Below are 144,179 nucleotides of genomic sequence, written 5' to 3'. Positions count from 1 at the left end.
TGTGTGAACTTGTGCTGCACTATAAAGAAAAAAAAAATGAGTCTGAGGTTAAAGGTTTTGCTAACTCATCGTTTCAGCTGATAATCATTCAGTGTGAGTGAAATGGAATAATTGGAGAGCTGTTTGTGTATTTCCTGCATTTATGTTAACTGTAATGACAGCACCATCTTAGACACTGAGTAATTAGAATGATTAAAAACTGAAAGGCTCATCTTGCACCTTACAATGACAAATTTCCAAACTCTTAGAAAAAGCACATTTTAAGTACCTTTCTGAATAGTCCAAGGAAATATCAAAGCAGTAAAATGAGGAATGTCTTCACCATGCAGAAAATGTGCACATTTCATGTGCACAAGTTAATTATGCCACTTCACAGGAGCTTGTGAAAGGATAAGGAAAGCTGCATAAATTTAGCTGTAATCCAGGCAGGCAGAACTCATTTGCAGGGATGGTCTTATCTGGGCACTGCAGCTTTCTCACAAAATTAACCTTGGATATTTGGGCCCAGTTCAGCCAGCGTTTGATTCTCTCTCTATCTCCCCTTCTCTCTCTCTTTTTTTTCTCTTCTTCTCTTCCTCTCAGTCATACACATTCTCTGCAAACAAACGCTCCCTCTAGAAACCAATACACCTCCTCCTCTTTACTATTTGTCTATCTGAGCTTCTTACATTGTCTGAGACCAGAGTTTATCACAGAAATTGATAGATAGATAGATAGATAGATAGATAGATAGATAGATAGATAGATAGATAGATAGATAGATAGATAGATAGATAGATAGATAGATAGATAGATAGATAGATAGATAGATAGATAGACAGACAGACAGACAGACAGACAGACAGACAGACAGACAGACAGACAGACAGACAGACAGACAGACAGACAGACAGACAGACAGACAGACAGACAGACAGACAGACAGACAGACAGACAGACAGACAGACAGACAGACAGACAGACAGACAGACAGACAGACAGACAGACAGACAGATAGATAGATAGATAGATAGATAGATAGATAGATAGATAGATAGATAGATAGATAGATAGATAGATAGATAGATAGATAGATAGATAGATAGATAGATAGATAGATAGATAGATAGATAGATAGATAGATAAACTATATATTTACAGTATGGCTAAGTCTCTTTATTACGGCACACTATTGCTTAATTGCAAAAGTTTTATTTATTAAACCAAGTTTAGAGAAAACAGTGTTTGTGAATGAGTTTCACAATATTAATTACTAGTGTAACAAAGGACATTAAAACAGTAAACAGTATGTAGGGCAATTTTTTCACATTTTTTTGTTTGTTTTAAATTAGGCAGATTAAAAGTAAGAATTAAAAGTGGTGTTTTAAAGGTCTAGTGTTTAGTAGTCAGTAGCTATTCTTGTAGTATCCTTGCTGTTCAAGGTTCAGGGTACAAACCACATCTGGTCAACAAACTTCTACTGTAGAGTAGGGCTGATGTTAGTCCAGTTTTCTGCACACAACTTTGTCCACCAAAAGCCAGTCACAGGCCCCTGAGGATTTGGCTCTTTATTTTAATTCAGCCACTACTTTTTCCCAAGATAGAACCAGAGAGGGCAAATGGAAAAAAGTTACACTAAGAAACTTCTTTCTTAGTGTAACGTTGATGAAGTGCATTACTAAGTGTATTATTGTAGCTGTAAATAATGCAATTTGCAATTGAAAAGTCTTTCATGGAGATATGTGTTGGGCAGCATTATAGTAAAAATGTCTTGCTGGATTGATAGGCTTGTCACAATAATCAATAAATCAATTAATCTCATGATAAATTAAAACAACCTCAATTATTTCCATTGGCATGATTTATTGTTTTCTCTTTTCTCTCTTTCTACCAAAAACTGGATGATAAAAGTCTTCAGTTTGGTGCTTTGGCCTCAACTAGCCCTTTTTTTGAAGGACAGTTTTGTTTACAAAAACAAATAAAATCATTTTATTTGTTTATTTTGGATATTTAAAATATCTTCCAGTGTTAAATGTTCATTAGAGTATAAAGTTTACTGATCTTTTAGAATGTGTTCTTGCATTATTATTTTGCCATTACCATTATGTTTCTTAAAAATGGTCTATAAACAACAATATCTTATCACAATAACTTCTGAAACAATTTATCACCTAGTAAAATTTGTGACCTTGACAGGCCTGCTCGCCAGAAACACATGAAAGGGGTATTTCTGAACTCAGTTTGAACCATCAAGGCTCACAGTCTGCAGGTGCAAATACTAGAGTTGTGAAGTAGAAAACAGAAAAAGAAAAAAAAGCTCTCTGGGTTGGAAAAGGACAGAGAGTATCCCACCAGTTTCAGTTTACTTGACTACTCTGGTATTTGCAGTGTCCTTATTGAGAGAACTTTTGTAAATTATATAAGTGATACTAATTAAAACAAAAAACTCACTGTGCTTGATTCAGATATTAGAGTCTAAGGAGAAACCCTAAAAATATCATTTAGCCTTTCTTCAATTAAAACAGCAGTGAAACTGAGGTTTGCATTGCAAAAGTGAAACAGAGAACAAACAGTAGTCATGTTGCAATACAAAAGCAATTTTTGATTTCAGTTTCCTCCAGGCTCATCTCAATGTGTCTCTCGGCAAGGCACTTAGCCCCAAGCTGCCTTCTGGGCTGAGTACTGGAAAATGAATATGTGCGTATTTATTTATGCATCAGGTGAATGTGGCCGTAGTGTAAAGCAGTTTGAGTGGCCAGTGTGACAAGATAAATCCAGTCCATTTACCATTTAATCTCCTGGTTGGATATGAAGTCAATGGGAGCTTCTCTTTGGACAATTCTTAATGCTGACTAATATGAAAAAAACGACAACACCAAGAAGAGAGACACGGTCCACACCATCAGATTTATCAAGGCGGATCAAGTTAGTTGTCAAATTTTTCTTGTCACGACTCACAACCTCCTGGGAAACAGTCACAGCTCTGACACTTCTGATGAAGTACAATGATGATAGGTACAGTACAGACCAAATGTTTGGACACACCTTCTAATTGAACTCAATTAGAAGGTGTGTCCAAACATTTGGTCTGTACTGTATGTCTGAAGAGACATAAGATAACTGAGTCTTTAATAAACAAATCTTTAAGACTTTCACATACAGATAGAATGAGTTTCATTGATATATAACCCCTCTTTTGCTTTGGGTAACAGTTTGGATATGGTTGGATTCTGTTTCTGGTCTGACACTTGAACATCAGCTCATCAGAACATCAACAATATTATCAAGGATTTAAGAGGGTAACTGCATCCTGTCTGGTTATCAGCACTTTCTGCAGATAGCTATTGTCATGACATCAACATATGTGTCCCATTTTGGTGATTTGCCACAAAAATAATTTTATATTGTCATCAGATTGCCTATGTTTAAAAAACTTTTATTCTTTAATCTTCAAACAATCCTTTCACTCGATGTTTTGGTTTATGATGTCGATTGTATTTAGTGCCAAGTGATACCAATCATACTCTATAGTAGGTCATTAATAAGTCATAAGCTCTTATGATGCGATAAATTCTGTCAGCATCTGGCCAGTGAACTTATATTAGTTGCTTTTATCAGTGTAATTGAGTTCTGGAAAAAGAGCAACACTTTCGAGTCATTTACAGTTTTTGAATTGTCATTTGTCTTGCTGGAGAGCTGTTTCTCCCCACGTGCTGACAAGGTAATCTTCAAGTAGGTGCTTCAGAGGCAAATGGTGTGGCTGCAAAAGCCTTTTCTCTCAACTCCAAAGGTACCCATAATCTTCACTGCCTGCTCCTTTCACATCATTTCAGCAGTGCATCGTCTGGAGACTGATGGTCTTGACAACGTCACCTGTCGCCATTTGTAACCCTAATGTTCCTGTCAGGTGATGCCAGCAGAAAACATAAATCACCCCTTCTGCTGGTCTACTAATGGGACACCTCCTAATGTATGTATATCCCCTCAGATTCATTCTGTATGCTGGAAACATATGCTAATCACACCTCCAGCATAAATCTTCAAAGTCAGTCACCAGTCTAAAAGAAAGATATTTTGGTTTTAGAAATATTTTTGAGACAGATTTTCATGTGCCTAAGCTGCACTTGCATTTACAGACAGTTGAATAAAAACGTGATTTTTTTTTTCTTTTCATCCTCTAAAATATCCAGAAATAACTTTGAAGTGAGCCATGATGACCTCAGAAGAAAATAAAAGTAACAAAAGTTCTGACTTTAAATGTCATAAATAATAAGTGCTCTCACCTTTAGAAATCCGCTGTATAGATATGTTTTTTTTATGACGCATTTTAAGCCAACTGTCTACAGACCCGCTGAGCGGAGATTTTAAAAAAGGAGTAAAAATGGAGTTTGAGTAGCAGTCCGTGTGACATGATACTGCCAAATGTTGTCTCTGACGGTAAGATATTGAACTATTAGCAGTAGGTTTTTGTCCACATTATTTACCAAGAGATCTCACCAGGGTTATTTTGGCAACCACTTACATTCCATTGTCAGTGGTTGCCAACACTGCATGTGATGTCCTCTGCTCAGTTGTTGCCAAGCTACAGACTCAACACAAACCGTCTGTCACCTGGACAAATCAGGCAGTACTGCAGGGGTCATGTTTTATGATTTCTCCAGAATATTTAAGCAATTCAGCCTGATCTTCTTTGCTGAAAATTCCACAAGACAGATGTGGAGGACTCAACAGTCACCTGGATCAATGACTACCTGACCAACTGACTACAGTTTATAAGTCTGGATTATTATACAATAATGTGGTCAGCACCACAGAAGCACAACAGGAGGCTGTACTCTCACCACTTCTTTTCACACTGTACACCTCAGATTTCCAGAAAAAAAAAAAAAAAAAAAAAAAAAAAAAAACGAACGTTCTGTCATCTGCAAAAAATAATCTGTCGGCTCTGCAGGGGAGGAGAATAACAACCTCTGTGTTTGTCTGGACAACAACCTGGACTGGAAATACAAGAAGCTGCTTACAAGAAGGGACAGAAAAACTACTTCAAGGAAGTTTCACTCCTTCAGTGATTCTGCATGTCTTCTAAGGCTATTGTTGAGAGTGTAATCCCTTCTGCCATGATCTGTTGGGGTAACAGCATCAGAACCAGTGATTTCAAAAAGCTCAACAAGCTGATCAAAAAGGTTGACTGCTCTGGAATCTCTTGGGATGATTGTGCCAGGATCGATTGTCACAAAAAAGGACAATTTTTTAAAACCCTGAGCATGTTATTCATGTAACTTTTATGCAAGGTGTTTTTAGTCAGAGGCTTCTTCAAATCCATGTTAATTCTCAATTTACTCTGTTTACATCTCTGTTCTGTCACGGACTGGACTCTGCAGTACTTGCACCACCACTGTAGTTAATGAGAGAGTTTACACTGCCTCTAGAGGGCACCGTACAGAGACAGATGGAACAGGGCTTGAACAGCCAACCTACCAGTTCAAGTGCAAACTCCTGTTACCGTCACCGCTTTCATCTTCAGATGAAGGACCAGGAGATGCTGGGCTTGGACTCTGCTGGTGAAATCAGAGCCTGTTGCTGCATTTCCCAAAGAGTGATAGACACCAATATTACAATAACATGTTTAAACCTCTGCGGTTGATGATGCACCATCCTTATGCTTAACAGTAAACAGCTCAATTTCCATACAGCAGTTTCTCTTAGATGGTGCAACTCTGGGCATTATCAAATATTAAACACAGCCAGACCTCTTTTCTTACCAATCAGAAGTCATTTTGCCCCAAAGTAGATTAAAACCATCCATATCTGGAAAAAATTACAAAAAGTGGGCTCAGACATCTTAACAGTGCCTTTCTGTTAAGATTTCCGAAAGGCACTTTTTTGTCCAGAGGACAGTGGCTATGCTGTGGCAGCCCCTCATGTCCATCAGTGCAAATCCCTGCTTGTTTTCTTTGCCTTGGTGTTGCTTCGAGTCTGACAGAGGAAATTAACAATATGACAGGTTTATAATTTAGCTCCAAACGTTAGTAAAACTTCAGTAGGAAGTATGTGACATAATTTTACTAGCTTGTTCCCACACATGTTTTTTGAACATTTGTGTGTAAGTAATCCATTCAGAACAGTCGGTGCTGCGATCAGACAGGGCAGTTCCTCACCTTTAAGTGCTTTGACATTTCTACTTGCCTGTCTCCTTAAAAAGAGGTCTCCAACCAAATGCACTGCCTTTAATCCTTTTCGACATTTCTATGGTAAAGTGCGATACATAAGCACTGTGGTTCCTCCTTTAAGCACATAATAGATGTTAGTCATCCAATGAGCAGAACTCAAACTGGCTGAATTTGAAAATTTCTTGCTGGGAAAATGGATAAACTGAAAAGAAGATTGCTTGAGGCATTTTGTGCACAGCAGAAAACATTTGAAAATCTTTGCTGGGCTTTTCTTCATGATTTATATAAAAGCTTGTTCTCAAAAAGATCCACTCATTAGTGTTATTTTGAACCTAACAATGAAAGGCATAAGATGGTTTCTTGCTATTTGTTTTTTTCCTTTTCTCTAATTGGATTGAAATTAAGTGGAAGAAATCGTGAGACAATTAACTGCTTTTTTATCAGGGTTGCACAGTCTGAAGGTTCAGTGGTGGCCTGCCTTTGCTGGCAGCCACAATCTTTCTCTCTACTTTCCGCTGCCTTTGTTTATCTCATTTTTCAATTAACCTCCACGATTTAGCTCTCTTCATAAAGCCAGCTGCATGTTTGCTCCAAAGAACAAATAAAAACGGTCCCTTTCTCTCCTCCCCTCACACATGCATGTACTATCTTTTCTTTTTCTGTTTTTCCGTCTTTCCCTCCAACTCCCCTCTCTCTTGGCTGCAGCATTCTTTCAGCCCAGGATGCTTAGCTTCACAGCGCCTTGCAGGGTTTTAGCAGGCATGAGGCTGTATGTGTCAGATTAAAGAGGGGAAATCTGCGGCGTGCAGGGAGAGCTTTGTAGATATGGCAATTTGGTGATAACTTCCTCTTCTCTGTGCCCTCCCCCATACCTCCTCCATCTCTTTCCCCCTCCCCCTTTCCCTCCCAGCTCCTGCCTTCTACTTGGAAGAGACTCCTGAAAGGACAGAGGGATGGCAGAAAGAGCCATGCTGCTGCTGGAACCCTGGACAATCTTTTGTCTGCATCTGGCCTGTTAGTCACCACAATAGGAATTCATGTCTCTCCTATTTTCACTGACTTTAACTCAGCCAGTCTGATTGAATTTAACTGAAATTTTCTCTGTACTAATCTTTATCAAAAATGTTAACAAAATTGATCATTTTTGACTCAATCTCTTAGAATTTTGGCAGTGGATGCAATAAATATCACAACTATTAAAATCACTTTGGAAAAAAAAAAAGAAAAATTGAAGCAATGAGAGAGGAGATGGCAAAGTCCAGTCCCACACTGGTTTAGAGAAAGAGCCTGAATCCCAAGACACGAATGGTCTGCTCCGTGATTAATCATCACTAATGAGAAGGGAGGCCCAGGAAACACACAGCAAATCAAAATGAATTAACTGCCTGCAGAACACAGAAAAGTAGAATAATTGCATTACTTTTTTCCAGAGTCACATGGGGTGCCATTCCCCTCTTCCAATCAAAGACCTGTTAGAAAATCAAATAGAATGCCATCTTGGGGCTGGGTTGCTTCTGACAAGGCTGATTGAATGAATGTATTACCGTGTGCCCAAAGAAACGCTCAATGTTTGCCAAAGCACCCCCTCCTCATTCCCACCGCCCATTTCCTCCATTGTGAAGGGAATGTTTATCAGCGCTGCAGTTCCATGGTTATGGATGATCTGGGTGCAATGCAGTGAAGGATGTCCCACCCCAAGGAGCCTGAGTGCTGCTTATTTCAGCAGAAAGCTTCAGGAAGGAGCAGCGTTTGGCAAGCATGAACACAGGACATGGTGCATGCAATGTCAACAGAGGGCTCCTTATAAATCAATCTGACCAAAGCAGATAAATCTGGAATTTTATGAGATTGAACAGCACACTGGACTTGTGACTGCTCAAGAAATTGGGAGATTCTGGAGGTTTTTGCTTTACTCGGCATGTGTTTTTTGGTTTGAGGTGATATTTATCTCATTGATAATCACACTGTTTTACTTGCTGTAGCAAATCCTCACACAAGTCTTGAAACCTCAAAACAGTTTCTGTTATTACATTTGTAGTTGAAGCAGAAAATATACTTATATTCTGTTAAACGCTAGATTAATGCCTCATATTCTTATGACATTCTTTATATATATATATATATATATATATATATATATATATATATACTATAGAATTGGGCTGTAATTATACTAAAAAAAGCAAAACATTAATTTAAGTATTTGATGTACGGGGTACAGTGTGGGAGACGAGAACTACCAGGGTATCTATCTATCTCTCTCTCTGTCTCTCTTTCTTAGCAGTTTGCTGCTGTTTCAGGTAGTAAATTGAAACAATAGCTGCTGTTTCGGTTGCTACATCTGACAGATCATTTGCTAACGTCAGTTTTTAACAACATAACTCACTTAGTACGAAGCACATTTTAGGATGCCCTCAGCAGAGTTTAGATTGAATCTTTAAAAATATCCAACCAGAGCCGGCCTGACCCCAGAGACATTATGTCCAAACCTGATCCAACAGGACTAATTAACTCTATTTGCAAGCCTGAGCCTGAAATAAACCTGATTTATGAGAGAAAAGCTCCATGTGTGACATTGTACGAAGTCAACTCATGTCTCTTTGTCATCAAGTTATAAATACTTCCAGAACTCTGACATCTGACAGTTTCCAGCCAAACACAACATAAAACTAAACCAATTAAAAAAAAAAATAATGTTTTAAAATGTGTTAAAAGAGTAGAACTTCTACTCACAATACAGAACATATGCTGTTCTATATTGTACTGGAATAAAGCAAACTGAAAAGGTTCCAATAAAATATCAGGCAGCCAAATAACCCAAAAATGAAGGCAGTGTTTTTGGACCTGCTGACGAAAGATGAGAGACATGGATGGAGTGCTACAGAGATCCAGGCCTTATCTTTTCTGGTCTGAGTTGAACATTATCCAGGATGGTCAGACTCAGCAGACTGTCTTTCAGGATGCTCCCTCTCTCTGTCCATTGCATTGTCCATCAATATAGTTTGCAGGGCTTGTTCAATCATCACTACGACGGGCCTAAAATTATGCAAACCAGAGATGGTGAGCACTTCATATAAGTATTGTATAATACTGGTCACTCCTCAGCAGATAATAGTTTGACAAAGTGCTATTTTAAAAAACGATTGCTGAATAAATGATTACTTACCTGTTAGCAGAAGACCTTGCCTGGCGGTTCCTCAGGGCAGAGTGATGGTCCCACCAGAGAATGCTCTACCTCTTCAGGCTCATCCTGCAGGCCACAACGACACCAGCATTTAGGCAGATGATGTGGAGAATGATGCATGCTGTGATGATGTGCAGTGGTGTAAAAGTATACAAATGTTATATTAATTATTATATAAGGAATTTAGGAATGGATATTTCCATCTTGTTGCCATTTGTTTCTGAAAAGGAGGAAAGGAGTTTGGTCATGTGATATTTGTTTGGTCACAGTGATACTGATACATGACTGTGGGTAGTTCAGCAAAAGTAGAGATGCAGTGAAGTCAGAGGTGTGGTCTTTTGGGGCGTCCCTATAAAGCAGGGATCCTTAAATCCAGTCCCCAACAGCCGGGGTCCTGCAGCTTTTAGGTGCGCCCTTCGTTGCACACACCTCAATCCAATGACTGCTTCTGAGTGGATGTTAACAATGGTAGTTAAACTAAATTTATGCAGAGCTTTTCTAGTCATACTGACCCCTCAGAGTTCCTCACAGTAGGACAGTTTTACCCAGTGACGCTCAAATTTATACACCGATACGGAGAACAGTAAGCAGCTTGGTGTTAAGTGACTAATTCAGATATCTTCCAATTTAAAGGCGACTACCCACTGAGCCACAATTGCTCCACAATTATAGCACAAGTATTGTATAACAGTTGCGCTATACAATATTAGAACCATTGGAAATATATATATTTTTTTGCTTATTTACCCCTAGATAAATCTTGAAAAGTTTTTTGGAGCTGTTTTGATTCATAGACAAGGTCAGTTTCAGACTGGTTCTAGAACGCTCTGCTGAAGTGCACTTAATGGAAAGAAAGCTCTTGACTGATGGTGTCATGATGTGTGCAGTAGTGGACCTAATCACAGCGGGCAGTAAATGTAGTATATTGTGTATATTTTAATTTAAAAAATCAACTAACAAAATCCAAAATCCAGGGATACAAGGAAATTCAAAACACAAGCAAACTGGAGACAAAGGGATAATAAGGGGAGTGACTAGCATAGTGATGAGACGGACTGGCGAGTTGCGACTGAGATGGAGGAGCTTAAGCACTGAGAGGTAGTAAATGGAACAATGGGCCTAGCTAGATGAGATGACTGACTGCAGGTGTGAGTAGTTGACACAGGAAACAGCTGTGGGGAGGAAACAGGGAGCTGAAAATACTTCTAATACTTAAGAAACACTACGACTAAAGAAACCTGATTAACTGCCAGAGAAAAAAACAAGAGGGAAAACATAACAAACCTGAACAAAAACAAGACTGAGGAACTAAGGAACATAGAGCTAGAGTAACTAGAAGGATTAAACGAAAAATAACCTAACTAGAATTACTAAAGGAAGATGGGTATGGATACAGACATATCAGAACTAAATCTAAAGTAACCAGATAAGAAAAGCTAGAAACACTACAGGAGGAAGCTAGAAGGCCTTAATTACTTAACTAGAACCACTAACAAAAGGTAAACCTAAACTCAGACATGTAAGAACAACTGAACCTATGAAATAACAAAGAAATAAACATTACTAGAAACCCTATAGGGAGGCTGAAGTAATGAATAACTAGAAGGATTAAATAAACATAAACTATAATCACTAAAGAAAGCTCAACATAGACTCAGAAGAATAAACCTAAATAAAGAATTAACCTAACTAGAAACACTACGAGGGATTAAAAATAAGGAAAGCAATAACAGAATAATTCTAATCACAATAAATCCAATAATAAAACTAAAATGAGAGGCTAACCTAAAGTGAACTAAAACAAAATGATAAATAAGATGTAAAAGCAAAACCAAACCTAAAAACCCAGAGTCCTGACAGATGGACATGTAGTTGCATGTCTTCTGCCTCTGCCATGGCATTTGGGACTGGTGGGTGACAACAGGCAGCTGGATTTGGACTTTTCCTTGTTTTTTGTCGGTGATGTTTAATTTGAGCATGAAGTATGTTGAGATGATTAATTATATTCAGTGTAGAGCATATTTTAGACCTTTTTGCTTTCAAGAAAATGCAAACATGAAGATTTAGTTATGTTCACCTTTATTTCCTCAGTCAACAATATAGCTGAGTATGAACCTTACAATTCTCAAATAGCAGATTTCAGTTATTGCTATGTATCATCATATTCTATTTCAGGGGTGTCTAAATCCAGTCCTCAAGGGCCGGTGTTCTGCAACTTTTTGATGCACCACACCTGAATAGAATAATTAGGTCATTAAGGTTCTGGTGAACTGATCTACACAAGGAGAAGGTTATTAAGTCATTTCATTCCAGTGTTTTGTACCTGTAGCCATCTAAAACCTGCAGGACAGCGGCCATCGAGGACTGGAGTTTGACACCTGTGCTCTATTTGGTTTTGGTGTCACATTTTAAAGTTGTTAAATATGTCAGAACATAAAATTGTATACTTTTAGTTCCTCACACAAATATATACAGGTTTAAAACCATGCTGGATTCATTCAGTATAAAAAAGGTTTTATTGAAAACGTTTTGTGTTACAAGCCCACTATGTTCCTATGGCCATGGCGTAGAAAAACACCAGATACTCAATGGAGTGATAAGAATATGAATTAAACACAAACCAGTACTAGTCCTTGCACAGATCACAGACATCATGAGAAGGCCTAAGGCAGCATGTGAGTTGTTGTCAGAAAATCAAAATGATCTTTAAATTCTTGTTCTGTATGTCCACCACAGTTTATCTTTTGACATAGAAAAAGTAACCTTCCTGTCTCACCTCTGTGACTCATCCACAGCAGTGTAGTACACTTCCAATTTATTCAGATTGTCAAAATTAGAACCAGTTGACAGATGTGCTTTAACACAGACAAGGAATTGAGCCTGGGAAAGAAGTGATGGTTTAGAGTGATTACAAGAGCTAATGAGGAGACATTGTGAGCAGCACCCACAATGGCATGATTATGATAAACTGGGACAACACAATAAAGCCCTAGCATTATGGATTGCACTATCTCCAACCATTATCAAAGACAATATTTTATCCACCAAACAAGCCAGTCTGTTGTTCCGTCATATCTCAGGCCTGGGTAAGCACTAAGCATGGTAATTATGATGTTTTATTAACCCTGGCAGCAAAATCCAGATCTATTTTGCTCAGCTATCGTTCATGTCATCTGATATGATCAAAGCAAAATGCCCCACTGACCGTTTAATTATTTGGGTGACGGTGAGGGAAAGGTTTGGGGGATCTAAAAAATTATTCAAAATGTAAGAATTTATTAAGTTAAAATCAAATAAAGACTCATAAGGAGGAAAAAAATATAAAATAATGATAGGTTTCATAGTTATAATTGTTTGAATTGATATTCAGTCCTTGGGTTTCCATCAGGACTCAGACACCGAGGTGTAGACTTTTGCTGGAAAAGCTGCCAGTAGATAAAGAGAGAAAACAAAGCAGAGGCGGGAAGCTGCTGCCAGCTCCCAGCTACACTCAACCTGCCAATTAACTGATTATGAGCCGGTTGGGCAAAGTTGGCTGTAACAGACAGTTAAACCTTGTCGTTTTCTGAGGTATTTTCTTAATAAAGTGTTACCACACTCGGCCAAGTGTTTTTTATTCAGCAACACTCATATTTCTTTTTATTTTATCATTTCTATCATGAGAGAGGATCAACTTTCTTTTCAATTTAAAATGTTCAAGTTCTTTTGAAACCTCTCTAAATATCTTTTCTAACACAGACATCTTTCTCACCATAATGTTCCTTGTCACTTTAGCAGTCTGAACCACTGTTACAATCCTTGACTGTTTGGGTTTTGATCATTTCTTTGTTGTTTCTTTATATTTTTTTAGGTTTTGCCAAATTCTGCTCTTTCATCACTGTTCATTATGGTTCCAAAGGTCTTGCCAAATTACTTGGTTTCTTTGTATTAAATTTTTTTATATGTTCCTTTTTTTTGCTCTTTGTACTTTTGTATTTATTTTTCTTAGAATTTTGTCAACAGATTTTCCTTTGTTTGGAAGTTCTTTGAGTCTTTGTTCAGCCCTTTTAATGTTCATTATTTACACTTCCTCAACTTGCCAGTCTGCTCTGTTCTACAGCTGTTCTCTTATCTCTATCTTATTCTGCCCTGCCTATGTTCTTTCTCAGCTCTTCTCATTTAGCCTGTGAAGGCCTGCTAGTTGCTTTTGGGGAGCATGATAAAACTTATATAATCTGACTTCATTACAGCAACTTTGCTTCTTTTTCAGCCATTTTTCTAAGCTGCTTGACTTTCTGTCAAATGTAAAATAGCAGTCTTCAGAAACATTAACAGAAACAATAGCCTACAACATTAATAATGGTGATAAAGCAAAGTGATAAAAAAGATCAAAACAGAATCACAAACTAACCTCATGATGACTGTTAGCCTGGTCTGGAGCAGGCTAGCTGCTCAGAATAAATCTCCATGGTAACTAATGTGGTACTGCTTTTGTGAAACCTAGTCCAGGTTTAATTCAACCAGGATATATGCAAAATCTATCAATTTAAACTATCATGGTTTTGTGAAATAGCCCTCTGCACCATGATAATTCAAACTTCCTTCTGCATTCTTCAAACTCACTGAGTGGCTGAGAGTCACAGCAACACAGTAATACAAACTAGAAAATTCCTGAAGAAATTTAACTGGGGCTTGCCAAAGTATGCCCATCAGTTTGGACCCAGCGTTCAGATGCTAAAAATTAGCATCAATGCTAAAGAAAGCTGCAATGTAATCAATAGCATGTGGAGAATCACAAGAGTGTTAAGTAAGCTGGATGAACAACATTCAGTATGATAAAGTAAGTGTATAAGCTCAAATTAGCCAAAATGCTAATGTAAGCATAAATACTTTCAGTAGCATGTGGGGTATCATTAGAATGTTTACTGTCATTTACTTACTTCATTAAGTATACTAAACATGGTTAATAAGTCAGAAAAATAGGTAATAGCTTTTTTAAGCTAAAAGGCTAATGCTAATGAACTAACCTGAGAGAAAAAGATTATGCAGGCTAGTATTATTGCACCGCCTACGGTGGTGCACTAAGCTGACAGGAATATTGGGGCTTTTATTTTGAAAAGAAACATAAGCTTCATATTAAATGGCCACAGTAATCCAATGTCTAACAGTGTTTGGGTTAAATCCATTATTTACTGGCCAAAACAGCCAGTAGTTCTAAATGGCAGCTCAGCTCTCTGTTTTTCTCTAAGTGTTGGTTAGAACTACAGTGATGCGTATTTGTAGTCTTAATCAGCAGCCAACCCCCTCCTGTGTTCCATTGCTATGGTAATGGATCCTCTGCTAACTGACGTGTGTGAGACAGAAAGGTGGAGAAAGAATTCCACAAAGAGACTGGGTGTCTCACAAAGAGACTGGGTGTCTCTTTGTGAGACACCCAGTCAGTTAATATGGAAAAAGCAGTCCGAACAAACCTTTGCCGTTCAGGAACCGAGAGCCATATTCGAAAACCGTTTGAAGTGTATGATAGGGCTATTTGTTGTCTCTGATAGTACCGCAATTCATATCAGTAGCTCTCTCTGCACTAACCTGAGAGAAAAAGAGGACAAAGGCCTGTGAGGAATATTAAGACTTTTAATTTGAAATTTTATGTAAGCTTTATTTTAAAGGGCTACACTTATACTATGAGTAACAGTGTTTGGGTTAAATCCGTTGTTTACTGGCCTAAATAGCCAGTAGTTCTAAATGGAAGCTCAGCCCTCTGTTTTAACTGAGTGTTAGTTAGAACTACAAATATGGTGCTTTTGTAGTCCTATTTATTATCATTAGGACAAAGGCCAATGCTCCCATAACCTGAGAGTAAAAGATAATACAGGCTAATATTATCGCACGGCCTACGGCAGTGCACTAACCTGACAGGAATATTGGGGCTTTTATTGTGAAATTTCCATTAAGCTTCATTTAAAATTGACACACTAATCCTGTGTGTAACAATGGTTTGTTAAAATCAGTTATAAAATGCCCAAAACACAAGTAGTTCTAAAGGCCAGCTCATTCCTGAGAGTTCTGCCATAAAAAGAACTACAGTGATGCATTTGTTGTAGTCCTAATCAGCTGCTCTGCCCTCATGTGTTTCGTTGCTATGGTAATGGATCAGCTGCTAACAGTCGTGTGTGTGTGTGTGTGCGTGTGTGCGCGTGTGTGCGTGTGTGTGTGTGTGAGAGAGAAAGGTGGAAAAAGAATTCTTTCTTTTTCCGAACAAACCTTTGCCGTTCAGGAACCAAGAGACATATTCAAAAACCGTTTGAAGCGTATAAGAGGGCTAATGTCTTCTCCTATAATGCTGCAATTCATATTTGTACCTAATTCACAGTAATTGCAGTGATGAGACAAAGATGTTGTGTGCAGGGCTCAGAAAATTTTCAGAAATACATGGAAGTGAATCTGGGAGAGCGTCAGTTACCCTAGCGCATGATTTTGCTCTGAAGCACCTTGACAGAAAATAGTAAGCCCTAGAGAAATATCGAACACATTTTACCAGACCAGGCATGCGTATCAATGTCATGACCAAGTTTGATATCGATAGGGCGATATTTGTGGGCGTGACGGCGATTTCAAAATTGTTTTGGGGTCAAAAATCTGCTTAAATTCTCAATCTAAAAAAGCGGCAGTTGCTGTCAGTTATGCTCTGCATTTCAGCAGTTGAAAATTTTGCTCGTTTTTCGCTTTTTACGTCACCATCGTAAGTTCGATTCCTAATAAAAATAACAGCACCCCTCCCGGGATCGAGGCGCACGTTTTGATACCACGTTTGTGGTTGGGCTCGCAGCAGTACGAGCCGCATTAACGGGAACGGAAGAATAATAAATAAAGAGGCGTTCTATTGGGTGTAGAATAATAGGTGCCTGCCATGCAATGCATGGAGGCTGCTCTCCTTATGCATTGCTATGGGCAGGCCCCAATAAAGTGCCATTTGTTTAGTTTGTATGTTGGTAAAAAAAATTTAATCAATAAAATTTACTAATTCCTAGTTTGTTCTGGATCTTTAACCTGGTCCCCAAATTAGATTTGGAACTTAGAACAGAATGTTTGAGAATCCATGGTAGATGATAGAATTATGCATACTTTTGAAATTGCTATGTGAGTAAAAAACATTTGTCACAACATGGAATTTTAAAATTGATTGTAGTTTAACTCATTGCTTTGCTTATCTATCTGTTGTAGCATAAATCACGTCCTGTGTTTTTGATTTTAAAGTAGCTTATCACGCCCACTGAGGTCTCATCTCAGTTCGGCACAAACGTGTCTGTCATCCTACTATGAATTAAACACAAAGTAAGTCACATGCATTACGTTTTGATGGTTCAGAGACTGCGATCTCAGTTTCAAAGATTAATAAAAAATCAACACAAGAAGTTCTTAGTCTTCCCCAACAGATGGAAAACACTTCCCCTATTCTTATTTAGCTCCTTCTAAAGTTCTGCTCAAACCCATGACAATTAATCACACAATACAGCAGAACACTCCCTGCATGGAGTTCCTTGGGCCTCTAAATGGGGTAAATAACCCCAGCACTCACCATGCAGGAAGACATTTCATCAAACAAATATGATCAAAACAAAACTAATGACGTGTAAATTGTTTATGATGTGTTCTAAAATGAGCAGACGCAGTGCCCTGTCTGGGAGTAATCAGACACGAGAAAGACCTAATCAGGGAGAAATGAATACGAACATAGGCAAAGTGCACTTTGACATTCCCCTCACTGTGCACTGTAGTGGTCGGAAGGTGTGTGTCTCAATCATGTTACATCAGGCAGCAGGAAAACATGTGTACCCTGCCATTTGTGCTCAGGCATGAATGACTGACAGTGACTTGAAAAACAGTTTCATAAAAGAGCAATCACCAAACGAAATGAACAGTTATTTGTGGGGAAATGGAGCTCTATTGAATTTTATAAACTAGTTACTATTGTGCACTGACTCTGTAAATGTGCACAAAGGACATTTATTGAATCAAATGCAATTATCCTGTAAAAAGACAACCCAAGAGATGTTTTGTTGTACAAATTTGTGTAGTAGGCATGTTTGATAAATAATAAGTCTGACAGGTGAAGTGGAGAATCCTGATTAATCTGTTTCAGAGCATCAACACATCATATTACATAAAAGAAAAAATCCAAATGATGTCAGCGTCCTGGAAATTTCCCCTCAACTCTAACCAGTTTTCCTGCCTTTGCCAAAGAAGCACATTGTACAGCAGGATTTCACTACCACCATGTTTCATCATGAGATTTCCAGTCTCTGTACATTACCATCCACATCTCACCATCGTGGGCTCCCCCAGCAGCTCCTCGTGGGCCTCATTGCTCTCACTAGATGACCTCCTTATAGAGTTAAGTCCTTGTGAACTTTGAACTTTATCATTTGAACTCTTTATCGCCACCTTGAGCCCTTTTTTGTTTTTGTTCTGCCTTCCTCTTCAGGCTCTTTTCATCCAGTATGCATTCACTGCTGGTATCTGTCTTTGGGATGCTGGTGGAGGTTGTTTGTTTTGGCTTTGACTTGTTTGAGTATTTTATGTCACTGTGTTTCCACTTTTGATTATCTCCTTCTATATGTTTTAGTTGTTGCTAATTAACATATTTCTTGTACATTGCTTATGTATTCTTGTCCCTCTTTGTTTCTTCTCTAGTTCCTTTTCTAGTTCTTTAATCTCCTTCCCCCAGCCTGCCTGCCAGGTTTCTACACACCTACACACTGTTATGGATCAGCCACATATTCTTTGTCAAGTAATCAAGCTCCTCAGTATGCAATCTCTTCATTTGCTGTCACTCCCCTGGACTCTTGTATTGCTTCCTGTATTTGCTTCCTTCATCTTCCTTTATTTTATGGTTCTCACATTATTTTGTCAGTAATGCCTGGTTCAAATGCTTAGGTTTTAAAATTGGCGGCCGGGTTTTAGAACAGACTTGACAATAAAAAACTTTGGTACAGCTGGTTTAGTTGTACAGTGTGTGGTGTTTAGCCAGACAGCAGGAGCAACACAGCACATGCAAACCAATTTCATTGACCAACATTCAGATGTTGGTGCATGACTTACGTTGAAGATCAAATGTAAGTTCAGAGTAAACAAACAAGGCCAACTGAGAAGAAGCAATGTAGATAGTTTGTGGACTGTAATAAAGTGCCATCCTGATAATCTGGGCTTCTTAATATAATCAGTAGTGGTACAAAAACAGGACAAAAATGGGCTTAAAATTTTCCTGTGTTAACTAGGATTGAGGTGAATGGACATGATTAGTAAAATGTTTCTTTTTTTGACTAGAAACAGTTAAAATTTTTCTTAAAGGTGGTGTATGAATTAAATCACTCAGCCTAATTTTCAACATGCACTAAACCATATTCAGTCAACAGACTTGTGTCAGCCTAGACATACAAACCATCAGTTTCCATGGAAGCAACCATAGAGCCAGGAGTTAAGACCAGAATTAGCATTTGAACCACTCACTGTGTAGTACTGAGGTAATAGTGAAAATAACAATACCACTGTTACAAATTCATAATGGGATCGAGACTATTCAGTTATACTAAGTTTTATTCTTCAACACAAATGTGAATTTAGCCTTTGTGTGGGACAAGTACATTCAGTCCAGTATCCACCTCTTGCTCATAGCAGACATTTGTTTGGTGGTAGTAATAGCATAGGAAGCATGTAGATTGGCTTTCCACAGTGGGCCCCCTGCCACTGAAAAAGCAGTGCATCGCTGCAGATGCTGTGAGATGAGAAAGCAAACTTATCCCCTGCCAAGTGTCTGAATTATCTGTGCTAATCCCACAAACTGAAGCTGAGGATCTGACATGGAAAAACAAAAGCTTTAGTTCCACAGTGGGATGGAGGTGAAGACAAAGCTGAGGTACAACCTTCTGCCAAATTCGATTTTGGGCTTGAAGAAGGCAGAGTTTTTGGAGACACATGATAAGAAATTAAGGGAAGCAAATTAACTCCCTAAAAGGGAGTAAAATGAAAGTTTTCAGGTATGAATAGCTTGTTTAAGTGCAAACCACAGCATCTCAACCTCTCTCATTCATGCCAATTAGCCAAATTTTTAATTTAACTTTAATATACAAATTAGTTCCAGTCACATCTGAGTCTTCATAAGTTATTTTAATTGCAATTTGGTTTAGTGGACTAAAAAATGAAATCACAGGGAGATGCTGTTTTAAAGAGGTTTACAAAAAGCATGAATTTACATTTTAAGAAGAAAGATTTAACTATTTTTCCACTTACATCAAAACACTTATACTAGAAAGTACTAGAGATTAAGGTATATTTTGCAACACACAAGAAAGATGTTCTTTTTTAAACAACTTTATTTTAATTGGGTTTTTTCTTTCAATGAAAATTTGAAAAGAAATACTAATAAGCATAAACTTTGAAAAAAGTTTTATACAACATTCTTTATCAACTGAAAAAAATGTATGTGCAATGCAACAATCTCAAACTCCAAGTTAATATTGTCCATAATTTGATATTTTAAAATTCACATGCAGTCAAAATCATTTAAGTTGTTTAACCTGAGCAATAAATGTGTATATAAAATGTTTTAAAAAAAATTCTTTCAACACTTTATTGCTGCTGTATAGCACAGACTAAATTTTCCAGTTTTTTCAAAAAGGAAGACATTTTTATCACACATTGGGTAAAGAACTGTCACTAAAAGAAGTGTATTAGAAATATTAATTTCATATATGTGTACCGGTAATTAAAATTACTATTTAAAATCCATAAAATCTACAGGTTAAAACTAAATAGGTAAAAAACACATTAAAAGAGTATAAATATGCACGAAATGGTAAATAGTTTGTAATTGTAGACCACCAGCTGGCGAGGTGGGTGAAGTGTCTTGCCCAAGGACACAATGACAGAGTGGGGACTCAAACCAGCAATTCAATGATTACAGGATAAATTCCTACCACTGTCGCCACATGTATGTGTATCTTACATAGTTTAGCAGTCAGTAGAATAAGTGGCTTTGGCTAACCTCAGACAATCTCATTGTTTGTCCCACTGGTCAGATTGTTGGTGTAAAGAACTAGAAAAGAACTGAAAAAAGGGAGACTGGATCCAAAAGCTTGGAGACCTTAGAAGGGAACAACTGATAGATGGCAAGCCACTGCCTGTTTGAACAGAATCTATTCTGGTTGGATAGGTTTCACTGTAAGGTTTTTTAGATACCTGCTATTCTCAGACTGATATATACTGGTTAAATAAGATAAGATATCAAAATTGTTGTAGTCCAAAGTACATCAACTGTAAGATTTGCCACCACATTCCAATAAGACAAGAAATGTCATGGTGCAGACAAATGTCACTGAGTGAGACAGCGGTACTAAAACATGGCATCTAAAATGAGGGACAATATAACTGCTCTATGACAATAATTATTGCATCTGAACAATACAACTTCATATGTTGTAATATAAAACAAACAATTAAATGATTAAAATTTGATAGAAGAGCAAATACATAAATAGATGACAAACAGGAATAGCCAAAGCCTGTTTGTAACAGTCTTGTTGTTGGAGGAGGTGTTTGATGAGGTCAGAAAGATCTGCTTCAAAATTGTTGTTTATTTAATCTTTTCCACTTACACATAGAATCAGCATTAGGACCTATCTTCATGGAAGAACATCCACATCTGTTATTTAGCAATGAGCACTACTATGAATTGCTATGAGTATAAGTCATGGTAAACAAATGTTAAGAAACAACATGCATTCATCACTATTAGGATCCAACTCAGCAAGAACAGCTGCAAGAACACCACCTGTTCTTGTTTTGCTTTAAATCTAGGATTAATGTGTCACTTTTTCAGCTCTTTTACTTTACTTGTGCACATCAAGGCAGAGTGCACTTTTCCATAATAAATGCAATCATCCTTCAAGAACTACAAACATTGCGGAAATGCGTAAGGGGGATTTATTTAGTCGTGATGTAGCAAATAAGTTTTTGTAAAGTTGTATCTAAAGCATCTTCTAAACAGATGATGCAGTAGATGGTGGAAATCAGCATTTCCTTTTAATAAAATCAGCCTCCTTAATTGAACTTCTCTTTCGCACAAAATATATTACCCACAGTGTTAGCAGAAGCTAATTAACCATATCGTAGATATCCTGCCTTGTTGTACTTGTTATAACATCGATGTAAAATAGCTGTGTTTGAGTGCTTATGGATATGATGTTTCCCTACAATTTTAGAGTACAACAAATCAATTTTCCCTTCCGGGAGCAGAATGAAGCAAAACATCATTTACTATGTTATTACCTTCCACAGACAGAAACAGAATTGTCAGGAATTCAATATACAAACCATGATGCTGCATTGTAATGCAAACAGAATAAATATTTGCTTGGCTTTATGGCAGAGGGTAAGAAGCACCTCAGCTGTTCATCATGAGAAGCATTTTAAACTACTGCTTGATACCCAGTGACGGCTCAGCACATCAACAAGTTCCCATGAAAGCACACACAACACACACTCCATCCACCAGCCCCTTTTTTATGTGGAATTTGTAATGGTTGTATGACTTTGTCACAATGCATTTTTTTATTCTTATTAACTGCATGGGTGCAATTTATTTTCCTCTCAGGCGATGGAGGTGGTTGCGAGTGAGGGCAACTCTGGCCAGAGCTGATAAGCTTCTGCTCACACACAGGCCTGCTGGAAGAACCAGATTTACCAAGAAGACAATGTCCACTAGGTCAGGAACACACATGCCCTGAAAACACACACAGATGAGGACAGCTGAACGCTCATGTGTATAACTATACTTGGGAAGACACAAACACCATTTTCACCTAACCTCCAACCTTTATGTCAGTGAAATATTGTTCACTCAATATTTCTACTCCGACATTTTATCTCTGTTTGAAAATCTAATGGGTAAACTGAGACAAAAAAAAGAATAAGCACAATTATATTTTAGAAATGTGGTCAAATACTGATGAAGAGACCATATTCCATCATTTTGTGCAGGTTTGATTTTGGACTCAAACAAACATATCAGATTTTGTCCTGTTTGTGTTTACAAGTATGAAATAATAGAATACTTCAGAACAATTAAACACACACTTAAATTTGTCTTCTGGAAATAAGAAATATAAAAACATCATAACCAAACAGCAAAAAAATATAAATAAGATAATAAAATAGTGGTAGACATTAACTTTAACCGTGAGTATAAAAAGTTCACCTACCTCTGTTGATGTTTCAACATTTGATGTGGCATGGATTCAGTATAATCCATCTAAAAAGACATGAAATTGTTTAGAGGGAAGGAAATGCAAAATGAAAAGCAGCAACAATTAGTGGATATCTTCAACAAAACAAATTAAACTAGTCCTTCTGTCCACAGATTTGTAGATCATGTTTAGTGGCACGATAAACCTCTACAGTTACTAACTTTTGTAAAGTTTTACTAGAACGACAAACACTGAATACTTTTATACATATATGAGCTAAAATCTGCCATGAAATTTGATTTAATTTTTTACCAGAGCAAACTTTTGATCAGAAGCTGAACTTTAGGTTGTGCTAGTGTATTTCCATACACTACCACAGCCACTATGTGACAGTATAGCGACCTCAAATGTGAACACCAGGCCCCATGTAGAGCAAAAATTTGCATTGTGGACTAGCAAAATGTTATGTCCCTGTATGTGGATGTCAGGTCTGAGGAGAATAGAGCAGCCATCCAAAAAGTCTGCTTACCTGCTGAGGTCTGAAGTGAAGTTCTGACATGTAGAAATATAAGGTGAAGACCACAACAAGCAGGTTACTGTTCACATATTCTATCCTGGTAATAAAGAGCTTTGAGTTTCTCCTCTTTAAAGGAGATTATGTGTTTGTTTGTTGTTGGTCTATTTGATTGCATTTTTTGTAAACTGGAAAGTGACTGCAGATAAAGTTATGAATCACAAACTTTATGACTTGGCCTAGATCCATGATCAACCATATAATTATTGTCACTCTTAAGTTAAGTCTGATGGATAGCACTTGGAATGATGTACAAAGGCCCAGAGGCTTGAAGCAAACAATGCCAGCTGTGGCAGTATGTGTGATACTAGCAGTTTAGTATGAGAGAAAAACAAACCGTGCTTCGTCTGTGGGCTGCAAATAGAGCACACAAAGGGTTGTTTGTTCTTATGCTGGTCTTTTCCCTGTGTGGGAAATAGCATTTGGAGCTTCTGTTGTCATATTCTTTGCTTGAGCACGACGCCGGCTGTATTGTTTAGTTGTCTGATCCTGGTATTAACCATTAGTCTCTCAAGCATTTGTCATTCTGAAATAGGTCCTAGAGATATTTTAAGCAGACAGAGACAAATGGAATCCCAACAGAACTGTGTAATTTGTATATGTGACAGTGCTTCAACAAGTTAATGTAGAAACTTGGAAATATTTTGAAAAGCATGAGACCAGAAAAATACCACAAATTCATTTAGAAATTCTCAGAAAGGCTTTGAATCCAAAGTGAGGAAGTTCAAGTGAGGAAGAATGGAGCAGAGCTAGGAATCTTTCAGCCACAGTAGAATCATTTCAACCAACAGCAACAGCTAGTCTGAAATTCTGTTTGGGTCTGTGGATGAGCAAAGAGCCTTACTCTGGACTCCAAAGCAAGGCAGTCCTTATTAGTTTATCTGTAAGAAACTGAAGGGCCCTAAGTTTTTCTCCCTTTCATTTATTCTTTTCCTCCCAGAATAATAATAATGTTGTTTCACTCACAGTTGTTATGTTTTCTCCAACTGCCAGTGACTCATAGCAGAGCCAGGTTGACTTAATTATTTTAAAAGTACCGATTTCACAACAAATGTCTTAAAAGTGTAGTATGCAGGTCTTGTGAAAAATATGTTTTTTACATATTTGTTAAAATATGTAAAATTTGTAAAAAAAAAAAAAAAAAAAAAAAAAAAAAAGTACAAAGGGAAATTAAATGTAACTGTAAATGTAACATTTACACTAATGTAAATGTAATGCCTGAGCATTCATGACAGGCTCTATTATTGGGAAGAAGTTGTAGTGTAAAGAGAACGGCAGAGGCTGTGAGTAGCGTGTACACAGGAATGATTGACAGTGCTATGACCATCCTTCTGGTTCTGACTGGTTGTTTTTGACTGAATGGTGTATTTCTGCAATTAGTCCTGGGAACACTAGGAGAAAGCAGAAAAGCTCATTTATCTGTCTCATCTCATACTGTCATGACATTTTGGCAGTTTTAGCAACTATTTAAAAAACATATGTTTTTATAAATATAAATAAAAGTTATATACTGTGGCTAGGAGCAGAAGAACATCCAATTTATTTACGGAAATATATTGTCAATTCAGTCCAGTTATACAGATATATTCAATATCAACTATGTCAACTGCATGCTTTCCAATTTGTTCGTTCCTACAAGACAATCAAGTTAAGTTTGATGTTATTTGAAGTGATGAAAAGTTTTTTTTTTTTTTCTTTTCATGTGTCTGCTAATCCTATCCATTTTAATTTATTCAATATATGTTACTGATGTTAGTAGTAACAGTCGGTTGATGATTATATTCACTGCTGGTGCTTTTCCTATCATATTTTTCATGTTGTTTTGGCACATTGTATTGTTACCCGTTTATTAAACTTTATCTCTTTGTTGGCTTTTTGTATATACTTATTGCAACATTAATTGCCCTCTGTGACTTAAATTAACCTCAACCTAAATGAATTATAGTTTTGATAAATACTCTTCATTCTTGCTTTAAAAACAATATTGAGCAATTTCATTATAGAGTGAAACACAAAACAGTTTTTCAGTGGACATTTTTTCATGACATATATTCATTCCAGATACACTGATATTTTTGCTACACCAGAGCTATAAGACAAAAATCCAAACAGAATCATTAGTTGGATTGTGAGGCTGTTTACTGTGTGTGAGAACAGTTCAAGCACCAGGGCTGAGATAAGGAGGAAAAACTACCGTTTGAGGTTGAGAGGAGCACAGAGATGTCTAAAAGTGAAAAAAGTGCTGTGCTGTCACAATATGACAGCCAATCCATCAGTGAAATGGAGACTGTGTCTGAAGCGCCAAGGAGAAAGTGTCTGAAAGTTTTATAAATAGTTGTGCCTTTTAAAGGAAATTAGAAATTTTCACATGAATGCCATCTACATTTTTTAGAGAATATTTCAAGTGAAGAACTCTTTGAACATGACTGAAACATTCTAAAATATGAAGCAGCACAGCTCAAAACTCATTTGGAAATGGCAGGATCTCCCACTGAAATGACAAGTTTATTCCCAGGCCAGTGACACTTCCAATGTGTCACAGTTCATAAACAGTTTCCATGACATCTATTAACCTGTCTTATCCTTATGTTTTTTATGAATAAGTGAACCATGGTATCTTGTAAGTATCTTACTTCTGTGCTGAAAGCTAATAAATAATCATCTAAATCCACTCTCAGTTTATTTAGTAAGTTAACTTTTCAACATACTGCATATGTTATGGCATCATCAGACATATGGGTACTAATATAGCTCATTGGTTATATTTGCCTGTTAAGGATGCATAAAAAAGATGTTGTTACTGATGTGTACTATCAAAAGCTAGCAAGCTAATTATGTTCACCAAACATCAAAGTCGAAGGCTCCAACCTGATGTTCACCAACCATTGAACATTCACCGCGAACATTCCCTCGCTAAGGAAAATTTGTATTTTACTGTAATTTAAGTGTTAATATCTTTTAAACACTTATGGTGGTTAATAATTTTTGACCAAATCTGTATTTTTCTCTTCTAAGAAAAGGTTTATCTCTGAATGTTGTATTAAAGTTGTCGGAATGTCTGTGTGGGACATTTTTATCACATGTAGTCAGAAAACCTCAGTACCGCACTTGGCCAGTAGAGGTCTCCTCGTCCGGTCAAACCTTATCCACGCCAGTTATTTTATGAAGGAATTTTTCTGCCATAATCCAAGAACACACATTTTCAGTCTGAAGAGCTGAAGACAGAATTTCATGTCATTTGTTCTCAAAACTTTTGAAAACTTATCTATAGATAGATAGATAGATAGATAGATAGATAGATAGATAGATAGATAGATAGATAGATAGATAGATAGATAGATAGATAGATAGATAGATAGATAGATAGATAGATAGATAGATAGATAGATAGATAGATAGATAGATAGATAGATAGATAGATAGATAGATAGATAGATAGATAGATAGATAGATAGATAGATAGATAGATAGATAGATAGATAGATAGATAGATAGATAGACAGACAGACAGACAGACAGACAGACAGACAGACAGTAGACAATAACTAGAAAGCAGCCCAACCACCATCATTTAATTGTGACTAGCGTATACATGAGTGCTGAGCATGTTGACGAGATAACTTGGAAAGGAAAACTGGGCAAATGTAGACTAAAAATACTGAGGAAGACTAGTGGCAGAACAGCAAGAACAAGGAGCAAACAGGAATTGGGAACATGGAGAATAACATGAGGGTGCTGTGAGACATGAATCAAGGAGAGTTTCTTAAATACGGGGAGTTGAATGCTGCAACAGTGGACTAGTGCTACTTAGAAATCACTAGCAGGTGTGAGTGGAGAGCAGATTGCAAGCTCAGATAATGGCACATGGGAGCAAGGAGGATTAACACTAACAGGGAAATAGGAACACTAAATCCAAACATAGCTAACAATAGTTAAACACAGGAAATAAACATAGTCTAACTAAAAAGAAACAGAAACAATCTTGATTTAATCAAAACAAAGAATAATTAGGGAAAAACTCAAATTATGAAAACTATGAACCCCAAAACAAGTCAAAATCCTGTTACATATTATTGCACTTATTTCATTTATGTCCAAATGGAATGTTTTCACAGATCAAGTTCTTTGCATACTAATACATGTTTTATTTGTATATATAAATGTGTTCATTTACGTATTATTTCTGTTAGGATCCAAGGGTTGTTTAGTTGGTTTGGATTTTTATTTTACTTATTCTAGTTTGATTGTTCTGTCTTACTCTTTTATTTGATTAGATCAGTCTTAATTCTTTTGTTCAACATTCAAACTTGCCACTATTTAAGCACCTCATCCTCAGTCACTCCTCACTAGATTCTCTCATCTACTCCCATCACTTCCCCGCATTCTCCCCTTGTTCTCCTGGCTGGTTTGTTTATCAGGATTCATGGTTTTGTTCTGTCTTGGCTACCCCTAAGTTTTTCTTTATCATTTTGTTTATTATTAAGTCTTTACTACATTGATCGTCTCAAGTCTGTTGCAATTGGGTCCATCACAACACATAATGACAGTTTCAACTTATAACAGCTTTTTGATAGTTGACCTTTTATTCAAACAAATTGTGTTGCTAGATACTTTTGAGTGTTATGGACTAGTGTGTGGTGCAATATAAAAAAGTTTAGCTAGTAATTTAATCATCACAGTTATTTGTTGTTGATGTTTACCTGCTGAAGTATTTGTTTATTTCTGACCAACAGTTGAATAAGAAGCTTTGCAAAATACTGGACATTGAGCACAGCCTTTGTGCTGGACATAATCCACAAAGGCTTATCATCCACTGACCAATGGGCTAGAAAAACTCTTCAGTGGAACAATTCAAAGTTTAACTTAAATTATTGTAAGATGTAGTGTTTTCCCCCCCCCCTTATACAGGTTTTTTATATTGTGTCTGAACATTATGCCAGTACAAACTTTGTCCTCTTTAACAATGTGGTAAAAGACAACCTGTGTGTAGATAATACACGTCATGTACAAAAACATAGATTGACTTCATTTACGTTCCTCTCCACCAGGTCTTGAAGCCATTATTTCCTGTGAAGTTTAAAGTTGTTCATCTTACCCTGATATGATTTTTGTTCCCCTGGAGTTAAAGTGGAATCACATTGTCTCTTTTTGTGACATTAATTACTGAATTGGTTAACATTTTCTTTCCCAGCACTGCATTGGTAAAATTGTACACATTGTCATAGTTTCTGGCAGCTGCTTTGAGTTAATTTAACAAGCAAGGGTTGATATGTTGCTTTTTAGAAATTTGTGCAAACTTGTCAGCAAGGCCCAAACACCTTGGAGACTTACTTGAATGCCTTGATGTTTGGACTCTGAACCAAATAGCAATATACAACAAAGTTTTCACCATACCTTCTCTTCGGAACAGAGATTCATCTGCCATGTGAGGTTCCAGAGACGATATTTTAGGTCATGTTTAGTTTTGACTCTTGGTAGGATTTGATAGAAATATAAAAATAAAGCTGCAGGATATCTGGTATTATTTTTCATAATGCAAGACATTGCTTTTCTACTGTAAAGGACAAAGATAGTATTATATTCTAAAATTTTGTAAAAAAGTAAAAATAAATAAATACATAAGTCAGACAATTCACACTTCATGTATGAAGTTCATCCACTTGTTTTATTTTGCTTTGTCCTAAAACACATTAAATATTGTTCTGATTTAATGTTCTAATTTGTTTAGTTATGGATTACCACAATGTATTTGTCTCCCAAATATATTTTTACCTTTGAAACATATTGTAAAGATGTGGTTACTCTGTAGTTAATTTAATCCCTGTGTTGTCTTGTCAAGTCTCTGATTGGTCCCACCTGTCTATTGTTCCCTGATTGTTTCCCCTGTGCATTTGGCCTTACCTGTTTCCTTTGTTCCCACCTGGATTCTTATCCTAGTTATTGTGTCCCTGTCATTGTTGTCTTTGTCAAGCCGACCTGAGTTTATGCCTCGTCGTTCACCTGGGGTTCCTGCCACTGTGTACAACTTAAAACAAATTTTCTCCTTCTTATCCTGGTTTTAGCTGCAATCAATCAATCATCATCATCATAAAACACATTTCATGACTTATCTAATAAACAGCTTCTTAAAATATCTGAAATGTGGATATCTTCCAGTTTCCTTTTACACCAGATTGACAGCAAAATTGAAGGCACTCTGGGGCATGAGTTAGCATTGAAGTAAAGAAAAAGGGACACAATTTTCAAAATAGTTAAGGAAAACATGAAAACAGCCCAGCAGAGATACAACACCACAACTCCTCATAAATTAGAAACTTTCAAGGCTGGAGACAAGGTTCTACAATTCGACATCAGAAGCCAACAAAGAACTGAAATGGAGAAAAACTGTCTTTTTTATATAAACTAAAAACTTGCTGTTTGTGATAATAAAAACTCTTCTTCTTTCTTCTTCTTTAGATTTTTACGGCAGCTTACATCCATTATTGTTGTATTACTGCCATCTATTGGATCCTAGTGTCTAAACCTCAAATTCTCATAATGATCCCAGTATTTTTTTTAAAAACGAAAGATCTTCTTTTTTCCCTCAGTATCATTTAACTGATCAACCACATTCTCAAATTTCAATTCCCTATTAAAACCTAATTCAGTTTTTAATAATCTTCTTTGATCTACATATTTCCTACAACTAATAAAAACATGTTCCATTGTTTCTACATCATCACACCAACTACATAAACCAGTAAGATGTTTCCCCATCTTAAAAAGAGTTCCATTTTAAAAACTGTGACCGGTTCTTATTCTATTTATAATTATCTCCTCCCTCCTATTTATTCCTCTAATCCTTTCTACATCAACTGTATTTTGTATCTTATACAAATGCCTTTCATTTATTTCATTATCCCACCTAATTTTCCATATCTTCTTACTTTCTCTCCAAACTATACTTTTGCCTTCAGATTTAGATAACTTTATTGGCATATCAATATCTTCTTTTTAATAGCCTCCTTAGCCAACCTATCTGCTCTTTCATTACCCAAAATACCCACATGAGCAGGAGTCCAAAATAATATTACATTTTTATTTTGTTCACATAATCTTTAATAAACAATCATAATCTCATATAATATATTTTTATGATTATTTGTACTTCCCTTTTCAATACTCAACAATGCAGATAATGAATCACTGCAAACTATTATTTTATTTATATTAGCATCCTCCACCCATTCTAAAGCTAATAATATGGCACATAATTCTACTGCATATGCACTGAGATAGTTTGAGGTTCTTTTTGAAATATTAATCTTTAATTCAGGAATCACTACTGCTACACTGGTTGTTTCATTTTTTGGATCTTTTGAACCATCAGTATAAATTTGCAAACAGTCATTATATTTATTCTGTATTTTATTATAAAATTCTTGACAGATATCAGTTATATTTCTTTTCTGAATATTTGATAATGATCTGTCTACATTAATATATTTCCATGTCCATGTAGGTCTCAAAGGCCACAAAACTGTTGGACTAAATTCCTTATTATATACATTGAATGTTTTTGCTATGTCATCCCCAATCCACCCAAAACTATTCGTTTCTTTCCTCTTTCCCAACAATGTTCTAATACTTTCTTAACATAATAAAAACTTTGACTTACTTCAAGAGTTTTATATCTTTTGATATATTTTTCACCCATGGTTGATGGCATTTTTTCACTTGTGCAATGCATCCTGGGTTGATGACACAGATTACTCTGTTCTGTACTGGAATCTCTAGAGTAAACACAGGAAGACTTAAAGACTTAAGAATTAAAAACTATGACAATCTACAACTGATTCTGAATTTCCTGCCATCAATTTTAGAGTCAGAGCAACATTTTTTTTTTTTTGTTCCCCACCAGGGGGTCCTTTGTTGTGGGCTCTAGTGTCCCTTATTCAACAGTAGGCTGACAGGAAAGGGGGAAAGACATGCGGCAAATGTCGTCGGGTCCGGGAATCGAACCCGCGACGGCCACGTCGAGGACTGAGGGCCTCCAAACGTGGGGCGTGCTAGCCTCTACGCCACCAGAGCACGCCCCAGAATCGGAGCAACTTTTTAATGGAAACATATGACGTGGTTCTCTACACCTCATCTAGTCTCATCCAAGTTGTCTTCAGGCTCAGCTTCCACAAACCAAAGACAATTAAACAGTAAAACATCCCAATCTACCATGTTTTATATTAAATTATCCAATCTATTCAAAAGGAACTCAAACATGACACTTCCTTAAACACAATTTGTTCTGCATGTCTCAGAAGTAATTGCTTAGCAGTGAACATTTTACTGCGTTTAGACATCATCAGACAGTGCCACTGGGAGGCTAATATCCACATTCCACAGATCTGAAATGAAATGTAAAGGCAGTCTCATGAAAGATAAATGCAGAACATGGAAGCACAAGATTTACACCATATGAATGAATAAATATTCCAATTTAAATGCAAAACTCTAAGGTGGAGGTTGGCTGTAGATCACAGAGACAGTTTGCTACGTTTTACTCTTGGACTCATAAATAACAGCCAATGCAATTACTCCTCTTCAAATGAGGTTTAAAACTTTACTTGTCGAAGCACATCCTTACAGTAATGTTTTTATTTCTTAAACCGTGTTTTATTTTTGCACCCAGTGTAATTGCTTCTGTCCTTTGGCTCATCGGCCTGACTGATATCTCTGGTAAGATGCTTGCTCAAGATCTAAGCTCTCCTTACTATTTCTGCACAACCCCAACTGTGGCTCTTAAATCCAGTGTAAATGTAGTCTTCACACTGTTTACTTCTATTGTCTGCAGCCACTTTTATCCTTCAGAGAGATTTGTTTTGCTATAATTGTCACAGCGGTCACCGTGGTAATGCCTTAAAGTGATTTATGCAGGTTTCTTTTTTCAAATCACATCAATCTCTGTTCCATATACTTTGATGGTGTTAGTTGTAGAATTACTGTTTCAGAAGAATGATACAATATTTTTCTTTAAGTCTTTTTTTATGTTTTAATTATTTGCATAAGACATTGGAATCAGAGATAATTGATTCATTTCTCAATGTGCTGAGGTTATTTTTCATCTAACAAGTATTCAAATAAAGATGTTTAATAAAATGTTACATTTAAAGATACAGTGCATATAAAAGTATTCACCTTCTTGGATATTTTACTATTGAATAATTAAATAAAAAAGATCATATTAAATAGGTTTAATAAGAAGTCTCACAATAAGTGAAATAAAGATCACATGGGTGAAGTGTCTCCAGAAATTGCAGTATAAAGATAGCTGTATTAAAAAGATCCATTCACTGGTTCAGCAGTATTCCTGAGTCTCGCCACAGCATAAAGACTAAAGAACTCTCCAGCCAATCAGAGAAAAAGTTGTTGAAAAGTAAAAGTTGGTGGATGGATACAAAAACAACTTGAAGGCCCTAAACATCCTTTGGAGTTCACTTAAATCATCAAACATGAGGGAAAGTGGTTCATGTGTAAATCTGTTTGGATCAGGTCTTCCTCCCAACCCAAGAGACTGTGAAGAAAAACACTAGTGAGAGAAGTCACCAGGTTACCATGACTATACTGAAGGAGCTCCAAGCTGCAGCAGCTGAGATGGAGAGACTCTGCAGACAACCGTTGGTTCTTCACCTGTCAGAGTTTCACTGATGAGGTGACTTCCTCATACAGCTTTGTCACACACAGCCAGGATTAAAACAGTTGAGGTATAAAACCATCTCACTCAGACACACGGCCCACACACACCCAGTGGGGAGTCAGGAGTTGGAATAGTGAACCAAGACTGATGGTGGCAAGCGTTGATCGTAGCGTTGCTCGACTTTGTAAATGTGCAATTTATTTGCAATGTGGACATATAGTGGAATGGGTCTCCTGTGCTGTCGGTGACGGTGAGGTGTTGAATGGATGACTGGGTCAGACTGACTACAATTGTTAGAGCCTATAAAGAATTAGATTACCTTATTTTTGCTAATATATTAATGTTACAGATCTAAAGTTATGTGAATGGTAGATCTATTGTTATTTATTTATTTTTTGCGCTTAGACCCTCTTCCTTGTCAGACAGCTTCCTGCTCTGATTAACAAGCTGAAGCAGCAGCTGAGGTTGATCTGATTGTTTGGTTAAGGAGTGAGGAGTGAAATAGTTTTTCTACCGCCAAATAAAGTTTATATTTAAATTTTTTGGAAGTCAACTCGGAGAATATTTCTGTTCTTTTTTATAAGTAAACACAGCTCATATTTTGCGACCAGAAAACTCTGCGAGTGCTTTTTGTTTTGGATGAGTTGAAAACCTCCTCCTAGAAACCATTCTGGCACCTTTTGATTTTTGGAAACTTGTTAGCATGCAAGAGTAGCCGTAACAATAATGCTTAGGAAACTGGAAAGGCTCATGGCAGCACTCACTCATGATAGACATGCTGCAGCTGAGCTACAAAGTGTTGTGACTATAAAAATCTCCAGCAACACAGAGAGAGTTGCTAGATTTGAAAAATCTAGCAACTGATAAGGCAAATATAGAGACAAGTGGATAAGTTGACAACAGTGCTTCCCTTCTTATCCTCTCTGTTCGTTCACTTAGCAGTCTCTTGGCTCCACCAAATTTGCTGGAATTTTTTGAAAACCTGCTTTCACAGAGGTCTGAGTTGCACTTTAATAAAACTACCGATAAAACTTTTTAAATTATATAGCTACTTCTGTTTTTAGTGAGTATTTAAATTAAATAATATTAAACATCTTTTTGCGTTGATGTAAATTGTCAGCAAACAAATAAAAACTGATTTGACTGATGAAATAATATTCAAGCACACAACTGTCATCTTGAAGTTCTATTTCTGTGGCCCTGTGGATCCCAGAGGGCCACAGAAATAGTTAAGGTGAGCCAGATATGGCCTGTGAACCTTGAGTTTGACACCTTCAACTTGTATGTTGGACTGAATTCAAACTAAGATACAGTAGTGTTCTCTTAGACTGCTTTCCCCATTTTAGATATGATTAATATAGAGGTGCAGCTAATGACTATTTTCCTTATTTATTTTGCAAGTGAGCATTTACACAGTAATGAAGAGTTGCGGTCACTGTATAGGTGAAAATCATCAATGATACTCATGGCCTCATATAGTGGACTCGGTCGGTTCTTTTCCCATTAGAATCACTGCTTTTTTTGATCCAGTCATTATTCTCATACATTAAGACATTAGGCTCAAACATGTAGGAATAAAGGGAACAACAATTTTAAACTATTTTTCATGTAATTTGTCAGTCAGTTTTTTCATGTAAGTGATAAATCTTTAAAATCCATTGTTACTTTGGAGTACCAATATTCAATACTTGATATATACAATGAATGGCAGAGAACAACAAAAAGATAAAGCAATAAGTAGAATACCTAAAGAGCATATGGTGGAGCATGCAGTTGAACAGTTGTGGTTTAGTTAGACCAAACTCAGCACATCTGGGGAGGAGCAGCACGGTCAAAGTGGAACAGTGAATCAGGCTGTAAACAGAGTGCTCAGTTACAGGTCATCATAAAGAAAGAGGAGAAATGATCAGAAATTATCCTGGCAATCAAGTTAAACTGCAGCAGCTGAACCTGCTGCTAGCTTGCTGTTTAGCTGCAGCTAAAAATTTAGCAGCAGCTAAACATTTGCAGCAGCTACGCTGTAGCATCCTCTCTACCTATTTATTTAAGGAAGAGGATAGGAAGTAAATTCTTATAAAATAGAGGACTTGCACTATACTTGGTACCCACTTATACCCACTTCTTATGTATTTAATGTAACATAATCAAAGTATATCTCAGGTTCCATGCAGATCTTAATAAGCCTGGGAGTCAAAAGATAAAATTGCTGATAGTGCTGATGACAAAGATGGCTACTGCGATTCCACCTAAGTGTTTTGATGCAAAGTGATAAAAACACCCCTCCTTTTGGATCAATTCAGAGCCATTTGTCATCAAGCAAGGACAGTTGTAATCATCCCTTTTGCTTGTTTGGCCCATCAGTCTTCCCTGTTAGATGTATCATGATCAATCTTGGCTCATTTATTTTAATCGTCTCTTATTTGCCAAGCTGGCAAAGTCAAAGGGTGACAACAGAAACTAATTTCATGTTGTAAATGAGCCAAAGTACATGAAACTGTCCTTTTGATGAAGCATTTTAGCTGTGTGTGTATATATATATATATATATATATATATATATATATATATATATATATCCTAAATTCTTTTTTCTTGTTCAAGGGGTTCATATTCAGAGCAAAGGAAAACAAGATCATGACCTGATTTCCCCACAAGAGGTCTTGGTTTGGAGACATATAAATCTTTGATTTTAGCAGAAAACATATTCAAAGTTTTCCCTGGTGGAGCAGCTGAAACGTTGGCAGTGTTGAAGAGAGTGAGGCATGATTAAAATCAACAGATATTCCCTCAAATGCATTGGGGTGTTGTGTTATAGCAACAACAGAATTGATGATATCAAGCTAATATCTTGTGAACACAAAGTCGAGTTAAATAGGACAATAATAACAAAGAGGATGAAACTCACTTTGAACTCCGTTTATTAGCTGCATATAAAATTTTAATCTAAATATAAATTTGTCTTTCTCACACACCCAGAACAGAGCCAGAAAATCAGAAAAGAATACATGCATGCTTGGCAAGAACATGCAAACTCCATCCAGAAAAATTAAAACCCAGGACCTTCTTGCTGCAAGGCCGATTGTGCAACTACCCAGCATTCATGTTGTCATTTACTGACAGAGGTAATGAAGATTTCAGTCTCCAGGAATAATGCCTACAGTATATGCAAACTTGGCAATGCTAAAGATTCTTCTTTATTATTATTTTATTTTTTACTTTGTTAAGTCAATTTCCCATATAAAATGACAGAAAGCCTGTATAATGTCCCATCTTGAGTGGAAAATTTTGAGACAACCTTTCAGTTAAAGGAAGAAACAGTCTGGGAAAGTCTAAGAGGTACTCTACACAGACTGATAAATTTAGTCTTATGAGAAACAACACAATAAACTTAACCATTACCAGTATTTTGGTGTTACGCTGCAACTCCCTTTTTTGTAAATTCTCAAGTATCTTGGAAAAGGTTTACAGTTAGACATAACCAATTAGTTTTTAAATAAATGTTTAATTCATCTTTTCTCTATAAGCCCGTAAAATTTCCGACTGATTAAGGCAATATTAATCGCTAAACCCTGTTCTAATTCACCCATTTTCTACTCTGTAATGACCTGGTCAACACAGGATAACACGTCTGCTTCCGGGTTATTTACTCAATTCCAAATTTTTTTAAGTAAAAAACAGACTCTTTTATCATGTCCAGAGTTTATCTCAGGTTAGTTGCCATTATTATCAGCACCTTGATATGAAATATCTAAGCGTATGCTGTGAAGACGGATTTGATCATGATTCTCCCCCTACTGTACCCATGGCAACAACATCACATCCTAACAACGTCACTTTGGTATACACCATTGTCCACAGAACATGCGGTTGAGGAGAGCCTCGTCCCTTTATTAAACGGAGTTCAAAGTGAGTTTTATCCTATTTGTTATTATTGTCTTTTTTTAACTCGACTTTGTGTTCAGAACGACTTGACTTGTTAAGCAACAGAAGCGAAATGATAGCATAAGCTGCACCCATGCTAGCCTGGAATGCTACGTGGTTAGCACGACTTTGCTGCTCAAGATGCAAATGCTGCTCAGTGAAACATTGTTTTGTGTATTTGTTAGTGAAACCAGGTTGTTAACATTCACTACTGCACCGTGGCTTGGCTCCAAGCGAGGCATTTTGACTATTTCTGTTGAGTCGCTCAGATGGTCACTAAGAAACACAGCTAATGCTAATGAGAGTTAGCCAGCTAAAAGACGCGGCTACCATAAATGTGTCACTGAGGATATGCTAGTTAGCCTGTGAACACTGAAGGTTTTCAGCTGAAAGACAGTTGGTGTGGCTTTCAGACAAAAACGTTCGAACAGTAGGATCTAAATTAGCGGCAGATTCATAGCGGTGCTCTCCATTTGGTTCTATAAATGAGTTTCGAAATTATTTTAATTCAGAGGCTGTTTATGGTGTACAAATGAACTCTTCTTAAAATTCAGGTTGGTATTTAATTGGACAACATGTCTATCAGGTCGCATAGCTCTGCACGTTTGGCAGTAGATGTCCCAACTTTAAACTGCAAAGATGTAATATCAGAAATGCAAACCATGATAGGCTTAATGAAAATAACATTGCTGATGGCTCACAAGTGCAAACTGGGAATCATTAACCATAAAGCACAATATATATATATATATATATATATATATATATATATATATATATATATATATATATATATATATATATATATATATATATATATAGATGTGGCTTAGAAAAAATTACTTGTGAACACATGCTACCATAACTATCACGATCTTGTGACAAAAATAATTGAAAAATGCAAAGAATAATACAAGTTAAAATTACAGTGAGAAGAAGAAGACGTTATTTCTATAACACTTTTTCGGCAATAAGGCAGTTCAAAGTGAGAGATGTTGTATTATTACTTTTGTTCAAGTTTTTGAACAAACTGTAAAGCTTTAGAAAACATTTCTGGCAGACAATTCTATTAGGTAATATAAGTTAAGAAATAAACAATTGAAAAAAACAGACAAATTCTAAATGCCTATGTAGTGATTGTGTTTGAACATCTGGCTAGAATCAGCAGCACGTTAGCTCACATCTGCCATCTTTTACTCTGGCCTTATTCTGCATTGAATTTGACTCTACTAATAATTTTGTCTTGCTAATCTCTGTTCATTCAAACATTTATTTTTCTGTTCGTTTTTTTTGTGACTGTTTATCAGTGGACCGAAGTCTGAAGAGACGTCAAGTGAAGCCACTAGCTGCCTCTCTCTTAGATGCCTTGGACTATGACAGTTCAGACGATAGTGACTTTGAAGTGGAGGACGCATCAGGTAAAAATGATTGTGGCAATTTCTAAGAAAAAAATCTACCCTAGATTTTGGCTAACTCATGCCTTTTCCAGCTACATGAAGTGAAGGAGCTACATTGGTTGCTAACTGTGAACACCTACTTAGCTCCCACATGTTTCAGGTCTAAACAAGCTACATCTTCAGATCTGGTATTATGTCTACTGCATGTCTGTCGGATTCTTAGTAATTGCAATTCTTCAATCTCAGCCAGTTTGTAGATTCCATCCCTATATCCCCTATCAGATAATTCTGGACACAAACTAAATTACTTTTGTAGCATTTTAAGCAGTTTCTGAGTTTGCTTAATTTAATAAATTTAAGCTAGACAACATCTAGTTAGCAGGACTATGACAGCTGGTTGCACTTTTTTTTCTTCAAACTGCTCTTTTACATTCAAAACTTAAGTTTGTGTTGACACATGACATGTTCATTTTAAACTGTAACGGAACAGAATAAGACATAAACAAATAAAAACAAAAAACAAATAAAGAATTAAGACAAGTCATTAACTACGAAAACTTACCATTATCATTTACTATTGCATTAAAAGCATGGATGCTCTTCCAGCAGTATGGGCCCATGGCAGGATAACAAAACGTTGCTCATTAAGAGTGCAAATGTATAATAATTACAGTGTAATTATAACATTACAGTTTCTAATTGTAATGTTATAATTACAGTTAGAAACTGAAAACTTTCAGATTTCAGTTTCTAACCTCCTTATCTTGTAGGACTTGGTCATAATCCTTTTCCAGATCCACAGAACACATGTAGGCCAAAGAAGTAACCTCCTCTGACCTCTGTCATACAGCCTATCACAATACATTCCTGCACATATCAGGGTATTTTTCAATTTTCCTTTGTATTTACATAAAACCAGTGTTTTAGTCAATGTTGATTGGAAGAGATTAAGTTGAATGTCTAAACCAAAGATTTGTGATTTACTATCTGACTTTTTGAAATATGTATTATTTTAATTCCATTAAAATGACACCATTCTAAGTATTTCTTTGAATCATTATGAAATTAAGAAATATTAATTTAATAATATTAATATTTTGTTTTTGTCAAGTTTTATTTCTGTTAGAATAACACATTATCTTCAGTTCACTACTCAGCACTTCAGTATTCTTCTAGCATCATTTTATTATACAAACTATTACTAATTTTAGTTGTGAACGATAAGAAAAATGAACAAAATTGAAGAAAAATGGGGATTGCACAACCCCAAGCAATAAAAACCACAAGAACATAAAAGGCAGGACACATAATCCACAGAAGTTTATATTTTATCAGGTGTCATTAACAGACAGTGGGAAAGGTGTGTCTGGCTTAAAAAACACCTTCCAGTTCAGCTCCCAGACCAACTTCCAAAGAGGGAGCTAGTGTTAGTGAAGAATCTATTAACAGTGTCATAACCTATTTATTATATTTTTAAATTTTATTAGGGTCTGATGGCACAGGCAATGGCAGTGATGAAGAAGGGTCCAAAGGGAGTGCAGCAGGCTCAGAAAGTGAGTCCGAAAATGCTGTTTCTGGAAATGATGGGATAGATGAGGAGGCCAAAGATCTGGTTGTTGATGACAATTTAACAGAAGATGAGGAGAAACTTAAGCAACAGCTGTCTGAGGACAGCTCCACCAAAGACATCCCGTCTGCCACTCCATCCAAAGGTCGAAAGAAAAGCAAGAAGACTTCGGAGCCAGAGAGTGCTGCAGCTGGAGAAACTGAATCTACCTCAACATCTGGTGGTGGCGTTGTCACTGTGGACGAGTCTCTGACTGAGCCCAAAAAATGGAATTTCCGCAGGAATCGTCCCCACCTGGACTTCACCACGATGGAAGAACTGAATGAGATAGATGATTATGACAGTGAAGATGATAATGACTGGAGGCCCACGGCGGAGAAGAGGAAAGGCAAAACGTCAACTCAGAAGGGTGGAACGGAGGAAGAAGAGGGAGCTAGTGTTAGTGAAGATGATGATGAGGATGATGATAATGATGATGATGAGGACGATGATGAAGATGATGAGGGCAAGGACGATGGTGATGACATTAACAATAGTAGCAGTGACAGTGACAAAGAAATGAAGAAGCCCAAGAAGAAGGTGAAGAGTACCAATGCTTTTGATGATGAACTGACTAATGACAGTATGTCTCAAGGAAAGGGCAATGAGGTGAGTGCACTTTTGGTTGGAAATGTCAGATATATGGTACGTTTCATGAAGCAAAGGGCTTATTTTTTTTTACTTGTCTTGCCAAAAGATGATGTAGAAAACAAAAATCACTTTTTGGCAAAAAATGACTTTTGCCATTATTTTAGGAAGATGACAATATGGAGAAGTTGTTGCCTAAATGTACCAGAGTAGTATCTCAGTTCACTATCCTAGAATTGTGATTTTCTTTGTTAAATCAAGACTCCATTCAGAGTTGAAAGGCAGGGTTTTTAAGTTACTTTGGTTTTAGCTTTATTGTGGTTAACTACATAGTTGATTTGCCTCACCCAAGTAATTTTATTAAAATAGAAAATTACATTATTACTGAATTCCAATATAATTTATTTCAGTGTTAACTTCAAAGATATGTTCTGCAGACCAAAACAACAAAATCATACAGCTCTTCCCTATTCAGCTCCTCCAGACTAGTGGCAGCAGCAATTAGCAAACACCAGGTGGAACCACTAGTCAAATGAGCACATAATACTTTTCAGCACTTCTAAGAATGGTCGCAGATGACTTTATGGAACGTTGTTGTGATGAGGTGTTGAAGGCAAAGTGTCAAAAAGAGCAGGAGCTTCTTAAAGAGACAGAGCCACCAAAATCATCAAATTACAGAGTCAAATTTATTTTAAATTATATTTGATATATACAGCATTTTTTATAATAAATGAAAGTAATATAGTTATTTGATTGTGCTATAATATGGCACTATGTTCGTGGAAAATAAATAATACTCTTCCTTTTATAAACATCCCTCTGTTGTTCTCTGAGTTAAGTCCTGTCAATCAAACAGATACTCTCTGCCTTGTGGCTAATTCAAAGTAATCTGCTCACCACCTAGAGAAATCTGGTCTTTATGGTTTTTCTGTGTTTGTTTAACTTGTTGCTAGCCTGTCAGGCCTGTTCTGGATTTGCCCCAGCCTCAGTATGGGTACTCTGTTTGTTATACCCCAGGATGCTTCACTTGACCGCTCGCAGACCTGGAACACCCAGCATATTCTTATATGCTGCGTCTGCTTGGGAGACAACAGTGAGGACGCAGATGAGATCATCCAGTGTGACAACTGTGGGGTCACTGTGCATGAAGGTAGGTCCCTCCCTGGCAACGAGGGAGATGCTCTCCCATTCCAAGTAGGTTGCAAATGTGCAAATTGAATTAGCCTAAGTGCTTGATGCCTGCCTCTGACATGCAACAAAAATCCAGTCATCACTGAGTGAAAAGTTTTGACCTGGTTTGCCTGTCAGATCTCCCACACCTCCTTAGGAATGTTGTGTCAAATATGTGGATGTATTCAAGACTTGTTTAAGTACTTCTTCAATTGCTCCTAAACATATTTTGTATGTACTAATGCTCCTTGCCAATTCTAAAGAGTGTAGAAAATTAAGGATGCACTGATGGCAGTTTTTCTGCACTGATATTTAAAAAACTTGATTAATTTTGGCCTATGCCAGTTTATTTCTGAACTAAATATAGCAAAAAAGTAGCATCCAGTTGTGAGGTCAATCAACTGGAAGCCTGAGTCTAGCATGTTGTTGTTAAGCCAGGTTTCTGTTAGGCAAAAAACAGCACAGTCCTTCATCTTTGTAGAAACATTCAGATGTAACAAATCCACTTTGTTATCCAGAGAGCGGACATTGGCCAGAAAAAGAGTCTGAATCTGTAACTTCCTGACCTTTAGCTGGGTCAACACACTGCCTACTTCCCCTTTTTCTGCTTTTGGTCACAATGTTTCATCTTGATTGTTGCTCTTCGCACTCTGCTGTGCCAGTCCATTGACTTTAGGAGCCACTGACTGCCAAATGCGGATTTCAGCCTTAGTGATATGTTAACAGCAGAACTTCGTCTAATGGCCATTAACTTGGCCGACTTGTACTTCAGCCTTGAATTTGGTATTAAATCAGTGCCTAAATCAGCCATATATGAATTTAAAAAGACACCCCAGTGGCTGCCATAGCAACAAAAGATTAACTGACTCATTTGAGTTAATTGAAGGCACCTTTGGATGTATTTTAAGGCCACACCCAGATCTCTCTTCTGGTTTGATAAGATGGGAAAGTCAACAGAAGTCAGTCCAGATATCAGCTACAGAACTGATGAGCTGCACCAGTCTGGTTCATCCATGGGAACAATTTCCAGATGCTTGAAGACCCCTGGGATTTGGGGTGATTGTTCAGGTATTATTTGAGATGCTAATCAGCTGCTCACAGTAGTGAAAATAATACCTTGTTGCCATAGTTACACATAACAACTGTTTGAACATAGAGACAAAATTAAGAGCAGAACAGCTGCGCAACATCCAAAACCAGAAAGAATGCTTGTACAAATGTGCAACGCCTAAACAAACAAAAAATAAAAGAACAAAAGTCTGGAAAATTGGGAACTGATCTAACAGAGCTGCTCCATCTTGCTGCTCCATGAGCGGTGCTCTTTTATTATCTAAACAGAATTAGACTTAGACTTGCAGCTATAACTTTTTGCTCCCCTCTTAATGGGGAACAACAAACTTACAGAAACGCCCTGCCCACACCACCATCACCACAAGACACACAAACTCACACAGATACATAAACCAATTTTTATTGGCAGATATGATATGAGGAGGAGGTTTTAAATTTATCTTGTTCGTTAGGCTGGTTGATATTTTCTTCCTCAGAGACACATTTAATCTGCCTGAAAGGACACTGAAGGGAAACTAAGTGGTCTGCAGTGGAGGTTTGGGAGAAAAGCACTGGCAGCACTTGCAGACAGTTCTTATCATCTCCTCCATGGACATAAATGGGGCTCTCTGTGGGGGTGGGGTTATTTAACTCTGGCAGTCAGCTTGGTGAAGATGTGCCCTTTTATTGCACATTATGCATTTTGAGATTTAATTTAATGCTTGACTGAGTTATGGCACCAATTATTGCTTTGACATTTTTAAACAACAATATTTATGAATATAAATAAAGCTGAACAGTGAATGCAGATCATACTCAGTTTTTGTAAAGTTATATTCAACCTGTTGTTGAAAGCGGTGAAGGCTGTGGAAAGTTGCCCAATCTAAAATACGAATAATTAACTCATTTACAGCCTGCTCCCTTTACAGTTTTCATGTTGACCCTTTGAAAAAACAATTTTCAGTTTTTTGCTTCTAATTGCTCATTTTAAGTGTCAGTAGCATAATTTACAAAGAAAGGGAAGAAAAAGTTACAGTTACAGTTTATTTGCTAGTAGTCTTTGATATTTTATTTGTCTTATCAAGGCATCAGAGAATGGATGATAGAATAATGAAAAAGTTATGTTGATACCTTGCTCTTCATTCCTTATATATAAGGACTGAATCATGTTTGTTGAATGAACTTCAACAGACATGATTGAAGTGCAGATGTGTGAAAAGCATCTTTGCTGGAAAGAAGTCAAATGGAGATGGAGTTTGATATTTTTCAAAATAAAAGCTATTTCAAAATAAAATACTCCACAAACTGTAGTTAGAATAAGAACCTTGACAGAGCAGTCAAGTTGCTGTGAGCCGCACAGAAGAGAGATAAAAGCCACTTTTGTCCAAACTGATTTTGATGCCCCTGTTCAACATTCACTTAAAAACCAAAATATGGCTTTAAAACATGTTTTGAGGAGACATTTTAATTAACCTAAATTGGAATCTATTGGTGAGGATTGCAGAGAAATTGAACTCAGCTATGAAAACTGAAATCAGTAAAATGGACTGTCCTTTTGTAGTATTCCTGCTTTCCATATATTTTACAAATTGAGATTTAGACGTTGGAATAACATCACAGTGGGAGCTGAAAAATGCAAAGGCAGGGGGATTTTCTAATTGTTGTGTTCAGTAGCAAGGTAAACTAGAATTAGTAATACAGTTTAACAACATATTTATCAGCTGCTTATGCATTTCAGTAATGAATGAAAAACAGTACAAGTTGTGATGTGTATGAAATAGAAATGGCTGGTGAAGCCATTTCTCTATTATTGCAAATATCACACAAGGAATTTTACCCATTGTACCTGTTGGAAAAGCATTCTATGTCAGAAACTTGATACTTCAAAAGAATATTCCTGTCTAATGTTTTTGAGAACAAATTGACTTACATCATTATTTGACTTAGTATTTAACTTTAAATACTAAGTGAATAACATATAGCATGACCATCCATGAAGGATGTGCGAGTTTAAGAACCGTAGAATTAAGGAGACGGTTTTTGTGAAAGGAAGGAAAGAAAATCTAATGTGTTTGACTGAAGATCTAAATAAATTAGGGCATATCCGGTAGATAAAGTAGGAGCCTGATTTATTTTTTGTCCATATCTCAATATCCTACTTTCAAAATAGATGGCAACTAGATGTTGAAAGTTTTTTTTGATCACATTGATCAAATCCCTAAACATTTCTCTTTTTTCCTCCAAAGTTCCATATTTTAATGTTATTTTTTATGAAAATAATCCCTTCATGCCCCAGAGTGACTCAGATATAATGCTACACCTTGGCCTCAGTATGGATGGAACTATGAATATGCAAATTGGTCCCAGTCTCCTTATCTCCAGCCTCTCCCTCTGCTGCCCGCCTGGAGCAGCTGCTGCTCCTCATCCTCTCTTTTCCTCCTGTCACTGTTAAACTACTCCAGTTACACAATATTAAATTTGAATATTTGACTAATTCAACACAGAAAAGACAAAAAACTAAATTATATGGGCCCATCCAGGGAATCATAATTGAACTTGTGTAAATGTCTTTGTTTTTATATAGCCTAGTTCTTATGTAGCGTTGTAATTTTTTCCCTTACTAGTGGTAATATCTATTGCAATAAAGTAAGTCATATTCCTAGAATTAAAGCTTGAAGCATTCAGTAACATTGCCTGAAGTTAAGCTTGCAATTAATCGCTGCAGGTTACCATCCAAAAGTTTCTGTAGTTGCAGTAAAATGCCCTCTTTAGGAGCTTCACTATATTTCTTTCATAGATTAACATCCTAGGCTAGAAATTCCTACAAACATTCATTAACTCAAAAACTTAGCAGATAGAGTCCATTCAGTCCATTTAAAAGCTTTAATATACCTATTGTGGCATTATTGTTTGATTTTGGCACACCATCACCTGCTGTGGTATTAAGTTTTTTAAAATACATTTTATTTCCATCATCCTGAAGCACTACGGCACTACATATACTTTGACAACTTCCAGAGCCAAGCTCACTGGGTATTCAGGGCCACAAAGATGGTGGACAGCTGTAGTTTGGACGGAGCCTTCCAGTGAATGGAACTAAATAACAATGACAGGCACATATTAGGCCTCTATCATGGTCTAAACCAATCAGAAATGGTAAATGGCTAAAGGGTGGATGTAATGCTGTTGAGCAGAGAAATTAAAAAATTCAATTGAATTTTTTTGTTAAGTTAAGCCAATTATTTATTACCAATGGTCTGACATGGAGCCATCAACTTCCAAGGTTATGTGCAGTTGTGCTGAAAAACATCACTTCCAGTCTGGGCCCTCCATATTGCGCTGCTGATAATTATGCCGTGCCTCCAACCTGAGCATTCAGTGAGACTGATGGCAGTGCATACATCTATGTGGAAAAATAATAATCATTTCCCTCAAAAGAGTTCTAGCTCATGCCAAGTTGACAAATTCTTGTTCCACCTGTTCTGTGGAACAATCACCTATGTGGATCATAAAGACACACACGCCACGTGTCTTTATGATCCACACTCTCCATCCTGGCTCTCTCCTTATCATGCTCGCCATGATGTCTGCGGTCATAACTTAAGAAACTGTATGTAAATAAACCACACACAAACGCATAACCTTAAAACATTTAAGAAATTAACAAAATAGTCAATAAATTGATGTTGGTTTTGATTGTGGGATTTTTATGGTCAATTATGTGGGAAAATATAATATAGATTTGTAAAATATTGTTTTGTTGAGTGTTTTGGCTTATGCCACATCTATCAAGTGCAATCTTACTGAATGTAGTACAAAATCCTGGCTTATTTTAGAAATCATAAAATGTCTTTTTGAGGATAAGACAAGTGGAAAGACAGAATTATTTTAAGTCAGAGATGAAAGATGATCTGTCAGCAACAGTCTACTGCTGGACTCCACTGCTTTTCTTTGTTCTTGTAGTCTCACAGTGTCTGGACACCATCACACACACTCGGAAGAAAACAGAAACTGACATGAAAGTGGGGGAAAAGACCAGCGTGAGAGATCAAAAGCTGGGATGAGCTGGGCCCCGTCTTCACTGAGCTGATCAAGAAGTCCTGTTCTTGCTGCAACACCTTTTGATTTTCTTCTTCCAGTTAATCATACAAGCAGCCAGAATTACCTTAAAGTGTTTTACCCTCAGCTTTGTCCAGTTACAGCTTTTTACATCAACTATGTTCAACAATCTCATGTACTTGTTTATTAATAATGGAAAATGGCTGTTTTAAAGCTGCAAATATTATATATCTATTATTCCTTTTATAATGTAGTATTTTTATGTTGATTTCTATAAAGGTACATACACCCTCTAAGTTTTGTTGTAGGTTTCTGCAGCATATAATCAAATCTGCTGTTCTGGCCTTGTAGAGCATGGCTGGGGGTAGAACAAGCTGATATTAGCTAGTTCATGCAAAGCTAAAAAGGAGAATTTTGAAAGGAATTTAGATTGGACAAATGGTCTGGATTTGCACGTCACCTTATCAAGTCAGAGGACTCCAAAGACCTTCTCACACCACTCAGTCATTCACTTAGTGGTTACTGGTTCTGTGTTTTTCAGTTAGTCCACCATTTGATATCTTTTCCATCTCTCTGCCTCAGTCTCTTTGCCCTGACTCAGCTCTAAACATCTCACAAAAGTTGCCCCCTTGTCATACCATGAAGGTTTAAGGAGTTCACGTATGTTCAGGGCACTTTACCATTACAAGGCTGGAAATGTATTTTTGTTCTTTGAAAGCTTTATCTTTACATTTTCAGAGTTTTGTTTCGTAATGAATGATAAGAAGTGAATGAACATTTGTGAAGCTCTTAAAGGCTGTTGAAATATTTTAAGCAAGAATTTTGTTCATGTTTACAGTCCAGAGCAGGTATGCTAACCAGTTCAGCATTAAGAGCCAAATTAAGCTCATGATCACCGTAAAGAGCCACACAGCAATTTCAAAATTAGCTTTCTTTCACATTGCTTGCTGAAACGTTTTTTTCTTTGTCCCAAAAGCTTTGGGTCACCTTACAGTCTTTATTTTTAACAAATGTCTTTAGGTTTGGCTTGTTTGTTTGAGCTCCGTCTGACAAACTGACGGATGTGGAAGTTTCTCTCACAGAATATTTTTGAAATATGTAGGACAATTTATTTGTTCATATTTGTATCTATTAATTCGGGAGTATTGTGGTGACCTCTAACATTTTCATATTATACTGCACTTTAAAGAACAAATAAAAAATATGTGAATGTCAGAAAAGTAATCTGTTTTAACTGGGCTGCTCTTTGCTCTTCAGAGCCAACTCTACTTTACGTCCTTGCTTTCAGCAGGTTATTTAATCAAATCTCTTCGTAGATTCAGACATAATTGGTTAGTCATTGTTGAACACAAGGAGACAGCTTTCTGTTAAGCCCCTATCCAGGTAAAAATGGTTCTCACTTCACTCAGCTCTATCTTTTTTCCTGCTAAGCTTGTCACTTCTGACAAGGTTAAGCTTTCTTTTAAAGATTATGAAGTTATCCAGCAGTCATCACTTTTTGTCAGCTTAGCTCATATTAGCCAGCAAACTCTGGCTTTACAGTGTGAGCTTAGTTTCCAAGTTCAAAAAGAACACAGTAGATCCGTGCCACCATAAATCTGTTAAACCAGCACTGGTGATTATTTATAACCCTGACTTGCATCTGTCTGAGCTCAGTCAGTAAAGAAGATTTTAACTGCTGCCAGGAGCAAACCAACAGCAGCTTCTCTTACCACACATAAAGATTTAGCAAACCACTAATGGCACTGTCATTACAAATACACTGCTGGACAACATAGACATGTTGACTGCTTTAATTGTCTCAGTGAATTCATCTCACTAAGAAATCAAAGATCTGCAGGAAACAGAAAATATTGCCACAGCCTCTTACAAGCAGAGGTCAGAATTAACAATTCACCGTGACACACATCAAACCGTCTTTCAATCAGAAGACACACAGTCATCAAACAAAGTGAAGAGCTGAATAAACAACTCCGTCTGCACCATTGTTTGCTTTTGATGGGCTGCCCAACTCCCCTGTGTGGCATCCAGTGACAGGCCTGCAGAACAGCGAGCTTTTGATTTGTGAGTCTCTCCCGTTGCTCAAAAAGCCCGAAGGCTGCTTGACTGAATTAGGAGCTGGAGTGTTATCTCCCCAGCAGAGGCAGAGTACTGATTGCTGCCCTCATTGGAAGTGAGGAGCACGTTTGCCTGGTGTAATAGCTGCCATAGAAACCACATCAGCCAAGTAATTGTTTAGGCAACCTCAGAAAATTAAGAGGACAACATAAAAATGTGTTCCCTTGGCTTCTTCTTCATTCTCTGGGGCTACATATTTTGATTAAATATTCAATTTTTGGTGCTGCAGTGTGACTTGAGATTGACAGCTTTGGACAAGACAGCGCCATGAATTTTCTACTTTCTTCATTTCCTACTTGTTCAAGTGCAAATTTGGCCTAGCATTCTGCTGCATGTTAAAAACCTCAAACTATAGGTAACGTTATGTTGATCTGATCCTGCCATGTTATTGGCACAGCAGCAAATCAATCAGTCAATCAATCAAATTTTATTTGTCTAGCACATTTAATTTCCGTCATTAAATTTGTAATTGATTACGTTTCAAATACAACTCTACATATCAAAGTGAGCGACTCAATCCCATGAGGGGAGCTATTGCTTTTGTTGGCATTTCCAGTAACTGTGGTGACATAATTAACCAAAAATGAGCCAAATTCAACTCAAAACAAAAGTCTGACACAAAACAGTGTCAATTTCATCATGTTAACATCAAGAGGGAAAAACTCATCATTCTCTGCTGCATAATGACCAGAAACTGTAATTTTCCATGACATCACTGTCTATGTTTATTTTAGTCCTTTATATTAAAGGGCCTGTTGCTTATTTTTAAAGCTGCTTTGAAAACCCATCTTTTTTCCACTGGATTTTCCAAAAGTTTCACTGTGACAATGCATTTAGATACATCTGGTACTTTTGATCATCTAAATCCAAACAACTCCAGACCTTGTATGTTTTCAAGTGTTTGCCAAGTCTAATGGAATATTCTTAAACAATAATATTAGCCAATTTCAAGTTTTATTGTCATTCAGTCATCCATACATGCAAGTACCCCCCTCCACCCGTTCCATACTTATTTCTCTCTCAAATCTCCAGTCAGTTCTGGTGACTATTTGTTTCTGTTGATTGCAGTGGAAATGTATTGAACCCTGACTTTAAAACCGATGTCCGTCCGCGTACCGTTACACCGCTACAGTCCATAATGAGGATATGAGGCCCACTCATATCCTCACTATATTGTCTGCAGATCCTGTTTAGTTAACAGATAATATCTGATTTTTTTTTTCCAAACATTTGTAACAGCATTTATTCCCACGTATTGATCACTAAATGATGTGTCCCTCTTCTCTGAAATGTTGTATTGACGTTTGCTATTCATCAGTGGCATCATGGTGCGTAGGTTGAGCTCTGTGAGCACCATGGCACATAGCTGAGGTCTGCTGGTGTTGGAGCTCCTTCTAAAGCTGTGTCCTCTCTTGGACTCCAGGCTGTTACGGTGTGGACGGTGAGAGCGACTCCATTATGAGCTCAGCTTCTGAGAACTCCACAGAGCCTTGGTTCTGCGACGCCTGCAAGAATGGAGTGACTCCCAGCTGTGAGCTGTGCCCCAACCAGGATGGCATCTTCAAAGAGACGGACGCTGGGAGGTGGGACGGTGTAGCACAGCGTGGTCCAGTTTCTCGGAAAAAAGCAGGACAACTAACGTAATCAGAAACAAATAACAGCTAATGGCCTGAGCTCGGCAAGTGGCGGCAAAAACGCTGTCTAAATTGTGCTCATTGTTTATTCGCTGCCGAGAAAAGGAGGAAGTTGGATTAGTGAAAGAGAGAGAACTCAGAGGAGTGAAAAAAATGGATAGAAGGAATAGGAAGAGGAAGAAAAAGGAGTGAGAGAAAAGAGTGTGTTTTGTGAAGCATGGAGACTTCAGCCACGTTATCGCTGATAGTGCTCCTCAGCCAGGCTGCACCCGAATTTACTACTTCACTAGAGCATGAAAAACACAGCAAATTAAACTGTGAAGCGCTTGCTTGCTAGAGATGGATATCTTTATATTGGACTTCGGATTCTCTTCTCTAAAGTCCGCATTTGAAATTGTGTCACACCAAAGTGTAGCCAGCATCTGGGGCTACATTAATCTATGAGCTCATTTCTTTTTGAAGTCTCTGAGCAACTGACTGCAGCCAATTTCACAATATTAGGGTCCTTATTGTCTGCAGGAAAAAAAACAAAAAAAAAAAAAAAAAACGCTGCCATGTTTTTTAATTGGTTTCCTGACGTGCCTTAAAAACGGTGCATCTAAATGTCACCAATTACAAGCTTATTTTCAGCCTGAAACATGTATGTTCATCCTGTCCTTCCACTTTCAGGTGGGTGCATGTGGTCTGTGCACTTTATGTCCCTGGAGTAGCTTTTGGAGACATCGATAAACTGCGACCAGTGACGCTTACGGAGATGAATTATTCAAAATACGGTGCTAAGGCAAGTTGTCAATTCACATCTTGAGTTGGATTTTTATAATCAGTAGAAATATGTCCACTGCTTCCAAAGGCAAAATATAAACAGTGCAGGTAATAAGATGCTCCCCAGGAGCAGTGATGTCATATTAATTTAGTGGTTTTCTGGGTGGGGTGATCGTAGAACAAACATTGCCAATAAAGTTAAGGACATTTGGGTCCAGAAATGGTAATTTTTTATGGATGCAATGTTTGGGAATGGAGGAATGTGTCAATCCTTCTTCCATGTTATCTGGGTCAAAATTATGCATACAGGCTCAAACATCAGCATATATCCTAGGGCATCCTTGGTTAAAGATCCCTCGGTATGTTGCAAGGAAATTTCATTTGTTCTCCTCAGTAAGCTTTTGTCATAATTACACCACTAATACCCATTTTGTGCAAGGCAGAAGTAAACACTGGCAGCTACACAGACTGGATCCAACGATGACTCAGCATGTTTATTAGGGATAATGATCCCAAACACACATCAGAGCTGGTTTTGGAATGGATAAATCAGACTTACATTAAACCTCTGTCATCTCAATATCAGAGAACATTTGTAACTTAGATTACATTAAATTAATTTAAAAAAATGAATTTAATGAGGTCTGGGAATATCTAAACAGGAAGTGACAAAGTCATGCTCTCAGTTTTAATGATGTTAGAGCAGTGATGTTGATTATCCTTGGTACTCTGTCCAGGTAAACACTGAACCAGTGACATTGCTGGCAGAGATGACAATAATTAATTTCTGCATAGGGTTAATAGGAAACCAGGAACACGGCCAGATAGTTTGTTCCTGACAAGCTGAATAAAATACTCCAAAATCTCAGGGTGTATTTTTAATGGAGTCAGGTACAGAAAATAACCTGCTGAAAAAGAAACATTACATCGTTTATTTTTCTCTTTACTCACACCAGTCTTTATTTAAACTGGTGTGAGTTTAAATAACCTCACACCTCAAACCTTAGTTTAAATAACCTCAAACATTAGAAATCAGGTTTGATTTCCCCCACGTTCCCCAAAAAGTGCATAAACACTTTTGGGAGAACGTGTTTATGCATCTGTTCTGCTATTTGATATTTCTGTAACATAAATTATCAGCCAATACACCAAACAGAGTAGCTGTTCAGTTACATAGTGCTGAAATCAACTTCAGGAAAGGCACTGCTGGTTAAAGACACCATTTAAAGCATCTTCATTTTTTATAGTATAGAATAAGAATTAGCAGAATTTATAAAATGTCTGTTAATGGACAACGAAGAAAAGCTGTAAACTATCAGTGACAATTGATTTGTCACTGATTTCTAAGGTTTAAACAACTGTTCCTGGTTTTAAAAACACCGCACTTCCCTAGTTTCCAATCTGAATCTATCACCAAACCGTTTCCTCTCTGTCCTTGCTGTGCGTTCTGGTACAGGAGTGCAGTTTCTGTGAGGATGCCCGTTTTGCCAGGACTGGTGTGTGCATCAGCTGTGATGCAGGAATGTGTCGATCCTACTTCCACGTCACCTGCGCACAGAGGGAGGGGCTTCTGTCCGAGGCTGCAGCAGAAGAGGTAAATACTCACTAGAAGACTTTGTGATAATAGAGCTTACAGTTACTGAATGATCCAGAGCTCTGCTGCCAGCAAACAGAAGTAAAGCAAAGTATTTGTTAGTTTTGTTTAGTAGGTTAAAAGGAACACAATTAAATAACTAAAAACATTAAATAATCAAATACATGTACCATGTGAGACTAAGATGGTTTGATTTTTGAAAGTTTAATGAAAGGCCATTGTAGTTCTTTCTTGTATCTGGACCACATTAGAAACGCTCCTACACTTGGACTCTTCAACCTAGACTAGATTATTCTGCACTAATAGATAAACTTTCACAAATCGAATAAAGGTTTCATAAATTAATACAGTTAGTATGGAATAATCTTAGCCAGGTCTGAAGTGTCTGAATTTCATAGTTTTTTTAACTACAGCAGACAAAACATGCTCAGTTTTGTGAAAAATTTGGATCCATTTTATGAATCACCTTTACGACGTAGTAATACAAAGCTGACATTCAATCAGTTTTTTGATTTTCAGGAAAACCCTCCTTTACAAAGAACTAGTGGAGTTGAACAGATCAGATAAGCCACGCTCCTCAACCCAGATAGGCGAGTTTGACACACAGCATGAATTCATGGTGATGCTGCAGGAACAGGAACCGTAAAATAATTTAATACACATTTAATTAATTACCTGCTTTAGTTGTTATTAGTTTACATTTGAATAATTTTATACAATTTAGTAAATAGTTTAATTGAATTTTTGATTTATTTCTTGGTGCATTTCATAAATGATTTTATGATGTATTTACTTAAGTTTGTTTGTTTTACCTCTCCATAGTTGAGAGGACCAGCAGGTAGCAGAGAAGCCAGTGGTCTTAGAAAGTTCCTCTTAAAGTGACTTGTCCTGTTCATGATGACTAGCTTTATTCACCATCAGCTCAATAATACTGCTGGAACCTGTGAGCTGATGGATTTTGTGGGACATTCTGCCAGCCAGTCTGCTTCATCTCGATCAGATTTGAGTTCCTGATCCCGCTGTGGTTAAAGGTTGTCATGTTTTAGAGAGTCAACTCTCTAAAAAACTCTTTTAGTTTCATGAACCATAAATAAGGGAAGGATTTATAGCCACTTTTAATTACTTGAATAACTTTCATATTAACTCTTTATTACCCCTACAATAAAATAAATAAAATCTGATTAAAATAATAAGCTTGAGTACCTTGATTTCAGACTTAGTAAAAATTGGCTTAAATATTGACTTCATTATTAAACATGTCTTGCCTTTGTGTCTCATCAGGATATTGCTGATCCATTTTTTGCATACTGCAAGCAGCATGCAGATCGCTTTGACAGGAAGTGGAAAAGGAAGAATTATTTGGCTTTACAGTCATATTGTAAGGTCTCTCTACAGGAGAGAGAGAAGCAGCTCACACCTGAGGCTCAGGTAACATTATCTACATGCTTTTGTATTTATTTTTGTACAGTTGAGAACAGAAGTTTACGTACATGGAGTAAAAGAAACACCCACCTTTCTGTATCACTGTCTGAAGTTAAATCAGTCTAAACATCTCTGCTAGAATTATCAACATTTTTTGTATTTGCTAAATCACTCAATAATAAGACTACCAGATATATTAAAGATTTATTTAGTCTATTATTTGTTATATTTATGCCAGTATTTGTCAGAAGTTTACATACAGAATGACTACCATCTTTTTAAACAATGATGCCTCGGTTTTGGAAACTTCTGTATGTTAGGGTTAGCAAACGTCCGTATTTCCCGGGACACGTCCGTATTTCACATCCTGTCCCGGGCGTCCTGGGTTATTTTTAGAAAGTGAGGAAATGTCCTGTTTTTTAAATTACCTTCATTGGACCATTAAATTTACGGGCACTGCGCACGCCGCTGCGTGTGACGTAATCCCTGAGCCGCGTCAGTGCGGGCAGCCCTGTTCTTAATCAGAAGATAGAGAGTGTGGCTGTCAGTATGCCAACAACATGTCAAAGCGATATCATGTTATTGTAGGATTACGTACAACGAAACCCCCTGCCCCCAAGGAGTCCTGGTTTTCCCAAATGAAAATATGGTCACCCTACTGTATGTTAATTGACACATTTGTGTTAATTGAAGACTGACCTGTGGTCCACACCCGGATGGATCTCTGCTCGGTTTGTCTGCAGGAATCAGCCCAGATATCAGGAAGAAAATCAGGAGCTGCTCCAGTCTGGTTCATCCTGGGGACAGTTTCTAGATGCTTGATTCCATCGAATTCATTTGTTCACTTGTAGCTGGCATGATAGGAATATCCAACCATCACAGTATTCAGGAAGGAGACAGGTTCTGATCCAAAATATGCAGATTGACCCCAGAACAAAAGGCAGAGACCTGGTGTAGATGCTGCTGAGACAGTCTCATTATCCACAGCCAAACAGTTCCCAAACAGATATGAAAGACAATATCTATGGGGATGAAGCTATTACTATTAAGGAAACATAAAAAGTCCGATTGCAGTTTGTGGAGACCTTCATTGGTGGAGACATGTCCTGTGGTCTGGTGGAACTAAACTGGAACTGTTTGGCCATAAAGACATTTGTTACGTCTGGAGGAGAATCAGGAGAAACCATCCCATCTGCATATGTAAACTTCTGGTTTCAGGATATCCACATTAGGTTTAGTGTTTGTTTTGAATACCTTCAGAGATTAGACATGTGATTTAGATTCAGTTTGAAGCATAGTGAATGTGTGGGGGGTTAACGAGCAGCTGCTTGGTATTTCCCTCTCAGGCCCGTATCACCACTCGCCTTCAGCAGTACCGAGCCAAAGCAGAGCTGTCCCGGAACACTCGGCCTCAGGCTTGGGTGCCCCGAGAGAAACTGCCCCGACCTCTGACCTCCAGCGCCTCAGCCATCAGAAAGTTGATGAGGAAGGCAGAACTGATGGGCATCAGCACTGACATATTCCCTGTGGACACTTCGGATGCCAACGCCAGCATGGACGGACGCAGGAAGCACAAGCAGCCAGCCCTCACTGCGGACTTCGTCAACTATTACCTGGGTGAACAAACTTCCCGTCGCATTTGTCCACCACTGGTCATGTTTACTTTCAGTCGCATTCAGGAACATATCAGCTGGGCTCACACCCTGAAACACATTTGTTGGATGTTTATGGGAAATTAGCTATAAGTCTGATTTTGTCAGTTGAATTAATTTTATCTCCAATTTATAGCGTCTATTTACAACTAATGTTATACTAAGGCACTTTATAAGATCCATAAGATAAACCCAATCGGGCAGACAGATTCAAATTAATTACACTTCAAACATGGTCTTAATACAGTTCAATCAAATTCAACTGATAATGCAGGTCTTTTATCTGAGGTAGTCTAGCTGATTACATTAATGTAGTATTTATAATATAGCCATTACCAGTTATGATTTTATAAGGAAACAGAACTTTGATCACATTGTTGAAAAATACGTATTTTTCCAGAATAAGATGGGTATGAGCTGGATTTGGGTCACAGGGTATTACTGGATTTCTTCATTGTAGAAATGTGGGTAGATTTGGAGAGAGGCGTTCTGTTCTTTACTGACTGATTATGTGAAATATTAATTCTGGCTCAATAAAATAAAACCATCAGTTTTTAATAAGTGTGCAGCAGTGACATGCGGTCAGGGGAGGCAAGTGAGGCAGAGCTTCACCTGTCATAATGGAAAAATATGATAAAATAATTTATATTGCTATTTTCACCCTGTGGTTTGTACTGTAAAGAATTTATTTTTTATTTAGCTTAACCAATTTTGTTTATTTTTTCTTCAAAATTGCTGAATTTTTGCATTTTCCCGTTCAAATGCTCGGAAACGAAGCTGGTGAGGTAGCAGCAAGTTGAGCTGAGCCTTGGATTGCGTAACTTCTCTCTAACTGTGCTGGCTGGCATTTGATGTCTGTATGTCACCAATAAAATGGTTAAAATCATTTAATATATGAACAAATTTTTTTCATAATTTAGCTTCTGTATATAATGCACAGTGTTTTTTGTCACCAACTGTGTGTATTGTGCTTCATGTGCTGAGGAGCGATTAGAAACAGCAGAGAACAGATTCGAGGTGAGGCAGGCAGTTCTCTTGCCTCATGGCAGGGGGCGCTCATCATCCCAGACATTGTGGCTCCACAACTGCAGAGTAAGAGACAGCAAGAGTGAGCTAGCCATACAGTAAAGTCAAGTGCAGTGATATATTTATCGTTTTCTCCTCACAATCACTTATTAATAATCGCAAAATAAACATTAAGCCTAAAATCATTCCACTGCATCAGACTGAATGTTCTGCTCTTTGTGAGGGAAACATTTCAGTGTATTTTTTAGGGGTGTAGTTGTCTGTTGCTATGGCAATGGGTCTGTGTAGCCTGGCCAATGCTGAGAGCGAGAAAGACATGGTTTTGAGTTGAACTTCAACAGTTTTTCCCTTTGCTGTGGAGCACAGCAAGAAATTAATAATACCTAAATTTCTAAGTTTCATTGAGTTAACAGAATTATTATACTGCGGCAGAGCTGCTATGGATGGCATGTAAAATAATTATTTTTTTGCCCTCCAGCATTGTTCTGGAGGGCAATAACATGCAGGTGGTCTACATTTGTATATCTGATTATGATTACGTCAGAGTCTCACCAGCATTGCTCCTCACTGCATGTGACTGGTGTCCAGAGACCTGTAGTGAGCTCATTCAAACTGAGGCAGTTTAGACTATTGACTGCAGGTAGGATACTAGTTGCTTGGTACTACCTGTGGAAGCTTCAAGACTGCCACCATTTTGGACTGATCCTTCCTGTTAAGAGTGTTTCTGTACCTTCAGCAGAAGCTGTGTGAAGCGTGATACACTCCTATGATCACCATCTGCACTCAGGAGAAGAAATGCTCTGTTATCTGAAGCTTATCTAACTCCTAATCTCTTTTTTCTGTGCTGGAAATAAAGCAGAGATCTTTATATTGAGTGGAACAAATGCAGTTTTAGCCTTGCTTGTTCAATGCGAGAGTGCAGTGTTTAGAAAGTTAGAGCAGCAACTTGAGAATTTCAGAGGCAGCAGGAGAAATTTCCTCTTATCAGAATCACTTGAGAAGTAGGGGTAACTGGTTATTTCTTGCCAACATTATCTGTTTATGACAAGATTATTAAATGAGGTAGTACTGTAGTTGTAACCTGGAACAAGCTTTTTGTGAATGCAAATGAGTGTTTTCTTCTCAAATAAATGCCAGCATGTCAGTAACCTTGAGAACTCTGAAATGAGCTTGCAGAGGGCCTATCTGCCATCAGGGCTCTGTCATGGGCTGTTTTTCTGTATATAGATTGGGATCGGGCTATTGATTTTTGTCCCATTGTTATTCAGAGCGGAACATGCGAATGATCCAGATCCAGGACAACATCTCTGAGCAGAAGAACCTGAAAGACAAACTGGAAAGTGAGCAAGAAAAACTGCATGTGGAGTACAACAAGGTGAGCAGCTGCTTCATGTGATGCAGTGCATGTGAACCATTCAAGGAGCTGAGCAAAAATACAGCAACTTCCTTATTTCAAGTGTTTAGTGGAGAACCAGAATTATGTATTGTCATTGTTTTTCAGTAATCATTTTTATTATAAATAAAAATTTTAAACATTATTTGATCTTAAGTAAGTAAAAGTAGCTTAGTTAGGATATTAACGTCTTCTTCTAAGTTATAATGCAAACATGCAGCAAGCTTTAATTGTGTGTTTGTTTTTTCCTTATGTTTTATGAAACATTAAATTTTATTCAGGAGCAGCGATCAGATATTTACTGACCAACAGCTTTTTTCAGTTTTCTTTGAGGTCTGACTGGCCAGTGCCCTCTTTCTGTCTCTTGTTTTAGTTCATCATTTAATCATGAAAGAAAACTGTGATAGAGAAACTTGAGGAAAGAATATTATCTCTGCATCAACACATATTTCTCTCTATTTTCACTAAACCCAAAACAAAGCGCACCAAAGAACATTCCCTGCTGGTGTGTTTTCAGGCAAACAAAATAACCAGTCATAGCTGACAGATAAACATGTAGTTTTGACATCTGTAGATTTTTCAATCAGCCCAGTTCTGCACCAAACCTTTAGTTCTGTTCTGCTGTCGCTACAGATTTAAATGTGATCAAATCTAGTGGTTTCAGTATTGCCAATTTTTGACAGTAAAAATTGGGGAGGATTCCTTCCAAATACTTTGATTATTAGTTGATTTTTTTTTTTTTATATGCACAGGGTAAATCAAGGGGCAGGAAGGAATATTTGTGTTCCCCCACAAACAAATAAAAATTATTCAGTTTTTATTGTAATTTTATTGTAAAGTCACAATACAGCTCCAAAATTTAGGGAAATAAAGCTCTTCAGAACAAATGAAACATTTTGACAGTCTATTTGACTTTTGCCTCACATAAAAAATGAGACATAAATACCGTATTTTCCACTCTATAAGGCACACCTAAAAACCTTCAATTTTCTCAAAAGCCCACAGTGCGCCTTATAATCCGGTGTGCCTTATATATGGACCAATATTGAGCCACAACAGGTCTCGTAACTACGGTAATCAGCCACTGACTTCATTTTACCCCGTAGAAGAAGAAGAACTCCAGCCGCTAGATATTGCCCCAGCCTCTACTGTAGCGTCTGTTCTATGCGCTTTATATATGAAAAAAGTTTTAAAATAGGCCATTCATTGAAGGTGCGCCTTATAGTGCGGAAAATACGGTAGAGGCATTTTCTAACTTGCAGAATCGATTACATTAGTGATTTGTTTTCACATCCTTTTTAAGACCTGAGACCACATGATGATAAAAAATTGTAGATAAAGCAAGTTTGGCGATACATTGTATGAAGTCTAGCCAGACACTATAATGGGACCAAGACACATGAACCAATTTCACTCACCAACACTGATGTCAGACAGTAAATTTTGCAAAATCCCTTTGGAAACTACTGGATTATTTTTTTGCACTTTGATACTTTAATCTTTATATCTGATATCAGTGTAGTTAAGTTGTAGCTGATTACTGAAAAACAATGACAATAAGTTCCATGTGGAATTTGGTGCATATAATGAAGACAGTCACACAGCTTGTGACCTATTATCCGACAGCTAGTGTGTAGACTTGGCTTGATGCTGGCATTACTCTCTGCTTTTTGTCTGCCCCTGTAATCAAGTATAAACTTTGTTTCAGTGACTGGCTGCAGAGCGCTACATGAGATCAGATCTGGTCCCAGGAATAGAGCATTTAGCTTTTTATTATTTCCTCTCAAACATGTGACCTCTGTGAGGCCACGGCCACGCCATCTGTCAACATGAGGAAGAGAATCCAGTGGCAGAGTAATAGTCACAGGAGTTAATGTTGCATAGGGGAATGTGATGTGTGTGTTGAGCGTTATTAATGGAGTGTGTGTTGCTAATTACACTGCTAAGTTGTTCCTACATGGATTTAGCATTAGAAAACAATATGCTGGTGGAAGAATGCTGGTAGAAGTCTGAGTTTGACTGATTCATCTTGAACCTGAGGTTTTCAGCTGCACGTTTAAATAATTAGAAATTTCAAATTATTAGTTTCTCTATTTTTTTCTAATAACCTTCCTGACCATGCTGTTTATGCAAATATGTCTCAAAAAATGACATTCTGAGAATATCGTGAAAAATTATTTGTTGCCCCTAATTTCAGAAAGTCAAACTCATATTTTATATAGATTCATTACACAGACTGAAATATTCTAAGCCTTTATTTCTTGTCCTGTCGATAAATCCGGTTTACAGAGAGTGAATTCCCAAGGTTCACTTTCTCAGACCACTAGAATATTAAATTACGCCAATTAAAATATATTCTAAGCACAAATGTGAGATTTTTGAAAAGTATGAACAGAACTCAGTACTTGGTAGGTCTCCTCTGGCATTAATTACTGCATCAATGCAGCGTGGCATGGAGGACAACAGCCTGTGCTAAAGGAAGCCCAAGTTCCTTTGACAGCTGCCTTCAGGTCATCTGCTTAGTGGGTCTGATGTCTCTCATCTTCCTCTTGACTACAGCCTAGAGATTTTCTATGGGGTTAAAGGTCAAGGAGTCTGCTTTGTTTTCTAGAAAGTAAAGAAAGCAGTTCAGAAATGCCTTTGTTTATATTTATTAATAATAAGATTGATATACTCCAGTCCCCCCTGCAGTACCAGTGCTATTAGCTACAGTGATCCTCTTGCCTAATCTTGAGCTTCCTGTCCTGCTGCAGCTCTGCGAGTTTCTGGAGGATCTGCTGAGTTTGAACGGTACCCTGCGGAGTGAAGGCCAGGCCATGTGGACGCTGCTGGGCGGCATTGTGGGCCAGGTATGTTCACAATCACTTCTTTCTTTCTCCTTGTGTCTGAAGACGTTGTTCAACATACTGCAGGATAGATTTTTAAGGCATGTTATCCAGGATGCTCTCTGCTTTCCGCTATACCTTTATCTATTCATGTCATAATAACTGAGTAAATTACTTGATTCATCTCGATTGATCTAATTAATTTTTTCAACCCCAGACATCAGATGTTCTGTTGTACTTTAATATGTTCATACACAATGGTTTGATTACTTTCCCATTTCTAGCTTGTTTTTTTGTTTCTTTTAGTGGCAAATATTCAAGTTTAATTTGTCCCTGCTTGTCCTACCAGTGTAGAAGCAAATGACAGCTGGGACTATGAAATCCTGGATCGCATAACTCTTGTGAAGTTGTGGCTGAAAAGGGAAGGATAAAATGATACAACAGGAACCTAGAAAACCTAAACTCTAAACATAAACAGTAGATTAATAAGGAGCAGAAACAGAGTTTGACTACTGAGGCTAGGTGTTCTACTCACAGCTGATACTGTGACATAAAGATACTCCATAAATCTGAGCTGCTTGCTGTATGACTGTGTTCTTTCTGTCCTCTAGATTTGGTGTAGTTATTGATTGAATGTCTCTTTTAAAATTACAGGAACTACCTGTTTAAAGGAAATGAATGAAAGTTTCCGTTAAGCATTTTTAAGCTAAAAAGAGGCTTAAAGTTGTTTTGGCTGTTTTAGCTGGATGGAACTAATGCGGTTGGACCTAGCGTACATCATTTACCCAGAATACATTGTAGCTTATGATGTCTGTGTGACAATTTTTTATTAAAATTTCTAAAACCCAAACAGCCTACAGTGGCTTTACTGTATTGTTTTTATATCTAACACAAATATTTACCTCACACTCTAGGTATGTGAGGTGACCTTGAGTGTCAGATAAAGTCTAATGATGCAGCTAGTCATGGATCTCATTAAGGAAGAACGGTCTTGTTCAAAAGGTGACATGTTAAGAGATTGTAAAATCTAAGAAACTAATGAAACTTTATAGATGGAATCTTTCTGTAATAAAGCACTTTCAACATTGAAATCACACTTCTATTCATGAATACTCTCCATTATCTCTGATTGACCTGGATCTTATCATATCTGCAGTGCTACCAGTGGTGAACAGAAGGGTTTCATTTCTAAAAGGTTTGACATCTATAAGATATATTACTCTCTAAATCCATAAAACGCTAAATTAAAAGTGTGGCTGTTGAGAGCATGAGTGTTGCAGATAAATGGTCAAATGATGTTAATACGGTAGCAGGACAGATAAATGGAGCGGAATGTGGAAGACTGGCGCTGCTTCTGCAATGACCAGCATAAATCACCTAATTATGAACATTCACAGCACAAGTTGTAGCATCAGTCATAGTGCTGCATGCTTTTGTGTCATCTGTCTGCCACATTTTCATCTTCTATTTGTCATCCTGCCTGTGCATTTGCAGAAATAATTGATGTCCCCAACTGGGACTAAAATCAGTCATTTAATACACAGTTGGAGCTTTTGTTCCTCCAACATTTACCACCCCTGGTAACTTAACATGGAAACACTCAAATGTTACTTTCCACATGCTGCTGTAGACACATGGGGCTCACACAGCTAATGCACAATAAACCCTCTTCCAGAAACTTGTTTAAAAATAAACTTTTAGCCCTTCTTTTCTAACTGGTAACATAATTCATGGTTACTATGGTTACATTTGATGGAGCAAGCACCTTGCTCGGAAATGCTTGACTGTTAGATCCAGTAAGATTTATTTTAGTCTGTGGAGTGTCTTTTTAGAGGTTAGTTTGAATCTTTTCAACTGAGGTTTCATGATGTTATAATTTCTTCTACTTGTTCACATGACTGGGCAATATGGCTTAAAATGTTGTGTTTGTTTTTATGTTAAAATATGTGAGGTGACCCTGAGTGTCAAGAAAGGCGCCTACAAATAAAGTGTATTATTGTTATTATTATTAAAGATAATGTCTCCAGTTTTTTTATACCAGAGCCCATTCTTAATTTTCATTTTAAAAAAATCACTTTCTTTTCTAAAATAGAAACTACGGTAACATTTTATTTAAAGGGGTGTGCATAAGACTGATATGACACTGTTATAAGTATGACATAACATCTGTCATGCATATTTATGACTGCAGTCATTAAGTGTCATTCAGTAAATATTGACACTTTTATTGCAAAGTTGACATTGTTTAAAAAGTGTTTGTTATGACAAGTTGACATTAACTAAGAATCATCACCTGTCATAAATATGTTATATAATCAAACTTGGAATGTGATACTGTCCACACCCTCCACCACCTCCACTTGAATCCTACTGGATGGCTGCACTGTCCCGGATCTCTGTAGTCCACTATGACCTCCATGTTGTTGTTCTTCTTCTGATGCTCATAATCTGACCTTCATTCCTTGACCTGCTGGCTACCAAACGCTGCTAGCTCTTAGCCTTCCTTTACTCCTGTACAGACTCTCTTCACTGTGATCTCTGCTATGTGGGGTTAAGAAAACTATTACTGGTGAGAACAACTGTCATAACAAATTCAAACTATCCCTTCAACTTTCCTTCAGACTTTCTTCCTGATCCTCATTGGTTACCTTGGAAACAGAGCAGATTTACATTGCTTTGGAAGAGATTTGTTGCTTGGATACAAACAAATATTTGACTTTTATATTAGCATTAAATATTCCAGGGCCTCCTTTAGTTCCTAATGTAACACTGATTGAGCAGAATGTTCCTTTATTCTGCCGTCTGTCAGAGTCTGCAGAGCTAATATTTGAAGAGTCATGTAAGTTGTGATAGTGGATCTGTTTGGGTTCAGTAGTACCTCTGTGTTCTACCTTCAGGATGCCCCAGGAAACAAAACATCAAGCAAAACAACACATTGACTCTAGCATGTAAACAAGTTCCACGTCACACATATTTCATAATGGAGCCCATACCTGCACATGATGTCATTTTGTGTGCTGATGGAGTGATTGAAAGCAGGTCCTGACTCTGGTTCAGAATCCGCTTTAGGATCCTGGGACTTCTGAAAACACATTAAAGTGAGCTCGGTGCAGGGTGTTGGCTGAGACCGGCTGCCTTCACTGCTGTGCTCTACATTTATCCACAGGGAGCAGCAGAGCAGAATCTGGTCTAAAATCAGAGCAGCTCAGAAAACAGTGGCTGCAGGGCCGTCTACGCATGGATTAGGCTAAAAGCTTTAGCACATGGCACATACCCTGAGAGAGAGTCAGAGTGGAGCTGGCTTGCCTTGGCAAATGTTGGTTTCAGGTCTCTGCTTGATATTTCTAGTTTACATACAGAATGATGTAGTTGCTCTGAGTCCTGGACAGCTTCATGGGAATAAATTAGATTATTATTAAACAAAAATTTTGATAATTCTGGCTGAGATGTTTAGACTTAGATTATTTATTATTAGTGAGCCAGAACCCTTACCGACTTCCTCCACTTCACTTTGACTTTGTTTTGTAAATTTTGCTGGCTCCATATTAGCAGAAAGGAGTCTGTATTAGCCAGATATCAGGAGACCTCAGCTGAGACTGAGAGGATGACCTTATCAGACCCCAGTGCTGGGGTCAGCTGAGCCTCTATCAGGCCTCAGCGCCGCAGCACTGCTGCAGGCGCAGCAGATTAGAACGTCCTCAGGGGAAACCTTGTCTATTTAGTGACAGACTCAGTCCCTATTAGATAGGTTTTCTAATTAACCTCCTTGGTAGCACCACACCTGAGATTCAGATGAAATTAATCAGACCCTCTGCTGTCGCCTTACATCGGCCACATAGCAGGTCTCACTTCTCCTCCTAATGAAGCAGAACTAGAGCAGTCTCTTCTTTAGCTTGGCCAAGTTGACCTACAACAAATAAATAAGAAATTCCATTTCAAACCTAACCTTTCACACATAATATTTTTGCTAAGCTAGGTGTTTATAAATTAATAACTGCTCACTTGTGCAGTAAATGCAACAAGAACCAAGACAAGAATCATAAAGAAAAAACCAGATAAAGAGCTACCAGAAAACATTATCTTATGTTATTTTTACAAAATGTTCATTTTATAAAAACACTCACCATTTGAGCCAAATAGTTGTTTTTTTTTAATGTTTTATTCTTATTTTCTTTTCTTTTCTTTTTTTTTTTTTTACAAATATTAATTGAAAGGATTTAATAAGTAGCTTTCACCTTATGTCTCTTATTTATCTTACGTGGGCAAACAATTTTTCTAGGTGCCAAACCACAGTTCATCCAGAAAGTATTCACATGTCATTTTCTCCACATTTTATCTTACCATATATTACAGTCTTATTACAAATTGTGTTAAATTGATCTGTTTTCTCAAAATTCTACACTCAAAAATTTTTAATAATGTGGTATTTATATAAATATAAAATCTGCATTAAGATTGTAAATACTTTCCTGACGTACTGTCAGACCACAGCTTGTCAATGACACCTCACTTGAACCCACAGAGGTTTCATAGAACACCTGAACATCTTAAAATTAACATTTTAGTATCATTACAGTTGAAATGGAAGTAAGTCCTGGTAATACATGAGTTCCATTCATTTAGGAGCAAAGGCCTTCCCAAGATTTAAGCAGGAGGCATCAAGTCTCTATCCAGTTTAGTTCAACTGACAGACCAATAAAGTTCATTAAATTGACTTCATTTTTTCGTCTCACGCTGACCTCTAAGAGAGCTTGTTGGTATTATGTGGCGGAAAGTCGCCATAGCCTTCATGTTTGTTTTAACAGCTTATAATTCCACCTGGGTTAACAGTGGATGGGCTTCTTACACAAGGTTTTAATGATGTAAAAGGAGTCAAGATTCATATAAATTTACATTTCATATTTTCAGACTGTGTTTCAATAGAATTGACACTCCAGTGTGACACTCGGTTTGCTTTATCCTTACTTCACTAATGTGACAGTCTGAACCTGGTAGCATTCTGTGATCTATGAAGCACATCTGGTTCTACATAACTGATTCAGAGGGACAGGCCCCTCTGTCTGATTATAAAAAAAATAATATTCTACATTCTGACTTCTATTTTTTATTTTTTGGTTTCTGTAGAAACTTAACACTCCAGCAATTCTGAAAGCTCCAAAGGAGAGGAAGCCCAGCAAGAAGGAAGGAGGAACACCGGGGAAGTCATCCAGCCTTCCAGCAATTCTTTATAGGTGAAGAATGGTTTGTTCCTGGGAGAAACATGTGAACACAGACATACTAGCACATATCAGAAAATTGAAATACTATGAAAAAGTTGTTAATGGAAACTAGTGGTTTCAAACCCTAATCAGCTAGTTGACTCAAAATACCTGTAAAGCTTTCCTGACCCTGAGTGTTTCATTCTGGGTCAGTCAGACACAATCATGAGGAAGAATGGTGACTGTACAAATGTCCAGAGGACAGTCATGGACACCTTTTCATTCTTCTTCTTTATTATATTGCTTTTGTGAATGGAGACAAATGTTAAATATAAACTAATACTGCACTAATACTAACATTTATAATTCTAGCCAGTTTGCAATGCACATCCCAGGCTGTAATGGCAGAGATGCAGCTGTTTTATGCTTTTAAAGGGGACATGTCATGCAAACTCCAGCTTTTCAGCTTTTAAATAATTTTTGTTTGTGTACTTTGAGTATCCAGGAGTGCAAAAAAATATAAATTTGCCAGTGCTGCATACATATCTTTATCTATGTAGATAAAGATCCAACCATAGCTAATCACTCCCCTCAGCCTGTTAATCGGGTTAATGAAATGATATCATCTCAGCTCATATTGATGTGACAGTAAAGACTACAGAACTTATATAGTTAACGCTTACTGAAATGGGCATATAAAAAGAAATTCAGTCAAAATGTAAATATAAATAAATTTTTTGAGCTTAGGACTGTTTTTAAACCTGTAAGACATTATCAGTAGTCTCCAGTAAACATTACAATCCTAGAGTTTGCATTACTTTTTCACACAACTTTATAACTTAATTTTTAAGCAGAACTTAATGGTCACTGTATTGTGAACAGAAAACATAAACTGCCAGCTGTTCCAGACTGTGGTTTATCTGAATCATTTCTGCAGCTGTGGGATCTGTAAGAAGAACCAGGACCAACATCTGCTGGTGCTGTGTGACACTTGCAAACTCTACTACCACCTGGGCTGCCTGGAGCCTCCTCTCACCCGGATGCCCAAAAAGACAAAGAACAGCTACTGGTGAGACTCATGCAGACCCTTCAGGACGGGATTCTTTGTTTCCTGCACTTTATTCATGTGGGAAACTCAGAAATGACATCAGTTCTGTTCATGCTGACAGAACAAGTGATGCAGGATGGCTTGTTAATAATATGGATCCTGATGTTTGTTTCATTAATTTTCATTGTTAAATACATTTTCAAAAAGTAACTCCACATTAGAAATCTGTTTGTAACTCTTCCTCAGATGAGAAAACAGCACAAAGTGGTGCAGGCAGCATTTATGATGCAACTCATTCATCAGGCTCTTCTTTTTATTCGCCTCCTCCTAAAGGAGCAGCTAACAGTTGGATCTGGAGAGCATTTTAGTCGTATTATTGGTGACATTTTTGTTCCGTCTGTGGAAGCTGTTTTATCAGATAGCAGATGCAGAGATGGTGGAAATGTCACCGTCTCCCTTCCCCTCCCACAGTCTGCAGCTTTTTATCTGAAGAAGAGATTTAATGCTTCTGCCTCTCCACATTTAGCAACTCTAATGAACTGTGGTCATTAGAGAACAACTAGAACTGTGTCTTTTTTCCATGTTATAAATGAAAGAAACAAAGAGAGCCAGCTGATTAATTGTACATGATGTCCTGTTTTTGTAATAACGTTGGCCTCATATTTCAGCTTCTCAGCTGATTCATGGTGTAGGACTGGCATGTCAGATGTTTATGACTTCATCATTTTTGTATCAGTGAGTTAAAAACAGAAATTCACAGTCAGATCAAGGCTAGTTAAGTCATGAATTTGATTTTCCAAGTTCAACATGGCAGGCTTTTAAAACATTTTAAAAGAAACTAAAGTGTTTGTTAGTATGGATGGACAGAACGATTTGTTTCGATTTAAAATAGAACTGCAGCTAACAGTTACTTTAGTAATCAACCAAACCCTTTTGTACAATATTAGAAATGGATTAAAAATTCAAATAAACAAATACTTCAGAATAAACATATTATTGCCTAAAGAGCCCTTGATCATTTGTGGCAAAGGATGCATCTACAGCTAAATAAATAATTCTAACACCAGAATGTGAAAATCTCAGCCTTTTATGCTGGACTAACATTAATACTCTATCGGGCTGATCTGGGATTATTTCTTGGCTTAACGGATTAATAATTGGATAATAGAAGGCACTTAATAGGAGTTTTTTTTAACATGATTTGAACCAGGTGAAGATAAAACTGCCACTTGAGCAGTTCTGGGTAGAACAGATTTACTTTTTTCGAGTGTAAAATACATATATGTTTTGTACAGTTCTGGCTTAATATCTGGTCAGAGTTAATGCTAATGATTAATCAATTACTAAATTAGTTGATGATTATTTCAATAACCAATGGAGCATGACTAATCTGATGAATCGCTCAACACAATCTGGAACCTACATTTGTACAAAATGAAGATTTTTCAGGTCAGACCTGAATCTGGACTCAGCCAATAAAATATCAAATATTTGAATCACTGACAGTAAGTTTTATACAAGAGCAGTGACAGCTCTCTGTTTTCTTCAGGCAATGCTCCGAGTGTGACCAGGCCAGCAGTGATGAAGCTGACATCGCCATGGAGACGCTGCCTGACGGCACCAAGAGGTCTAGAAGGCAGATCAAAGGACCGATCAAGTTCATCCCTCAGGAGATGTCTCCAGAGCCCAAGAAGCAGCAAGTGAGAGGCACAGTGAGTACTGGTGAACTCTCCTCTTCCTCTTCTTCCTTCTCTTCCTCCGCTTCTTCTTCCTTTTCCTTCTCTTCTTCTTTTTCCTCTTCTTCCTTCTTTTTCTTCTCTTCTTCCTCTTCCTCCTCCTCCTCCTCTATTGGTTCATTAGAATGGGACTGATGGATGTGAGGGCTAAGTGATTGCAAGTAGTTAACCTGTGTTCTCATGCTGATTGCTCATTTTCTTCTTAAGGTTCAAAGATGAAAAAAAACATCCTGATGTATTTACTTTGGATGTACTTTGAAGTGGCATTAGTTTAAAGAGACAGCTCTGAGGGGAGGGAGGTGCTGTGTGTCACTTTGCCTCTGCTGGTCTCCTTTCTCTGGGTTGTCAGCTGAACCTCTGTACACAGAACTATGGACTCCTCTCACGGTTCAGCTGTACAGTAACACACAGTACTGCCTTTGAAAAGCATAAATACAGCTACACACTGCAGCTACACACTACGACTCAGATTTCTAGGAGCAGGTTAGCTCTACAGCTGATCGGTTTGAGTAAAACCTCTTTAGTATTTCCCAGCACTGAGCTGCTGCCACTTTTGTATCACTGTCCATATATCTGAAATTCATACATATTTGCTTTTTTATTGACTTTATTAATGTTTAATCTTGTTTTTATTTACCTCTGGGATAAAAGAAATTGAAATACTCTTAGTTTTCAAAATGACCATTGTTTACTGGTGAACCAAAAGATAACTGGCTCTATCTGAGGCAGGAGTTGTGACGTCCTGCCCTCACAGCCAGTCTTTAGAGTAAACTCATTCAGTCGGCTGCTGTTCTGCTGGATCTTTGCCTGGTTTCTCACTTTCACTTGTGAGACATATGAGAGGTGTCCTGGGTGTTTGAAGTTACCACACCACATCTCAGCAGGACAAGGTCCTGGGCTTTAACTAGACCCAGGACTGTCAACTTCTCATTGGACAGAGAGGCACATTTAAAAATGTAAAAAAAAAATAATACTTTTTCTTAATTTTTTTGTTTATACTACTGGAATTTTCAGTGATTTTAAATTAGTATTAAATATTTATATGTTTCACTTGCTAGTATTGTTAGGTTTTGATACGTTTTTATTGAAATGAACCTTTATAAGGCAGTGCATACACACAGTAAAGACCAATGAACAGGCATTGGATCCCATTCAGTTCCTCTTCATTCAGTTGAATTCTATGTATTGATTCAACAACATGTACATAGATCAAAGCAGTGAAAACGGATGACCTGAAGATGCCCAAAATACTTTGATTTTGCCACAATAGCTGCATTTCAATTCAGTTCAGTTTTATTTATACAACAGTGCCAGTTCTTAATGAATCTTGCCTCAAGGCACTTTACAAGAAATAATTTCAATTCAATCATCCTACGTTCCAGTTCCAAACACTAGGAGTTGTTACTGAGAATAATAATACTCCCCACAGCAGGAATAGAAACAGATGAACCCAACAGCAGCTCTGCTCTGAAGTGCCAACTGTCTGAGATCACGTCTGATTCAATCACCAGAATCAACATCTATAGTTTATGTAGTATCAAATGAAAATACAATCTTACATTTTTATTAACCATTTGTTGAGATGTTTACAATCCACACTACAAATCTGAGTCATTCTGACATTCTAGAAAGCTTATCGGACATAAATTCACAATTAACTCCTATTAATATGTTATGACGCTGCTTTCATGTGAAAATTTTAACTTGTTTTCAAACATTAATGAACAGCCTGAAGAAGTGGCAGATGTATAAATACAATACAAAATGTAGAGGAAGGTTTTATCCAGAGGAATCCACAGTAATGGAGAAATTGTATGCTAAAATACACTGTAAAATGTAAAAGTAAAGTGTACTCAAAAAGAAAAGTGACCTGAACTCATTCCAGCTTACTCTGTTGACTATACTAACTTAAACTTAGCAAAGACAACTTTCTACTGAGGCAAGTAATCAAACTCATCAGCAGCAAGTAACCCGAACTTGGAGTTATGAGTGAGCAAAACGCATCTGCATAACCAGCAAAAAACTCGGCATCATTCGGCAGCTCTCGTTGAACGCACATGCGCATTGGACACTGACGAGTGACGACGTGTTTGAAAGACATGCCAAACTGTCAACAATACGGCGGTTGCTGCAGCTACGTTTGGTCACGGTAAGTCCCACTGTTTTTTAGCAAACTTATATTCGTTATCTCGGCCATATAATTCATCCGCAAGTCCAGGTTTTGAGGTTAACTTTATGTGTAATGATTTAGCGATGCCTGGGACTAACGTTAGTCGAAAATATCATGTTTATTTAGTGGCAACAAGATGGAGCGGCAGAGCAAAAAAGCTGTCCGGGGCGCAAAACAAAAAAAGGAAAAGGGATAAGGATAAAGATGTTGGCGGGTTAAAAAAGCCGCTGTACTGTTATAGAAGGTTTATGATGAGTAGACTGCCGTAGGTAGGGCAGCTGTAAACTGTAGGAGAAGCAGCCGTGATGAAGAAGTGTAGGGTCACCAGATTTGGGTTTCTGAAAAGGAGGACACTTCTTTTTTTGTTGGCGGGGGGATAGAATCGGCGGACACACATGCGCCAACGGGGGGGGGGGGGGTAGAACCAGCGGTAGCACTAGAAATCGGCAGCACATGTGTGTACATGTGCTGCCGATTTCTTTGCCATACAAAGAAACCTGGAATGGAGTAGTGGAACGGAGTGGCAATGTAATCACAATGCACTGTAAGCTATGTAATGTGTTTTGAGGCAGTTGACCAAAATCCTGGACGATTTTTAAATTCCCCCGGACATTTTTTTAGGTCTGAAAAGTAGGACATGTCCGGGAAAAAGAGGACGTCTGGTCACCCTAAAGAAGTGTTACGTTGATATGTAATTGTGGTGTTGCTTCTATTGTTGTTAGGACTGCGAAGACCCAGACGTGTCTCACACCCCCATTGGGATCCTGACCATCATTCCTGAGGACAGGCAGGCCTCCACTGACTCACTGCACCTCCAGTCTTCAAGTACTGCCATCATTTTGGAAGGAAGTCTTGTCATGAATGATCTTGGAAATCTTCCACATGCCATGTGCTTGCTCTTTGGACTTATTTATACTCTGAATTTGGAGTACCCTCAACAACTGAAGTACACCTTTGACTTCATCCAAAGGGTGCTTCTCTCACTTGGACATAAATCCCTAAAACCAAAAATACAATCACTCAAAAATCTTCTGATGCAATGAGTGAATGTGATGTGACATTATGGATCAACGTTGATACCTTTACCGTTATTGGAAAAGTGATTTTTATTTCTTGTTTGATTCTTTTTTTGTTGGAGAGAGCATCATTGCACTTGCAGACTACTAAATGGTTTTATGTTAATGAGGAGAAACATTACTTCACTTCACTACTTCACTATTTACTTTATCAATGTTATGATAAATGTTGGGCTCTAGTATTGAGAATTGAGTTTTGTTTCACACCAGTCAACAAAGACATTTAAGCAGGGATTCTCAAAGTTTTAAAGACTGAGGGCCATTTGAAGGATTCAATATTAGATTGAAGGCTACCCTAGACAATATGTCGTGTCATTTTTTTCCCTAATAAAGTCTGTGGAAAACTTTGTTTCCAGGTTAGTGTGTATGTAACCACACTTGAGAACCTTGTATTTAAGGTAAACTTGTTTAATTATTAAACATTTTTTCCCATTCAAACTGTTGTCTGTTGGCTCTTCGTTCCAATAACTTAACACTTTTGGTTCATCTTACTTGAACATATCAAGGCAATCGGTTTCCTGATATTTTGCAAGTAATGTGAACTCTTAAACGTGTAAGCATAACTTATTTTTATGAGTACTGGTTAATTGACATAACTCACAATTTGAAGTAGTCATAATTGACATTTTATAGTCAACTTTACTAATGATTTTGAGTTAACGGCACTCAAGTTTACTGCCATTGCATGAGTTGTCTGAATGAATATTTTACAGTTAACCCAATTAATGATTTTGAGTTAACGGCACTCAGGTTTACTGCCTTTATCTGAGTGGTCTAAACATAGTTATTTTTAGCTACTTTACTTGAAGATTTTGAGGCAATCGGTTTCCTAACTTTTTTTAAGTAAAGTGAACTTATTACTTTTTACAGTGTACTTTAAAAGGAATTTTCTAAATATTGTCATTTAAACTGAGTGATATGTACTTGGAATTTTATCGGGATACTATTCTGATAATGATAAAAATGTGTATTATGTCTTCTTTAGGTCTCTGTGTGGCTGCGACTGCATGGCAGCATTCATGGTGCCACAGACACTAAAACTGTTCTGGAAAAATGTTCCCATTTCAAACAGGCATTTTTTCTACTGCAGTGATTTCTGTGATTTAACTGCTCAAAGTAACTCCATTTATTTATTTCAAATTTACAGATATTTATTGATGCTCTTGTGGAATAAACAGTGGAGAAAGAGGTTAAAATAAAATTTCAATCAGTTTTTTTAACAATATAAATTAAAATTAATCAAGGCAAACAATGATGAGAAATATTTCATGATAAATGATAAACGACACAATAAATGCCCATCCCTACTGTCACACCTAAACTTAATGTCTGAATGTTGTTGGGTTTGCTGCGGCTCAGGGCAATGCCTGCGGTCTCATTTTTCTTCTCTGTTCCCAAACTTTCAGATTTGATGTGAACAGAGCGATACGTCTAGATTCCATTCAGAAACACTGTTGCTCAACCAAGGCATTCACTTTCACAAATGTGAATGAATAGGTTAATCTTCACATCCCCACACCAGACGAAGCGTTCAGACATGAAAGTGATGTGTTCAGTGACTGTCAGATTAATGGAGGATGGCCCATGTCTGAAGGGTGAGCTATGAGCAGGAACAGAAGCCTCTCTGCTGCTCACTGGATCCTGCTTATCTGAACTGACCATGCTCTGATCCTGTAATACAGAGCTGCCTCTCTGCCCCCTTGACAAACACTTCAGATTGATATCTGACAGCTTGGGAGTGTGTGTGTGGGGGTGTATGATGTGTTTCACTTCCCATCTGATTTTTGCTTTGTTTTTACTGTCACTGATGTCACTTTACATGTCACTGCCATTCCCAAGACTTCAGCAGAAATATTAAATTCTGTGCCTGTGTTTCAAAGAGAGGAAGACGGAGAGGAAGGGCGTCTTGGACCTCGGTCTGTGTGGTGAGCGCTGGAATGTTTCTGCTCAGGTTTGGAGCTGTTTGCTCACAGATACGTGCTGAACACCCTGCCGGGGTTCTCTGGGATTAAGCAGCCTTGTGATTTCTCAGACAGCCGCAGCCATTCAGGAGAAGCACTTCAGTGCAGCATTTATCTTCAAAAGCAAGGCATGCAATGGCAGCAGCTAAAAGGGCTGCTTTGCATTTTTAATGCTTTTACCGGAGCACCCGAGTCCTTGCACTTCTCTAAAGCCATGTTTCCATTCATCAGGACCTGCTAATCGACCTCCTACTGGCCTTTGTGTGCGTCTGGGAGTTCATTTGTCAGGAAGGAGTTTTGTGTAACAGACAAACACATTTTCCTTTAGTGGACATCTTTAAACAGTCCAGCGGCACCTTGTATGTCTGAGTGTCTTGTGGAAGTTATTAATGGATTAAAGTGAGCAGTGTCAACTTTTATTTATAGGGGCCTGCCCATAGCAATGCATAAGGAGCATTACATGCATTGCATGGCAGGCACCTATTATTCTACACCCAATAGAATGTCTCTTTATATCTTTCTTTTTCTTCCATCACCGTTAATGCGGCTCATACCGCTGCGAGCCCACCCACAAAAGTGGTATCAAAACGTGTGGCTCGATGCCAAGATGGGAGCTATTATTTTTATTGGGAATCGGACTTACGACGCCGAAGTAAAAAAGCGAAAAACGAGTAAAATTTCCAACTGCCGAAACGCAGAGCCTAACTGACACCAACTGCCGCTTTTTTAGAGTGAGAATTTAAGCAGATTTCTGAACCCAAAATAATTTTGAAATCGCCGTCACGCCCACAAATATTGCCCTATCGATATCAAACTCGGTCATGACATTGATACGCATGCCTGCTGCGGTAAAATGTCTTCGATATTTCTCTAGCGCTTACGGTTTTCTGTCAAGGTGCTTCAGAGCAAAATCATGCGCCAGGTTAACTGACAGGTTCACTTCCATGTATTTCTGAAAAGTTTCTGCACTATTTTTGTCTCATCACTGCAATTATTGTGAATGAGGTACAAATATGAATTGCGGTATTATGGGAGATGACAAATAGCCCTCTCATACGCTTCAAACGGTTTTCGAATATGTCTCTCGGTTCCTGAACTGCAAAGGTTTGTTCGGAGTGCTTTTTCCATATTAACTGACTGGGTGTCTCACAAAGATAGAATTCTTTTTCCCCCTTTCTTTCTCACACACACACATGGCAGTTGGCAGAGGATCCATTACCATAGCAACGGAACATATGAGGGCAGAGCAGCTGATCAGGACTACAAAAACGCATCACTGTAGTTCTTTTTATGGGAGAACTCTCTGGAATGAGCTGGCCTTTAGAACTACTTCTGTTTTGGGCATTTTCTAATTGATTTTAACAAACCGTTGTTACACACAGGATTAGTGTGTTAATTTTAAATAAAGCTTAATGGAAATTTCCCAATAAAAGCGTCAACATTTCAGTCAGGTTAATGCACCGCCATAGGCAGTGCAATAATATTAGCCTGTATTATCTTTTCCTCTCAGGTTATGGCACTGGCTTGCACAGCAAGCCAGTGCAATGGCAATAGCCTTTGACCTAATAATAATAAATAGGACTACAAAACGCCATATCTGTAGTTCTAACTAACACTCAGTTAAAACAGAGCTTCCATTTAGAACTACTGGCTGTTTAGGCCAGTAAATAAGGGATTTAACCCAAACACTGTTGGGCATTGGATTAGTGTGGGCATTTAATATGAAGCTTATGTTTATTTTTCAAAATAAAATCCTTTATATTCTCCTCAGGTTAATGCACCGCCATAGGCGGTCCAATAATATTAAAATGCATTATATTCTTCTCTTAGGTTAGGGAACTGCCTTGCGCAGCAAACCAGTTCATTAAGATTAGACTTTTACCTTAAATAAGCTATTAGCTATATTTCTTACTTATTAGTCATTTTAAATATACTGAATGAAATAAGTCAGTTACAGACAACATTCTAATGATACCCCACATGCTATTGGCAGCATTTAGGCAAGGATATGTTCGGCCTCCTTTGATCAGATAAACTAAATGCTTTAAACAGTTAAAATTATCTCTCCCTGTGTGTTTCACTCGCATGACAGTTGAGCTGCTCTTTAGAACTACAAAGACAGAAGGTTAGAACTACAACGACTGAAGGTTAGAACTACAACATGGTGGAACTGTCAGTTACTACAGAGGAGGACTGAACGGGCCTTTAGAACTACTTGTGTTTTGAGCATTATAGATAAGATTTAACACATTCACTGTTACACATGGGATTATTTTAACAATTTATTATGAAGCTTACTGAAAATTTCAAAATAAAAGCTTCAATATGCCCCTCTGGATAGTGCACCGCCGCAGGCCTTTTAGCTTAACTAAGCTATTACCTTTTTTTCTTACTTATTAGCCATGTTTAGTATACTGAATAAAGTAAGTAAATTACAGAGACCTTTCTAATGATACCCCACATGCTACTGAGAGCATTCACGCTATCATTAGCATTTAGGCTAATTTCAGCTTATACACTTATTTTAACATACTCAATTTTGCAAGTCCAGCTTACTTAACATACTTGTGACTTTCCAAAAGCTAATGACTACTATTTAGCTAAGCTATTTAGCATTGATGCTAATTTTTAGCATCAGAACGCTGGGTCCAAATCGACAGGCACACTTTGACAGGCCCCAGTTAAATTTCCTCAGGAATTTTCTAGTTTTATTTTTTCTTCCCTGCACCAGTAACACTTACATATCTATATGTAGTTATAGACACACTTACAGGTTTTTCTTTTTCTTTTCCTGTGTACTTCAGTAGCCACGACATTTCGTTGCCAAATTCACTGTTGTGTCTTTGAGCAGTGTGTCTAACCAGTGGTGGGATTTTTTAATTGAGATAATTGCATGGCTGTAATTAATCAGAATTAATCACATTTTTATCAGAAACCATATACTGACGAAATTAGCAACATTCTCAGTTCAAAAACCTTTTTTGCTGCTAAATTATTGGAAAAATATTGTTTTAAATCTGTTATTTAGGTCATTCATCAGATTGATGCAGTGTGCTTTACATCAGCTCATGTGTTTCAGGAACTCCTTTGAACAAATGTTTTAGAAATGTGGACCCTGACATCAGCGTCGGGGACGTCTCTGCTGCTGCGACACGTTTAGCATCAAGATGCTATTTTAAGTTTGAACAGCTTTACTGTTAAAGCTGTTTAATAGTGCTAAACTCCTTTTAGCTAAATCTGAACACAACAACTGTCCTTTCCAGCTTTCCATCAAATCGTCTTGCTTTTGTAAACAAAAATGAACCCCTCCTGGGTTCAAAAGAAGAGGCTTTGTTGTTGTTTGTGCGTAGGAAATTACAGGTGTACCAGAAACCCGCAAATACAAAGGTTCCGCTATAGAGAAAAAAGAAAACACAGTGAATTGCTCTAAAATTCATCTAAATGCGAAGCAAGTCAGTCACTGCTCTCCCTATGCATTGCTATGGCAGACACCTGTTGTTCTACATCACAAAATAACTGCCACTTCCTACTACCGTTAATGCAGCTCGTACCGCTGCGTGACCCCTCACAATATACTGTACATATCAAAGCGATCGGCTCAATCCCATGAGGGGAGCTATTACTTTTGTTGGCATTTCCAGTAACTGTGGTGACATAATTAACCAAAAATGAGCCAAATTCAACTCAAAACAAAAGTCTGACACAAAACAGTGTCAATTAGACTCAAAATAGACATATGATTTAGTCTGCCTCTGAGCTGCTCTAAAGACCCACAGTGATGGCAGAAAGTCAGAACTACAGAAATGGTGGAACAACTGCTATAAACTCATTGCATCTCTGAATAGTGCTGTTTATGTTATATCTTATATGTATATCATCTAGTGGTGGCAAAAGCAACAAAAAACTGGTATGCTCTGAACTTAAGATGGAGTACATACACACATATTCATGATATACTTTGATTAAATTAATAAATGTAATTCCAGTACCGAAAAATTAACTTTATACCAGGTGAGTCGCTCTCAGCTGTACTGGGCTGCTTCAAATAATTTTAACAATGCTCCTGTAGAAGATTCATAACTTATAACTTATAAGTCTGAAACAGGAACAGGTCTGAAAAAAAACAGTCTGTGTGCTGCACTTAAGAGAGAGATTTGTTTGATGCATCAAAGAGTGATGTCATCACTGCTGATGTCATGGTTACCAGTGGAACTGAACATTCTACTGGTGCATTCACACCAAACACGTTTTGAGCGTCAGGTGAGTCTGGTTGATATTCAAAGTCTATGTGGAGTGTTGGATGCCCTAGATGTGTCAAACGCTCCAAACGGTTCAAATTGCGTCGCGCTAGACACTCTCAGTGCGCCACAACGGCCCTCGACGCGCCTCCACATAGACTTTGAATGCAAACCAGTCGACCCTGATGCTCAAAACGCATTTGGTGTGAATGCATCATTATATGTCCAATGTCACATTAGGTCATCGCTTCTCAATTCCAGTCCTCAGGCCCCCCTGCTCTGCATGTTTTAGATGTGTCTCTGTTTCAGAACAGCTGATCCAAATGATTGCATGACCTCTTCTGCCAGGTGTGTGGCAGAAGGGGAAACACTTAAAACATGCAGGGCAGGGTGCCGGAATTGAGAAACACTGCATTAGTTCCATCATATTAGGACTAAAGACCGGTCTTAATGTGATGGACTCATTGCTTTGGGTCAGGGGTAACATTTAGAAGTAAGATGCTAATTAATGTTTGAATTAGGAATAAATTGAATAATAAATCGCAGCTACTAAAATGGAAGAAATCAATCAATCAAGTTCTAATATGGGTCGAAATAGTTTTGACAAACCTGAACAGCATTTTGTTTTCTACATCATTATAAACAATGATGATGCAATATTAGGGTGTTTTTCTGCCAATTGCGTAGCTGCAGTACATTAGTGATCTAATGTGTTGAATGTGCTGAGACTCATTCAGCGCATTAGAAACCAATCAGAACCAAAAGTTTATCTTTTGGTTCTGATTGGTTTTTTCTGGACAGTAGCAGAGCCAGAGGTCTTTTTACAGATTCTCTGTTTCATATTCTACTGTCAGACTCTTTTAACAAATATTCATCCATCCATCATCTAACACACTTATCCTTACACACACACATTCACACCTTAGGACAATTTAGAGAGACCAATTAATCAAGTAATTAATGCCCAAACTCAGGTTAGTACCACCTGGGTGTGGGTTGGCGCAAAGGCCGAGCCGGGAATAGATTGGCCTTCATGCCATTGCCAACGTGAAGGCCCTCCATGCAATCAGTGGAGGTTGGTTGCATGGACACCTGTCTTTCCTCACACCTCCATGTTTGTGTGGAGGTTTGGCTTTGCGTGGACTCCTCTCTTTGCAACCTGGGTGTGGGTCGGTGCAAAGGCCGAGCCACGCTATGCATTGAGACCCCTGGTTGATAGGAGGTCTGTCTTTTCTCAGACCTCCCTGGTTGATAGGAGGTCTGTCTTTTCTCAGACCTCCCTTGTTGATAGGAGGTCTGTCTTTCGTCATACCTCCATGTTTGATGGGAGGTTTGTCTTTCTTCAGACCTCTCTGGTGGATTGAAGGTCTGTCTTTCATTAGACCTCCCTGGTTGATAGGAGGTCTGTCTTTCATCAGACCTCCCTGGTGGATTGAAGGTCTGTCTTTCCTTAGACTCCTCTGTTGGTAGGGAGCCTTCTGTTTTCAGGGGGGTCTCTGGTTGGGTGGAAACTCTAGAATGGTTGTTTTCTAGAGCAAGTGTTAACTTCACCTTCAGGTCTGCAACCTGACCCTGCAGAGATTTCACCATTTCCTCCAGTGCTATGATTTTAGAAGCTTGCTCAGTGTGACATTTGAGCTGCTCCTCATATTTAAGCCTCACTTTGTACTCTTCAATCATGACGTCTATCAGACCTTTGTTGCGGGAGGCGTATTTTTCAGCCTCCCTTTTGAAGTAGTCCAGCTGCTGAAGAAGGCTCTTGTCTTCTGTAACTTTGGAAGATGAAGAAACCTTTGACACATCCTTAATCTCTGGCACATTTCCTTCATGCTCATGTTTGACTCGCAGGTGACGTTCTTTCTCTAACATTTTTTGCAGTTTTTCAATCTCCTCCTGCTGTGATTTGACTTCATCCTCATATTCAAACCTTCGGTCTCTTTCCACCTCGAGATCAATAATCGTTCTCTGCAATTCTTTTTTAAGATCTTTTACCTGTGTTGTGAGATCCATGATGTGTTGGCTTTTCTCTTCCACGACTTCCACTGAGGGGGTAATCTCGAAGCCAGCAGAGGGAGTTGTTTCCTGCTGGACTTCCAATGATGTTGAAGTCTCCAAGTCGCCGGAAGGACTTGATTCCCCCGGTTGTCTGGTGATTCATCTTCCGGCTCACTGTCATCTTCAAAAGAAAGAACAGCGTCGTAGTCGACTTGGACGTTGAGGTCCATCATTTGGATCCATGAAAGCTCTGCTGGAAAAGCTTCATGTTCACTAACAATCTCTTGTTGTTTCATGTTGATGTTCAGATAAATACTTGCTTCTCTGAAAGGCGTGTGATATCTGGAATCGATATTCCGCTCGTTTCAATTATTTTCAAAAGTGCTCTGAAGAGTGATCTGTCGCGATAGAACCGAGGAACAGGTCTGAGAAAACTCTGTCTGTGAGCAACATTCAATAGAGAGATGCCTTTGTGGTATCATAGAGTGATGACATCACTGCTGATGTCATTGATACCATTGGAACTGAACATTCTTTCTACCTTATTCCTGGGAGGCGTACTGGGGAAACCATTATGGGTCTTACTTCTGGCGCCCACCAGAAGTAGCAGTATCTCATTGTAATTTGGAGGGGTTTTGACTAATCCATATTCATGATAGAAGTTACATCTCTCTTTTCAGTTACTCTACAATATTTAGTAAACTTATTTTTGGACTCACCGTCTACTATCAGAGAACTGTTCAGTACAGAGGATTGTAATTGTGAGTTCAATAATTACAATTATTAAATTGTAATAATTGTAATTATTATTACACAGTGTTAAGTTTTGTGACCGAATTTCAAAATAAAAGCATAAATCAATCAATCAATCAATCAATCAAATTTTATTTGTATAGTACATTTCAGCAGCAAGGCTTTTCAAAGTGCTTTACATCAAATCAAACACAAAAACACAATGCAACATAGAATCAACAATCAAAAAACATCAAGTCAGAGTCCGTCAATAAATTTGTAACTGATTACGTTTCAAATACGACTCTAAACAAGTGGGTTTTTAGTTGAGATTTAAAGGAAGTCAGTGTTTCAACTGTTTTCTTGAAGTTTGTTCCAGATTTGTGGGGCAATGATGCTGAGTGCTGCTTCTTCTCATTTGGTTCTGGTTCTGGGGATGCAGAGCAGACTAGAACCAGAAGACCTGAGAGGTCTGGAAGGTTGATACAACAACAGCAGATCTTTAATGTTTTGTGGTGACAAACCATTCAGTGATTTATAAACTAACAACAGTATTTTAAAGTCTATTCTTTGAGCTACAGGGAGCCAGTGGAGGGACTTTAAAACTGGTGTTATGTGCTCTGTCTTCCTGGTTTTAGTAAGAACTCGAGCAGCAGCATTCTGGATCAGCTGCAGCTGTTTGATTGATTTGTTGGACAGACCTGTGAAGACGCTGTTGCAATAATCAATATGACTGAAGATAAACGCATGGACTAAATAAACGCATAACTAAATATTCCTCTCAGGGTAGTACTAACTAATATTAGCCTTTACTATCTTTTTCTCTCAGGTCATTGCACTGCCCTGATGCTCATGACAGTGACGCTCCACATGCTACTGACAACATTTTGGCTAACGTTAGCAATTTGGCTCATTTTAACTTGTACACTAATTTCAACATAGAGAATGGCATGAGTCCATATTACGCTATATGTTTGTGACTCTCCACATGCTATTGAGTACCCTGTACCTTACTTTAGCATTGATGCTAATTTGTAGCATTAGAACGTCCACAAAGTGTGCCAACCGACAGGCACACTTTGGCAGGCACCGTTTAAATTTCTTCAGAAATGTTCTAGTTCATCATCTATCAGGAACCTTACGGGGACAGTATTATGTATTTTCCAGGCACATTACAAACTTAGCTTGAAAAAAATTTATTTTGAAATTGGGTCATTGTCTCTTTAAGAAACTCCTGCTCTTTCTGACACCACTCACCCCCGTTCCTTTATTAAGCCGTTTATTAAGCTCTTAAGAGCATTGCACTTGGGAAGCAGATCCTATGATGATCTTAGCAGATGCTCAGTTCCACCAGGTTTTTTACTAATTACTACTGCCGCTAGTCTGGAGGAGCTGAGAGGGAGCAGGCGTGGTGGAGGGCTGCTCTGTGAGGCAGAGGCTCGACTGGAGACTGTAGCTCCGAGGAGGAGGCAGATCTTTGTGAGAGCAAGAATTTATGCACCCCCCAATGGTTTATGTATTTACTTTATTTATTTCAAACATGAAACACTTATGAACACTTATGAATTTCGACTCAATAAACTCATCCAATATTTCCATTGATTGCCATGGGAGATTCAAGGACTCCTCAAACTAGCATGAAAGAAAGCAACACAGTCCAGGTATGTGTTTGATGCCATGCTGCTCAAAAGAGTTGATTTTATGTAATGCCCTCCCTTTGACAAATCTTAAAGTACAACTTGACCATCCCTCCTGGATGACCAAAGTTTTCACCTTATTTTTAAGGGCAGTGGCACCCTGATATAAAATAAAACTTAACCCAACTCCTGGCTCTGCTCTTGATTAATGCTCAATATCTCCTCCAGACTGATCAGCTCTCTGTCAACAATGGCATGTCTGCTGGTCCACTGTTAAACCATATGAGAAATGTCGTTTGGAGTTTTCAGTAACGTAAACCATGGGACAATCAACAAATGTGTTATTCGGTCAGTCACATCAATTCTGCAGTGCTCAGTGCGGGTAGTTGGATCTGCTAATGGAGATGAATCTGGCCGAGGCGGACTGGGATAGGACCGGTTAGAGGCGCTCTAGAGGAGATGCTATGTTTTCAGTGAGTTCTGCACCAACGTAGAGCCTGGACGATATGGCTTCAAAACATATAAGCGTTTCATGTCATTCAATAGTGATGATTGTCGATATCAATAATTATTGATTAACTGCACAAGTTACTGAACAAGTTGTTGCCAGGTAACCAAAGAGTGAGTTAATTGATGTCACCCACCTTACTTAGCTGGCAGTGAGCAGCCAAAGCCTTTTGTCTGCCTACATCTCCCAGAATGCCATATGGTTCTGGATTAGAGTTCAGGGAATATTCTATATGTTGACTATTGAATATTCAGCTGTCTTATTTGTGGATATTGATCATGTGTCTATGACAATATATGTTGCTATTGATTTGTGACCTTACATACACGTCAAGTATAAAAATCTCACAATCGCTTGCTTGTACATTCAACACAAACCTCTGAAAGCTTAATTACAAAGACTGAGTCACACTTTGTGCTCGTTTATCTCACACATGCTTGCTCAAAAGCGCTCAGTGTGTGTTCTGGCACACGCTTGGCTCTGTGTGTGCACTTCACAACTTGATAAAGTTGAATGAAAATATCCTTTTATTGTAAGAGCAGCAAAGTGACTAACAATCAAAACATGTAGAGTCACACAAAGATAAAAATATATATAACAGAATTAAGAATGACAAACTGCATAATACAGAAAAAATTACAGCATAACATACCTTACAATTATTAAAGCGTGCTATAATCAAAGGAATGTTCAATGAAAATAATTTTAAAAAATTGTATTTGTGCATTAAAAAAACAACAGATTATTTGCAAGTCCATGTAAATGAACCAGTCAAACACTGACAGGTCTCCAATCATCCAATCAGTTTCTAGTAAATAGTGAATTCTCTTTGATAAGTAAAGTAATGACCAATCACAACCAGCAATTCAAAATAGTGCACTGATGTGTAGACATTTTTGAACATAACAGATTAAGAAAACTGCATGTTGTATTCAAGGAATATTTAGTTAAGCATATGAACTCATCATTTACTCATCATTGTGCATTTTATTTATATAATATTTATTTTAATTTATTTTGCTTTTAAATGTGATCAGCATTCCAAAGCTTGTCTTAAGACCCACTTAGTTAGAATTTATCTGAACTGCAAAGATTCATGTTTTTATTTGAATTATATTTTATTGTATTTTAGTGTTGTCAACAATGTCTTCCACTAACACATAATTAGCTTGTCATATTCTCAAATTTCCTGTTGACATTTTTAACAGAAAACATGGTGGGTGGACCACCTCAATGCTGGGCTTTCTGGGAAAACCCTGGATGTCTGCTGACTGACAAAGAATATGTTTTAAACATTCTGAATATGTCCTCCATTTCCTTTCCTCCCAGAGATTGAGAATAAAAGTTAGAACAGAAAGCCATCCCTATAAAAAGTTTAGTTGTGTCAGATGAAGTTGTGACAGTATTGCTGTCCTTTTGACTTGTTGCTTGCTTTTCATTATTTTAAATTACTGTATTCAAGAAAAATTCATTCTTCATTATTTTTATTTCATTTCCTTATTTATTTATGTTTTATTATTTTATAAAGTGACATGGAGAAATACTGGTACATCTCCCAAAATTAGACTATTGTATAAAAGTGAAATAGTTCTTGTCAGTCTTTTTGACATTTTAATATTTTGCAAACCCAACATTAAGTGGATGTATACTGGATGCTATGACATGTCAGAGATTTAACCTTAGTCTGCTCCAAAATGTGTCAGTATTTTAAAAAGTCATTGCCTTTATTAAACATGATGCTGTTCTGGTACTTTAACTGAAATCCACTGTCTTTTAAATGAATTTACTATTAAATAATATCCAGATTATTAGTGAATATTTAGTCATATAACTAAATAATGAAGCAGCCTAACAAGAGAACAAAGTGGAGATAAATATCCTCCTAATTGGACGTAGTTTAGCTTAACATTGTGCTAGAATGCAAAACTTCTCCATATGAACATGTGTAATTAATCAGCTGAAAATTACGTCAAGTTAATATGTCTAGTTGCTATCTGTCCTATGCTCTGTTAATTTCTCTAATCCTCTGTGAAATGATTCATGCTTGTTAAAGATGCACTGATGTACTTAATTAAAAGATTGATTTTGCGTGGAACATAAAATAGTGCCTGCAGTTTTAATTTCCTCACCTGAACAGAGCCTGAGATTAGCTGTGCTGTGTGGCTGAGCATTTTTCAGCTGATCCAGCTCCTCAAATGCCCAATCTCCTGCTCTCGCATTGCCTTACCAGACAGTGCTTTAAATGGAGAATCTATTGAATAAAGATGGGCATTCTTTTACACTGTAGGAGTAATAGATCTCTGAAGAAGCCTGTTGGCAGCATTCTTGCAGTTAGCGTTCTTAATGATAACTCCTCCATCTGGTGAGTGGTGGTGAGCCAAAGGCAGCAGATGGAATTGTTTTCACAATCTGTTTAAATATGTTGTTGGTTTTTCTTCCCCTTTTAAACTTCCCCAGCAGCTCAGATGCTTGCTTGCTTTCCAAAAGGATGTTGGATTTTGTATTTCCTCTCATTCAGCATTAAGCTTTCTGTGTAGAAATGGCAGACTTCATACCAGTGAAGTAGAGAGGAATGATGAATTACAGTTTTTAGAGTTTCAAGCCTTTCAGGGAAAAACTGTAACTGTTGTGATAAAATAATCCTGAATCATATGTTTCCATGGCACCAATACTAAACAGGACTGTCTTTCTGAGCTGTAATAAAGAAGTTAGTCATTTCATTTTCTTTTTAACATTTTTATTTTCAAAATGAAAAGTAAGGAAAAGACAAGCAACTACTAAGACTTTACTTGTTATCACAATATATTTTTCTTTTTATTGTGTTGTTGGTATCTTTTTGGTCAGAAATCTATCACTGTGTGTAGTCAGAGACCAATGAATCCAAATATGGTTCTAAAAAATGAACCTTTTTCAAAATGTTCCTTCACTATGTAGTACAAACTACCAACTTAGGACAGAAATCTATATTTATAATAACTGGTTAATGCCACTGCATTAGTAAAGCTGGGCAAGGGAGCACGTTAGTAAAATGTGCAGAATCAGCACATTTGACATTCATGTGTCAGGAGGGTCAATGTCCAGCCCAACACAACTACATCATCAGAAATGGAGAAGCACCAATATTAAAAGTGTGGGCTGATATTCTAATTGCTGTACGAAACCAAAATACAGACATTGTTATTCTATTCGCTCTTTGGTTTGACTGCTGTTTATTCGGACATTTTAAGTATGAGGGCTTTAGGGAGTAAGTCAAGTTGTCATTCTGGCGTTTAAAACATTCCAGTGAGCTGAGTTGAATGAAGCCTGGAGGATTTTTTCTTGTGCTAAAGTGAAATGTTTGTGTTTCACAGAGAACCAGGGGCCAGAAGAGAAAGAGAGTTCCTATCACTGAGGAACGAGAAGAGAAAGTGGAGGTTAGTCACTTCTTCTTGCTGCTATTCGAAAATCTTTGTAGATATAACATTTTCTGATTCGTTTTCTTTTCTTTTTTTCTTCATTAGTTCAGACTACATAAGTTTGCGTAGCAGACTCAAATCTCTCATTAATGTAATCTTCCAAATCTGCTTTCCTCATGTAAAAATTATGGATCAGGTAACAGATGGTGAATGTTTGGGTTCTCCGCTCACTTCATCAGAAAGCTGCTCAAATACTTTCCACATGATGCAGGTGTGCTAGTGGTTGCTGGGACTCAGGTCTTATTGCTAACACTGGTTCAGTAAACTTCCAAATTACACACACCATGCTGGCGACCCAGAGGATCCTCTCTGTGCAAGTACTTTAGTGGCTGAAAGAGGAAGGGGTCCAGCATTTGGTTTTGGAGCCAGAAATGTTTGTGTATGATTTGGAAATGGAGTTATACTTTTCAGCACATTGTACTCCCTCCACAGTTTTAGCTTTCATTTTTACTTCCAAGGCTCAAACAACCACCCATCCAGCTCTCATTTCTAATCAGACGTGTTCCCATAGGAACCACTGCCACGGGAACGTAGACAACGCCAGTCTGCAGTGCAGAAAAAACCCAAAGCTGATGACACAAGAACCGAGTGTTCGACTTGCAAAGGACCAGGCGACAATGAAAATCTAGTGAGGTAAGGCAATGTGTGTATCTGTATAAGAGAACCAGCTTGGGCTATTCCACATGGTGAGTGTATGTGTGTGAGTGTGCATACCTTGAGAGGTCCATATTTGTGTGTGTGTGTGTCTCCTGGAGGAGCCATATCCTCCTGATGATTAAAATTCAGTCTTCATTAGACTCCGGCCGCTGGGCTGTGCAGAGTGTGGGGCCTGAGGTTGTCCTCTCCACAGGACCCTATATTGACCTGCCACATACATTTGCTCACTTGATTACGGGGTAATGAATAGCACAATTAATTCCCCTCCTCTCTTGAGGTATCAGGTGTTTGGCATCTAATCAACAGGATTCTTCTTTGCTGTTCTTTGAAACCCAGCATATGCCTTGATAGCACATTGTCACGTAATGACCAGTTTAGGTTTAAACTATAACACCAGACTCTGGGCTGAGCAGAACCTTTATTTTTCCTGAAGCAGGTTATCAGTTGTAGTGATGCTGAAGTGTTTGGTGTGTGAGGAGGAATTATTTTTCTTTTTTCACCATCATTCATTGCCTCTCTGTATCTTATTAAATGGTAACAGAGAAACCTTATGACAGGAAACATTTCCAGTATGGCTTCCTGTGCAGCCATAGAACCTCAGAACCTTGAAGTCTTTGATCTTGAAATCTATTTGTGCATTAAAGTAATGTAGCGTTAGATGTCAGGCTATTTGACCAACAAGGACGTGTTTTCCATTTATAACTGTATCTTTAATATGTATGTTTCATAATTTTACACAGTGATGTTTAAAGACAGACAGCAGTAAGGATCCCACTATGATTATTTGGTATTGCAGTCAGAAGCCACAGATTGTCGATGTTTTACTGAATGCTCCTGATGCAGCGTTTAGTTTGGAGGGTTTCTGGTCGGGGTGTGAGGTGTGCTGCCCTGACTCTTTCTATCTTTGCATTGCACAGGTTGTGAGAGCCGGGGCAGCCACCTCACCTCCCATAAAATGTCGGGACTGATGGCCGTTGGCTTAGAGACAGAGAGGCAAATTGAGGCTCGAGTCAGAAGGAAGAACCACACCTTCCCTTCCCATCGCTTCGCCAAGCACGTCTGAACCAAACTGGACCAGCAGCTGTCCAACCAACAATTTTACCTGAACTTTTGGATCTGAAACATTGAACCCTAAATGCTTAAGTTTATTTTCATTCTTTTGGTAGTTTGGGGCTTGTACATACCGACAGCATCTTAGTGGATTATTGTGTGTTAAACTTTCTTCAGTATAATACTTGTTTCTGTTGGTAAAGGATTTTTTTATTGATATAATTAATTGTATTTGGCAGGAAAATATTTGTTATTGTATTGTTAGATTTATTGATTTACCCTCTCATGCTATTCATTTATAGCTAGATCACAGAGGATTTAGATTGTTGTTTCACCTTAAAACCAGTCAAGAGGAGATTTTTCGGATTGCAGTCTGGTGGGTTTGGTTGACAGTGAGGAAGCACCGTATTCTCCAGCTGCTGAACATTTTTTCAGCAGCTCAACCATCTTCTCTCTCCCTCTGCCAAAAACCGATTGTCTTTAAAATCAGCGTGAGATTTTCCCACCTTTTTTTGCCTGTCTGACCTTCTAATCAGTTCTAACCAGTGTTATTGATTAAATTCCAATGCCAATCACCCGTAGCAACTCGGCATGAGTAATTAGACTTAGAAAGCCACTTGAGCCGTGGCTTTCTAGGTTTTCCTGTGTTGTGATTTAGTTTCAAGTATGCTGAGGACCACAAGAAAAGAAAAGTCTGAAAAGAAAAGTTTAGAAAAGCACTGAACTAATGCTATTACAGTATGAGCAGATTAGTTGTAGTTTGCAGCAGCATCCTTTAAATGTTAGTCTGACTCTGTTTAGAGTGATTGAACATGAAGAAGTCTTTCAGTGTGTCAATATGTTGAAGTGACAGCTGAACAGACCCGTCCTCAGAGACGTGGCCGGGTTGGTCTCCATGTCCCCGCTCGCTGGCCTGACTAGGCTCATGACAGCAGTCACATCTTGGCCTCATGTGTCACTCTGTTCCCCGTTCTGGACCCATATATGCATGCTTTAGGGAGCCGTCAGACCAGCCCAGTTAGCTGAAGGAATCAAGCAGCTGCAGAAAATTAATTTGCTGCTCATTTCTGTTTCAGCTCTAAGATGCATGACAATGTATTTACATAGATTAGGTAAATATTACATAACTTCCTACTAAGTGATGTGCTCTTACAAAAGTCTGAATGCTAGGTAGTGTGATGATGTGTACAGTATTTATTGAAGAGTCTGAACTGTCTTTTTGTTTTGTGCCTGTGCAGCTTTTTAAACATGGATCATATTTTGTGTGAAATCTGATTTGTGACATAGCCACTAAGACTGTGTTTTCTTTGCCAGACATTTGTTTACAATGATGCTTTTGAGGGAACATTTTGATCTCTGCTGTACTGTAACATGAAGTAAGAGTGTGAATGTTGCTTCTGCTGTCTATGTCATGTGTCTCAGCGTCTGGCCTTTAGCGCTTGGAAATTAAGTGGCGCTTTAATAAACTCTTGATTTTTTTCACCTTATTGCTGCAGTGATAAATGAGTGTCAGACAGCTAATTAATTGTTGTAAAGGTGCGGCATCGGCGGTCCGTTTGTACGTGTAATGCCCCCTGTCAGCAGTGATTTATCACCTGGGAAGTGGCCCTCTTGTTTTCTTGGGAGCTGTTCAAATGAAATGTTACTTCTCAACCTACGCAGAGTAAAATCTCAAATGCATCAGCAGGAGGATGTGAACTTCTGTTTAAAATAAGCAGCAGTAACTTATATGGTGATGATGATTTGCAGGATATTTGCTTTTGCCATTTCTTATCCCCTTTTTAACTGAAGTCCCATTGAGCTCAGGGGTTGCTTTCACATGCAAGGCCTGCCCAAGGCAGCAACCACACAATCCAGAGCTGCACAGCACTATTAAATAACACAGCACCATAAATAAAAAATAATGAACAATAGTTAAAGGGTACAGTCCTGCTGGTTGTCAGCTGCTCTGCACACCTTTATTGTGTCCAGACAGTATAAAAGTGAGGGGATGAGGGACCCAATGTTGTTATGTGATGGACATGGGACATTTTACAGTGTGGAAACAACAGCAAATAGAATTAGCTAAAAAGACAAACTACTCTGTGTGGAGAAAAACAATCCCCACTTCCTGAGCAACAACAGGGTGACAGCAGAGAGCCCCCCACCTATCCCCTCATGAACATGAAGAAACCTCCACTGTTCCCCAGTTCACAATAACCGGAGTTCAGAGAACCGGGAACTATTTCTATCAGATAACACTGAAACATCCAGAACAATATGCCTGAGACATTTACCGTAACCGTTAATCCTTCCAGGAAGTAGTTGTTTGGGTTTGGTGCCAAACGTCAAGTCTAATTTCTATTCATATTTATTTTACAGATTCTGGAAATTTTACAATGATTTTCATTCCTTTGATATCAATGCATATGTGAACGGCAAGCAAACCGGAGACTGCTCCAGAAGCAGGAAGCGGAATACAGCGCAGGGCATTCTGGGTAAATACAAGCAAAACAAACAATGGCTTGTGAGTTTTTGCCAAGGATAAAAAAGAGAAAACCTACAATCGCTAAACTCTCACATTGTTTAATTTTTGTTTACATTTTGTTAAGAAGGTAGTTATGCTCAGTCTTCTTCAGATGTTATTTCTTTCAGTAGCTCTTGGTGCAGCTCCACCACAGGCCAGGAGGGGAACAGGCTTTTTATTTGTTTGTCACTGTAGTGTGAAAGTAAACCACAGCAGCTAAAAATGGAACAAATGTTGTAATTTTGTAGTCAGTAGGCAATCAAACCGAGCCTACTGGACCATCAGGTGTGGAAACAGCCTTGGTCCTAACAAATACACTGAAAGACAGGATTGTTCGGCTTGTGTCATCAACCACAGACATGTTTCAACAGCTTCAGTGGATGATTTATGTAGATGATTATTTACCTTTCACTTTTTAATGATTTTTCCGTATTGTTCAGACCAGGAGTCTCAAACTCCAGCCCTGGAGGGCCGGTGTCCTGCAACTTTTAGATGTGCCTCTGTTGCACCACACCTGAATAGAATAATTAGGTCATTAGGGCTCTGGAGAACTGATCTACACAAGGAGGAGGTAATTAAGCCATTTCATTCCAGTGTTTTGTACCTGTGGCACATCTAAAAACTGCAGGACAGCGACTGGAGGACTGGAGTTTGAGACCCCTGGTTTATACAGAAGGGAGCATCATTGTTCTTATGACTATTAGCAAAATGTTCTGGTCTGCTTATTTTTTTGTTGCATTTTCTGAAGATATCTCAGAGATGAGATCCAGAAATGTGCCATCTATGAGAGAAAAGCAAACCCTTCGTGAGCTCATACATCCCAGAGTGTTGACCAAGCATCTGGGTTTTGGTTAAGGGCTGAAAGCAGAGCTTAGGGATTGGTGGAGTGCAGAGGATGGGGGATGGCAGGAGAGGAAAGCTAGCAAGGAGGTTCTGGAAAGCAGTAACCTTTCCGATGATGAGTGCATTTCCTATTACTGCTCTGACACCAGATCCGGGGAGATGATTTAATGGCGGCATTTTGTTTTTGCTGACTTCCTCCTTTCCCCCTCTATTAAAACAGAAAACTCAAGAGCTTGGACTGGAGCTGTGTGGGAAGAGTGGCCAAGCAGCTAAAATCTATCACTCCTCTGCTTCCTCCCCTGTCTCTTTATGCCACTGATTCACCCACTGTGTGGGTTTGCCTGAGCGTTCCCTGAGGTTTACACTTTTCATTCCCCAAACACTTTACTGGTTTGTATTTTTTATCCAACCCCCACTCCCAGTATTTCACCTATTACACTGGATATAAATCTGGGACCTTTATGGGTGTCGTGTAGATTATTGCTGTCTTTTTACCTAAATCTCTGAAAGAAAATTTAGTGTCTTTTAGGTGTCACTAGGCTCCAATTTGGCCTGCACTGCAGGGGGCACAAATATGTTGTTAAATTGGTACCCAGATTACTGGGGCCCCCTGCTGGAACATTTAAGAAGCTCTGGTTTCATTGCGGGCTCCAGGTGAGAGCTGTTGAAAGACCCTTCCTTGTGCTCCTTTCATCTTCTCTATAGCCGTGAATGAGTTGTGTCTAGATGGGCTAATAAAAGTAGCTGCTCTGACTTGGCTTTATCCATAGGTGCGACTTCAGCAGTCCATTCATTACTTTCCCCATCTTGTAAAACAATGGCTCTTTTCTAATGTTGCACTGACCTAACAGTAGATCAAAAAGTAGGAGGCTCCAAAAGTCCAATAATCCACTCCTTTCTGAGGTGCACTTTGTCATGGATGAGAGTCAATGGCTTAGTGCTTTGTGTCATATTGATTTGTGACACGTGGTCACTCCCAGGGTAATTGCATTGCCCACTTGTGATAAATTCACTGTCTTGTTTTAGCCTCTTGGTCTCAGACAGCAGAGTTTTACCAAAGAATGAGCAGTTCCACAAACTCCCAGGAAAACTGTGGATATTTGAATGTCCATATTCACATGTCAGGATTTGTTTTGTCCCTGATAATTATCCATTTTTTGTATTTAAGAAGCTTTGACTTCTATAAAGTTTCAGTCCAAAGCTTCATTAGAATCAATTAGGTAGATCCATCCAGATCTGTTCCTGGATGGTGCACTTCGTGTGCAAGTATTCACATGCTGAGTCAGCAGGTCTGCTCAGGTTATCACAAAGTCCTGAGTAAATTCAGTTCCTAATCTCCATTGTCACTTTTTTATATGCGACTATCTAAATCGCAAAATTATTTGAGAATGTTTCAGAAAGCCAAAGCGATGTGCTCTGAGGTCAGAGGGGTAAAATCACTGGTGGTCCTGCACAGCTCCACTGAAAAAAACACAAACACTCTTTAATTCTGACAGCGTGTTTTAGGTTGACATTGATTTGATGTGTGATCTGCCAGCTCCACTTCACACTGGGTACAATCAGCTCCAACACCTTAGGGGCAGATCAACACCACAGCATTCTGGTAAAACACTGATCTATAACTTCATGACAAATATGGGTTTTGTCATCCAGAAGAGTATTGCCAGGCAAGTGAAACCTTTAGCGTTTAAAATGAATTATCTCATCTCTCTATAACCGTTATAAACGAAGCAGTTCTACGTCTGTCTGTCATAAAATGCATTTGTCTCCAAACCCAGACAACGTATGCCCTCCGCTACGTTGGGGTCACATCAGGACAGCTGTCAGTGTGCTTCAGAATAATTTACCTTCATTCTGTAAAACAATAGAGGAGAAATTTCCCAGAGCGAAACAGTTGGTCTGCATTCACACCGTTACTTACCGGCTTTAAATCGAATCCATCAGGGCACATTATACTTAGATCTAAACTCTTCCCAACATTTCATTAGACTTTTGTTTGAGCAAAAATGAAACTAGAAAGTGTAAATGTCCCAGTCAGGATTTGTTTTGTCCCTGATAATGATCCAATTTTTGTATTTAAGAAGCTTTGACGTCTATAAAGTTTCAGTCCAAAACTTCATTAAAATCAATTAGGTAGATATCATTCCTATACTTGGAAATTCTGTTGCTTTCTACAAAGTGCAGAAAGATAACCCATTAAATTTAATCAGCATTACAAGCTACACACCAGTACAGCCACTACAGTCTCTTCTATTCTTTCTGTTTTATCCTGTTCTTTACAGTGAAGCATGAAGGTAAATTAAGGTAATTTTATTCATATAGCACATTTTCAGCAATAAGCCCATTCAAAGTTGCTGAAACTGCTGTTTGTCCAGATCTGCCTCATCGTCCGGCAACATGGGGTAACATTTATCTAATAGAAATAATTTTGCTAATCCTAAAACAAGGAAAATTTAGTCTCTTTTAATCAGATATTGAGTAAAGGTTGTATCTTCCTGTAGTGTATGAAACTATCTTGTTTTATTTATATTTGGAAAACGCCTTGGGGGACAGAGTGTCACCTTTGAGGTACAGCTCCTTCTTGTGGCTGCAGTTTCCAAAATCTTCCACTTCACGGAGCAGCCCTTCCCTCCATTCAGCTCCTTCAGACTAGCCAGCAGGAATTAACATAAACTTCTGCTGAGTTTATTATCGGAGCTACATCTCAGTGAAACGCTGGTAGAAACGTTGCTAAAGGGTTCATGGAGGACCGATGCTCTGATAACTTCCTGAAAGCAGAATTTCAGAAAGAGCAGGGGGTTTTAAATAGATAGAGGCTCAGTCTCAAGGTGTCAAATTACAAAGTCATATTTGACATATACAGCAATTTTATAACAATTGAAGGTCACATAGTTACTTGATTGGCACTATGTGTCTAGAAAACATATAAAACTTGGCCCTTTATAGAGGACTTTCAATAGTAAATGTCTGTCCTGTTTGTGTGAATTCAGAAATTCTTCAAATTATTGAGACACTCTTGTATCCTGGCTCAGCGATGTCACAGATGGAAACATGCTTTTCATTTCAGGGTAAAAGAAGTGCTCTTGTAGACATAATATTCAATTCATCCAGCTGCTTGGTGTTCTTATTGTGTCATCAATATCGTGGTTGCTGTGATCTCCTTTAACTCAAATGACACATCAGTGAAACTCCTGCAGGAGATCTGTGTAAATCGAGGCTCTTTGCGGCGCCTCGGGCGACGGCCCTTTCTCATTATGACACATGAACAGCAATGTGACAGCTGGAAGAGCTGGATCAGATCAAACAGCTCAACGCAGATCTGTTGGCCATCAGCGCCGCTCAGGGAGGACCAGTCCACTGGTGCCACCACAGGTGCAAGGAAGATGTGAAAACCTCAGTCATAGATTAAACAGCAGATGAAAGAGGACAAGAATTGCTAACTGAGAGTGACACATGTAGCAGACAAAAGCAATCTGTCACGTCCCCTCCACACCCTCACCTCCAATACGATTACATCAATCAATAACCTCTTATGAGTGATTGGATTTTGTCTGCCTCCAAAGTACAGGGTAGGAGGGGGAGCTGCTCAATGTTTCCAATGATTAAAGCACGGCCAAATTGCTTTGATAACATCAAGGACCTTGCTGTGCCTGAGCACGTAAGGGCATTGTTGGGAGCAGATAAAGGCTGGAGGTGGCCGCTGACTCAGATCAACTCTGGAAACACAACGGAGATCTGCCAATGGAGGACTGAACTGATCGGAAGCTATGGAGGGTTTTTTGCATTCTCTGCTTATAAACATGTCACAATCTAATCCAAACAAACAAGTAAATCTGTGGAGGTGACTTTATAGTAATTAACATTTTAAGACCACTAGTTGTGTGAAATGTTTGTTCTGTTTTGACTTTTCTATCAAACTTTTATATTTCAGATCATAAACCAATTTTTAACATTGGATAAAGATCACCTGAGTAAATATTGAAAAAAGGTTTTCAGATGATTTCATTTGTTAAGAGGAAGAAGTTCTTCAAACCAACCTGTTCCTGTGGACCACTGTTTTTGGGGGTTTGCAAACATAATCAATTTGAACTCATTGATATGATCAGTAATATTAAACAATCAATCCAGTAATTGCCCATCTGTTCTCTGATAAACAGTAACTCCAAACAAAGGTTAAAACTGAAATTCTTTTTCAAAACAAAGTTTATGTTTAGTTGACGATGCCTGATCTGGCTGGTGACATGTTAGTTTCCTTCCCTCCTTCCTTCTGTCTGTCCATCCATCTGTCCATTCGTCCATCCAAGCCCCCACATCCTGACTAGCAAATACACCCCTGTACTTCTTTAAATGCATACAGAAGTAGGCTCACTTGCTTCTTGGTTGTCACTGTTGGGAGGATATATCTGGGTATAAAATGAAAGTATTTGGAATGAGTTCACCTTTCAGCGCCTTACACCCTGAAATGTCATGTCTGCACCATCAGGACATACTTTAGATCTTCTCATATGCATCAGATTCTTTGCTAAAGTCATTAGGAAAGGATTTATGCTGTCACTACAGTCTGGCTAAATGGAAAGAGCACTCCTGTGAATTTGGAAGTTATTCAATGGTCTCCAGCTGTGAAACAGAAGACTTTGGTCTTTCCTTTTTGCCTTAGTTGGAGATTCATGTAAAATCAATTGGCAGTTTGTGAGCAACAATAGGATTATGCTCATTAGCAGAGCACACGCACTTTGGTGATTTGTCTTCTATTCTCTAGGTGGCTAGAGGGCACTTTAAATCCCCATCGGTTCTTGGCTAGATATGCCTGCTCAGCCCATCACACACATCATCTAACAGTGTGTGTTGTGTCAGACAGAGAGCGAGAGAGAAAAGCACCTGCCGTGGTGTATGTGTAGTAATGTGCAGCAGCTGTTAGGTTATGCCCTTACTACTCATAAGATGCCAATTATCCATGCCAATTAAATTTTTACTCTGGTTTTACTAAATCGGCCATGCTTAGTGTGTAAATACCACACTGTATTATCCCATCTATTTCACAGGTATCACCAGTCTGTTGCCAGAGGGCAACACTCCAAAGTGCACAGATTACCAGACACTCGTCTGGCTTTAAATAATAAACAGGAGATGTCAGGTTTCTTTGTCATGCTGCCCACACAACACAGATTTGATTTTACACTACATAAATGTTTTTGCCATAAGGCTTTTATCTATTTCAAACAATCCCCACTTTTATCCACAAATAACATTTTGAAGAACTTTACAGATATATTTGTAAATTTATTTGGAATAAAATCGCACTGCATGTCCAAAAAATGGTTCTCAAGAGGAATATTGCAAATCCCCATGTTTCCCTTACTACTGTTTAGTTCAATGTAGTCTGTCTTTCCTCAGCTTGTCCTCAGTTTGTCCTCAGCCACTGGTAGTGGGGTTGTACTGTGAGAACCCTGTAATCAGAGTCAGTCTGCGCATTTTAACCTCATTTTGTAAACTCTTTAAGGAGGAACTCAAAAGTGTTCTTAAGCTAACAAAATGTGCTGCTTCTAAAAATAAACAAAATATCTAAAATTACAGACAGACAACATGAGTTGTAGCAACATTTAATTTCTATTTGTCATGTAGACTAAGAGTCAGCTTGAAGCAAACTACCCGGCTTTATTTTTTGGCTGCAATTGGTTTGAAAAAAGAAAAAGTCCATTAAATGCATTGTTTGGTGGACCAGTGAAATAATTACCAATTGTAAATTACTGAACAGTTTATTTAGCACACATAAACCACTTTTCAAAGGCTTGGAGTCTTTGACAAGATTCAGCGGAGTCCCAAAGAGAACAGACATTTTCTTCTTCTCATTTATGATGCTGACCATCTCTCAATAACCTCCATCAGACTAGTGAACACTCACTTTACAATTAGAGCCAATTATGTTCTAATCAATGTAGGAGGTTCACAATCTTCAATGAAAATCTGATAACAGGAACAGCCAGGGAGGTCAACCACAAACTCCATTCATCTTCATTATAGCAGACAGAAGGGCAGCGTAAGGGCAAAAAGAAAAACTGGACAAAACACGAGGAAAAGGGAATTGAGTCTGGGCAGTTTTTTTAGCCCCATGTAGAGTTAGATTGAAGGTAAATGTCTGAAATTACAAATTACCATTTCATCTTTAATAGGCATAAATCATAATATTTAATCTTTTTCTGATTGTTTTAGGCTCACAATAATTTCTGTATATTCATTCTCATGACAGAAATGAAGAGATATAAAAAAAAACTACATAAAAACCATGAAAGATCCTGGCCTTGGTGCAGAAGATGTGAAGGCTGCAGTATGTGGAATGTGGTTATTTGTGTTTGATAAGTGAGCGTTTGTACCAGCATTCCCAGTAACAGATCACCAGCAGGGAACTGGACCTTCTGCTGCTGTCAGTTCTGTGACCCAGAACTTCAAACTTCATTCAGAAACATTGCAGTTGTTCAAATCTCTTTTCTGTCACACTGTCAGTCTCGCTGTCTGCAGTCAGGACACTCACTTTTCTCACATATGATAGATGGAAGAAAAGTTAACATACTGATAGAACCAGACTGCAGCTGCAGTTAAGCTTCTTCATTCATTTGCTTAAACATAAATATCAGAAAGTGTAGAGAAAATAACAGTTGCAACCAAAGCTAATGATCACGACTAACCTGTATGGAGGAACATTTAGAGACAATGCATACTGACTTAACACAATCTGAAGACATTAGCAAATGTTTTGCTTTGGGAAACAAAAACAAAAAGAAAAAAAAAACTGCAAAGGAGAGTGTTTTTCTACCTGTTCCCTGGGTGATGATGTTTGTGTCAAAAGTTTTCACTTTGTCCATTTCTTCGTCTTCAGTAAGTACCTGTACATCTGTTTGACATATTCTTGTTAAAAAGGAATCTTGATTTATCAAGAACAAAAGTCTGTATCCTTTATACATGAATAATCTATCATATAAAATGGATCCAGATGACACATCATCATCTGGAAACACAAATCTGGAACAAACTTTCAAGAAAACTGTAAAACAGCTGAAACACTGACTTCCTTTAAATCTCAACTAAAAACCCACTTGTTTAGAGTTGTATTTGAAACGTAATCAATTGCAAATTTATTGACAGAATCTGACTTGGTGTTCTGTTTTGATTGTTTATTCTATGTTGCATTGTGTTTTTATGTTTCATTTGATGTAAAGCACTTTGAAATGCCTTGCTGCTGAAATGTGCTATGCAAATAAAATTTGATTGATTGATTGATCTGTATATGGTATTTACTTTCTATTTCATCAAATACCTTTTTGTTATCAAAGAGGGCTTTAAACGTTGTTTTTATTTGCTAATGTTTTATGTTTAATTTTATATTTACAGGTCTCAGCATTATAAAATGCAACAATATTTCCCTTTAAATAAAAACAAAACAACATTTTTGTGATTTAGTAAATATAATTTACCTATTACTTCATTTTTCTTCACAAATTTACAGTTTTTCATCCAAACACTGAATGAGAATAGAATTGGAGTTTATTTCACAAAACTCTACCAATCATCAGTTTACAGAAAATCAATTTGATCCTTTTTTAAGCCATCTGAAGTAGTTCCTTCCGTCATCAGAAAACCATTCATACCAGCTGTGTTTTACAAGCAGAGGTTTTGTCAAAGAAACTGCACTTGCAGTGCTGACTAAGAGGAAAGGACAACTGAAAGGAAGAAGTCCTTCCAAAACCATAAATTTTGGATTTATTCTTTTTTCTCCCCTCCTCTTTTTCTCCAGAAATAGGTTAGTAAAAGCATAACACATCTGAATTATTATAATGGCTGACTAATGATGGATCAGAGCAAATGAAGGAAGTTATCAATCAATGAAGTTTATTTTTATAGCACATTTCAGCAACAAGGCAGTTCATAGTGCTTTACATAATAAGTTACCACCACAAAGGTCCATAGTTCTTAACCTCCCTTTTAACATTCATAGAAATATATGGGTGAAAGTTTTTGTGCCATATTTGTTGTTTTTTTATGTGTAGCAGGTTTTTTGTGTTGTGTTGTTGGAGTTGCGGTGCTTCTCATGAGCTTGAAGAAACAGTCCAGCCTTGGGAGATGTAACAAGCATTTCTCTGACACTAACAAGACCTGTATTTATCAGGGCACTTAGAAAAACCACTGAACAGTGCATGGCTGTGTAAAGTCAAGAGAGTACAGTGATTAAAGAGGGGTAGAAATACATTAGCAAAGTCTAAATGGGTGACAGCTTGCTGCCTTGTTATCATCCATCATCTCTCCAGAACCGCTGGTTTGATTGAAGGAGGGCAGCAGCATTATTTATGTGACACATAACACGGGCCCTTCCTGTCCTGTGCCTCAGGTGTGATGAGTGCCAGCTCTGTTATCACTTCGGGTGTCTGGACCCCCCGCTAAAGAAATCCCCCAAGCAGACTGGATATGGCTGGATCTGCCAGGAGTGTGACACATCATCATCCAAGGTGAGTGGAAGTGGTCTGCTTGTGCAGAAATGTTGTGGGTGTGCTAACTGTCTACTGCATTAAGGAACTTTTAATGAGTCATAACAACACAAACAAATAAGTGTTTTTAATCCCAGTTTTTGTTTTTGTGTCAAGTAATCTGCAAGAGTTAAGCCAAGGATTTTGAATTTGGGTTAAACTGTTCACAAATAAGGAAATCTTAGTAATACCTTTACACGTTTAACATTGGATATGCACACATGTTGTCATTGCTGTTATTGTGAGCCATAATTCAGACTTTCACATAGATTGTTTGAGTGTGCAATATTTTTTCTGTCTTCTTGATGTATATTAGGCAAATGTAGTGGGACTGTCTGGCAGAGAATGGATTTCATTTCAACCAAGTTTAACTATGTTTTCCATATTTATGCATAATATAGAGGGTGAGGTATTTGATTTTCTTCTTTCTTGAAAAGAAGCAGGCATTTCCAGAGGTGCAGTTGGGAACATTGAAGTGCAGGCTACTGAAAGTGTAACTACATTATATCAGTATCTTGTGGTAAAAAAAAAAGATGTACAGTCTTTGGAAACAAAAGAAAATACAGTTTTACTTCTACAATTTACAGATCAAGACACAGTACAAGGTTTGTTAAATAATTTTAAGTTATCCTCAAATAAAAAATAAAAAAACAGCAGAAACAATTTCCTTAGTCTTGGAGACTATTTCCAAATACATTACTTAGTTGTTCCTATGTGATAACAGAAGCCGATCTTCTCAGCAGTTTCAGCAACTTTCACTCCCAGGTTTCATAAAACTGAAGAACTCCATCTCAGACTCTACTGACCCCATTAGTATGTTTCTGACAGAATCCTTCAAAAGATATTGAAAAATGAAAGCTTTTCACTTATGTTCAGTGTCGTTTATTGAGGATTCATCCTGTTATGCAGGAAGAAAGCCTCTTCTCTATAAAACAAATACTTGGTTTGTCTTTGTATGAACCTCATCACTTCTGAAATAATGTCCTTTAAACAGAATATATCCAGTTTGACAATAGTACTGAGGACAGCATGCATTATTGCTGACATACAAACAGCAGGCATGGTGGTGGAGGTTAATGCTTTGGGCTTCATTGGTTCTTCTTGCTGGCGCTCTTTGTATCTTTTTGGTGTTTCAAAGGACAGCAAATACATTCAGTGCAAATAGTTGTACATGTGAGAAGAGTTATCTGATTGGCTCCATGAAATAACTTTGATTACATGCAACTGTGAAGGCTGCTGGTAATCCTGTCATGAGGATACTCTGTCTCCTTTTTGGTTGTTTCTGTTTTAAATAGCAGTATATAATAACTAGTTGAAGCCTCTCTGTCAAAATGAAAATTGTTTTCTTCTCGTATTTGTCGTCAGAAGGCTGCTCTTTGTGGCTGATTGATGCTGGAGCAGAGGAAGTAAATTACAAGAAGTATGTTTTAAATGCTGAGTCACAAAAATGAAACATTCAATTATGAGCAAAATTGAAAGGTTATAGCTCTCTGTAAATGTTAAGTGGTCCCTGGATAACAATCCATTAAATTCAAATTTCTTTTCAAAATGGACTTTTCATATGACTTTTAATATTCAGCGGTACAGTTAAAAAAAAATGGATAAAACAAAAGCTGTTTAGCAAAACATTCCAGTGTTCCTTGTTCTGTAGGCAGTTAGAAGATCACCAGGTTCACAAACCACTGAACCTGATTCAGATCCAAAATGCTTTGGAGATAGTGATGCTTTTCACTTGGCCAGTGGGATTAGAACAGGTTTCTGCATTGCGTTGCCTCATGTGAGCAGAGATTACGGGAACAAGCTGAAGGTTTTCTGAGCTTTTTTTTTTACGGTGTGACCAGAGATCTCTCCTTACTCAAAGCAGAAATGTCATAAAATGGCTACATGTTATGATGTAGATGCTTTTTGTTGGTTGATTTGGAGACCTGGCAGCCCCAGGTATAAATCTTTACTGTCCTTATAACAGTGAGCGTTCTCACATCATGATTATTATATTTGAAGGAAAGAGGATGTCATGGATTACATGTCGGAAATTCCTAGAAAATCCAAACTCAAAATTGTAAAACTGAAATTTCAATATAAAAGGCTTAAGTTTACTTTAATTGTTTGAAATTGTAGGACGTTGGGATTTGTAAAAAACCCAACAAGTATTTCTTACAGGGTTGAATATATGCCCTCAAGTAAAACGATGGAGTTTTGTAAATGATGAGATTATGTTTCTGCAATAAATGAATAAATTTTTTAGGCTTTCCTGCGTTTTTTTCAAGAGGTAACCAGGATGGGCACGGTACACAACAACAAGCCACGTTAAACATGAGCACTTGAAAACATTCAGTCTGTTCCCTCATACAGCTGCTTCTTCTTCTATGCATACATAGCATCTAGTGAATGTTGTAGCTTCCTGCGCTGCCCTTCCACTTATTCACATCAAACAGCAGAAGCTGCAGGACTCTGCCTCACAGAAGCTGGATGTTTCACTGGTTAAACAAAAATAAATCTCAACTTTATTTAGCCAGTCAGGAAATAGAAAAAAAATCTGTTCAATAACTTTTCAACGCATTACTTTTGATCATCTCTTATTTCAGCAGCGGTCTATAACACATTGTTAAGTGCAGAGTGAATTGTTTTCTAAATTAGAATTTTATTTGCTTTAAATTCATCTAGCATATTAAGAAGGCACGGGTAAGTAAAAATGGATGAAAGAAGCCAACACGTGTTCGCCGCCACTTACATGGCAGGGTCTGCATTTTGAGAGGCAGTTAAGAATGTGACATTTTTCAGAAAGCATGATTCACGGACCTTTTAAGGCGCGAGGTGCTCAGAGTGTCTCAGTAATAGCAAGTGTGGGGAGATAATTGACTCCACTAAGGGCATCTAAAAAGCACTCTGAGATGAGAGCTGTATTTAAGAAAAGTTTTATTACCCGCCTCTAAATGCCAAGCCATGCACCGTTTTTGCCTGTGGTGGAGGAATGCTTCTTAAATGCCAGCTTTAAGTGCAGAATATTACCTGATCTGTACGTTTGAGATTCATCTGGCCGAGATAGTGGGGCGGTCAACTTATGGCTGACTGTCTTCTACACAGACTGGTGCAGGAAGTTATTTGCCAGATCTCCCTGCTGCTACTGGCGTTATCTAAGAAGAAGGAGTGCAACATCTAAGGGAAGAAATAAACAGAAGATAAATGAGTTTTACTTTAACTTTGTCACAAACACCATAGATTCCCAAGTAGTTCCAAACATTACATTCTTATTTTTGCCAAGTGTCACCCAAATGCTGATGCAAAGGTCACTTTGTTCCACATGAGCTACTCAATTTTGAGCTGCTATAGAGTGCAAAATATAAGACCTCCTTCAGATTTAAATAGAAAACATCTTAAAACCACAGTCACTATACGTAAATGTTATTTTTAGTCCACAGTCATTTCATTTTTATTTCTTCCCACCCCAAAATAAAAGTCATCTCAGGACACTTTGAAAGAGCCAGTTTGTTTTCAAATATGTATGTTAAAGAATTCAGTCCAAATTCAGCCACACAGAGGGAGATTTACACCAATTTGATTACAATTCAGGAAAATTCATCTTCTTTCAAAGAAATAAGGAGGCACCATTTTAATATTTAATCACTCTACTTTTTTCAGTCAGACTTTTAACTTTGTTCCAAAGAACAAAGTTAAAAGCTGTCTAGCTGGTAAAATTAAAACATTTTCAACCTTTAGAAGTGAAACAGACTCAGCATAAATACTTTTATTTCTATCTTTTTTTTTTGTTTGTCTTTATTTAACTGCACATGGAGGAGTACAGCTATGGATTACAAAATCAAATGAAGCATCCAACATAAGTTCAGGTGTAACAACAGAGGGACAAAGTGACTATACTGAAGAGATTTATCATATGAAATTCAAAGAGCTGTGATTCTATAATCCTTCAACATGCACCAAATCATAAAATCAAAACGTGATAAAAAGTGCTGTAGCAATTTACACAGGTATGAAAAGCACGTCTTTATCCCCCAATTCATATCTCTTGAACCAAAACTGCAGAAATTTTGATTAGATTTTTTCAGTGGCTTCTGAAGTATATTTTTAGGAAATTATCTTCGAAAAAAGTTTTTTGTTTTTTTTTCAAGTTAACTTTAAAATATTAGATGTAAAAATTTTGCCCTGTGTCATTTTAGATTGTGTGGTTATATTGTATTATATTATCTTGGTTATTTTTGAATGCATCTGATAGTTTGTTTAGTTCTGTAAGATGGTTTTCTTATTTTCTTTTAAAGGTCAGAATAAATGAGATTTGGTTGACGTTTCAGAAGAAAATAGCATTTTAATGATGATTTGTCTTTGTGATTTGCTTGTATTGTTGAGGCATCTGCAGGCAGGTGTAATTACAGAGGAGCCGCTGGTTGCTTGTGTCACTGCAACTGTGAAGCTGAATGTTGCCACCACACGCGTGTTTCAGCTGTACAAAAGGGGAAATAAAAGGCTTTATTGGACACCCGGGAGTTCATTATAGACGCTGTGTTTCTCTCAGCCTGCTCCGTTTAGATAAACCTCACTCTGACCAAGGCCATATCCCTCCCGCTCCAGGGCCTTGCTAAATTGATTTCAGCAATAAAGTGACAGTTTTGCCGTAATATACAGATGGCCTTTAATTCAGGCTTGTTGCCGTGCCAAGGGGCTCTTGTTTAAGGCTTTATTTATACCCTTGCAGCAGAGCCTGGAATGCTGAGCTTCATGGTGAATCAGGAGAGGAGATTCTGATAAAAGGTTTGAAATGCCAAAAGCTCTTAAAGTTGTTCAGACAGTGTTTAAAGTGCTCAACTGTGAACTTGTGTGGGATGCGCCAGTCAGGCTGCTCTCAGCCTTGTTGTTATCAAAAGGTTTGCAACTGTTGAAATGAATGACCATAAAAGTTTCATTTGCTTGACTGCCACCACAGCCACAGGGCAACTCCTGCTCCGCTAACGATATAAACTTGAAGTTGGGTTCTGACCTCAGATTATTCGGCTCTGTTTATGTCCCGTAGTGCTTTTTCCCGGTTAACGCTGCTGACTTTGACTACAGTGTTCATGAGCTCAGTGCGCTGTAGCTGAGGTATTCTGGCTATGTTTTTCTTTAAAGAATTTTGCATTCACAAGCTGTGCCATCAATCAGTGGCTTCCTGCCTGACCTGTGAAAGACGGTAATTAAATTAGCCTAATTACCGTAATGAAGTGTCACAGTCTGCTGCCTTTACTATATGGAGTAAATTGAAAGAAAAATAGGCATCATTACTCATCAGCTGCTGTGGTCTTCAGAGGAGGGAGGGTGGAAAACAATCTGTCAGCTCCTCATCCTGTAAGTATCTGTCTTTGAGGAGAAATATAGCCTTTAACCTATTTTTATTTTCTATATGAGGCGTTTTTCATTAGCAGTTTGATTGGATTAATCTGTATCATTGGTGCATTTATGAAATGAAGATAAATCGCCTGATTTGAATTTATTGTCCTCTATTTTTTCCTACATGTTCAAGTTTACTCCTAATATCTCGGTTGGGGAAGAGTGCAATGGAAAAGTCCAGCAGTTAAAGCTCTGCCGAAGTGTAAGAGGTGATTACAGTTTGATAACTGCATTATTGATGCTTGTCTCACAGACATAGCTAAAGCGTAGCCACAGTTTAATGTGATTTAAAGGGAGCAGGGCCAACTAGACCAGCCCAGAGGGAGCACAGTTGTGGCCTTGCGGGATGCCAGAGGCGAAGAGAAAAATCAATGCCTGGGAGTCACCTCCATCACTTTAACTAGGTGCTACAGACGTGCATGCCCCTCTCAGGGCCTAATTTGTGAAATAAACTGAAGTGTGTGATTGCTGTTGGGATCCCCAGTGGCTTGAGTGGCCCATTTCTCTGAACCCAGCTCTGTTCTAATAACCCTTTTAGCAGAGAACGTACATAAGGCCACTTGTCAGACTCCCTGGTATTATCTGACCATAAAGCGTTGAGCAGACTCTGAGAAACGGCTGCGCAGCCTTCGTTAGGGTAACAGCTCTACAAGTCCCCGGCTCCTGCTGTGCAGGTTGAAAGCATGTTTCAGTCCGATGGCATTTTGCAGTCAGGAACAACTCCTTCTCTCTATAAATATTCATAATGATCTTCTCTTTAGCAATTTTTGTGAACTCACCACAGCTGAATGTCTTATTTCTTTTTTTTTGTATCTTAGGTTGTCTTAAGAAAGTTCATGCAAAACAAAACTGTACAAAGGACTCAAATTGATATTTAGAAATTATCCGAGACAGTAAACCCCGGCCATGTGGCCAGCCTCTCTGTGAAGTAGATCTGTTTGTACTTATTGAAACATTGGACTTTATCTGCAGCAGACGGTCAAATGTGAAACTTTAGGGTTGGACATTCATTTGGGATAGAAGTTTATCATTTGTTCCAGATGTTAATGAGTGTATACAATCACACTGTTTTCACAGAAGGACAATTAAGTATCTGTGTGCTTTGATTTGAACAGGAGCGGGAATGGCTCAGATCAGCCAGGATCACCTGCTGCTGACCTTGTGCTGTACTCACACTGTGGGACAGAAACACTAAGCCAGCAGTTACAATTATTAGTTATTGTAACAGTTAATTATTAGTTACAATTTAAAATATGTGATAATCATGCATGCATGCATGCATGTTTACCTATTATTCTAATAATATTTGAATTATAGATTGTTTATGGTTATGGTTGCTGTAGTTTGCCCTGCAGCATCTTTTTCAGCACAGCAATTCTCACATTCCTCACATATATTGACATCGACTAATAAAAGTTGGTAAGTTCTTTTATTTATGACCGAATAAACAAAGTTTCTGATAGTTCTGCAGATTAGTAACACAAATTTCACTTTCCTATAACTGCTGCATTGAGTACAATTTCTTCAACTCTGATCTGTCATTTGAATATTTGACCAACTTTTATAAGTCAACTAGTTTAAGAATGAAAACAGTGACACCAGGCATGAAGCCATTAACAGTAGCAAGACATTCACTGCAAAAACACAAAGTCTTACCAAGTATTTTTGGTCTCGTTTCTTGTGCAAATATCTTACCACACTTGAAATAATGTAAAACTAACTTACAAGTAACCTTTCAGCAAAAAATAGGAGCTTGTTTTAAGTCAATAATTCTTTAATAGTGATTAAAAGGTACTAGTTCCATTGAAGGACTATTTCAGTTATAACACTTGTCCTGGCTGTTTCACACTGACTTCACCTGCGCTTTTACTTCTCACTTTCCTGCTGTCTGACCGTCATATTTACTGCGCCAAGACCATCGGAGGTTAAACTTTAACCAGGTCCAGAAAATGTATGTTTTTGCACCTGCCTTTTGAACAAACTCTTCCCTTGTGCTCTCAGCCATGCTGCTTTTTGCTTCCTCTGTTTTGATGCCGGCCGGTTACATCATCAGCAAACATTACCTGGCCAGTAGACTACAGATCTCTATTGTTAGGCCAAATTTATATCGCTTCTACCGTTCATATCGCGCATTCCTACTTCAATGAATGGGTGGATGGATGTTGTTGAGAGAAAGCTGATATATTTTTTAAAGATTTTGTGGTATCAGGTCAATGAAACTTGCAGGAATTTATTTATTTAAGATCCCACCACACATTTAAGTTGTGTTAGCATCTGGCCATTTGGCCATTTCCACACCTTGACTCGAGCTTTTCTCCTTAAGCTCTTCATTTTATTACTGGGTTACCCAATTACAGACTAGCTTGTCTCAAGTTTAACAGTAAAATACTGAGATTCATGGTCAACCATTGTCAAGGTGATTGCAAGCCAAACCTGATCAGTAATTTTTGTAATATAATTTAGTACATTCTTATATTTGTTCTTTGCTGGCAGAGTGTTTTCAGTGAGTATTCAATCACAGTCTGACCTCAGAGGGAACGAGGGTGTTCTCAAACATTTCTTAACGCATAACCAACAGACAAACATTTTTAGTTTGGCAGCAGGGCCGCATGTTCTTCCTGCTGTTTTTAAAGGCTGCAGTCTAGAAATAGAGACGTCCTTCTTTTTCCAACTCTATATTTCTTTCAGGGATATTTGTAGTTATCAGACAAGGCGATAAAAGGCAGACCTGCTTTTGCATTCCACCTCTTATTAAATTAGCCTTCGCCTGGTAAGACCATCTCAGTATCAGTCATGCCTCACTGAAATGGAAATTTGTTTCTTGCGGGGAAAAGGGAGCATTAAACAGTGCCCTTCGTAATAAATGTAACCGGAATTGCAAATATGAGCAGTCATCAACTTTAAATGTTCTCTCTGGTGGCTGCTTTGTGGGGGTCGAGGAGCAAAGGTTTGGGAATGTGGCTGAGGACAGAAGTGGGTAAATGTAGCGAGTAATGCACTGCCTGAACAGACTCATGAAGCTGCTCTTTATGACCCATGAAAACATCCCTTGAATGGCAAAAAGATCTCTGTTACATGGAGGAACCAAAGACAACCAAAACACAGGGAAAATGTGCTCACGTTTTTAAGTTGGGTCATTATTTTTTGTGTGTTTTAGGATTCTTAGTAGAAATAAAAACAGAAGGTGTGCTACTGTGTCATGCTAGAAAAAAGTGTGAAAACAGAAAATTACTCCATCTTAATCGTAGACTAGAACTCGAAGCATTTTATGAAACATAACTATAGCTGAAAGAGCAGAGATCTGAACTAGATAAAATACTTCCTGATTATTATGATATTCTTATTCCTCTTTGTGCTGCATAACAGAAGATCAGGGTTTGTACACTTATCCACTTCATAAAACCATTACAAGGGCAGATTTGCACCTCAAACTGGTTTCCAAGGAAACATCTTTCTGTGCTTTCACAGTTGATTTTGGGGAATAAGCAACAGCAGAATTTTATCGAACCAGTGGAAGTCTGATTGTAAAAGACCACTTGGTGCTGAAAATTAGATTTTCCTTTGAAAGCTGAAGCAACAGGGAAACACATCCTGTTATACTGTCAGAGAAGTTTGTTAAAATTTGTTGTTGCTGGCTCATAATAACCTTACGTTTCTGTTGCACTGTTTACTGCCATGTTTGAAGAGAAGTCATAAAGTGCTTTGTTCCCCTCTGGGGCACCATAAGAAACAAAGCGCATTTTGACAAACATCAAGTCCCTCCGCTTATATGAAGTTTCCGTGTCATTTCTGATGCTGCCTGTGTATATATTTGAATGACAGTATTTCTTGCATAGAACCAGCTCACCAGATATCTTCAATGTTTCTTTACTTAATAATTTGTACTTGCATTTTCAACGTACCCGTTGCCTTTCCATCTCCTATCAATCAGTACCATTTCTTAAACTATTACTCTTCTAATGAATTCTGAAGATACAGCAAATCATTTAAAAACCCCTCTGTGTAATTTAATTTTGTTGTAATTTTTATTTTTAATTTATTCACTCTTACAAATTTGACAGCTTGACAGTGAGTGAACTAAAATATTTCTAAGCAACGTCTTGCTGACAGATGTCACTTTTTGGAGTCACAAAACTACATTTTCTTCCAGTATAGTAGCTAATGGAAAATGATCTTTATTTTTGATTGTCAGCAGATAGGAAATTAGAAAATGTTGCAAACAGTTGTGTACCGGAACATGTTGGGACCAGAATGAAAAACAACATAAGGAAGTAGGTGGAATGACCAACACCCAGAAAGAGCACTGACTGTAATAATGAGTTGTATGATCAGGCGTGCTTTAAACCATCTTAAAAAAATTTATTTGATAAATAAAATAGAAGTTATAAACACAGCTTCATATAGAAATTTGATTTCCTGAGTCTTCTGCAAGTATTTTGGGTAAGAAATACAAATAAGCAATAAATCACACACACACACCCATACGCCTATATATAGATACACAGCAGGACAAGATCCTTTGTTTTTGTTATACACTGAATACATTTGGGTTTAAGATCAAAAGATGGGCATGAAATAAGAGTTCTGAATGTTAGCTTTTACTTCCTGATTTTTACATGTAGGCGTTCAGTAGATCAGCATATTTCACAATTTGAGTTGCACCACAGCAGTTTTAAGTGAGCAGATTTAGTTTCTTACCACAGACTTTTTCAGTTGTTTTGTTGTTTTGGGGGATTTCTCCCTTTACTCTCCTCTTCAGGAGGTGAAAGGCTTTCTCTGGGTTAATGTCAGGTTTCTGACTTGTTCAGTCTAAAACCTTTCACTTTTTTCTCTGATGAAGTCCTTATGTGTGTTTTGGGTAGTTGACCTGCTGCATAATAAATTTCTCCTGATTACTTGGGATGCATTTCTCTGTAAAAAGTTTATTTACACTTCTGAACTCATTCTGCTGCTGCCATCATCACTTATATCATTAATAAAAATGAATATTCCCAGCCATGACATTACCTCCACCATGCTTCACAGATGAGCTTGTGTGCTTCAGATCCAAAGCGGTTCTTTTCTTTCTCCACACTTTGGCCCTTCCATCACTTTGGGAAAGGCCAAAGTACCAAATCCCTCACTTTGGTAGATTCATCTTGGCCTCATCAGTCCATAAGATGACATCATCAAACTTTTGAGACACAAAAGTTTCCAGAACTTTTGTATCTCATCTCTATACTTCTTTGCAAATTGCAATCTGGTCTTGTGAATCTTCCTACTGATCAGTGGTTTGCCTCTGTGTTTCTGCTCTCAGAGTCTTCAAACAGTGTATTGTGATATCTTCACCCTGCACAGTGGGGTTGTTGTTGATGTCACTACTCATCCTTTGGGATTTTTCTTCACAGCTCTCAGCATATTTCTGTCATCAACTGCTGCTGCTTTCCTTGGCCGACAACACTTATTTGCTTTTTTGCAATACTTAAAGGTCTTTCACAGTGGACATGCACCTAAGATGAAAAGACTTGCAAAGTCTCAGAGTGTTCAAATACTTATTTTCCTCACTGTATAATATGGAGACATATTTCTGAAATACTTATAATATTTCAAGATAAGAATTTAATCACTGAGGAAATCTCTACCAAAGTGATGGATATTTATAAGATAGTACAATAATATAAGTGTTCATGTTCATGAAAATTTTAATCCTACAATTAATGTAAAAATTTTTATTTTACAACATGCAAAAGCTGAATATGTGTAAATTCTTTGAATTTAGTGTTATTTATAAATTGTTCCAAACCTTTAGTTAGCAATAGTTATTATTTAACTGGACTAGTACTAGCAATAGTTCAATTATTATATGCATATTGGATTTTAAATAAACATTTTAAAGCTCCTTTTGTAAGTAATTTAGTTTTTTAGCTGCTAAAGCCAGGATTACCCAGCAGCTTTCCAGAGCTCAGCTGCTGCTCAGGTTTTCTGTTCTGGACTGGATTTATTAAACTGTTGGCCGGTAAAGGTTAGAGGGGTCCATGCAGCATGGCTTCTTCTGCATGCACATTTTGCAGTGTAAGACACTGACACAAATAAACACAATGGAAGCAGAAAACATGATAAGAAAGCAAGTCGCACTAATTAACTGCTAATTCTTCTGAGGACTGTACAGCCTCGATAAAGGCAGGGAAGCTTACTGAAGTGCACACTGTGTTATATATTATGATTCCTTTACAGCTGAATTTTAATCCAAGTTTTTGAAGATTTGCTGGGGTGGGTGGGTGTGTGCGTGTGTGTGTGCGTGGGCGTGTGTGTGTGTGTGTTTTCGGCCGGTTCTGTTAGCCGTGTTGGAGCAGCAGTCATGAGTTTCGCTGTCCCAGTCTTTGATGCCACCTAGAGCTCAGGCTGAGCTCTCTTTCTCTCTTTGTGCATCACAGAACAGGAACAACTCTCTGCTAGTGCCCTTTAAAGTGTCTACCTCCAATGAAAGACGTGGCATTTCATTATCATATATGTATGTGTTAGTGCCAGCGGCTGTGGCAGCCTATAGGAATGTGCTGCCCTCCTCTCTCCGCTCTGCTCGTCTCCTCTCCTTTATCTCCTCAGAGGGATGGAGATATCCCACAATGTCACAGCCCATCAGCAGCTGCAGGCTCTTCAGAGAGGCAGCGTCTCTTGCGCCTTTTCCCCAGAACGCATATCTCTGTAGTACGGGCTACTGATGCACAACTCAGCGCCTTAACTGTGCTGTAGCAGGAGGAGGCAGAGCGCTGCTGCTTCAACTCAGCTGTTTCCCTGGATGAGCAGCTCTGGCTGCGCCCGGCGCCTCACGCTCACACCCATGAAGAGCGGGAAACTTCAAACCAGTAATTATATCAGGTCTCTTGAAAATCATTAGGTTTGTTATTCAGCGTTGAAGTGATGACAGTCTGCCTGATTGCAGAGGTTAAACAGGTTGTTTTAAAAAAGACAGCAAATTACAGAGAGAAACTGTGACGACCAGATACTTCTTTTTAGAGACTTGTTTTTTTGTAATTATGAGTCTTCTGAGTTTTTTATTTGCCTTAATAAGAGTGCAAATAAGTAATATATTTTTGTAAAAATAAACGAATCCAAAGTTGTGATGCTGTGTTAGACAGCAGTAGAGAGGGCCGGACTCCTTCTAGACCACAGGTCGTCCTTATTCAGCACAATTTAACAGGCTACAGGAACTTAACACCTGACATGATTAACCATGAAGACTTCTGTAGCCAAAGTAGGGATGCACCCATATGAAAATGTGGGCCAATTAATATCTGACGTGAATATTGCTGTTCTGGCCAATAGTTGCTCTCACAAATGTACATACACACACCCATACACATCTTTGGTGTGCGCACCTTGAATAGAACCCACAACCTTCCAACTCTAGATGACTTAGTAAATCCACTGCTTTACATTATTGCTACAGAAATTGGTTCCTCAAGTCTTTTGGCTTCATCTGTTTAATAACCACAGTGTGGAATCTGTTGTGTGCTTGAGGGTAGATTTAATAATATTAGATGGTGGTAAAAACCAGGTCATTCTATTATGTCTATACATAGCACCCTAGAGCTGACACTGTGTTTATATTATTTCTCTGTCAGTACAGATATTGATATTGTTGTCTTATAAAGTGAAAATCTCTGCATGTGATTTGAACAAGAGTGAAAAGAAGCTTCTTAGAAGAGTTGTATGCACTCTTCTAAGACAACTTCTAACACAAATATCTGCAACTCTTCCAGAACGTATAATGGTTTGATGAACACTAGGAATTAGTTTCCAGGTTCCAAACAACCAGGTTCATAGTTAGACTTGTGCTTTTTACCACTGAAGAGCTAGAATTTTCTTTCTTCAAAGATTGGACTAAACCAAACAAGGCTCTGCCACAAATAGGTATCTTTTGATTGAAAAGTACAGCATTAAGGAAGCCCACCTGTGCTGTGTCTGTGGTAACAACGTCTGGCTGTTTCTATATGCTCTGACAATGCTGCCAGTGTAGAGACTATGTATATCTTGTGCCCTTAAACAGCAAGTACTCCTACTCAGAAAGCTTTTCATACTTGCTGGATGATGGCTGCATTTAAAATATAATTGCTCATCTTCTTCATCTCTTGCACCATTCAGATAAGCATGTTACAGAGGCAATTTCTGCAGAGCCGCCATAAAAGCCTAACCAGAAGTATAGAAAGGTAAACAGTGGGCTTTATCTGGATGCAATTTTCAGATGCGGTTTCTCTTTCAGCCTGGCGCTTTACTGAGATTCGAAGAGACACAAAGATTAGGACTGTGCAACTCTTCATTCCCAGACAGGAGGGTGGGGGTGGAGGTAAGGGATAGAAGGTGGGGGGTGGGGCCGATGGGTTCTGTAGGCAGCCAGACAGCAGGATAATACCAGCACCAGTGAAGCAGTGCAGCGCTGACACTCGCCTGCTTTCCCTCAGGCACAGGCAGGAATGATAGGTGGCTGAGGGGTTGGAGTGGCAAGGATAAAGAGCACATGAGAAATCCAGCGAAGGCCCTCAGGGGCCACATGAACCTCCGTCACTCTTCCCCCAGGGTCACCCACTAAATCAGAACAGAAGGAGGCATGGGAGGCACTTCTCTGGGTTTATGAGGTAGTTAGCATGGCGTAGCCCCTCCTCTCCTCTTGTTTCCCATTTAAGAAGTGACTGGCCCTCTGATAATGAATGGCACCATAGGTAATTGGAAAATTGGCAGACTTGTCTGGGAGATTTGGTAGATGGCACAAGCATATACGATGGGGGAGTTCACGATGCGTCATCCTGCACTCAGATTTATATCGGCCCCACGGACCGACACCACAAAGCAACAGAGTTCAGGAAAAAATGGCACATTTTTCTTGAGGGAAGCCGCATATCAAGACTGTTCCAGAAGCACCGCCAAGGTTCTTTTAGTAAGAGAAGATTTACAGGCCAGTCTTTGCATTTGCTCTAACACTAATTTACGGGTTCTAGACGTGGCCTTAGAACACTGCTGGCAGAAAATATGATGAGCACCGTTTGGCTTTATGAGCAACATGCCTACCGATCAACTTAAAACTGGAATAACAGTGTTATATTATGAGACTATGTGCCATGATGTTTGAAACTTGATTTTGATTCACTGCTTCAATATGTTAGTGTCATTTACTAATTAAACTAAAGAAGCTTGCTGACAAAGTAGAATTTGTCATAAATTTTTTCATTGTCATTGTCTACCTCCTACTAAGCCTGTCGCAATAAGCAATTAATTCATTATGAGTTTGATCATTTCCATTCTGATGATAAATATTTTTTGAAGGGCAATTTTGTTTACTTTGAGATCATAATCCATTTTATTTATGGTGTGTACTGTTTTTTCCTCCCCTTTTTTAATTCTGGGACTATTTACCAATACCCAATAAAAGTTGTCCTCATAACAGGCCTATGGGTGCAATGAGTGCAGCAGGAGGTAATTATACCAAAGTCTCCAGATTGATATTACGTTTTGTTATGAGAGTTTGTTACATAGTCACCAAGAAATAGAGTGGCATGTCACCAATAAGAAGTTTTCTATTAAATTCCTAAAGTGTCTGTTTCCATTAGCTGTTACCATCAGCTCCATTCTGACCTAAAGCAATAGATCTCAGATTAACACCATGGGGTCAGGTTTACTCCTCTTATGTTTATAATATAATAAGCCCACTTCCTGTGTTTGGAGTGCTCTCTGGTTCACTTGGTGTTCATATATGCATTCTAACTGCACCAGAGTTCACTTCAGCCAAACCCAGACCAAAGTTTGTAGGAGAACCAGAGTTCAATTTTTTGGTCCACATCAGAGTTCCACTCCACATTCACACTGTCCCAAACGAACCAGACTTTCTAGACAAACCACCCAGAGTTGGATTAAAGTGGACTGAACAGGGCTAATTATTAGAAAATTTGTGAGCAGAAAAGAGACAAGCATTCTATATTTAATTAGTAAATCAGTGGAAATCGGAATCATGATCTGCTGTTAATAAATAACTCTGAAACGTGTCTGACAGAAGGTGTTTTTTAACACAATGAGGACATAAAAGGGATGCAATAAACACGATTATGGAGCATTTAACATTCAGTATATTTTTATTCACAGTTCACAGCATGATTAAATAAAATGTGAAATTTAAGAGAAGTGTCTTTATATGTAAGTAGAACAAAACTACTCATGGGAGTCAGGCCCTCCTTGACTGACAGAAAATTAGGCCCCAACTATTGTCTGCTCTCGTCTAGCTGCCGGTGATTCATAGGGCGCCGTGGGCTGCAGATCCTAACCTGGTGATCACACATTCTGGTGTGTAGATGTGTCTATTAACCTCTGGAGGGGGGGTAATTGTATCTGTCAGAGCTGTTTAATCACTGCTGCAGCTCTGTCACTTTCACTTTGGCTGCTTTTCTAAATCAGCTGGCTCCTGCTCTCTCCATTTCACATTCTTCTTTGTTGCATTCAAAACTCACATTTACATTTACAGTGTTACCATCTGGATGCTCTAGCCAAGCACATCACTGTGAGGTAATTCACCTGCAAACCAATCAACAGATAATACTGACGATCAATTATTATAAAAATAAATCTCTCTGGCCCACCAATTCCCTGCTGTGGCCAGTGGATGTTTCACTGGCTGATGACTAGAGTAATTATATACCAGCAACATGCATGGCCATAATGCTTCTTTAGATTGTTACAAAGATAGATCATTTAGTTACCAAAAAAGATTGTTGTAAGGAAAACATGCAAAACGACCTCTGGCTGCCTACTAAAACCATAATAAAGGAAGGCTTGAGTTCTTATGATCAAGCTTGAACTCTGATAGTGAAGGACTCAGACCTGAACCTACAGTCACATAAAGACAGTTACAAAGTCTGCCTTCTATCACCTGAGGAACATTTACAGGACTAGAGGACTAATGTCTCAGTGAGATATTTCCTAATTGGTTACTGTATTATGTTTTATTGTGTAAAGCACTCTGAGTGGCCTTGTTGCTAAAATGTGCTATACAAATAAACTTGTCTTATATGTTACCCAAGGACCAAGCTTTGTAGGGAATGTCAGGGGAGATTCTGAAAGTTAACCTTAAGCACCAAAGACAATGTGTGTCTGTAAAACACTTCTTGAAACGGATTATGAAACAAGCCTTAGGAATGAAAGTCTGACAGACAGTATCCACCCCATAGCTAAAGCTGTCACCATGGCAACATGATAAACAGTTCCACCACACAACTCACTGCTGTTGTCCAGTGCTCCATCTAAACGTTTCCTCTATTTGGTTGGACCTTCAGTAATTATTTGCAGCACTCATTTTTTCCTCAGTGTCTGAATCAAAGCTGCCTGCAGGTGCTGTGGAAAAAAAAAACAGTTCAGTTCAGCTCTTTGTGTTTCACACAAGCCCCAGTCAGCCGCAGTGGATGAGTGGGGGGAGACCCCCTGTCCTCTGGAGGTCACAGCACCATGCAGTCTGCTGTCCACAGGAGCAGCAGACTGCATGCTGACTGACTGCAGTTGGCTGGCTTTTTCTTCCACAGAACATTTTTTACCGGGTGCCACAATAAACTGAACTTTACTGCATTGTTTTACAATCAGGGTCAAATTGCAGTTGACTGAATTTGTGTATATGTGTGGATTAAAATGAGTGTATTTAATTTATTTCTTGTTTAGTAAATCGCCCAGAGACACCATTCGTTCCGAGTCTGCACTATATAGATAAACTAAATTGAAATTGAATTGAACCACTGCATGGGTCACTGATACCAAGTATTCTGGGGACAGTCGTCAGAAGAAAAGGACTCGCTTTTGCACATCAGAGTAGCAACGCTCTTCTTTTTAACTAGAACTGTTTTCACAAGCAGCCATGCATCACTGTGGCAAATTACAGGCCGGGCCTTTTCCCTCAGAGAGTCGATCTGTCAAAACTCAAAGCCTTTGCTTTGCTCACAGTAAACAATTTTCTGCATTTTCTGCTTTTATAGATTTAGCTAAGTCTGTTTTATTATTGTCTGGCTGTTGAGTCATACACTGATAGCTGAAGTCCTAAATATTTACTGGAAAAGCATTTACAATGTAAGTAATAATATGGAAAATCAAGTTAGTTGGAGCCAATCTTTGGAAAGGTGGCAGCAGGATGTTATGTGGATTTAGAATAACAAGAAGTAGGGAAAACTTTCTTTGACAACTCAAGTACATGAAATCCTTCCCTCACATAATAACAGTAATCTGTTCCCCAAATGTTTCCATATTAGAAAATAAACTGAAATATTTTTCATTGAGTATGTCTTAAATAATACTTGTTATATAGACCCTTCAATAAATTAAAATATTGAAAAGTTCATTATTTTACTAACTGAGTTCACACAGTGAAACACATCATGTACAGTAATTCCATACAGACGGATAGTTTTAAGCCTTTATTTCTGTTAATTATGATTCTCTGCTTACAGCTAATTATGACATTAAGAATTAGAATATTACATCTGGCCAATAAAGGAAAAACAATTTTACAATTTCGCTTAATGAAAAGAATCTTTAGTACCTGCTTAAATGTTTATATTTTTAAGGGGTACTTTCAGTCTGACAAACGAGCCTCTCTGGAATGGGGATTCGGATTTTATTAGGCTCTTATTATGCATTTTAATGACTTTTTAAGATTTTTGTGACACTACTGTCCTTTATTGAAAATCACACAGGAACTGTGTGTCCTGTAACGAGACAGGAACTGGGTCCCAAAGGTTGGGAGTTGGATGCGTGGAGCTCTGTGTTTACAGCCCACCTGCTCTACCGCAACGTCACGCGGCGCCCAGCATTCAGTTTGTGGTTATTGCCAGAGAATGTTTTCTCTGAAGGGCCTAACGGGTGTTGCGATGTCTCTGCAGGAGGACGAAGAACAGCCGCAGGAGGATGACTCTGTCAAACAGGAAGCAGCAGCGCCGGACAGTCCAAACTGATCCCGGATCAGATGCTCCCCACCTTCACATTCAGCCTTCGCCTTTTGTGTTCACACTGCAGCACATGTGAACTTTTTACTAGCCTCCCAAAGTTTCCACTCAGCCATTTCAGTTAGCTTCTGCTCCTCAACTTTTAGTATGAAGAAAACTAGATGAGCTGTGATTGTTTTTGTTTGTTTCATGGGTGGAGTTTGTACTTCTTATTGCTAGAGCTGCACAGATGGGCTAGTTAAAGTCCTCTTCTGGAGGAGAGTCTGAAGGAAGTGAGCCAGCAGAGCACAAACAGCAGAGTTATTCCCATTATATCAGACAGACAGACAGACAGACACCTGCAGCAGTTCCACCTCTTTCCAAACAGTCTATTTTCATAGTTCAATGATGTGTGTTCCTGCAGAGTGTCTTGTTTACAGAACAAAGTGCTAGAACAGCATGGCAGAACTTCCTTCAGGTGCATTCCTTTTGACATTTGATTTGATGATTTTTGCTTTCTTATTTTATTCATAAATTCTTCTTCCTTCCTTTTCATGTACTGGCTTCTCTTGTCACCTGTAACACTAATGTGGAATCTTGCTTGTGTATAACACTTTTTTAAAAACTTTATTAATGAACTATTAAAAAGTAAAACTAGCCAGCGGTCTGAGGGTCAGACTTGCTTCATGTTTGGTCATCATCTCACATTCACGTTGTGCAGCTGGATGTTTTCCAGGAGCAGTGGACAGACCTCAGATCACTTCCTCTTTCTACAGTGTTTTTCAACTAATGCAAAGGGAATCAGCAATGAAGAGTTTTTTTGAGACTGTTACTCATTATGTCCTTCAGTCTGACCAGAACCACTGTCCAACTGAAAACCTGTCAGAACTTCAGTCCTTTAAAGTGCCAATGGATTTGATGGGAGAAATGTTTTCTTATATATAATAGATGCCAATGCAAAATAAATATATGAAACTATATATTGTTGGGTTTTCTGACCTTATTTGCTTGGAAGAGCTCTACTGTGTAAAGGTTGAGCAAGAAACAGAAAGAGAGAGAACATATTAGGAGAGTTTGATAGTGTGTGTAGGACAGTAAGATGGGAAAGTAAGAATAGATCATGGCCTAATCCAGTGAATCTTCCACGATGGCTAAAATAATTTGCCTAAGTTCATGCAGACCCTGTCGTTTTTCATTTAGACACAATAACAAATGTAGGGTTTAGGAATTATTCTATTTTTTTAATTGTGGAATATGTCCTGCATTGAATTTCCACAACAAAATGATAATGCTAGTCCTTTTTTCTTGTCACATTGAAATATGAATTTTTTTGTTTACATGACTTCCTACAAACATCAGCATCCAGTAAAAGAAAATGGATCCATCCTGTTTTTGCAAATGTTTTTCTTTAATTTACAGCCCAATTAAAATGACAGCAGATTTTATATAACAGATATTTATCAAAACGTTGTTATTTTTTGCTATTCTCTACAGATGATGTAACATTTGCAGCTTTAAGTGAGTTTTATTTTGCTGGCCTGAGGGTAAAAACCTCTCTTTGGCCACAGCTCCGCAGCTGTGGCCAAAGCGAGCTAATGCTAACGTCACACCAAATAAGGAAGAGGCAGAAAACTGAACCTTCTGCCAAAGAACTACAATAAACTTAACTAGTGCAGCATAATAAACAGCATCTCTGTGGAGCAGACCACTGCTATGACAACATGATGAAGTTATTAATATGTGAAAAGGTAAAACCTGTTTAAAAGTCTTATTTTTCTTTGTGAATCTTGAATTCTGCAGAGCAGAACATGTTCTACATCCCTTCTGTCTCTTTCACAGCAACAATCAGACTGATCAACATTCACATAAAGAATATGTTTTATCTACCTGAGCTAATTAAATAACAGCAGCGTAATTACAGATAAAAGTGACTCATTTAAAAATTCTCACCATGCCTGTCAATAATGAAGGTCATGTAGTATTTAATAGAAAAAAAACTGATGGGAAAATAGCCAATTTGACTCCTCCTATATTTTGGGTTTCACAGAAATGGGAAATTCTGGAAACTAGAATGTACAACTGTTACATTTCTTCTCCTTTATTCTTTAAAAATTTTGCTTCCTACTTTTTCTGATTGGAAAGTTGTTTTTTTTAATTGTATGTAAGGTTTTTCCCTGTGGTCTGGGATACTGCGGGCAGCTGGTTTCAGAGTTGGAAGGACTTGTGTGCTCACTTAATATCCACAAATAACTTTTCAATTTGAATATCTTTGTGTTCAAAAGCCCATTTCCATGTTTATGTTTACTTTCTGAATGTCTGCTCATCTGAGCTGGACTGGTTGGCAGGAAGCGGGAGATGACTGTGAAATCCGCCCCAAGATAAAATGAATATTGCATGTAGAAAGCATCGCTTTTTCAAATTATTGTGATAAATGAATTGCTGGGTTTTCGGATACATATTTGATTCAGCGGAAGGTCTGAGAACATATGCTCAGCAAGTGGATGAGAAATTTGTATTTTGTAATTCTCTTAGGAACTCAGTTGTGGCTTTCATTAGCTCTGAGCCAAACTCATCAAAGTTCAAACAAATAAAAAACTGGATAAAGAAATTGAGATTTTTGGATTGAATTACCAGAATAAATGACATCTGTTGAGATGCAGCAGTCGCCATTTCTTGTGTTTGACTTGAGACCACAGTAGTGCAAATATTTGGGTTTTTGTATTACTTACATCTGATCAGCAATTCAGTAACCAACTCACTGGCACATCAGACTGAGATCTTTGTTGCTTTCAGCTGCATTTGCAGGCTGATTAATGCTGAACCCCACAACCATCTAATCTTCACTTACAGAAATATGCAGAAATATCTTTCATCACAATTCATAGTAGAATAGAAGTTCAACCTGGAGAGACTCACAAAGAAAAAGCTGCGATTAGGAAGTTTTATTTGACATGAGTGTATTAAAGATTTGGGGCTCGGACCCCGGCAGAAGACACAGGCGCTACGAAATGTGACAAACATGGATGAGCAACTTAGGATGAAGATTAAAGACGTCTTCCTCCCGGGGCCGGACACTGGTGGTGGAGGCTGAAAAGACAATGGAAGCTTGAAGGAGTTGGGAGAACGAGGGTGGAGGAGGGGTGGAGATGGGTTGAAGCTCAATGGGAGCAGATGGAGCCATGGATGGAAGTCTTTATGAATGGAGGTTTGCTCAATCATTGGCTATGATGCTGATTGGCTGCAGCTGAGGTGTGTGACGCAGTGATTGGACGATGCAGGTGAGGCTGAAGAGTCTTCCAGACTGAATGAGGCTTCATAAGGCTTCATGTTCTCTGTCTTTATTCCCTTTGTGTTAGTTATGGACTTATTTGAGGTTGTTCTCTTGTATTCTTCTGGTTTAGAAAATAAGCAGAATGCCTCTAATTAGCTCTCCATCATCAAGGTAAGTCCATCACCAGTCATCACTCCACAGCACTTCTGCCCCAGTGGCCCTTGGACTGTCTGTTTCAGAGGGTCTCACTGCCAAGCTGTTCAGGTTCCAACTTCTACTGTCACCCTGAAATCTCATGAGCTCAAAGTGCAACACATGCGGTTAGCTTACCCAGGGATTTAGTTTGAAAAGAAAAATGGATCAGTGGCTTAAAACCGGTTCACTCAGATTCCTGCGCTGTTTCCTGAGTTGTTATTTTTCCAGTGGAAAGAAAACAACTCCAGGACGACTGATGACCAGAGTCAAGTCATACCTGCTGAGAGTTTTGATGTGTTGTTCACCAGCGATTTGAGTCTTTTGAATGGCTTTAAGCCGTGAACGAGTCTCAGTTTCTGAGAACTGTTCTTTGTTTTTTTACCAATGTGCTTGCTTGTAATGCTCCTCATCTCATCAGGATGAGATGTGTGAGATAATGTGTTAGTACTGCTGACCCATCCTGAGGAGATGTCCAGTTACCGACCTTTATCAGAGCCAGAACAAACAAACATTCTTACATTTTCCCAATTGTCTGTTCCATTCTGCATGTATACAACATGTCAACATCTATGGAGCTGAAACTGTCTCATAATTCACAAATGCAAAGAGCAAGATCCACAAATCCACAGGACTATGGGGTTCCATTTGTGTCAAAAATAAATAATAGTTATATGTGTAGATGTTGTTGGTCTATATCGTTGCTATGTGTCTTTGGTAGATGTCTATTGTCTTAGTGCTTTATGGATATGTCGATGTTGCATGTAGATGTTGCAAATGTCTATGTTGAATATTTCTATGTTGCATATGCGTTTGTTGCATATGTAGATGTTGAATATGTTATGTCTCCTGCTGCGTCATGGTTATTATACTCACTGTCATCTTGGCAGTTCCTCTGCAGTAAAGCAGTGAACCCCTTGCAGAGGTGGAAGATAAACAATCTTTTGGGGTTTCATCATAGACTTTGATATTTTTTGACTGAGTTTATCTTTGTTTGAAAATGAGATATCTTCAAGCTTATTTTTCAACTCTTTTATGTTGGTTACATATGCACTTGTATCTTTCTTCTGAGAGCTCTATTGTTGGTCTGACTCTCCTGCACTTTAAGCAATGCATTTTCTGGCAGTAGGTCTAACTACTGACAAGTTTAAACTTGTTAGTAGGTCTAACTTCCACTTCCACATGCTACAGTTTATCCACCTCAAGCTTGAAATCCTTAGTTCTGTAACCTCACATTCCAGTTCACAAATTGTATCAGTCTGTATTCCAATTTTTCCCTCATTACAGTGAAGCGCTTCTGTGGTTCTTCTGTTTTTTATCAGTGTCTTCTCTCTGCATCTTGAGTTTCATATAATCCTCCTTTTTCCACAGGAGGTCTTTTTCAAATTTTATCTTTTTTTTTTTTTTTTTTTTGCTGCTCTGAATCGTGTCAGTCAGCATTATCTTGACCTGCTCCACTTGATTCTCAGAGATAATACTCTGACAGATATTGTTCTTATATTTATCGACTGAGCTCTGCAATGTTCTCTGTGCGTAAAGTTGAAACTGTTTGCTCACGAAGTGGTCAGCTGCAGGTCATCATAGTCCGGATATGAAACTAGCAAATGCTCTCCACTTATAACACTAAAATAAAATTAGAAACAATCTTGAAGGGAAGGTGATTATTTGGTAGAAAATCTAACCTTTTTGCTGTAATAATGTTTAAAGAGTGAAAAACATAACAATCTGATTAACTGGTTCAAGCTAACTAGCCTGCAGTCACAAACATGTTGCTCTTGCCAGCTGTAGCTTTAACACAGTGTTACCTCTGTGTTTGTTTAAAGCAAAGGCTTAAACAATGCTACGAAGCATCGTTTAAGCCACCCAACAGGCAGTGCACAGCCACACATGGGAGCTGGGCACTGTTGCAATAGTCAATGTTGAAACAGGCAGTGAAAGCACTGAAAAGAGCAGCATCTCAATAAAAAGATTGACAGAAAATGATAACTTCATAACTTTTAAAAAACGCAAGGAGTCATCTCATGTCTAGAGCTAAAATCCTATTTATACATGAAAAGTACAAATAAAAATGCTTTGCTGGTATTTACAGTACAATGACAGGTGAAATTATGTTATAAGTAAGCAGAATTAAAATGTTTGTTTTTGTGTGACAGACTAACACCATGTCAGGCCATCATTCAGTCTCGTATCTCAGAGCTCCCAGATTTCCCCCTTAATGCTGAAGATGGAACACTTCCAATCTTCCCTTTGCTCAGACAATAGCTGCTGCTCTCCATGCTGAGCACAGGCTTCACTCCCTGTGCATGGGGGTCCTGCATATCTTCACACCCCCTCCCTCTGTACCCTGCATTTCTCAGATCTTCACATTCCATCGGCAGTGAGACCTGGGACATCAGCGCTCACACATTCTGACATTAAGGCATCGAGGGGTGTAATTCCAATTTGTTTCAAAGGAACTATTAATTTGCCCATTTCAAGGCCAGGCAGGAGGGAAAACCCTGTAAGACTGCTGAACCGTGAAAGACATTATCTGGAGGCTTCAGATTTTGGTGGAAAGACATGTGGGATTGATGACGGGAGGCGTCAGAGCCTGCAGACGTTTGAGCCGGGCTCCCTGTGGTCGAGCTTGCAGCATGCCATCTGAGAGCGATGTCATTAGGCACATTATAACACCAATGGGCACATTAATGACAAAGTGGTCCGCTCTGCCACCCAGTGCCCCGCCAAACTCCTATTTACACCCACAGAATACTAAACAGCTCCTGATGATGAGGCGAACACTCAGAGCATGGAGCGGTGCTTAACATCCAGCTCTCGCATCAACAAAGGAAACACTGCTGACTCTGTCTTTAACACATGTACTTCTGATGTCTGTAACATCACAATATTTTTGTCCTAATCAAATCAGATGGGGGGGATTCTCAAAGAAATGACAACAGAATCCCTTTTCATGTACACTATTTTATTGTTCTAATTATTTTTGCATTTACTTCATTATTGTTTTACTGTTACTAAATTATTATCATGTCACTGCTGCCCCTTTTCCACCAAAATAACTCAGAGCGTCATTGTGTGTTAATGTAAATTTTACATGTTTATCGTTTTTGTTGCTATGCAACCTGAAGTGTTTGTTGGTGAAGGTTGAATCTACTCAGTAAAATGGAACAAGATGTTTTCCAGATTGTCCAAAACATGATCTTTAGCTGAACATGGGAGCAGTTTTCATATCTAAGCCGTCTCTGTTAGGTTCATTATGGAAACCAAACCTGTAAGACAACCAAGAAGATCAGATGGATGAACAAGTGGAGCAACAAAGTTCCAACTTTGTTTCTTATATTGTCACAATGAAATGTTTTAGAGTATCAAAGAAAATTTAATTTGTGACAAAATCTGAAGAAATGCAAAAAACCCTGACTTTCTTAATGTCATTGGTCAGGAGAAAAAGACTTTCTAAACCGACCAAATTGTTTAGTCCTCTCCCCTCCTTGATTCTCCCTGAATTACCTTTGAATCCCCTGACCAGTCTGACCAGACACACACTGACTGCCACTGCTGCACAATTAAACATTACTCTTCTGACAGGTAGAGGAAGTCCTGTCTCTATTGTCAAGTCTCAATCCAGTCCATTAATGTTTTGTTTGGTTTTACCCAAGATGGAACCAAACCAACATGGAGAGTAACACCTGAGCGGGCTGTGAGTACGCCGGAGCCGGGCTCACCACTCTGATGATGTCATTTTACACATTTACTCAGCCAGCCACGTTCTCCAAAATTTCTGTGTATTTGCTCCTTCCAGCTGGCTCAGTTTGTTCTCTTCCGCTTTGATAAAAAGCTTTTGACTCCAGTGTTTGACCAGAATTATCAATTTGCAGCTCACCATCTCACCAACTGCTACAGCCTGGTTGCGGAGTGAAAATGGAAATTAAGAGGTTGTTCTTGTCTCGTCTGCAAGTCTCGCCATTGCTCATCCAGAGATATAAAACAATGGGCCAATCAATGAAGGCAGTCTGCTGTGGTTGTTTTCATGCAATACGACTTCACTGGTAAGTCAGCTTGTACCACTCATGAGTTGGTTCACAAAACTGGGAAGCAAACGAAGCTCAGTGTGTCTGAGGAGAACCAGTTAAAACCTCGCCTGGAAAAAAGGCTAAAAAAACCCCGAAGAGCAACAAATCAGGGCCTGGTTTCCTCCAGTAGTTCATGGAGGAGTGTGTGTGTGCGTGTGTGTGTGTGTCTGTGTGCGTGCGCCCTCGCATTTGATACATTGGAAAGATCAGTTTCCTAACATAATCTATTAATTTATTTCTCCTGAAGCTAAATAAAACCTCAATCTACTCTGAATGCAACTAAATGAAATCTATGGAGAACCAGTTGAATTTGTACAGAAGTTTACAAGAGATCAAAATAAGCTCCACAAAATTAAATGGCAACAAATGTCAATAAACTGAAGCACAGTGCTATAGAAGAGACTGTAAAGAAAGATGTTACTTTCATTTTGTGTTCAATGAAAATCTAAGTCCCAATGCCAACTTTTTGTCTGATTATATACGATACGTCTATTAGGCTGGATGTTTTCTGCCAGTACATCCATCCATCCATCAGTCCGTCCTTTAAAATCTGTCCCCTCTGTCAGCAGGCAGGAGGACGTGCAGAGCTTTGGGAAGGTCAGTGAGAGACACACAATATTCAAAAGGTTCTCTGTATATTCTGAATCATAAAAAGCTACATATCTCAGAATAATATTTGTAATAATTGACAAGAAGAAACTTCAAACTGCTGCATACTCTGGAAGGTCCTTAATGTGTAATGCTGAAGATTAAAACAACTCTTTCTCATATGCAGATTTATGAACCAATGCTGTGGGGGTTCAGGCTGATGTGGACCCCTGTCTCCTCAGGAGCCAATCAGGAAGTCTATTTTTAGCAGCTGCTAAAGCAGCCGTTTGGGCAGCAGATGGTAACTTAGAGGGAGTGGGGGGCAATTTACAGTAAACAGATTTTTTATCTTTGGCAGGTCATGGAGAGAGCTACAACAGTCTGGCAAGTTAATAAGAGCATTGGAACAAACTGTGGTAGGACAAGACGTAAGTGAGATAAAGTAATCTCAGCATGGCTCTGAAAAGCCCTGAAGCAACCAACTTGTTAAGTCTGGAGTCTTCTGATTTATAGAGCAGACTGGAAAACTCTCCAAAGTGTTCAGTTAACATACAGCAAAGATAGAAGGAAAGCCGTCAAACAGAGTGTGAAGGACAGCAGACAGACTGATAGATACCAGACATGTATTTTGATCTGCAAAACATTTGGATCTTGTTTTTGTTGTTTTTGCAGGTTTAATCTGAAGGAGATTGCAGGTTATTGATTTGAGTTCTCCTCAGAGTTGAAAAATGTCACTTGGTCTCAAAAATGGAATAAATATTGACCACGATTTTAAGCAGAAAATGTCTTTGAAGGTTATGACATGCCGAACAATGTCTGGATATTTCTGTCTTCAATGTCAAGTGCAATATTTTACTCATGCTGATAAATAGTTTATTCTAAAATAAAACTTTAAAACATCTTATCTCTGATGCTCGGACCCTTACACTGATAAAATGTTTTAAACCATCAGTTAAACGTCACAGTTTAATAAAATGTACTGATCATAAATACATTGTATTGATCTCACCTCCATGTTTGATTATTCCACAGAACCTTCTTGGCCTGAACTCTGACCTTCACTGACCTCAGGGTTGTGTGTTTGTGGTCTGTTTTAGAGCCAGTGTTGCTGCTGCCGTTGGGCATCTGATACCAAAACATCAACAGAACCACCAGACTGCTGCTCTTGCTGTTAAAACTCTAATGTGCTTTGATGTTGTTCTTGTTTTGTACCTCATCCATTTTTGTCATGAAATAATAAATACAGGAACATTTCTTCAATGTTTCCAAGTTCATACACAGTTTTTTGAAAAGTCTTTATACCGTCACAGATTTCTTCTTGGCTTCTTTTCCTCCAACATTTTTGTTTTAGATCATCAGGCAAATTTTATTTATGAAACAACGAGAAGTAGAGTAAATATAAAAGTTTCCAAATCATGATCTCATTTACTACGGTAAAAAAAAAAAAGCCAACCCGAACTTGAGCTATGTGGGGACATATTTTTGCAAAGCGGAGTTCAATATCACTTGCTACATCCAGACTTTATTACTGGCAGAACTGTAAAATCCAAAAATATTCTTAATCAGAGTGTGTGGCTCCATGAGAAAGGCAAGAATATTTTACAAAGCAACAAATCATGTCCTGATCTAAAAAAATTCAAGAGACAAAGAAAAACAAAGGCAAGAAATTTATCAATGTATGAAATGTATCAATCTGAAAATGGTTACAAAGCCGTTTCCTGGATTTTATGAATCTATTGAACTGCAACTGGAGGAAGTGTTAAACTGTGGCCTACTCCAAACCCGGCCCAAATCACTGCAACAGCTCATCAGAAAGAAGATTCTACTGAAGGGTTCCAACTATCAAATATTTCATTAGTATTAAGTTTGACATCAAGACAACTCCAGTTTTGCTTTGTTTTTGTTTATTTTGTTTGTTTATAAATGAATAAAGCATAATTTATTGTTTCTGTTTACTAAGATCATCAAAGACTGATTAAATTGATGATGATCAGAAACATTTAAATGTAACAAAAAAGAACTAATGTTTTTACAACACAAAGTTTCAGTCTTATTGTAACCTTAAAATAAAAAACTGAATAAGAATCACTGTTCACGCTGAAGCACACAAATATTTCATGAGATCACACCTGGCAGGAAGAATTCCTGATGTTACATTAAAGATTTGTATGGAAAAAGCAGAGAATTTGAAAACTGTCCAAAGTCTGTTTGCTGTTTAGGATTTGCATGTAGATTTCTCAAAGAAAGGGGAATAAAGTCCAAAATTTAAAGACATTCAAAAACAAAAATACATGCCAGACAAAGCCATCTTACTGTAAAAAAAAAATTTTAAATCTAAAAACTTAATCACAGTCTCTCATGTTGCATTTTCACTATGGAAGGAGAATCTTGTTGCCTGAACGTCTGTGGAACTCCTTTGTTGGGGAAGTTGTTTTGGTCGATGTGGCTGCAGCCGTGTGGCTGCAGCAGAAACAGGAGGGATGAAGGGTTCGGTGGCAGGAGGAGGAGGAGATCTTACGCCCCCTGCAGGATTGTGTGCTCTGACATGGATGCTTTATGTGACGGGTGGAAACGGTGGCGCTGACCCACAGCCATCAGCCTGTGCCCTGCCACACGGTCAGCAACACTGTTAGTCAGTCAGACTTACTGAGCTTCTCCTCTAGTGGTGACGCCATCCAGACATCAATGATCACATTCCTTTGTGTACACACAGGTTATCAGTCATTTGGTTCTCCTGCAGTTTGTTTGGAGAGCCACAGTCTAATGCTATCACTTAGTCTGCATCACATAATGTTGTTACAACATTTTAATTACATCACATTATTTCATTCAGAGGCTAGTGAAGGTATTGTTGTTCACTTATGTTCCAGCTTCTTAGAACAATCTGAGACTTTAAAAGATTCCAAACACTTTCAGTTTTGTAGTTACCTGAAGACAGTTTTTATCTCGCTTTAACTTTGAAAGGAGGCTTAGGAAGTGCATATATTACAGCGGGAAAATAAGTATTCCACACACCACCAATATTTCAAAACTTCCCACTGACAAAAAATGGAGGTCTGTGATTTTCCTCATAGGTACACCACATTAGGTACCTATGACAAGCTTAGACAAGCTCTAACAAAATCCAGAAAAAACATTGTATGATTTTTAAAAAAACAACTTGCATTTTAATACATGAAAGAAGTATAGTATAGTATAGAAATAACTCTGGTTCTCAGACACCTGTTATCTTTCTTTAACAAGACCCACTGTCCTGCATTCACTATGTGAATTACTTACACCTTTTAGAACTTGGTTAACGTATAAAAGACACCAAGTAACATCAATCAGACTCCAACTTCTCTATCATAGGCAAGACCAAAGAACTGTCAGAAACACGTCTGACCTTTTGACCTTCTTCAAGGAACAACATCAGGGAACTGAGGTGTCCCTCAAAAATGAAAGGAAGCTCTCAGAGGCCCCGCCCCCTGGGGCTTTTTGTCCAAATGAGAGGCAAATATTAGGTGGCAGCAAAAGCGAAACATACACAGAAAATAAGTTTCACAAAAAAAGTCTTGGTTTTCCACAGTAAAAGTCTCATTTGTCCAGAACACACAAAATTAATCTCTATACAAACAAGCACACACATAATGGCCTTTATTTAACAGCTAACAGGCCTTCATTCACCATTATGTCCTATATACTTTGTTTTCAAAGCAAATTATGATTTCTGACTTTTTTTTTGTTTGCAAATTAAACATTTTACTTCTTAAATACTTTTTTGTCTGCTCGATTTTATTTATTTTTTTCTGTGTACTGTTATTGACCCTCATCAGATCCTATATTGTGCTTTTGAATTGGGAACATTAGGGAACTTGCATTGTAAATTTCTGCACTAAGTTCTTCTTTTGACAAGCATTGAAAATGTTTGCTGTGTCATCATTTCCCTCTGGAAATCGAACAGATGAAAAACATGACTGCAAACCCAGAAGCAAACCCTGTCCAGGATGAGTCACTGTAACTCAGACCAACACTCCACTGAATATTTCTGAAAGAAAATCCTGATGGAGACTTTTGAAGGCCAGGTCGCTCGTTCAGAAATTAACCGAAGATGTTCTGCTGCTGTCATCTTCATAACGAACGTGCTGAATCCTCCTTTGTGAAAAGTGATGAGCAGGAATGTTTTTTTTTGAAAAAAAAAAAAAAAAAAAAAAAAAGAGCTTGAAGATTTTGTTGATGACCTAATCTTTATCCTTCATAAAACATGATCAGAAAAAAGCGTCCATTTTAAGCCACAGATAACTTGGAGAGCAGATCATTTTCCATCATCCTCCCCCCCCACTGCAGGGAGTTTTACTGGTTGAGGTATGGTGGCGGTTACTGTCTATGGGCTGATAATTTTCTGAGGGGAGACAATTCTCAGTTAAGGCTCACTGGTGGGTGATGTCTGTATGAATTATACCTTCCATAAAGCTGTAATAGGAAGGACAATCAGCAGCTTGTATCTGTGCAGCCTTGCAGAGTATTTACCTTTTTATGTGGGTGTAAATCTGACATGATGTGCCAAGGACAAGCCTCTTCCTAGATATCCTGCCTTTTTATACTGGCTCAAAGGGCAATTTACAATGAAAACACAAAGACCTGGGTCAGTCAGTGCAGTCTTTGTCAGTCTGTGCTTTAGGATTTTTAAAGCAGTCAGAATTAGAGTTAATCATGTCTGGACCTACATGTTCCAGACATGTAGGTGTTCCTACGTCTAGCAGTGAGGAAATCGAAAACAGGTGCTGCCTTACTGATTGGTGGATATGGAGGTAGAGGATTGCAGATCTAAGAAGTGCAATGATTATAGATGACTGCTGTCCTCTAATCAACACATTCATGTTTGTACAGGAAACGTTTTTAAATGATTTTTTTCTTCTAAAATAAATGGGAAACAAACATGTGCTGAACAGTTTGGACAGGAAGAAGAGAGAAGAGGAAGACATTGAGCAAATGGCGAATGTCTTTTCTTTACCAGTCCAGGTCCGGCCTGAAGGGGGGGCCCGCGGGGGCCGTAGGAGGGTCAGAGCTGTGGCTGGTCATAGTAGTAGAGCCATCAGAAGGATAGAGACTTCCTGTGATTTCCTGTGTTTTTCCAAATTTTCCAGTTCAATAAAGCATTAAAAAGGTTTCTTGTTAATGATGGTACCTGGATGCAGCAGTGGGAAAGGAAGAGCTCTTCCAGGTTTTGGTGCTGAAAGAAAAAATGCAGAAGGACAGCTGCATGGAAGGGTTTTGAGACTCTTTGCTGGTTAGTTAAATCAGCAAAAATAATAGAATACACAATGATAGTTTTGAACCCACATTGGTCAATTATTGACAGATTGATGGGTATAGATATTATGGGTTCAACTTAATCTTTTTTATTTTAGTTTCGCTGTTTTTGAAGCAGCATCTGGGTGAACTTACTTTCCCTTTACCAAGGCTGGTCTTCATATTGTAACATTTTCAATTCAAAACCCTTTTTGCTTCTAAATTATTGAACAAATAATACTTGTTAGTCCCTCCTACATTATTGAACAAATAATTTAGAAGTAAATAAATAAAGAAATATTAGCTTTAGTAAAATTGTTACATCAATTTTTCTCCTTACTTGATAAATGTTCAACTCAAGTTTTCATGGTGAGATTATGCGGCTACAATAAATCTCATTTTTATTTCCTTCTGCACGTCTTTACCAGCAGGGGTATGTGGATCATCATCAGGTGATCAGTAATAAGTTATGAAGATTTTAAAACTCTGAGATCAGGGAACAGAGGCTTGTTGGTCCCTCCTACATGGAACACACAGTGTTAACAAGAGCTGAAAGCTGTACTTTGTTTTGGTTGAGTGTGTTCAGTGTGCTGCAGCTGATGAGCCTCTGAGTGTCTGCACAGCGAGTGTTTTAACAGCAGCAGCTGTCAGACGGTTGATGTTTGGGAACAGAAATCATTTCAGAGGTTAACAGCCTTTCAAATGTGGAAATGGCATTCAGGTTTTTTCTTCAAACTTCTTTCCTTCTTTCTCCTTTGACCCAATATTAAACACAACATCAACAGTGCAGTTTTATATTCTGATGAGGTTTAAAGGATTAGTAAGAGTGCTGACACGCTCACCGCTCTGTTCAGGAGGTGGGTGCAGCGTTACCATTAACTGCTACTTGAAAATGCTTGTGAGGGGCAGAACATTTCCAGCTCTGCAGATAAAGCGGCTCATATAAAGCACGCAGAGGAATCTATAATAATCTTGCAGAGCCAGAGCCCATATCTTCAGCTCGGCACATAGTTAAAGGTCACTGGTGGTTTTACAAGTGGAGGTAATGGTGTTCCTACATTTCCATGAATTGGCTGATCTGTCACTGAGGGCTTGTTTATGACTGGTTTGTTCCTCTCTGTGCTTCTTTCTTGCCACGGTGCTCATTTCAGCTGCCATAAAATACACAATTGCCCCGATTCATCATTGAATTAGTGGGATGCTGACAGCGCCCTCCAAGCTGCTGCCTGAACACTGATCCAGGTGCAGCCATGAGCGATTATTGCAGCATGTGATCAGGAGACGGCCTCCTGCAGTCCATTAGAGAGCTGAAGACTGAGCGCTTTCACCGGCGCTAACTTCCTGATGGGACGGTAAGCAGTGTTTGTTACTACGCAATAGCCAGCTCCGCCCTCTCCTCACAACTCCTCGGGCTGACTACTGAACCAGTTCTCTGTCTAACAGGTCCGGAGAATCTCTAAGACCTGGGTCTTACCCTGAACAAGATCTATAAGAGATAATCTATTTAAACTGGTGGCGAAAGGGATTCGTCTAGCTCTGACTACCTCCTTATCCAGAAGTTATGACCCTTCCCAGTTAAGGAACAATCAACCGAGTAGCCCTCACAGCCGCATAGTTCCAATAACCACTTCTGTTAACGGTAGTTCCCTTTCTAAAATTGTAACGTGCACTTGGTAACGGCTAGATAATTTTTAGTGACTAAGACTAAGATAATCACAGGGTCATTATTTTTCTCTCACCAAAGGAAAGTCTGAAGCCACCACATTACTAGAATCATGAATACTGATTTTACTATAAATAGAAGCACTTTAATTCAAATGACTCAATTAATTTCAATGTCCACAACCTAATCAGAATTTTTAAAATATATGAATTTATTAAGCAAGCTTTAGCAGGGAAAATGACAGGCATACAGAATTTACTTGTGATTACCATACAAAGAAAATCAATATAGTTTAGATCAATTCAACCTTTACCTAACAACCTCCCTACACTGTCATCTATCTATCAAATAAGGCTTTGGGGTGTGGCACAACTCATACCCATCGATGGTATCGGATCTTGGCAACAGGAGTCCTTGTAGTCCTTGGTCAGAGTCTTTGACTTTGAATCATAAATCCTCTTTGGAACCGAAACAAAATGAACTGTCTGCTTCATCCAGCCGAACAGCCCTTAGTCGATCCTGTGACTTTTGTTCAGTTCCCCAAGTCCGTTGTGATGTAATTTGAGATCGTTGGGTCGAGAGCAGAGTGTGGAAATCCAATGAGGAACCAAGGCAGTGGGTCGGTGGATCTCGCCCTTTGGTCCGGCGTGAGGAGCTCCGTTGTCCTCCTTGTGAGGCGCTTTTCTTGGTTCCAGGGCGTAGTCCTCTGCTGGTCTTCTTACCACACTTGTGTAGAGTCTCAGCGCCGGCGACGAAGAACATCGTATCACCTTGGTCTCACATTTTTATACGTTTCTGCACTTGTGGGCATGTACCCCAGATAGAGAGAGAGAGAGCAGGGGTGCTGCTTGCGTTTGCCGCCTACACTCAGGCCCCAACCGTTGTGGGAGATTGCACACCACTCTGGTGACATTCGTGACTTGGGTCATATTGACCCTGTTGCGAGATAACGTGCTTTTAACACCTGCGACTATTGGAAACTTTCTCAAGTGGCAGGCATACTTGTGACCTGGCAGTTGCACAACTAAACCCACTCTCATGTTCTGACATTTGCAGTTTGCACCCACCTCAGCCTTCCTTCTCTTTCTTTGATTCTTAACTTTAATCAATAAAGTTTGTTTTATATAAAACATCAATTCATTACATTAGATTATTTGATTTTGGTTCATCGTTACAGAAAACATACTAAAATACAGAGATTACACATTAAGCAATCACTATTAATCAACACACAAAGCTGTAGCAGTCTCCTAGGCATTTTTATAGAAAAAGAACATCTGTAAGCACATCCTCATGACTGCGCAACCAGGCCCCAACTCTTAGCTCAGGCCTTCGCCCTGGTTACTGTTGAAGGTTGCGAAATAATGCACCTGTGACACTTGTGACCTGGGTCACTTTGACCCAGGCACGTAGGACACGACTCCTTTTCCGAGAAAAGGAGCAACTGCATCCTCCAAACTCACATCTTCGCACCGAGAGTTGCTAAAGTCGCACCCACACCCCACTTTTGCTCAACAACCTGTTTCCAAATAAGGTGTTGACCATCTCTGCTCTCCTGTTAGTTCCTCTTTCTCCCTTAACCTTTCACCTACAATCTACCTCCAACACATCAGTGATCTTTAATTGCAGTTACACCTTTGACACCATTTCAAGTTCAGAGTAAAAATCACATTTATAACATTTCAAGTTCAGAGTAAAAATCACATTTATAACTTCTTTTACTTCTCTGATTTATCATTCCTTTATAATGTTATGATAACCATAATTTATCAGTTACTCTTAGTATAATCTTAATGTGAGTTATTACAAATGTTTTCTGTAAAGAAACCAAGAATAATTCATGATTCTTATTATTTGATATCAAAGTTACAGTTACTTGTTTTACTTGTAAGAGTTCCCACTAATGTAAGTGTAAGTGTAAGTATTATTACAAGTAAACCAATATTAATATAAGTATTTTACTTTGAATCTTATCCAATTACTCACAATATTTAGATTTCTTTCTTTAAAACTTTCATGCTAAGTAATAGTCTGAACTATTTTTATAAATCTGCAGGCTGGAAACTTACTTCCTCTTTTTCCAGGAAACTGCTTTTCCTGTTTCATGACTCTCTCTGTCTTGACTATGATTTCTTATGATTAGATAGAAAAAAGTAGAATTAAAGCAAAGTTTGCAGGAGACAGAAACAACACACACAACCAAATTGATTTTATTGACATTTAAGTCTAATGTTGGGTCTAGATTTTACTTGAATAATTAATTTTAAAGATAACTTTATTTATTGTTACTGTTAAACTAAAATCTCCAGCATGGGGAAGTGGGATGATCTCGGATTTTCTTGACACCCCCTCCACGAGGTCAGACCTTTCCCATGCTGGGAGTCCATCACCCTCCTGCAGTTCTGCGTCGTCATCGTCTGGAAAGAGCAGAGGTTCTTCTGGGATGTGAAGTTGCAGATTCTTCATCCTCGGTTGTCACAAAGGGCTCAGTGTAGTCATCAAAACTCCACCTCTCTTGACACCCCCTCCTTGGAGTTTTAATTTCCCCCATCAGATGATGAATGTCGAAGAGAACTTGGATCGCTCTGATTCTTCCACAGGAACCTTCGCTGGATGAACTGTCGTTTCTTCAGGATGTGGGAAGGAAGAAGGCCTCAAAAAAAAAAAAAAATCTCGAACATTCAGCAGAGCAAAGCAAAAAAATAAGCAGCATGACGCTTTCCTCGTAATCGTGATCCTTTTCCGTAGCTGTGGTCTTTAAGGGGTACTGGAGTTGTCGGAGGCATCAGGAATTGTCCAATTTTAAAAAAACAAACAAACAAAAAAACAAAACTGCAAAGCTTACAGTGCTGAATATCCAGGACAGGTGCTCTAGATATCAGGACGAAACAGTTGCCAGATCCTTCTAGGTGTTGGGTCTGACTTCAATGCTTTGTTACAGGGTTGATCTTAGTGATTTCCTATGACGCCACTTCTTCCTCACGACTTCAGCCCCTTTTCCAGTTTAATCCATCAGTTTGTGACAGGAGTTCTTCTTTAGCATAGTCCAATTTCTTCACGGCCCTCCCAGTCCAAAGCCTTGAAGTTGTTCTTCTAATTACAACCACCCCCCCCACGGTGGCCAGTCCGAGATAGGGTGGAGTATTACATGATTCACTGGCCATTTCACCGGCTTCTGTTTCTCTTTAGTTAGGAACTGGAGTGAGCTGCTCGACTCCTTGGATCCCTTTCTTCATCTGTAGTACTGTGTTGCAGTTCAGTACTTACTTTACAAAATCTTGGGCGTTGAACCTCAGCTTCATCACCGTGGCTGTAGGCCGATCTTGACTCTCTGCCCTGTTTCCAATGACACTTTGAGCTGCAACTTCCCTTTTTCCTTCTCTGGGCAAAAAGGAGAAGTGTCTTCGCCTCCCTGCTTTCTGTGACGTGAACGGAGTTCCTCTGCAGGGGAAGACCTGCTCTTCTAGCAGCTGTCACTGTTACTGAGTCCATCAGAACCAAGAGGTATTTCTCACCTCTTTTTCCTGTTTTCCCCATGGGGCCCGCAACATCCATGCAGACTGAGCCCCAGGGGACTGTGCTCTTGATGGTCAATCCCTCCAACCGCTGCCCTCGGCGACCTGCGTTGTATTGACCACACACTTCGCAGTCCCTCAGCACGCGTTGGACCTTTTTCACTGGGATCCAAAGCTCTTGCTCCTCCAGCTCCCTACGGGTAGATCGCACGCCTGCATGTCCTAGGGCCTCATGCACACTGCGCACAACCTCGTCCACGTACTCTTCTGGGACCTCCCAACCTTTGGGAGTACTGTCCCACTTCTCGCATCGACAAAGACAATCTTCCGCTGGTGGACATAACAGTCCACTCTTCTGGGACCTCCCGACCTTTGGGAGTTCTGTCCCACTTCTTCATTCCCACGCCAATGAGCTCCCTCATGCGTGCAGCGCCGCTGATGCTCCTCGTCCGTGTTGTCCCCTGCGTCGTCTGAGCTGCTCTCATCCTGATGTCGTGTCGGCGCTGATGGTTTCCTCTCCGTGCTGTGAAGCGTCGGGCGAAACTCGGACAGCTGGGCTCTCCGCGACAACCAGTCGATCGCAGCCGTCTCCATCCCCTCCTCCTCAACCTTCCGCTGGGGTGCTCCTTCCGCTTCCTCCAGACGTGTCGGTCGAGGACTTTCCTGGGCTGGTGACGGAGCCGGTCGAGATGGTCCTTCTTCCTCGACGGCGGTCAGGTCGATGAGGTCCATGTCCGACGTCCCCAGCTCTCCGCCGGGGGTTCCAATCCTACTCGGGAAACGGGATGGAGCCTCAGCTACATCAGATTCCTCCTCCTTCGCAGCTGGAGCTGATGCTGGTTCCCGCTCTTTCTTCTCCTTCTTGTAGAAGTAGTGATGATTGAAGAACATGCGCTGATTTGGCTCTGTCCTGGTGCCGAATCCATCACTGAGCAGCAGCAACTTCATTGGAGTTCTCTGTAGTTGGGACTTGGAGAGCTCAGACTGCTCCCCTCCTCCACTTTGTTCCTCTTCTTCGTGGCCGTATCAATCTTCTTTATTATCCACGCTGTTCTTTGTCTTCGAGTTGCCTCTCCCCCAAAGCCTCTCTTATCGATATAGAGCAGGGATGGGTCCAGGCCGGGTTGGCTACTGGCTTCACTGTCTGGATCTGGTCATTTATCCTCAGTAGAAGCTTTCCCTCACCTGTATGCTATACAGTTACTGCGAGGGTTGTGACTGACAGCCCTATCAGTCACCACTAGCTCCTCTCCCTAGGAGCTAGCCACTAAGTGAGCTATTCAGAATCACACATCTGTTTTTACTGACTTAGTACCTGAGGCCCTCCTACTCCGTTGGACTTGGGCCCACCCAGGGACGCCATGTTTGTTACTACGCAATAGCCAGCTCCGCCCTCTCCTCACAACTCCTCGGGCTGACTACTGAACCAGTTCTCTGTCTAACAGGTCCGGAGAATCTCTAAGACCTGGGTCTTACCCTGAACAAGATCTATAAGAGATAATCTATCTAAACTGGTGGCGAAAGGGATTCGTCTAGCTCTGACTACCTCCTTATCCAGAAGTTATGACCCTTTCCAGTTAAGGAACAATCAACCGAGTAGCCCTCACAGCCGCATAGTTCCAATAACCACTTCTGTTAACGGTAGTTCCCTTTCTAAAATTGTAACGTGCACTTGGTAACGGCTAGATAATTTTTAGTGACTAAGACTAAGATAATCACAGGGTCATTATTTTTCTCTCACCAAAGGAAAGTCTGAAGCCACCACATTACTAGAATCATGAATACTGATTTTACTATAAATAGAAGCACTTTAATTCAAATGACTCAATTAATTTCAATGTCCACAACCTAATCAGAATTTTTAAGATATATGTATTTATTAAGCAAGCTTTAGCAGGGAAAATGACAGGCATACAGAATTTACTTGTGATTACCATACAAAGAAAATCAATATAGTTTAGATCAATTCAACCTTTACCTAACAACCTCCCTACACTGTCATCTATCTATCAAATAAGGCTTTGGGGTGTGGCACAACTCATACCCATCGATGGTATCGGATCTTGGCAACAGGAGTCCTTGTAGTCCTTGGTCAGAGTCTTTGACTTTGAATCATAAATCCTCTTTGGAACCGAAACAAAATGAACTGTCTGCTTCATCCAGCCGAACAGCCCTTAGTCGATCCTGTGACTTTTGTTCAGTTCCCCAAGTCCGTTGTGATGTAATTTGAGATCGTTGGGTCGAGAGCAGAGTGTGGAAATCCAATGAGGAACCAAGGCAGTGGGTCGGTGGATCTCGCCCTTTGGTCCGGCGTGAGGAGCTCCGTTGTCCTCCTTGTGAGGCGCTTTTCTTGGTTCCAGGGCGTAGTCCTCTGCTGGTCTTCTTACCACACTTGTGTAGAGTCTCAGCGCCGGCGACGAAGAACATCGTATCACCTTGGTCTCACATTTTTATACGTTTCTGCACTTGTGGGCATGTACCCCAGATAGAGAGAGAGAGAGCAGGGGTGCTGCTTGCGTTTGCCCGCCTCTACACTCAGGCCCCAACCGTTGTGGGAGATTGCACACCACTCTGGTGACATTCGTGACTTGGGTCATATTGACCCTGTTGCGAGATAACGTGCTTTTAACACCTGCGACTATTGGAAACTTTCTCAAGTGGCAGGCATACTTGTGACCTGGCAGTTGCACAACTAAACCCACTCTCATGTTCTGACATTTGCAGTTTGCACCCACCTCAGCCTTCCTTCTCTTTCTTTGATTCTTAACTTTAATCAATAAAGTTTGTTTTATATAAAACATCAATTCATTACATTAGATTATTTGATTTTGGTTCATCGTTACAGAAAACATACTAAAATACAGAGATTACACATTAAGCAATCACTATTAATCAACACACAAAGCTGTAGCAGTCTCCTAGGCATTTTTATAGAAAAGAACATCTGTAAGCACATCCTCATGACTGCGCAACCAGGCCCCAACTCTTAGCTCAGGCCTTCGCCCTGGTTACTGTTGAAGGTTGCAAATAATGCACCTGTGACACTTGTGACCTGGGTCACTTTGACCCAGGCACGAACACGACTCCTTTTCCGAGAAAAGGAGCAACTGCATCCTCCAAACTCACATCTTCGCACCGAGAGTTGCTAAAGTCGCACCCACACCCCACTTTTGCTCAACAACCTGTTTCCAAATAAGGTGTTGACCATCTCTGCTCTCCTGTTAGTTCCTCTTTCTCCCTTAACCTTTCACCTACAATCTACCTCCAACACATCAGTGATCTTTAATTGCAGTTACACCTTTGACACCATTTCAAGTTCAGAGTAAAAATCACATTTATAACATTTCAAGTTCAGAGTAAAAATCACATTTATAACTTCTTTTACTTCTCTGATTTATCATTCTTTTATAATGTTATGATAACCATAATTTATCAGTTACTCTTAGTATAATCTTAATGTGAGTTATTACAAATGTTTTCTGTAAAGAAACCAAGAATAATTCATGATTCTTATTATTTGATATCAAAGTTACAGTTACTTGTTTTACTTGTAAGAGTTCCCACTAATGTAAGTGTAAGTGTAAGTATTATTACAAGTAAACCAATATTAATATAAGTATTTTACTTTGAATCTTATCCAATTACTCACAATATTTAGATTTCTTTCTTTAAAACTTTCATGCTAAGTAATAGTCTGAACTATTTTTATAAATCTGCAGGCTGGAAACTTACTTCCTCTTTTTCCAGGAAACTGCTTTTCCTGTTTCATGACTCTCTCTGTCTTGACTATGATTTCTTATGATTAGATAGAAAAAAGTAGAATTAAAGCAAAGTTTGCAGGAGACAGAAACAACACACACAACCAAATTGATTTTATTGACATTTAAGTCTAATGTTGGGTCTAGATTTTACTTGAGTAATTAATTTTAAAGATAACTTTATTTATTTTTACTGTTAAACTAAAATCTCCAGCATGGGGAAGTGGGATGATCTCGGATTTTCTTGACAGCAGCTACCACAGATTTACATGTCATTAACCAGCAGAACGTCACCACAGGTTGCTGTGGTTATTGTCACATTTAAATGATTTCATTAGTAGAAAATTAAATTTAGTGGGTCATTTCTTGAATTATTCCTTAATGCAGAGTTGAGGGAATGAAAAATTTTAATACGAGCAGATTTGACTTGACTTGTGCATCTTGATCAATGCACATAAAACTATTTACTTCAACTTTGAATATTCTAGCTACAACATGACAAAAACGTGTTAGCATCATGAACAGCTTCAGGTTGGTTATGATGTTAACATCAGGTTGTTGAAAACATGAAGAAGCGTTGAAATGTGAAGGCTGGATTTTCAGGGTGGAAACCAGAACTGATGTTTGTGTCATCAGTTACATCAGCTTTCAGCAGCTGGGGTTAAAACATGCCAGTTTAGCCGTATGAAGCAGTATAAACGTTTCAGAGGGCTTATACTATGGAACTGGATTAGAATCACTTCAACGTCAGAAAGTTCATAATATTCACAGACATTTAATAAAACCCCAGAGAAGTATCCAGTAGAACAATAAAGCACATGCAGCAGGACTGGCTTGTAGCTCAGTTTTTTTTCTAAACATAAATCATTCAAAATCCTTAATTATTAATGACACCAATAATATACAATCTATTACACTTAGAGTTAACTGTGAGAGTTAGAGGAGTTTAAACTGAGCTGACTAAATTATATTTTAGAAATAAATTCAACTGATTTGAAATTCTTGGCTCGCTCCCTCCTCAAAACTCTATCTGGTTAATGAAAACGTCCCAGTCAAAGTCTGTATTCTGGGGGGTTCAGGTTGAGTCCGTCCATGTGGACATATTGTCACCACAGTCTGTCTGTCTTTGCTTTGAGAATCTGTCAGCTTTGGAAAGTGTATCTGCTCCATCAGATTAACTATTAACTGATATCTTATTGCTGACAGTAATGAAAATCAGACATTGCTTTTAAATTGTGATTCAATAGAATCTTTGTTTTTGTAACTAATAAAACAGGCCTGGACAAAAATTATTATACGTCCATGACAGAGAGAAACTAATTTGAGCACAGGGACATGTTAAACTAATTAACATTCCAGTGTCTTTAAGCCGGTGATCAGTCAGTCTGTTTTGGTGACATGGTGTTTACCACACTGAGGATGGACCACAGAGTCGTCCCAGACAGAGCAACACGTTAAGGGAAAGACTTGGAGGCTTGATGCTCCTCTGACTCCAGCTGCACCAGCCTGACTGGTTTACCAACAGGACAAGGACCCAGAAACCAGCCAAGAACGACTAACAGCAAAACACTGGACTATTCTCAACTAAGTTTATTTTATAAGCTTTTTGAAATTATTTTTATGAATACAATTTATTGTTAATTTTTGGTAAGTTTTGAATTAGTATTGTCAGTTTCAAGTGATTCCAGTGACCTCAGTGAGCTTTTCATTCATTAACAGACCTGTTGTTAAAAGTGAGTTGCTTTGAGGCTCTGCTGCTCCATCATGAACGTTTCCTTTAGTGTGGGGAGTTTTCTGAAGGTATTCAACAAATACCTGAGATAGGTATTTGTTGAGTTTGCATCTGTCTGACTTTTCTGACTGACACACTGCACAGAAATATTTTCTGTTTTCTGTTTTCACAAATCAGACTTCTTCATTGTGATACATTTTCGGAAGTTTATACTTTAAATATTTTTTGCTTTGGAAACCACTCCTCCTATTGCATCATTTACTCCAATGTACAACTAGGTCTGTATGATATAGAATGTTTATTCCCTTCACATTCAAACCACTAATATCTTTCATTCCAACCTGTTCCATACAGAACTAAACCCTGAGCCTTACACCTGGATGTTGGTATCAGACTGTTTTGCATGAGTGAACAAATTTTAAGAACAAAGTTAAACATCACCAACAATACAGGCTCTCTGTGTTCTCTATGCTTCCAAAAATAGATCTGAAGTTTAGTTAAAGCAAATACGGAATCAAAAATGTCACTCTATTTTTAGAATTTTGTTTTCATGCTTTCCACATTTGTAATTTGTTTAACACGGGTTCTTTAATTTTGCTCCCCACTTACTACCAAGAAGCAGAGACCTTTTAAAAGCTGAATGTTTCACTGCTCTCAGCTTAAGTACTGCAGTTTAAGCATTGAATGTCTAACGGTTTCATTCATACTATTTTTGTTAAAAATAGATCTTCCAAATTGTTATTTTGCTACAAAAACCAGTAAATGTAAGAGGTAAATGGCAAAATATAATTCAGCAATTTTGTCACATTATTAATTAAAACTAAGTAGTGCATGTTAGTGAAGTGGTTAAGAAGTTCTGTAGTTCTCTTTTGCCACAAAATCTTATTTGTATTTAAACCACTTTTACTCTGACAACATTAAACAAATTCACCTTCAGAAGTTTTACACTTAGTCCACATGTGTGAAACCAACCCCAGGTTAAATGCAGCTGCATTTAATCCATCGCAGACGGAGACCTCAGCCTGTCAAAGCCACCAAAACAACTGCAGCTGTATTTACAGCTAGAAGGAGGTTCTACAAAGCCAGAGTCGGCAGCACTGACTGCAACGTATGCCACTGATGAATTATTTTATCTGAAAATAATTTGTTGGTTAATGATCTAGAATCCTTATAGAATACACTGAGGTTTGTGATTTTGATATGACAAAATAGGAACAAGTTCAATAAATTCAGTAATTCTGTGTCTAGATGTCAGACAGAGAAGGTAGCTCTGACATCTTCAGAGTCTTACCCTGTGAACGTGCACACACACACGCCCACGCCTACACACCCACACACACACACACACCCATACACCACCTCATTTCTGTGCTACTGAAACAAGAATGTTTTGAGAATAAGAGCTTGTCTCTTAAAGAGATCCCCATCCTAACAAAATGGTAATAAAGTGAGATTTGTCCAATAAAAAACTGCATTCTTTAACA

General features: G+C 38.4%; 1 protein-coding gene across 3 annotated transcripts; it reads left to right on the top strand.

Moving 5' to 3' along the window:
* Positions 1 to 36,553: 36,553 nt before the first annotated feature.
* phf14 (PHD finger protein 14) lies at positions 36,554 to 119,618 on the top strand. 3 transcript variants are annotated; one of them, XM_044139112.1, is made up of 18 exons: positions 36,554 to 36,702; positions 38,025 to 38,135; positions 39,602 to 40,329; positions 41,326 to 41,458; positions 50,129 to 50,288; positions 51,009 to 51,120; positions 52,558 to 52,695; positions 53,977 to 54,123; positions 55,464 to 55,734; positions 58,064 to 58,170; positions 60,942 to 61,037; positions 66,138 to 66,244; positions 67,149 to 67,280; positions 68,809 to 68,959; positions 86,663 to 86,725; positions 87,279 to 87,400; positions 100,204 to 100,321; positions 118,597 to 119,618. In XM_044139112.1, the coding sequence occupies exons 1-18, from the start codon at positions 36,576 to 36,578 to the stop codon at positions 118,666 to 118,668; spliced, it is 2,895 nt and encodes a 964-aa protein (XP_043995047.1). In that variant the 5' UTR covers positions 36,554 to 36,575; the 3' UTR covers positions 118,669 to 119,618. The 3 variants fall into 3 exon arrangements, with proteins under 3 accessions (XP_043995047.1, XP_043995046.1, XP_043995048.1); XM_044139111.1 differs by having other exon boundaries at positions 36,561 to 36,702; positions 68,809 to 68,971; XM_044139113.1 differs by lacking the exons at positions 100,204 to 100,321; positions 118,597 to 119,618 and adding an exon at positions 88,342 to 89,961 and having other exon boundaries at positions 36,561 to 36,702; positions 68,809 to 68,971.
* Positions 119,619 to 144,179: the final 24,561 nt, after the last annotated feature.

The sequence above is a fragment of the Gambusia affinis genome, linkage group LG14 (genome assembly GCF_019740435.1).
Source record: "Gambusia affinis linkage group LG14, SWU_Gaff_1.0, whole genome shotgun sequence".
Taxonomy (NCBI): Eukaryota; Metazoa; Chordata; class Actinopteri; order Cyprinodontiformes; family Poeciliidae; genus Gambusia; species Gambusia affinis.
Note: the sequence above shows the minus strand (reverse complement) of the source record. Positions and strands in the feature narration are given on the sequence as shown.

Coding starts and splice junctions, on each gene's coding strand:
- phf14 (XM_044139111.1), top strand. CDS start 36,576: ATGATTCTCCCCCTACTGTACCCATGGCAACAACATCACATCCTAACA. Junction 52,696..53,976: donor CCGAGGCTGCAGCAGAAGAG/GTAAATACTCAC, acceptor GTGTCTCATCAG/GATATTGCTGATCCATTTTT. Junction 100,322..118,596: donor GTGACACATCATCATCCAAG/GTGAGTGGAAGT, acceptor ATGTCTCTGCAG/GAGGACGAAGAACAGCCGCA.